Genomic DNA, 144,179 nt, shown 5'->3' with positions numbered 1-144,179 from the left:
GTGTTTGAGTAGAGAAGAAACAGAGAGACATACTTGAATTAGTGCACATAGATCTTTGTGGACCCATGCACACAAAGTCATTAGGAGGTGCATTGTATTTTTTTACTATTTATTGATGACTGCACAAAGTTTTCTTTAGTGTATTTTTTGAGTAAGAAAAGTCACACATTTGAGTACTTTAAGAAGTTCAGAAACATGATTGAAAAGCAAACAGGGAAGCATATAAAAATTCTCCTCTCTGATGAAAGGGGAGAATATAGGAAGGATGAACTTGCCAAGTATTGTAAAGACCATGGGATATTACAACAATTCACAATACCCATTACTCCTCAGCAGAATGGAGTAACAGAAAGAAAGAAAAAAACATTGGTGGAATGTGCTAGGAGCATGTTGAAAGGTAAGTATATTTTGAATGGTTTTTGGGCTGAAGCATTGAATACTGCAGTTTATTTGAAAAATAGGAGTCCTACAAAGAGTCTTGAGTTTAAAACTCCTTATGAAGCATTATATGGATTTAAGCCTGTAGTAAAACATTTAAGAATGTTTGGGTCTAAAGAATTTTCCCATATTCCAAAGGAAGACAGAAGAAACTAGATTCAAAGGGCATCATATGTACCTTTATAGGGTATTGTTCACAATATAAAGCTTATATATTATTTAATCCCTCTACTCACAAAATTTTTGTTAGTAGAGATGTCATATTCCATGAGCAGGATCATGAATAATTTGATAAGCATAATGAGGAATGGGATATTTCATTCTTGGTGGAAGAAGGAAGTGATGAATTAGGTTATAGAAATGAGAAGAAGTAGATGCAACAACATCAACAGTAGCAGGAAGGAAAATAAGATGATGTAGCTATCAATCCAAGTCCAGAAAATGATGATTAGACAAGGTTTGAAGCTACCCCACCACTCAGGAAATCAAGTAGGAAAACTCAATTTCCTGCTAGATACAAGGAAAATTATTTTATAACTAGTATGATGAATGTTGTTGAACCCTGTAGTTATAAGGAAGCAAATGAATGTAGTGAATGGAAAACAGCTATGAACAGGAATATGAATCTATAATCAAGAACAACACTTGGGAGCTGGTTCAACTTCCTAGAGGGAAACAAACCATAATTTGTAAATGGTTGTATACACCAAATATTAATGCAGATGGAACCATAGATAAATTAAAAGCTAGATTGGTAGCAAAGGGGTATTCACAAAAGGAAGGAATTGACTATGAAGAAACCTAATCCCCTATAGCTAAACTAAATACCATTAGAATGTTCATTGCTTTAGCTACTAAGAAACATTGGATGATTCAGCAACTAGATGTAAAGTCTGAATTTTTAAATAGAGAATTGAAAGAGGAGGTTTATTTAGAGCAACCCAAGAGGTTTGTCCAAAAAGGGAAATAACATTTAGTATGTAGATTAAAGAAAGCTCTTTATGGACTAAAGAAAGCACCCAAGTCCTTGTATGAAAAGATTGATTCATTTTTTTTGCAGCTTGGCTACAACAGAAATAAAAATGACCCTAATCTGTATACCATGAAAGAAAAACAGGGGCACATAGTGTTGATTTATTTGTATGTAAATGATTTAATTATTGCAGGTGATGTTATTGCTCTAATCAAAGAAATGAAGCAACAAATGTCAAAGATGTTCGAAATGAAAGAGCTTGGTGAATTAAGATACTGTTGGGGTCCTAAGGTCTGGAGAGATTCAAGAAAAACTTTTTTGTCCCAGGGTAAGTATGTCAAAGGTCTACTAGAAAGATTTAGGATGGATCAGTGTAAGGCTGCAATAGTACCACTATAGCAGAACATTAAACTTCAGTGTGAGGATGGCTCTAAATAGGCAGATGCGACACTTTACAAACAATTGTTTGGGAGCTTAATCTACCTAAGCACTACTAAACCAGATTTGTCTTATGCAATCAGTGTGCTAAGTCAATACATGTCCAAGCCACTTGAGAGTCATTGGAATGAAACGAAATGTGTTTTGATGTATTTGCAAGGTATTGTAAACCATGTTATTATTTATATTGATTCCTCTGATGTTAGATTGACAGGATTTATAGATTCCGACTGGGTTTGAAATGTAGACGACCACAAATCCATAATAGGCTATGAATTCAACATTAGATTTTAGGTGATTACATGGAGAAGTAAGAAACAAAACACAGTTTCCTTATCTTCAGTGGAAGCAAAGTATCAAGCCATGTGCGCAGTGACATGTGAGGCAGTTTGGTTGCAAAAAGTTCTCTAGTATGTTGAGGAAGAACAAAAAGATGCAACAACAATCAGATGTGACAATCAGAGTTCAGTCAAACTTGATAATAATATGGTGTTTCACAAGAACACTAAACACATTAATACACAATTCCACTTTGTTAGGGAGAAAGTACAATCAAAATAAATCCATCTTGCATATTGTAATACATGTGATAATGTTGCAGACATTTTCACTAAGCCTCTTGGCAAAATTAAGTTTGAAATGTTTAGGGAGACGTTAGGCATATTTGTGAACCCCTTCTCCATTAAGGGGGAAGTGTTAGAGATAATGGAGAATATCCTAGAATAGTGAGTTGTTTCATGAGACCTCGGGATAGGAATTAGTTTCTATTTCTTAGGTTATAGTTCTAACTTCCCTAAAACCATGATTGCTATATAATGCATGATGTACATTGAGTATGTAGAGCATTTTGCAGAGCCAGACTCTCCTGGTTCAGACTCTCTTTTGTAAAGCTAACCAGTGGTTGTTTTTTATTAATTCAAACATCACATTTTAACTCCATATATTTTATTCCATTATATAAATCTTGAAGTTCAAAATTCTACAATGGAAAATTTTGTGTTTTGGGGTTTTGTTGAGGGAAAACAAGGAATGGAATGAAACCGAAGAATCTATTACATGCAGGGTCAAGAAATTTTATGGTTCATAGACATGCATCCAGCTAGGATGGTAAGTTTCTCAATGCCAATATTCGAAGATAGACAAATGCCACTATAAATTTCTCGAAGAAAAACCCCAAAACACAAACTTTTCCATTGTAGAATTTTGAACTTTGAGATTCATAAAATAGAATAAAATATATGAGTGCACCCACACACCAATTTCCTTGATATGAAACATGTTAAAGATAATGGACAGTACTACAGAATAGTGAATTGGTTCACGAGACCTCATGATATGAATTAGTTTCTATTTCTTAGGTTATGGTTCTAACTTCCCTAAAACCATGATTTCTATATAATGTGTGATGTACATTGAATAAAACTACAACAATTCCTTAACTATGCAGGGAGTCACTTCTTCTGGCTGGCTAGATGTTTGATCATCATAGCTCATACTCGAAAATATAACTCCATTTCTCCACACTCACAAGCTTCAAGAAACCTCATTGTGGTTTTGGCATCAACCTCCAAACTAGATGCAAAATTTCATGGCCAAAAGTGCCACGAGACTATATACTCAACCTTTGGCTACATGGGATTCTTTGAGAAACTTGTAGTGGCCTTTGCCTATCTTCAAAGATTGGCATTGAAAAAGTTAATGTCCCAGCGTGATGTCATGTATATGAACCGTCAAATTTATTGACCATGCATGTAATAGATTCTTCGGTTTCATTCCGTGCCTTCTTTTCCCTAAACAAAACCCCAAAACACAAACTTTTCCATTGTATAATTTTGAACTTCAAGTTTTATATAATGGAATAATATATATGAGTGCATCCATACACCAATTTCCTTGATATGAAACACACCTTCAATTCTTCATAATTTCGACGAAATTAAGACATCATTGATACCGTTATATGAGTATCATTATGATTTCCATAACATATAAGTTTCGCCACTCTCTTAAACCATATATTTTCAGCTTAATATATAAAATAGTTTTCCCTCAGATAGAGATTGTGGTGGATTTTTATAAGATAGTTATAATAGGGTTATAATATGTGAAAGCATTAGCATCAAAGAGATGCCCATCTAATTAGTCCAACTAGCCATGATTTTGCTTGTACAATTTTATCCTAATGCACGTTGAGCCAAAATTATGTCATTGAGGACCTAAAACATTTTCCCATTAGATTCCTAACAAATATGGTATTAGCACTCGACTTGTGGATTAAAGATGTCAAATTGAAGATTGGGTCTAAGGCCCAATAATATTTTAATAAAAATAACTTGAATAACTTCTCTACACAAGAGGCTGAGAGCACGAATATCATTTTAAAATACACTTTTCGACCCACAAATTTTATGACCAGTTATAACAACTACTCTTCCTCTTGTTCTTATCTTTCAATGGTGCCACAACTTTGTTAAATAGAACTATGGATTTATTCTTTCTACAGGATTATGGTGTTCCCTTTAATGATTATTTTTATCATCTTCAAGAAAGCTACGAATGTCTTCCACTTGCAAGTTTACCCACAAAAATAGTGTTTTCGAACTCTACCAATCTGATTTTATGCTAAAGCTTTTGTTTTAAAATATTTTACCTTTCAGCTAGGCTAGAACAGGCTACAACATAGACTACTACTAACGAAATTCAAACCCCAACTTGTTGTTCCACTTCTAATTTTACCCAAAATTAGCTCATATTTTAAGGAATCACCATATTTTATACCTAACAAAATTCAAAAAATAGACATCCTTTGGAGAAATACGATCATCAAACAAAATTGAACCATAGATATTAATGAACCTTATTTTATATATTAATACTAGGATGACGTTATTTTTCTATTGGAAAGAGAGAAAAAATCATAGATACTAACTAATCCTTATGCATTACCTGCATTCAAAAGAGTTAAAAAAAAAATTAATGGCACTAGGAGAGCGATGCTATTGTGTTTTTGGTAGAGATCTTTTATCTCTTCCTCCAACACCAAGATTCCTTTTATCTGTTGTAGCAAAAATGGAAATGCCTAATGGAGATCGTTGCCTTCACAACTACTCCATTTATAGTGGTGTCTTGGGCATAAAATTGGACCCTTTTCCACTAGATCTATTAGATGCCATTTCATTGAGCTACAATGATAGGTGAGAGATATGCATAGCTCACTAAAGGTGTATCAAGAGGCTATTAGTATATTGGCTATAGAATTGGACTCTTTTTATTTGTAACTTAGTGAAATGGAAAATTTGTGGAGACAAGGTCCATTCTTCTTATTTCAATGGGCCATGTAAAATAAATGAAGAAAATAATCTCAACTCCTAGGAGGAATAAAACTGAGAACAACAAATAGCATGAACAAATAAAGAATCAAATGATTTGAAGGGCTAAAATTCATACAACCCATATTGAACCTTCCCATCCAAAGTAGATTCCATGTTGAGCCACAACAAAACCTTTCGATAGAAATTTATTCCAACTATTGAGAAATCCCACCTTGATCCAACTAAATGTGTGGAAAGGACATGTGAAAGGGAATATTAAAGGATAAATGGATATGGAGTTATGAGACATGACCATCCACCCACACAAAGTTAGAGAGTCCTCCAAATTAAGCTCAAGGTACAATTTAGGAAAGAAAAATGCAACTCGCCTGCCTGTCAACTAATGTAAACTAAATTTTGATTGGAATATTTTCCAATATTTCATCCTTGTGTCCCAAGGTATAACAAAACTTTTAAGGTCAATTTTGAAATAATAGAGTTCAAGAAATGTCTAGATCTTCTTCACGTGCCTTCCCCGTTTATCTAATGTTGCAAACATTATGTTTAAGACAATATTTGGAAAGCCTAGAGCCTCATAATTACTCTCCACATGTATATTACAACCAAACCATGTTTGTTTCAAGTGATTGTCTACTAGCATTGATGGCTCAATATCGATAGAGAAAGCCACTCTGTACATGGATTGGGTTTAAGAAGCCACCTAGAAGATGAGCTAGTCCTTTATGTACTTCAGATTTTGCCTAGCATACAGTAAATTTAAAATCATGGCTTCCCATAAAGATAAATTTATGGAACCCTAAAACTCCCATGTAAAAGAAAACATTATGATGCAATATTGGCAACAAAGATCAGGTCATGTAATAACAAGAAAAAAAAATGTATAGTATCAATGTCAAATGTAGAGGACTTAAAGGAGACAATAAAAAGCCATATATTTTCAAATCTTTACATGGGCTTATTAACTCTTTAGAGAGAATATATAACCTATAGTTTACAATACAATAAGGTGAATATCTAGTTATTTTAAATACAAGGAGGTCAAGATTTGGTAATACATGGAAACTTGAAGATGATACTTTTTTTTGCATTAGTGGTTAATTTATTCTTCATCATATTTACTTAAGGTGTTTATTTGTCGTGAATGGGTGGTTTTTCTTAGGATTGTAGATGATGTACATGTGTTCTATCATTGTTAATTATGTGGTTATATGTTGGTTATACACATGGTTTTATGACATATTTAAGTATGGATATTATCCCCTTCTAATTGATGAATGAATCGCTAATGAATACATGACCTAATTGGAATCATGGTAGCTATTGTGAGAAGGCATTATTCCTTTTTGGTAAACCTCAGATAAGTTTCAAATCTCTACGTTTAGATATTCATTCTTCACCTGTAAGTTGCATGTTAATCATGTGTTTGATGGAATGACTGTCATGGTTATACCGGGTTAAGTCAATTACTTGAGTAAGTTTCATGTCAGAGGCTTTTTCTCTATGTTATTTATCATTTCTATAATTTCCATTAGTTTTTGGGTAGTGGTGTGGTGACTAGCCTTAAAAACGTGGCTTAGATCTCATGGTCGCTCGCACAAAACCAAGTAGAAAAGTATACAGTCACTGGTAGGTAGGCTCATGAGAGTTATTGAAGGGTCTTAGCCATTGGATAGCCTTCTCATAGGAATGAATGAGATCCCAATTTAGTGAAAAATAAAGTTATCTAAGGGTTGGACACCTAGAATGGTTGGTTGGTTCCTCAGGGTATTGTAGCATGTGAGGGGAGTTAGTAAGGTATTTTTATGTCAACTCGATCTCCTTAATTTCATATAGGAGGTTGATTCATGTCACAGTAGGCCCTCAGCTCATGTTTACCCTGGGAAATCGAGTGAAAGTGGGTAGATATGAGAGGAGGCACGTTACAAAAACCCTAAGTGTGAGGCATCAACTGACAATGGTTACCTTCGACTAGAGAAAATGGGAAATCAAACTCAAGAACTTGAAAGGAAATCTAGTGCCAACCCATGCTAAAATAAAATTCATCAAATTATTGTAGCTATTCACTAAACTTTATCAATAAAATTTTGACAGTAAATGAGGGTAGAGAAAAGTAAAACATAAATACAACTATTTCGACAAAATTAAAATTTTGTTACCATATCAACATGTAGCCAGAAAGCAGTGTGTAAGAAAAAGGGCATTGCAATGTGGTGGTAGATGCAGAACCCATTTCCTCACCTGTAAAAGGCACAACTGAGACTAGACGACCAGTGGAAGGGAAGGTAGTTTCCCTAAACTGCTTGAGTTACACCTCGATCGTTTGATTAATACCCTAGCCTCTCAGTTGTAGATCAGTGATCGCTTTCTGATGAGGGTAGTAGCTACCAACTGGATGATATAAGATGTTTCATGGGAAACATGATGATTGTCAAAACTCAAGAGTGATATTTACAACCTTAACAAACAATACATTTATTTGCTGCATGAAAACCCTCTGTTGAAATGTGTTGGATGGGTATACATTGGAATATGAGATGTTAAAAATGAACACTATTATAAAATATTTGTGGCATATATATTACTTTGTTCGTAACCACTAGTAATCCTGAGCATTTTTTAAGTTCTAAATATGCTTGTAGGTCATGTGTAGGGATGGTTGGATCGTTGTTTAAATGTTGCAGTGTGTCCTTTTTAATGGTCGTGAACCATGTCGTTTGGTGCGTTCAATGTTCTCTGTGTTGTAACTATGCTATTGTGTGTTACATTCATTGAATACTATGAAGTCTTTGGTTTCGTTTGATATTTGATTGAACGATGCCTTCTAGGTATCATTGCAACTAATTTAAGGATTGAGTGTTTCCTAATGTTGACAGCTAGCACGTAGGGATCAATCACATGTACCCTCAACCCTCGTAGATTTTGTGGTGTGTTTATTTGAGCAATCTCTGAATTGAATACTGCATTTTAACTATGTATACACTGCACTAAATTTTTAGAGGAATGAAAACTACATTGAGTTCTAGACTCTTCATTTAGATGGTTGTCAACACTAGTTCATTGGAATGCTACACCTATAATCTGTGTTGATGTCTAGTTGGTTCATTGGTTCATCACTGTGCATTGTTTGGTATCATAAGTTATTGCAGCGGTGTGATTCCTATGGTGGCAACATTGAACAATCCTTCATTGAACATGGTAAAACACCTGGTAAAGGAAAAGGTAAAGCCCGTAAATCTGCTCATTTTTTTGTCAAACATTGCGACAATGGAGTAACTGAAGACTTATTTAATGCTTCATTTTATTCATGGAAAGATGCTTGTTTTCTTGATTCACAAGAAACATGCCACATGACTTTCAAAATAGATTTCTTTGAATAATTCACTAATAATGTTGATGGAGCAGTATGCTTTGACGATAAGTCAAAACTTGATCCATTAGGGATTGTCACCATCAGGCTTAAATTTCCTAGACTTCCAGACTTTCCTCTATATCATGTTCTATACCTCCGAGAGTTCAGGAGACACTTGTTGTCTTTGGTTCACATCTGCTAGCTAGGATGTCACAACAATGGTAAAAAATTCATGTAATAAAGTTAATAAAGAAAAAATAATAACCAAGGTCATGGGATATGTATTCCAAGCTGATTGTTGGGCAAAAACATAGTGATGGGGATCACTTGTGATTAATTAATGGATATAGAAATTGGCAAAGGCAATGTAAAAGGATTTGGAAAGAAGTGGCATTAATTGGCATTTTTTTTATGCAATAATGGAAAATAGGAGGAAAGGGAGGTGAAAGGTCAGAGGTTGCACGTGGGGAGGAAAATGAAGGGAAATAATGGAAAAGTGAAAATATTATAGGCCTTATTAATATAAAGGATTATGAGGACCAGTTGACAAAATTTTGTTAGTTCAGTTTTCGAGCTCTCATTTTCTACTCTCTCTTTCTCATACTCTTGGAAACTTAGATTTTTATTGGATCACTCTTGGAGGAGTGTGGCGTAATTTGGATTTGGATCAAGAAGGAAGAGGAAGAGAAGGAAATCAGAAGAGGACATCGTGATAAACAATTACAATTAGTTTTTCTTGTAGGTATCGAGTTGCGTGTATGATTTCCTTGCTAGTTTTGGCATGCATGGCACATGCATGTGGTTTCTTGGTGATGATCTATCATTGGTATGGAGGATTTCCTGGATTGATAGTCGATTTTTCTAGCCTTTCCAATTCTTATATAACCATGGTGTTGTGCATGCCTTTCCTTCTATTTTTTTCTGATTGGTTCTCATGTTCCTTATGGTTGTGGGTTAAGCCATTACAAGAAAAAACGACATTGGTGAGGGGTGAAAAATGTCACCATAAACTCATTGGTGACAGTCAAAAGGGCCTCCGTCACCAATGATTTAACATCACTAAAGGTGGCATCACCAAATGTATAGGTGTTGTGGTGATGTTCAAGGTTTGTTACTAATAATGGTTTACAATGACGGATAGTGACTATCACAATTTCATATGAGAAATGGTGATGGACTTTAGCCTCAGTCATAAAAGAACTAAACGTCACCAAAGATGGCATCGCCAAAAGCTTAGGTGTTTTTGTGACATTCAAGGTTTCTCACGAATAATCATTATAATGACGGATAATGATCGTCACCATCTCAGGTTAACAACAATGATTTATTGTGATGGACCTTTAAGCGTTGTCATTGTTGGTGAATATATTTGGCGACATTCATTGACCATCACCATTTCATATTTTTGTATGGGTAAAAAAATGTCATGATAAGCTCATTTGTGACATTCAAGGTTCACCACATATAATGACTATAATGACAGATAGTGGCTATCACCATTTCATATCAACAACAAAGATTTGTGGTGATGGACTTTTCATGGCTGTCACTATTTATGTGTATATATGGTGGCGTTCATTGGCTATCACCATTTCATATTATGTTGAGCGTTGAAAAATGTCACCATAAGCTCATTGGTGATGGTCAAAGGAGCCTCTATCACAAAAAACTTATCATTTCTATTCCATATCAATATTAGGGAACGATGGAATCGAACCACCATCCTCCTTATTGTAAAGAAAATTAGGTTCTCTACCATTGAGCTAGCACCTTTTAAAAATTTAGAATTTGAAAAATTAAACCTTGAAACTTTTTAAATTATAAATTCTGCAACTCTCAATAAATTATAAAACTTAGAAAAGTATTAGCAAATATTTTACTAAAGAGGAAAAATAACACTGACGCTCGAGGTCTCTACTTAATGGTTATGGAAGTTATGGAATGTGGGTAGAGGGAAAAATAGTTAAGTATAAAAAACTCAATGTGTTCAATTCAATACTCAATTAGAAGTGGAACTTTGAAGACATTTATAGTCTATAAATGACCTATAACTATCAATTGCATCAAATGTTGTAAAGGAAACATTGTAAATGAATAAAATATGGAAGAAGAGAATTGATGAAGACAGATGCAATATGTTAGAGTTTGAGTGAAAAAATAATCTAATTATTATTGTTGGTAGGTGACTTTTTATAATTTGGACCTTTGTCATCCCTTTATCACGTAAAAATTCCAATAAAAAATTAAAAATTTAGATATTTGAATGATATCTAAAATTTTGTGGAAATGTAACACGGATCTTCAAGGACCATTAACCACAAGAAAAAGAAAAAAGAAAAATAAATAAAGGTTAGCCAAGAAAATGACCAAGGAAACATGAAATTTAGAATTTCACAAGTCTGCACTCAAAACATGATAGCAACCAACCAATGAAAAAGTTTGAAACTTATCATAGTAAGAATATCTCTTTTCAGCAGTGGACAGTGGACACCAAACAATAAGACAATAATTAATTCAGTTTAAGATAACAAAACATTGGTAAAAAAAATTGTGTTCAATTACCTACCAGTGCAAAATGGATTTAATTATGATGAAGCTGAAGAGTCGATACTAAATCACAAATAAAAATGATCAACAACAATGTAAATTTTGTTTCTTCAACAACACAATCCATCAATACCTTCCATTTCTAGACATCTATATTTTGTTGTATTTAACAACCTATTCTGCAGAAAAATCCAGTGAATAGATTTCATAACTTTGAACTAGAAAATCCATAAAGCATAGAGTTGATGAATTTTAAAGATGGAGTTGAAAAGTAACCATTGACTCATTTAGATCTCTGCATGTTCGCATCTAGGGAATGGTGCCTCTCTCACTGCGTTGGTGAAGATAAATATGACAAGTCTAATTTTTATTTTAGTCTTGTTTCAATTTTCTTGCATGTATATGTTGGCATTATGATACAAGTATTGTTCTTGATGGCAACTCTCTCACAAGTCAATTCAGTTTTGGTAAAAGGCAACTCACATTACAACAGGTATATTTAGAGGTAACATGGTAGTGGTACAAAAGAACGGGAAGATAGAACTAAGGTCTACTGATCAGAATAAAGAAGGTAAAGGAAAAGGCTGATGAAAAGAAGTTTAAGAAGTATACGCAGGTCCACTTAGTCAAAATAGCATATACACACTAGTCCACAGAACAAAAAGAGCGTATACGTATACACGCACTCCCACATGAGAAAAAGAGCATACATGCTAGAAAACTAAAGTTTTGGTCCAAGGTATTGTTTATGAGGTATTTGATCGAAGGTATTGGTCCGAGGTATTTTATCTGACGTGTCGGTCCAAGGTTTTGGTCGAAGGTATTGGTCGAAGGTATTGGTCTGAGGTACTTGGTCCAAGGTATTGGTTTGATGTATTTGATTAGAGGTATTCGTCCTAAGTGGTTTTGGTCCAAGGTATTGAGAAAGGCCTAAGACTGTATAAGGAGGAGAAGATCAAATGGATAAGGGCACAAGTAATCAATATCTTATGATGTGTTAGATCAAGAAGAAAATATGCATGTTATGGGTTTCTGATGCTTTGCTTGATCTAGACTAAATATGCACCAGAGCATTTGATGATGGATGAGATCTAATGATGGATCAGGATCATAATGACTTATCATTATGTGATCTGGTAATTGATTGATCCAGATTTAAACAGGAATGCAATAAATTATAGATATAACCATAAACACAGAGATGTAATAGAAATAGTGCTTCATTTCATTAATGTAAAATATTGAAATATGGTTATAAACAAAAATGGAAATAAACAAAGTAGAGTGATGATAGCTTATCTCTAAGAAGAGACGTCGTAGCTACATGCCTATGAGCTATGTTGCAATGAAGCTCGAAGGCCTATTTATTGTTGAGAAATAGTGGAAAACACTAAACATCCAAAAACCTAACCCTAGAAGATGAAACACCAAACTGTGGGCCCCGTTTGGGTAAATTGGTAGATCAACTTCCTGGGTCGTAACTTTGGCATACGCTCTTCGTTTGTCATGCACAATATCTCGTTAGAAATATCTGTCTAAGAACTAAAACTTTAAGAAGATCAACATCAGTCCATAGATGCATATTGCTCCTAAATGTCTCAGAAAATGTCGTTTATGGCCTCAAAACGACTTCAGAAGATCAGGACTTGAAAAATTACCAAAAGTAGTAAACTATCCTACAAATAAGGAAATTGAAAAAGAAAAAGAGATAGTTGTGGGGGTCCAAGTGGGATAGGTGGGTGGCCACCAACATCCACCTGTATCATTCCTCCCCCCTTAGGGAGTAATGATCCCCATTGTGTTGAGCTCCTCCATCTGTTGAACTTGGTCCCTAGTGAGTTTTTCTGCAATCGATGATGTGTCAAGTAATAGTGGGAAGCATGGTCGAGGGTAGTACACATTTAACACTTGGTACATGCGAAGGAATGAGGGAATTTTATGCTCCAAAGCATTGTTTCCCACAGCCTTGGTAACGGTCTAAGTTCCATGTCGGAGTGGTCTGAGCTTCTAATGGGTTCTTGTAAGGCCTTCTTTCTGCAGATGCAACCAGACTTCATCTCCCACCTGAAACTTTTGTGGTACCCCTGTGGGTGAGGAGAAGTTGTTCTTGTGTTCTTTCATGACCGTATCCCTTTGTTGCTGCTGCTGCATGGAGGAACCCTTTGCGGGGGTCATCGATGTGGCAACTATCTTCCCCTTACTTTGGGAGTGAACCAGACAAAAAATGAATTTCCTAGTTTGGTGGATGATCCTGCTACCTTTCTTAGCATTGATCAAAGAGGTGGTGGTAGGTGGGGATACCTCTGGTATCCCATATAACGAATTACCCAAAGTAATAATAACATCACGAGCCCTTGACTCATACGCAGCATGTTGCCTTCATAAGTATGGTTGGCCTAATAGTACATCATAAACATCAAGAGGTGAAACATCACACAATACCTCATCTATAAAAAGCTTGATGCTGTAGGGAAGGTGGCACTACTGGTGGACTCAGAGATCTCGTCCTTGGTGAAGCCACCCAGTACTGTACGTCTGCGGGTGTGGTGTAGTCGGTAGGTGCAACTGCTTCATGACCTCTGCTAAAATGAGGTTCTTTTGGCTGCCACTATCGACAATGAATTGTAGCGGCGAACCCTTCACCCACATTTGTGAGTGAAAAAGATGCTCACCCTCCTCTCAATGTTCAGGCTCAGTCTTCTAGATCTTGACGGTGGAAACAGTGGCACTAGGCTCCGCATCAATGATCTACTTCCCTTTGTCATTCCCCTTGTTAGGTTCTGACTCATGGTCAAAAAATGCATTTGATTCTGAAGCCTTAAACTCGGACACCAATGACTGCTTGGTCCGACACTCACTTGTGTTGTGAGTGGGGCTCTTATGGAACTCACACCACTTTCTTGTGTCCTTCTTTGACTTCATGGTGTTGTTCTTTTCTTGTGGCTTCAACAGGTTGTCTTGGGTTGCTCCGTCTTGGCTTTGTCCTTGGTGCTACAATTTGGGGAAGCCTTTCCTTTGCTTCAGATTTGCAGATCCAAAGTCTCGCTTCTTTTGTTTGACCTTCTACTTAATTTTGACAGCGTGTCGGTATTCCATGCCGAGTGAGGGGATGTTGAGGAACTCCATCTTTTCCTGGATGTATCTTTGTAGGTAGCCGTGGTATTTAAGTACAAAATGTAGCTCAAAGTCCTTGATACCCCACTATGTGTGAAGGGTATGAAAAATGTTTGTGAACTCTGGCACATCTTGGTCCCTTCCCTGTCAGAGCATGGTCCACTTTATGTATTTGTCCTCATAGCTTTTGACAGTGTAGTACTACTCCTTGATGGCATCCTGAAATGAATTCCAAGTAGGTGCTACTGAAAACAGTGAGCCCATACTTTCATCCTTCTAATCGCAGTAGGTTTCCCACCAGTCCTTGATGTGAGGGGCTGCTTTGAGAAGAGCGAAAATAATCTTTTCCCAACTGGAAAAATAATGAACATAAAAATACCATTCTAATAGCTTTAGCCATTTATCTACGACATATGCATCTATCTAACCCTCGAATATGGGGATTTCAAAATTAAATTTTACCTTAAAAGGTGTGGCATTTCTGGAGTAGCTACTGGAAGCCGATGCATCGCCTCTGGGTAGCCGGTGAAGAATCTGGTCAAAGTTGTCCATCGTCGCGTTCCTTTGCCACTTGAGGGCTTCTTCGAGCAAAATTTTGATAGGATCTCCTGCCCCCTCATATTTATTTTCATCCACCATGGGAGGTCGTTGGGATTTTTGAGGCTGGTCTTGCAAAGGTTAAACCAGTTCAAGCCCTAACTCCTTATATCTGGACCTCATTGGGGACATGCAAAGGAAAACAGAGAAAGAGCAAACCACTCTAATACCATTGATCCATATTTAAACAGGAATGCAACAAATTACAGATATAAGCATAAAGATAGAGATGTAGCGGAAATAATTCTTCATTTGATTAATGTAAAATATTGAAATAGGCTTACAAATAGAAATGGAAATAAACCAGCCAGGGTGATGGTAGCTTATCTCTGAGAAGATATGTGGCATCTACATTCCTCTGAACTATGTTTCAATAATGCTCGAAGGCCTATTTATTGTTGAGAAATAATGGAAAACCCTAAACATCCAAAAACCTTAACCCTAGAAGATGAAACGCCAAATTGTGGGTCCTGTTTGGGTAAATTGGTACATAAACTTCCCGGGGTCGTAACTTTGGCATACGATCTCCATTTGACGTGCACAAAACCTCGTTAGATAGATCTAACTACAACTTTAGGAAGAGAAACATCGGTCCATCATGTGGAAATTCCCACCATAGTTCTACAGATTATGCAATATACTAAACCAAAATACAAGATCTACTTCTACGACAAACTTTGCGGAAGCTTAATCAAATATGAGCAAGATCAATGAGAACACATATAACTGAGAAATGAGAAATAAATCACACATAACACAGAAGAAATAAGCCGGGGAAAGCCTCAGCCTAAAACCCCAATCTTTGTATTACCATACATGTGGAAATCTGTTCAAGTTACAAAAAGAATCAGCTCTCAAGTATCCTACTCTCTCTGGAATCAAACAATACAACTCACAGACTGAGTAGACAAGAGATATGCCTTTCCTCACCCCTCCAAGCCTCCTATTTCCTTGTGCAGTTTTTCTTGGGGTCCAGTGATGCCACATGTTTGAATTGGACTCATCACACTCACAAAAACTGAAGAAGTAACTGTGCAATCCTCAAGGAAATAATTCCTTTTGCATGCAACAGATATTCACAATGGAATATTACTACAAATGATAGTACATTGTCCCTCCATTTGATCTCAACCGAGTCTCTTTCTAAACTGACATGCATGAGTTATTTATGAGAGAATATTTAGTTATCTGAAATGCAGCAGTTACATGCATGGACGCATTAACTAATTGAACTCACAATTAATTCAACAAACTATTTGAATTAATCTAACTAGACTTGACTCAGTGAACTGAGCCAACTAATTACAACTCATCCTTATCTCTTTAAGTGATGGATAAATTCCTCAATCACTGGAGAAACTATTGCATGTCCCCACATAGACTTCATGTTTGATTTTCTACAACTAATTAACTCAAGATGAATTAATTAATTAATTAATTTACAAACAACTGCTAAGATCAAATTCGAATTTTTACTTCTCTATTTTAGTTCAGGGAGTAACTAAAATAGGAAGGTATCACCAAATGCTATTTATAACAGTACTAAATTTAGCACTTCTATATTTAGCATTTCTTGTTGCTATTTTCAACACTCCCTCTTAACAAGAAAGTGATAATCAGTAACCCCAATCCTGTCTCTGTGGAACTCAAACTTGCATTTTCACAATGCCTTCGTCAAAATATCTACATCATGTTCCTTGGTCAAAACATAGAGGAACAACATGATCCTCTTGACCACACAGTCTCAATGATGGTGATACCGGATGTTAATGTGCTTGGACGTATCATGAAAAACTAGATTCTCAAAGAGTTTGATACAACTTTGGTTATCGAAGTAGATCATAGTTGGATGCATCCTCTAACCAAACAATGCCACTAGAATCTTCTACATCCAAATGGCCTCACATGCAGCCTGACTAGTAGCCATGTATTTAGCCTCTACTGAGCTAAGTGCAATTGACCTCTGTTTCTTGCTGTACTAGGAAACTGTAGCTGAACCAAGGTTGAAGATTCCTCCAGAAGTGCTCTTCCAGTCTGATGGACTCCCTTCCTAATCCACATTTGTGAAGACCTAAAGCTTCACTCCCTCTGTCCGTATGTACCACAATTTGAACTAATATGTGCCTCTGAGGTATCTCAACACATGCTTCGCTGCCATCGAAAATAGCTTGGTAGGTTGAACCATAGCTTGACTCAGCTAGTTCACTGCAAAGCATAAGTCGGGTTGTGTGTTCACCAAATACGTAGGTGAACCCACCAGCTGCCAATAAACAGTAGCAGCTACTACCTCACCTGAAGTAGCATCCTCCTTCCTCTAGTTCCCAGCTAGAGGAGTTTGCATGGGCTTGCACTTCTCCATTTGAATGTGCCTGAGTATCTAATTGGCATACTTGCCTTGAGACACAAATACTCCACCATATTTCTGCCACACCTCCATGCCTAGAAAGTAATGCATAAGACCCATGTCTTTCATTTCAAACTCTCTTGCAAGGTCCTCCTTGTAAGACTGTATCAGCTGATCATCACTTGTCAAAATTAGATCATCGACATAAAGAACAATGATCAATGGTTTACCTTCTACCATGATGTGGTAAAGGTTAGCATCTACTTCACTCTCGATGAAGCCCAATCCAGTGAAATAGTTGTTGATCCTAGTGTACCAAGTACAAGGTGCTTTCTTTAGCCCATACAAATCCCTCTTGTGTCACGACACATGCCACTCACGATCGAAGGTCTCGAAACCCTCTGGCTGCTCAATGTACACCTCCTCCTCAATCTTCCCATTGAGGAATGTTGTCTTCACATCCATTTGAAGGATATTCCAACCCATCTATGTTGATAGTGCCAACATTGCTCTGATAGATGAGTACCTTGCTACGAGAGCAAAGGTATCATCGTATTCGATCCCCTCGACCTGTGAGAAACCACGAGAAACAATCCTTACCTTATGTTTGTCAACACTACCATTAGCTACTTTCATTACCTTGTAAAGCCATCTATAATTCACCATTGACTTGCCCTGAGGTCTTGGGACAACATCCCACACACTGTTCTGAATGATAGAGTCATACTCCTCTACCATTGCATAAACCCAGACTGGTTGATGCACTACCTCCTCAAATGAAGAAGGTTTAGTATCTACACACTCCCCAACGAGGGCCATGTACCGAGTGTACCGCTCAGGCGACCTCCTCTATCTACACTGAGAAGATTATTGTCCCACATTCTCCCTCACATCCAGCATCAACTTGTCATCTTCCCTTCCGAAGTTATGCCCATCTTTAGAAGTCTCAACATAAGTGGATGTCTCCACTCCTGGATCCTTTGCATGCGACTGCTCCGCATCAATCTGAGGCTCCTACTCCTTAGGAACTAAAATTTCCTCCTCTACATGCAACTCGAGCTCCCTCTCAACTAATAATTGCATGGCTCTCTTCTCGTCGAACTTCAGATCCCTACATATCATTATCCTCTAATTGGTAGGTAGGTACGCCCGATAGTTGTGGGGTGTATTTGTGTACCCCACAAGTATTCCCAACTCAACTGTTGGGTATAGCTTCTTCCTGGCATCTTTGGTCACATGACAGTAAACTAATGATCCAAAGATTCGAAAGTGACTTACATTTGGTCACTTCTTGGAGAAGGACTCCATAGGTGTCTTCATTCCTAGTATACGATGTGGGCTTCTGTTCTGCAAGTATACTGTTGTATTGCATGCCTCAGGCCACAAATGCAGTGGTAGGCTTTGGTCATGCAACATTGCTCGAGCTTCTCCCACAATCGATCTATTCTTCCATTCAGCCACCCCATTCTACTATGGGTTATGGGGTGCTGTTAATTCTCGTTTAATTCCTTCTACAATGCAGAAGTTTTTACACTATTGGGAGACATATTCTTCACCATTTTCGCTACGCAAGGCTTTTATTTTCTTTCCAAATTCTTTCTCTGCCAAGGCTTTAAACTCACAAAACCTCAAGAAGGTATGATCCTTCTTTTGCATAAGTTAGATCCAACATCGACAAGAAAAATCATCGATAAAAATAACATAATACCTTTGTTTAGTGGTGGAGGCTGTAGAGAAAGGTCCACAAACATCTGAGTGAACTCGCTCCAGGATTGCTCTAGCTCTACCGTCTTGATTCGAAAAGGAAGATTTCACATACTTACCTAAGGTAAAACCTTTGCATGTATTCGTTTGCTACAACTTTCCCTTGGGTAGCCTAGTAGAAATCTGTTGCATGATCTTCAGGGCTCCATGGTGCAAGTGGCCCAGTCTTCTATGCCATAGCTCACCAACATCTTGGCTCTCACCATCTCCACTTTGGAATTCAATGTAGCACAGTCATCTACCTCCAGCTTGTAGAGATTCTTTACTCGAATCCTGATTCGCTTTGTCTATCTAGTACCGATATGCTCCAGGAATACCTTTCCTTTACTAAAGACTACGTCATAGCCTTCATCTTCTAGCAAGTGACAGACACAAGATTCTTCTTCAGACCTGATACATACCTTACATCAGTCAGGGTGAGGGAAGCTCCATGCTCCCTCTGAAACACAACCGTACCTTCACCTGAGACATGGTACTTTCCATCATCGCCCATCTCGATCTGCATCAGGAGATCCTTCTCCTCCAAGGTACTGAAAAGATTCTTGTCACCTGACATGTGGAATGAAGCTCCACTGTCTAGGTACCACACACATTCCATCATGGATGAAACCATGCATGTGATAAGTGATAAATCCAACACAAACTATGAGGCCAGTGCCTCACCATTAGATCCCTTCGAGGGACCCTTCATGGATTTCTTCTGTGGATAATTCATAGCATAATGGCCCACTTCATGACAATGAAAGCATCACACTTTTGATTTTGTTAACTTCTTCCCACCATGGGATGAATCGGATTTGGAATGGGACGCCTTCCCTTTCCCCTTCCTCGCCTTACGCGCTAAGGCTATATTTTCCTCATCATCTTGCTTTGATGAGGATCCATCCCTGGTGCTTCTTCTTATTTCCTCCTGCAATAGATCCAACCAAAGTCATTCCCAATCTGGCAGTTTTTCTCTTCCATTAACCGAGTCTTGGTGGCTATGCTAGCTCTTAGGAAGACCGAGGAGTGCAAGAATCACCATGTTATCATCAACGGTCATGATCCTTACACTTCCAAGATCATCCCTGCAGGTGGTGATCTGGTTCAGATACGTAGAGATCGTGTCACCCTCTTCACACTTTATTTTCTGAAGCTTGTCTTTTAGCGCTAGCTTCCTCTGATTGTTGTTGTTCTAATATGGATCTTTCAATGTTTTCCACATTGAAAATGATGTCTCTTTCTCATGGAGACTTGAGACTATGTGGTCTAGAACTCCCTCTAGAAGGATTCTCCTTGCTCTAGCCACACATTTCTTCCATTCCACCAATTCAATAGCATCAGTCAACTTGGGGACTTCTTGATCAATGAAGTCCTTTAGATCGTTATACTCTAATACTAGTTCCATGTGATCCTTCCAGGCTATATAATTTGAACTACCATCAAGAGCATATTTGAGTCTTAAACCATTGAACGCCATTGGTGAAATTGAGATGTGATAAGAACTCGATTTCTATATTCAAGAACCTCAAACTTTGAACTTCTCCCTTCTTGTATATTGTTCTTCGCTTTGATCACCTTTCCTCTGATACCATGTAGAAATTCCCACCTTATATCAACAGATTATGCAATATTACTAAATCAAAATATAAGATCTACTTCTACAACAAACTTTACAGAAGCTTAATCGAATATGAGCAAGATCAATGACAACACATATAACTGAGAAATGAGAAATCAATCACACATAACACAAAAGAAGTAACTCGGGGAAAGCCTCAACCTAAAACCCCAATCTTTGTATTATCATACAAGTGGAAATCTATTCAAGTTACAAAAAGAATCAGCTCTCATGCTATCATACTCTCTCTGCAATTAAACAATACAACTCACACACTGAGTAGACAATAGATATGCCTTTCCTCAGCCCTCCAAGCTTCCTATTTCCTTGCGCAGTTTTTCTTGGGGTCCAGTGATGCCACATCTGTGAATTGGCCTCATCGCACTCACAAAAACTGAAGAAGTAACTGCGCAATCCTCAAGGAAAGAATTCTTTCTGCATGCAAGAGATATTCACAATGGAATATTCCTGCGACTGATAATACATTGTCCCTCCATCTGATCTCAACTAGGTATTTTTCTGAACTGAAATGCATGAGTTATTTATGAGAGAATATTCAGTTATCTGAAGTGCAACAGTTACATGCATGCATGCATTAACTAACTAAACTCACAATTAATTCAACAAACTATTTGAATTAATCTAACTGGACATGACTTAGTTAACTGAGCCAACTAATTACAACTCATCCTTATCTCTTTAATTGATGGATAAATTCCTCAATCAATGGAGAAAGTGTTGCATGTCCCCGCATAGACTTCATGTTTGATTTTCTACAACTAATCAACTCAAGAATAATTAATTAATTGTTTTACAAACAACTGCTAAGATCAAATTCAAATTTTTAGTTCTCTATTTTAGTTCAAGGACTAACTAAAATAGGAAGGTATCTCAAAATGCTATTTATAGAAATACTATATTTACAACTTCTATATTTATCATTCCTTGTTGCTATTTTCAACACATTGACGAATGTTGCTCCCAGATTTCCCAAAAAACGTCATTTAGGGCCTCAAAATGGCTCTGAAAGTTTAGGTTCCAAAAAACTGCCAAAAATAGTAAACTATGCTACAAATAAGGAAACTGAAAAAATGAAAGAGACAGTTGTGGGGGTCCAAGTGCAATAGGTGCGTGGCCACCAACATCCACCTGCATCATGGATGGGCTAGATCTGATTGTTAACACATGTTTTATCCTTTATATGTGATAATCTGGGTATGTCTAAAGTCGAGAAGTGCACCGAAGTTATAAGTAAGTATTTGCAGATATATATGCTAGTTTGCTTTGATGAAGGTGCGTACACATGCTGGTTCAACTCTTCCAAGTAGCATGTGGAAAAGAAAAGCTTGATGTTCAAGGATGACTGATATATCCGATCAGTGCTTCTATTTTACTGTTGTCTGTCATTGAAGTCTTCTTAGATCTGAAAGTAAAATTGAATGCATAAAGAGTTTGTGTCCATTGATTAATTGATTGAGAAAATAAGGGTGATCCTTGTTTCTATCTATTTATAACTCTATAATATGATAGTGGATGTTTAGAATGTCACTAATTGGTATAGTTTTTGGTTCAAATGAGATATGATTCAATATCTTTAGAGATATACGTAGGTTGGGCAAAAGGAAGTAGCGTATACACGTAGGATTGCTTCCTTAAAGAAGTGTATACATTCTGACACATGCATTTTGAGGCAACAATTAGTTCTAGTTGATGATGTAGTGTTCTAGGTTCAAATCTACGTACTGGTTACAGTGATCTATCTGTTCCAGGTGATTGGTTGAATTTGATAAAGTTTGAATGAATGGTTGATTCAGTTGTGTCACGGTTGATTCAGAGATTGATGATTGAGTTTTAGTGATTGGTTTTTCTGGTTGTATTGTAGTGGTGATTGATTTTGAGCTTCAATGTTACTAATGGGTTTAGTGTGAAAATTTGGTGAAACATGGCCTTCATATTGTAGTATTGTGTACTAGGAGTCTCCAGTATGAAAATTCATGAAACGTGGTCCCTCAAGGATGCTCAGGGTTGGAGCCTTCAGCGAGGAAGTTGAAGCTTCCTACTAGTAGTGGCTCGTGATTTGATCAAGGGGTTGGAGCTCCCCTCTAGTTGTAGCTAGAGAACGAGTGAAGGTTGTAGCCTTTTGTAGGTCGGAGCCTATGTACTAGTAAACATATCAACTAGTACAAGAACTAGCGGGTGTAGCGCCCTTCCAATAGAAGCTAGAGAATGAGAGAAGGTTGTAGCCTTCTGCAGGTGGTTCCTACATACTGGTATGAGGCTGCACTAGTAAAAGATTGTAAACAGATTTTCTTATTATTAAAAGAAGACAAAGACGACAACAATAGGTGGTTTTCACCCACATTCGGTTTACACCTTAAATATTGGTGTTCATGTGTGTTTCTTATGTGTGATGGTTTATTCTATTATTACAAAACATGGTTACTGTTTAATGTTTAATAAACTACTCATGCATTGATTAAAGATAAACATATGATGAATTAACTGAATCATAAGTTCAGTGGATATATGTTGGTTTCCTTAATAATAGTTGCATGCACATGCGAGTTCCCTTCACTAAAGTAGCGTATATAAATCTGATTATGGAAATGAAAAAGTTATTTATTTGATAATAGTAATTCATCCCCCCTCTCAGTATTATTTCCAACAATTGGTATCAGAGCAGGTCCTTTGGTAGAAGCTTGATTTCTTGAAGGAGATCCGTAGTATCAATGGGAAAGAAGCAAAAGAAGAAAGCACCTCAAAAGAAGAAGACTTCTCAAACGAATGGTGATAGTGGTAGAGACAATTGGCCACTATGTGGAAGCAACTCTTTAGATTGAGAATCACCTTATATTGAAGATGAACAAGAAAAAGAATTATGAGGTGCTAATTTGTTTTCCTACAGTGATACATTTCTCTGTTCAGTTGAAGATAATGAATGTGATAGTGAAAGTGTTAGGCCCCTATACTACTAGTGTAACCCCTTATGGTTATTAGTACAACCCACTTATTATACTGATGTACCCATGCAGTGCCCATATTGTTACTATTGTGCCCCATAGAAGCCCACTATTGTTATTATTATGCCCTTACATTATTATTGTTATGTCGGCTATGATTATGTTATGACCCCTTAGACTCCTATATATAGAAAGGAGGTCTTTTCATTTGTATCATCCAAGAATTGTTCATTTATGTAATGTAAAGTAGGTTGCCCCCTCGAAGAGGCTAAATTCTAAGGCGTTGATCTATCTTTTCTATCTTTTCTTGAGTTGGTTTCATAACATTTGGTATCAAAGCTTTGGATTCTAGGGTTTCGCTGCTCCAAACAGGTCATCGTGGAATTTTCGCTATAGCTTTTTTCTGTGACATTTCAGAAGTCGCAAAAAAAACCCATTTGAGAAGAAATCGCGCTGAACCTTGGGTCCGAATTTCAGAGCTTTTCGTGTGATATTTGCAGAGATATGATCTGAGGAAGTTGGTCTTTTTGCAGACTCTCGAATTACATTCAAAACAGGTGACCTGGGGAAAATCGTCATAACTTTCTCTCTGAGAATCGGATTGAAATTTCGTAAGACGGTACAGGAAGAGGACGGACCATAGTTTCTTTTATGAATTTTTCAGATCCAAAGGTCGAAACAGTGACACGTGGCACTTCATACAAGTTCGCCCTTCTGGAAAGGTCTATAATCAGGTCATCTTGGGAGATTGTGCATAACTCTTTCTTAGAGAATCCAATTTAGATCAGACTAGTGGCATTGGAAAGAGGACACAGAGGGCTACTATAGACCACAATTTTAGAACTTAAAGATCCGAAAGTATAGAGTTACAGTCGTTTCAAGGTCGAGCTCCTAAAATCAAGAAAAATCAAGATGAGGAAGTTTGATGGCAAGGATCCGGTAAATTGGATACTTCATATGGAGCAATATTTTGATCTGCATGGTGTACAACTGTTACAAAAGGTATGTATTGCATCTTCATATTTAGAACCAGATCAATTTTTATGGTACAAAGGGCTTTGTTCTCGTAAACAACTTGTTAGGTGGTCAATTTTCATGGAGGAAATGATAACACATTATGAGGATACAAAGAGCAACACCTTCTTTAGAGCAACACCACAACAATTGGAAAGAGTAAAAGGGCTTTGTGACATAGTGGAAAGCAAAATTATGGATAGCAAGAAGCGTACCCCTCACAACTATAAATATGGAAGTGTTGTTTCTCCTAGCCTTCCACAATCTACAAGGGTTACACCACAACAATTGGAAGAAAAAAGAGAAAAAGGGCTTTGTTACAATTGTGATAGAAAATGCACTAAGGTCATAAGTGTTCTGAGAAGAAATTATTTTACATAGAATATGAAGAGGAGGAAGAAAAGGATCAAGAAACATCAAAAGAAGAAGATATACGCCAGGACCCCACCCTAGAGAAAGAAGAAATGAATCAAACCATATCTTGTAAAGCATTGGAAATAATTACCACTCCTCAAACTCTCAAGATAGAAGGACATATCAAGAAGAAAAAGGTGCAAGTAGTGAAAGATCACATCGAGAAAGAAGAAATGAATCCAACCGTATCTTGTAATTCATTGTTTGAAATTACCACTCCTCAAACTATCAAGATAGAAGGACATATCAAGAAGAAAAATGTTCAAGAAGTGAAAGATCACATCGAGCATCAAGAAATGAATCCGACCATATCTTGTAAAGCATTGGCAATAATTACCACTCCTCAAACTCTCAAGATAGAAGGACATATCAAGAAGAAAAAGGTGCAAGAAGTGAAAGATCACATCGAGAAAGAAGAAATGAATCCAGCCATATCTTGTAATTCATTGTTTGAAATTACCACTCCTCAAACTATCAAGATAGAAGGACATATCAAGAAGAAAAATGTTCAAGAAGTGAAAGATCACATCGAGCATCAAGAAATGAATCCGACCATATCTTGTAAAGAATTGGAATAAATTACCACTCCTCAAACTCTAGAGATAGAAGGACATATCAAGAAGAAAAAGGTTCAAGCAGTGAGAGATCACATCGAGCATCAACAACAAGTTCTCCAACTTTTAAAGGATAATGCCACTTTGGTGCAAAATCAAACAAAACAATAGGTAGATCAACATCGTAGTGAAATTTTTTTTGATGTAGGTGATTGGGTATTTTTACTGCTACATCTCAAGAAAGCTATTTATGAGAAGGAAATTTTGGTAATACTACATGCACTTAAAAAATGGCGACCTTACCAAATGGGAAGACTCTTCAAGGATGAGGATGTGGAAGCATTATTTTGTGCTATTTCTATTATCCAAACAGATTGTATAAACGAAGCAAGGGATGAATGGAAGAAGGAAAAAGAAGTATGGCCACTTATTCAAAAGTTGCAAAGATCCCAATTCAAACAATATTGCCAGAAATTGAAGAGGAAGGGAAAATCATATTGGAACCTGGAGCAGTTACAGAAACAAGAACCCGACAGCTACGAAATCGATCAATTTTAGAGTTTCTCATCAAGTGGAAGAACTTACTCGCTGAAGATTCCACAAGGGAGGACAAGAATTTTATACAGAAGCATCAAGAACTACTCAAGCGTTGAGGACAACGCTTTTTGAAGGAGAGGGGCATGTTAGGCCCCTATACTACTAGTGTAACCCCTTATGGTTATTAGTACAACCCACTTATTATATTGATGTACCCATGTAGTGCCCATATTGTTACTATTGTGCCCCATAGAAGCCCACTATTGTTATTATTGTGCCCTTACATTATTATTGTTATGTCGGCTATGATTATGTTATGACCCCTTAGACTCCTATATATAGAAAGGAGGTCTTTTCATTTGTATCATCCAAGAATTGCTCATTTATGTAATGTAAAGGAGTTTGCCCCCTCGAAGAGGCTAAATTCTAAGGCGTTGATCTATCTTTTCTATCTTTTCTTGAGCTGGTTTCATAACAGAAAGAACTGAATTTTCTCTTATGGGTGAAAGAGAAAGAAATCAAATAGAGGAAGAATTTTAAAAATCTCACATACAAAGTTAGAGATCAACAAGATCTATTGTACAAAATGGAGTGTACCTACAAAGAAGAGATTACATGGTTAAAAACTCAATTAGAGGAAGGAAAAAAAGTAAGGAAATAGTACGAGGAAAAGGAAGGTCAAAGTAAAAAGCTGCAGGATGAAGTGACATCACTAAAAAATGAAGTGAATGGAAAGGACACAACAACCAAGGAGCTCAACTATTGTGAAGGCCTTGAATATGTGGTTGTTTCTCTAAAAGAAGATCTAAAAAATTCAAATAAGTAGAATGAAGAACTACTCCAAGCATTTGAAGAACAAAAGAATGAAGTTCTCGAATTAAGGCAACAATTGGAACAAGGAAGAAGATTTGAAGAAATCATGAAGAAGTATCTTGAAAAGAAAGAGAAATATCAGGTTGAGGTAAATATCCTAAAAGGTAAATTAGAATAAAAGGTTAAACTTTTACAATTTCAAGATAGTACTAAGATTTTGGATGATATTCTTAGCAGTCAAAGGTTTCTTACCATAAAATCTGGTCTTGCTTTTCATGAAACTATTAAAGGTGCATCTTGCTCACAAACTGGAGCAAGGAACTCTAATACAAAATCTGAAATGCTCAACAAGAAGCTAAGAGGTCAACCCCATCAACAACCAAGGAAAGAAAATATTCAAAGAAAATATCCTAACTATGGAAGTGATAATTGGTTCTTTCCTCTAATGAATAATGTTCAATGTTGTATATGTAATAATTCTGGACATGTTGCAGTGAGATGCAGAAGTAGAATGATTCAAGCTAATAATCGTCACACAAAAAGATCATTAGCTTATAGGTACTTTAAGGGATATTGTTTTTCCTACAATTTGTTTGGTCACAAAGCCATTAACTACTATAGAGGGAATACGAAACATATAAGATGTTATTTTTGTAACAAGTTTGGGCATATAGAAAATGAATGCAGGAGAAAAATTTGGCCAACATAACAAAAGGAGAAAGCATCATCACACTCCAATGTATGGAAGAAGAAGGAAGTACATCGATAAATATGTTGCATAGATCAGTATACAAACAGAACAATCTCAGGAGAAAATGAGAGTACGAAATTTAACTGTTGTAATTCTCATACACAGTTATCATGAAGACAAGTTGCGTATATGCGTGAGTTCAAATATACATAGTCGCGTGTATGTTGGTTTGATGAAGACGTAGTGGGACAAACTCAGAAAAATGATCTTATTAACAAAATTATCAATTATATTTGATGTCTTGATGATTGATGACTACAGTCTGTGGATGTTATTTAGAAGTGATTTTGATCCTCATAAGTTGTTCATGACTTGATGTATATCTTATTGATGATGATGCCTTGATATTTCTTACTGATATATGCAATGGTCAGATCTGACAGTGAACAAGTGGCACAAGTTGAGGGGGGAATATGCTATGCTTCTAATAATGCGTTGTTGGCATTATGTTTTGAAGTATTTGGTCCCTATGTTTCTGAAGTGTCTAAATGATACATCATGCTATGCTATAGTCATGAGCTTCCTATGATGAAATCCCAGATGATAATTATATTTCTTGAGCCACATAGTTGTTATTCAGATTAGATTTATGGATGATTGTGATGCATATAATACATATGATATATTGCTTACATGGCGATCTTCATAAAGACAAGGAGAAGTACAAAGCTTGAGTACACAACTTCATTATTTTATGACAAGTCACTCAATTATTTCATGTTGTTGTCATCATGCCTTCAAAGGTCCATAAAGTTCATATGGTGTAGTTACGATACAAGATTCCTATAGTTCTTGGCTCTCACATGGTTGAGGATTGCTGATGTTGATGGTATCCGCAAAGCTTGACAAATTACTATGAGCTCATGGTTTTCTATATACATATTGCTACCTCATTGATGGATATACTTTATGGTCAATACATGGATGATTACTTAAGTTGCATTGTTGGTTGGACAAGAGAAGGTGATATTACATGTTTCATGAAGACATATCTATTCAGAGATATGGATTACTTAGTCACATAATGATGATGACTTCTTACTTTTTGATGATATGTTTGATACTCAGATATGTTGAGTATCATGGTTGATGCTTATCAAATGTGGATGTTTCCTAGTGATGATACATGGTTGATGTATTGAGGGTTATTGTGGAAAGATCATGCAGTTATTGATGATGATTCTATGATCATAGATGATGACTATGGTGTTTTCACATACATATGATATGATGTTAATGATTTTCTCTTACTGCTTGGAGATATGACATATCCTTACTTGATTCATGGTAGGTTACGAAAAGGATCTTTCTAATAAGGAAACGAAGCAAGTTGATCTTGATGAGATCAAGAGGATGAGTTGATATCTATATGCAACATACTTTGTCAAAGGTTGATGAAAATTACATTGTCATACCTTGGGAACTAACGTTGGACATACAAGGGTTGTTGGTCTAGATGTTGTTGACAGATGCTTATGATGCAGATCATACATGGTGACTGATAGTTGTTGATGACTATCATGGTCTTGTTTACATCCTTGGTCTTTGTTATAAATGCCATGTATATCATTCGATGTAAAGGTCATATAAAGGCCCATAATATGTATTTGTCTATCATAATATTTTAATGACTCCTTTTTGCTCATATGATGTAATATGTACCCCCACTATGCATGGGAAAAATGATGTAGTAATTTATATATCTCAATCATGTATAAACAATATGTATATCCCCACTTGGTTGGGTAGATGAGTCAAATTCGCTATATCGCCACTTGGTTATAGAATCATGTTATTCTTTTAGAAAATATATTTGTAGACTCTACATGTGCTTGGGGGGAGCATGAATGGTATAGTGCATCTCAGCATGTACAAAGGGGGAGTTTAATCAAAGAATTTAGCATGTGCCTAGGGGGAACATGATCAATGTTCATATTCAACTGTTCATCTATGAAAGTCTTCATTTTGGTCAACCCTTTACCCTTGATATCAAAGGGGGAGGGCATCTCGCTCTGCCCTTTTCCCTTGATGTCAAATCGGGAGAGTATTTTGGTGTTGCATGTTATGTATAACAGTGTCTACAACTTTCATTAATCAACACCTTCATGGTTGCCATCAAGTCCAAAGGGGGAGATTGTTGGCATTATGATACAAGTATTGTTTTTGATGGAAACTCACTCACAGCTCAATTTAGTTTTGGTAAAAGGCAACTCACAATACAACAGGTATATTTAGAGGTAACAGGGTAGTGTTATAGGAGAATAGGAAGATAGAACTAAGGTCTACTGATCAGAATAAAGAGGGTAAAGGAAAAGGCTAATGAAAAGCAATTTAAGAAGTATACACAGGTCCACTTAGTTAAAACATCGTATACATGTTGATCCATAGAACATAAAGACCATATACATATACACGCACCCCCGCAAGAGGAAAAGAGCATACATGTTGGAAAAAAAAGGTTTTGGTCCAACGTTTTGTTCCAAGGCATTCAGTCCAAGGTATTTGATCCAAGGTATTGGTTCGAGGTATTTGGTCTGAGGTATTTGTCCGAGGCTTTGGCCCGAGGTTTTGATCCAAGGTATTGGTCTGAATTATTTGGTCTAAGGTATTGGTCCAAATAATGGTCTGAGGTATTGGTCCTAAGTGGTTTTGCTGCAAGGTATTGAGAAAGGCCTAAAACTATATAAGGAGGAGAATATCAAAGGGATAGGGGCACAAGTAATGAATATCTTATGAAGTGTTAGATCAAAAAGAAAATATGCATGTTTTGGGTTTCTAATGTTTTGGTTGATCTAGACTAATTATGCACCTGAGCATTTGATGATGGATAAGATCTAATGATGGTTCAGGATCATAATGACTTATCATTATGTGATCTGATAATGGATGGGCTAAATTTGATTTTTAACACATGCTTTATCCTTTATATGTGATGATCTAGGTATGTCTGAAGTCGGGAATTGAAACAAAGTTAAAAGTAAGTATCTTCAGATCTATACACTCATTCACTTTGATGAAGGTATGCATACACACTGGTTTGGCCTTTCCAATTAGAGTATCCAAAAGAAAAGCTTGATGTTTAAGGATGAATGATCTATTAGATCAGTGCTGCTATTTTACTGCTATCTATCAATGAAGTATTCTTAGATCTGAAAGTAAAACTGAATGCATAAAGAGTTTGTGCCTCATTGATTAATTAATTGAGAAAAAACAGTGATACTTGTTGCTATCTGTTTATCAATCTGTAATATGACAGTAGATCTTCAGAATTACACTGATTGGTACAGTTTGTTTTTCAGAGGGTTTATGATTTAGTATCTTTGGAGGTATATACAGGTTGGGAAAATGGAAGTAGCGTATACATGCAGGTTTGCTTCATTAAAGAAGTGTATACATTTTGACAGATGCCTTTTGAGGTTACAGTTAGTTTTGGTTGATGATGCAGTGTTCTACGTTCAGATTTGTGTACTGGTTACACTGATCTATCTGTTCCCGTTGATTGGTTCAATTTGATTAAGCTTGAATGAATGGTTGATTCGGTTGTGTCAGAGTTTCAGTGATTATTTGATTTAGTATGTCAGAGGGTCTGAGTGATTGATTGATTCAGTTATAGTTGATTCAGAGATTGGTGATTGGTTTTAGTTATGTGAGAGATTGATGAGTGAGTTTTACTGATTGGTTTTCCTGGTTCTATTGTAGTGGTAATTGATTTTGAGCTTTAATGTTACTAATGGGTCCAGTGTGAAAATTTTGTGAAACATGGCCTTCATATTGTAACATTGTGTACCAGGAGTCTCCGGTATGAAAATTCATGAAACGCAGTCCTTGGAGGATGCTCAAGGTTGGAGCCTTCAGTGAGGAAGTTGAAGCTTCCTACCACTAGTGGCTAGTGATTTGATTAGGGGGTTGGAGCTCCCTTCTAGTTGCAACTGGAGAATGAGTGAAAGTTGTAGCCTTCTGTAGGTTGGAGCCTATGTACTAGTAAACATATTATCTAGTACAAGAGCTAGGGGGTTGTAGCTCCATTCCAGTAGAATCTTGAGAACATGGGAAGGTTTTAGCCTTTTGCAGGTGGGTGCCTGTATACTTGTATGAGTCTGCACCTATAAAATATTGTAAATTGATTTTCTTATTATTAAAAGAAGACAGAGATGACAGCAACAGGCAGTTTTCGCCCACCTTGGGTTTCCACCTTAAATATTGGTGTTCATGTGTATTGCTTATGTGTGATCGTTTATTTTTCTATTATAGCACATGGTTACTGTTTAATGTTTAATAAAGTACTGATGCACTCATTAAAGATCAACATATGATGAATTCACTGAATCATAACTTCACTGGATATACGTTGGTTTCCTTAAGAACAATTGTGTGCACAGGCGAGTTCCCTTCACTGAAGTAGCATATATAAATCTGATTATGGAAATAAGAAAGTTATTTATTTGATAATAATGATTCACCCTCCATCTCAGTAAGATTTCCAATAGTATATTCGGGTGTGTGTTTAATTTCCAGTTCAAGGGCATATGGATCAACACCTAGGGTGGAAGAGTTTAATTTTTCCATAAGTGTGGATGAACCAAAATGCTCAGACGAGCCAATAGTTGTGTTGCCTCTGGCTTTAGGACCACATTTTGCCCCTGTTGTAGGGGTCTTAATACCCATAGCCTAATTTTCCCTTTTACCCACAACATGTGCCTTTCTTAGTGAACTCTTTTTCTTTTTGCTATGTGGAGTGCTTTCTTTCACTAGAATTTGAAAACTATTATGATTAGGTTGAATATACTGCATAATACAAGTATGATGACTACCAAGCATATTACTCAATACTTTATTAATAGAACTGGGGGTACCTTGTCAACATATCATATTTGAATTTGGTAGATTGAGAGAATCAATTTTTCTTGGATTTCATTTATCCCCCTCTGTTTTAGTTTTTGTTGAAGACTCTGGAATGTCCTCATCTCCCTCAATCATCAATTTCTTTATGTCTTGGTGTTTTATCATCTACATGTATTTTTCAAATACCTAAATATGATTATGCTAAGGCCCTTTTCTCACTCACGAAAGAATTTTTCGTAGTACTTTTTCCAACTATTGGTGAACTTGAAGAGAAAATTGACTTCGCAACACAACTTTTTTCAGCTGAGAAACATGGAGACATGGGAATACTTTCCATATATTTTGTAGAAGAAGGAATATTCCTACACTTAAACACCTTATCGTGCTAAGGTTTTCCAGTGACTTTACTTGGACAGCAAGAAATAAGTTCACCTTCATTCTTCAATTGCTTTTGTTTATTTGAATTTGGCTTCTGTTGGGTCCCTATAATACTAGTGATTACCCCATTACTATTGTAGCTATACCCCTTATTAATATTTTTGTGCCCCTATTGCCCCCATATTTTTATTACTGTGCCCCATAGAATCCCTCTATTGTTATTTTTGTGGCTTTATATTATTATTGTTAGGTCGGTTGGATTATATTGTGACTCCTTAGACTCCTATATATAGAAAGGAGGTTTTGTCATTTGAATCATCCAAGAATTGTTCATTTATGTAATTTAAAGGAGGTTTCCCCCTCGAAGAGGCTGAATTCTAAGGAGTTGATCTATCTTTTCTATCTTTTCTTGAGCTGGTTTCATAACATTTGGTATCAGAGCTTTGGATTCTAGGGTTTCGCTGCTCCAGACAGGTCATCGTGGAATTTTCGCTATAACTTTTTTTTTGCGACATTTCAGAAGTTGCAAAAAAACCCATTTGAGAAGAAATTGCGCTAAACCTCGGGTCCAAATTTCAAAGCTTTTCGCGCTATATTTGCGGAGATATGATCTAAGGAAGTTGGTCTTTTTGCAGACTCCTGAATTACATTCCAAACAGGTGACCTGGGGCAAATCGTCATAACTTTCTTTCTGAGCATCAGATTGAAATTTCGTAAGAAGGTACAGAAAGAGGACAGATTGTAGTTTTCTTGTATATATTTTTCAGAGTCAAAGGTCGAAACAGTGACACATGGCACTTCATACAAGTTCAGTCTACTGAACTAGTCTATAATCAGGTCACTGCGGGAGATTGTTCATAACTCTTTCTTGGAGAATCCAATTTGGATCATACTAGTGGCATTGGAAAGAGGACATAGAAGGCTACTACAGGTCACAATTTCAAAACTGGATGATTCGAAATTACAGAGATACATCAGATTCAATATCAGGCTTCTACAAAGTGAAAAAAGGTGTGTAGTTTTTTTTTATAAATTTTTGCGTAAGCTTGGTTTGAAGGAATTCAAAGGGCATAGTAAAGCATTATTATCAGTAATTGATGCCCTGAGGAAAGAAAATGCAAACACCTAGTAAGAAACCTAAAAGCTCTAGCATGATTTATGAAGAAGAGGAAGAAATGCAACATGATATAGCAAAATTACGAGACCAAGTGCAACAAGTGTCACTTGCACAAAAAGGAACAAAATCTAAGATGGATGGTTTAAAGAAAGATGTAGAAGCTAAGATGGATGGTTTAAACAAAGGCGTAGAAGCTAAGATGGAATATCTGAAGATAGATTTGAAGACAGACATGGAAGAATTGAAGAAGTTGCTACAAGAAAGGGTCACTAATGGTGAAAGGGTAGTAAACGAAACTCATGATGAAAACAAAAGAAACGTTAATCATGATTCCATAGACTCTAATGTTGGATCGAGGACCCACCATATTCCAAAAATCGATATGAGGAAGTTTTATGGAAAGGATCCCGCAACATGGATATTACAGATGGAGCAATTCTTTGATCTCAATAATCTGCAAAACACACAAAAGGTACGCATGGCAACTTTATATTTGGAACCAAATCAGTTTCTATGTTATCAATGGCTTTTCTCTCGTAAACAATTTATCACTTGGGCAATTTTTATGGAAGAATTGATAGCACATTATGAGGATACAAAAAGCAACACTTTTTTTAGCCAATTGACAAGTCTCAAGCAAAAGGGTTCAATAATGGAGCACATTGAGGAGTTCCAAAAATTGAACTTAAGGGTAAAAGATATTCCAGAGGAGCATAGGATTGATGTGTTCATAGGTTCTTTAAAGGATTATACCCAAAATGATGTTCGCCTTTGGGAACCTGATTCATTAGAGAAGGCATTCAGATTAGCAAGAAAAATGGAAAGAAAAATTATGGCAACCAGGAAGCATACCACTCACAACTATAAAGACGGAAGTGCTGTTGCCCCTAGTCTTCCACAACCTATAAGGTTGACACCACAAAAATTGGAAAAAAAAAGAGCAAAAGGGCTTTGTTACAGTTGTGGTAGCAAATACACTAAAGGTCATAAGTGTGCTGAGAAGAAATTATTCTACATAATTGTGAAGAGGAAGATAAAAAGGAGCAAGAAAGGTCGAAAGAAGAGGATATACTCCAAGAAAAAAGCCTAGATGAAGAACAAATAAATCCGACCATATCTTGTAATGCATTGATGGGAATTACCACTCCTCAAACCGTCAATATAGAAGGACAAATCAAGAAGAAAAAGGTAATAGTGTTGATTGATTCAGGAAGCACCCACAATTTTATTCATTGTAAGGTAGCAAAAGAATTGAATTGCTTGCTATATCCAACACCAGAGTGTCAAGTGATGATTGCAAATGGAGGAACAATAAATTGCTCTGGAAAGTGCCATAATATCAAGCTATCCATGAGAGAATATGTATTTACTAGCCCAATGCTTTCCATTCCAATGGGAGGTGCTGATGTTGTACTAGGAGTCCAATGGCTACAATCCTTGAGTACAATAGCTTTTAATTTTCAAGAAATTTTCATCAAAGCTATTTATGAGAAGGAAATGTTTGCAATACTCCATGCACTTAAGAAATGGCGACCCTACCTAATGGGAAGACACTTCAAGGTAAAAACGGATCATGATAGCCTTAAATACTTTTTAGAACAAAGATTATCCTCTGAAGAGCAACAAAAGTGGGTCACAAAGATGTTGGGTTATGACTTTGAAATCATCTACAAGAAAGGGAAGCAAAATGTGGTGGCAGATGCACTCTCAAGAAAGGATGAGGATATGGAAGCATTGTTGTGCGCCATTTCTATTATCCAACCAGATTGGATAAATGAAGCAAGGGAATAATGGAAGAATGACGAAGAAGTGTGGGCACTTATCCGAAAGTTACAACAAGATTTCAGTACGTCTAATACATTTAGCTGGCAAAATGATTCGTTATGGTACAAAGATCGCTTATACCTCTATAAGAATTCCTGGCTAAAACAAAATATTCTTATGGAATTGCACACTTCTCCCTTAGGAGGGCACTCAGGATTTCTAAAAACTTACCACAGGGTTAAGAAGGAATTTCTTTGGGATGGCCTTAAATCAGATATTCAAAAGTTTGTGGTGGAATGTTTGGTTTGCCAACAAAGTAAAGTTGAAAAAATTAAGACACCGAGTCTATTACAACCTTTATCCATTCCAAGCCAACGTTGGGAGGAGGTTTCAATGGATTGTATCACAGGTTTACCCAAGTTTGAGGGAAAGAGTGTCATCATGGTGGTAGTTGATAGACTTACCAAGTATGCACACTTTTGTGCATTATCACATCCATTTAAAGCCAATACAGTTTCTACTGCATTTATGGAAACAATTCAAAAGCTACATGGAAACCCAAAGATTATTGTAAGTGACAGAGATCCCATTTTCATTGGAAATTTTTGGACAGAATTATTTTCTTGTCTTGGTACTCAGTTAGCTCATAGCTCATCTTATCATCCTCAATCTGATGGGCAAACTGAGATAGTAAACAAAGGTTTGGAAGGATATCTTCGTTGCTTTGTATCTGATAAACAGACACAATGGGTCAAATGGTTGCCTCTGGCTGAATGGTGGTATAACACTTCCTTCCATACAGCAACAAAAATGACCCCATTTATGGCACTTTATGGGTAGCAACCACCATCCATCACATGATATTTAAGAGAAAATTCTAAGGTTCAGGCAATGGAACATCACATTGAACATCAAAAAAAGTCCTCGAACTCTTAAAGGATAACCTCGTGTTGGCACATAATAGAATGAAACAATAGGCAGATCAACATCGCAGTGAAAGAAGTTTTGATGTAGGTGATTGGGTATTCCTACGGCTACAACCATATAAGCAAATTTCCCTCAAGTAAGCTAAGAAGGATAATAAATTATCACCAAATTATTATGGTCCGTACAAGGTGTTGCAAAAGATTGGTACTGTGGCATACAAATTTGAGCTTCCTGCAGCTTCTCGATTGCACCCAGTTTTCCATGTTTCATGTTTAAAGAAGGATAGAGGCGACAAGCTCCCAGTTCAAACAGTATTGCCAGAACTTGATGAGGAAGGAAAAATTATATTGGAACCGGAAGCAGTCACAGAAACAAGAGTTCGATAGCTACGAAATCGATCAATTTCAGAGTATCTTATCAAGTGGAAGAACTTATCCACTGAAGATTGCACATGGGAGGATGAAAATTTTATGTAGAAGTATACAGAACTACTCAAGTGTTGAGGACAACACTTTTTTGACGGAGAGGGGCATGTTGGGTCCCTATAATACTAGTGATTACCCCATTACTATTGTAGTTATACCCCTTATTAATATTTTTGTGCCCCTATTGCCCCCATATTATTATTATTGTGCCCCATAGAATCCCTCTATTGTTATTTTTTTGGCTTTATATTATTATTGTTAGGTCGGCTGGATTATATTTTGACTCCTTAGACTCCTGTATATAGGAAGGAGGTTTTGTCATTTGAATCATCCAAGAATTGTTCATTTATGTAATGTAAAGGAGGTTGCCCCCTCGAAAAGGCTGAATTCTAAGGCGTTGATCTATCTTTTCTATCTTTTCTTGAGCTGGTTTCATAACAGCTTCTAACATTCTTTATCTGACAAGGAATCAGAATCATCACTAGTATCAAATTCATCCAACACATACTTTGGCAGTCCCACTAACATATTCCTTTTTGATTCCATGCCTAAAAACCATGGAGATCTGTGTCGATACTAGAATAAGATGTATGCCTGCTGCTTAATAACAAAATCACCATTAACCATTATTACCTAAAAGAAAACAAAGAGACAACACAAAATCATCGTACACAAAATAACCTACTAAAATATAATCATAACATAGCTAAGAAGTCAAGAAGTTATTCTTAATTAATAAACATTGTATTTAGAAATCTAGTTTCTTTAGATTATACGTTGTACAACACTTTTTTCTATTCATCCAAGCAATTATATCATAACATATGTCATGCAGTAGAAATATATGGTACATAAAGTAAAAATAAATTTTTTGTTAAGAAAATAAACTTAGAAAAGAGCTTTGAAAACTATATGTTTATGATCAAATATTTAATTAGTTTCACAAGTAACTAGTTGGAGTTAGAAAATAAAAATCAATGATAGGGAAAGAACAAGACAATGGCCAAAGTCGTTACTCATACAAGTTACAAGTAAAGCTACAGTCACTATTTCCATTGTAGATAATTGAAATTCGAGTAGTGGTCTAACAATTAGAGCTTATCAGTAGGGAACACTCATCAAGACTATCATTTTTTTTGCATGGTATGTCATGTCTCTTAATCCAGATCAGATATCTTATTATTCTCAAGTTCTACCTTTCAAGTACTAATTTTTGCCTCATCCTTTACAACACAATTCCGTCACCCCATTTGATTTTGTTTTGTCAAAAGAATTCATAGGACCTTCCTATCATCTGTTTTACATCAATCAATAACCATCCATTAATGATATAAAGAATAAAAGATATACAACAAAGGCCAAAGATGCACTTGATATATACCAATGTTCCAAATGGACTCATTGACCTTACTGGTGGAAAGAGCTCACCCTAAAAAAACAACATCCACATAGGATTTAGAAAACTTTTTAAAATCAAGCTCCCATCAAACCAATCAAAATATGAATGACCTTTTAATCAATGTAATCTCTAAATTAAAATACAAGTGGCCTAGAATTGAATGTTATATCATCCATGTCAATTAACTGACGTTCGGTGACTTGTGAGAAATACAGGCCATGCATATTGTATTAGTGAAATAATTGATCTGATAAAGCTCAGAATCAACTGGATGACTTACAACTAAGACACACAAATAAATTAATTTCAACTAAGACATGAGGTTTCCTTTCATCCCTATTGTTAGAAAACTCTTCTTTACATTACAAATAATGAAATTTTTTTTCATACCAGGTGTAACTGGTATTGTAACATTAACCTCTGATAGAGACTGTGTCCACGACTACTTTTGAAGATTCACTCAATTACCAACATTTGGAGCTAGATAGGATACATGCAAAAACCACCAAAAATAAAATGAAATATTCATCCTTGTAAAAAATGGGGAGAAAAAAAAACGCAAACTAAAACAAACTGTAGGACAACTCATTACTGCAACATGATTATCTTGTCATGAAAAATAAAAAATGAAATAAGGAGAAACATAATTTTAGCCACAGATTGACAATCATTTCCTTTTTGATATTCTATGAGAAATTGATGAAAACAGTAAGCTAAAGATTGTCAACATCAAGAGTATAGTCAAACATAAAGAACCGTTCCAACAAAAATATAATTCTAAACATAAGTGTCTAAACCATTAACAGGAAAATGAAATATACATCCCTGTAAAAGAAACGGAAGGAAAAAAAATAATATACATATTGAAACAAATTGTAGGACAATTCATTCCTACAACATGATTATCTTGTCATGAATAATAAAAAATGAAATTAGGAGAGACACACTTTTAGCCACAGTTTGACAATTATTTCCTTTCACATATTCTATGAGAAATTGAGGAAAACAGTCAGCTAAAGCTTGTCAACATTAGGATTATATTCAAACATAAAGAACCTCTTCAACAAAAATATAATCCTAAACATAAGTGTCTATACAGATAAGTATTTACTATTTATTGAGGACGTTGTATTTATGAAAATCTAAAAGTCAAATCTTTTAAATAACACAATTTATGGTACAACTGTCTTACCACTATAAGCTGAGTATTTACTAAAATCCATTCACGAATTTCTTCAAAGTTCAAAGAATTAACATGTAGCCTAAATAAGGTCAGATTTGAAAAGGAGATAACCCAAAGATGTAGAGTATATATCTCATATTTATATATCCTAATTTCCATATATTCAAATGACACTTTTTAGCATACTATTGTGAATTCAACCCAAACTGCTAAAAATATTGATGTTTTTTATTCTAATATAGAATTTTTATACATGCATTTATTTAAACGCTTGGCTTGCAATCTCAAACCTATCTAACGATGCACATAATACGTTGTATTTTTAGTGTTGGTGTGTGAACAATGTTATAAGAACACTTCTAGCTATAGAACAAGCATTTCATTCTTGCCTCTGTTGTATGATATGGACATTTGTCCTTCGAACATGGTTATGAGACATAGAACCACTTTCACCCTTAAGATAACATGTGTTTGTAAATGCATGGTGAACTCTATTATCACAAATATGCTTTTAGTTTGGTATTGGATTCTCATACTAGTGCCAGGTTTAAGGGTTCCAAAAACATTAGATTTTAACTATACGATATGGTTCAAGCTAGGCTTCAGGACAAAATATTTTTTAGGATTTTTCATGTTTGGAACCTCCAAATCCATGTCTAAGAAAACTCAAGTTAAATGGAAACAATGAGTCTTGTTGAGGAAGAAATTACGATATGTTGGGTTAATGGGTCTAGGGATTATTAAGGGAAATAGAGAGGTTGTTATTGGGAATCCTAGAAAATCCCAATCTTTCTTTTAAGCCCTGAGGATGTGGTTGACCCACTTCCCAATCAAATTGAAACAATGTTGGATAGTGGTTCCAACCTCATTGGATTTCATATGAACAAAGTATAATTTAGATACCATTCAAAATTCAACAGACTTAATAGCTTTCAAGATTTTAGGAATGGTAGGATTGCATGTTTCCATTGGATTATGTCATATATGAGAGTATGGAACTTGGATTTAATGAAAAGAACCAAACCCTCTATGTACCTGTATGTTTTTAACATTGTAGCATTGATTATTGAATTCCTTTATCATGACCCTCGTAAAGCAAATGTATCCTTCACTTAAGCTATCCATCATCATGCTATACATCATCATGGATGTGTGATTCTGGTTTCATTGTGTTTGAGCCTGAGGAAGCCCCAAGCTTAAACAGGGCCCTTTTCTAGTTGTAGATGAACCTTGAACTGAATCTATTTTTGAGAATCAAATCCTGAAGTTAGGTCCCTCTGGATCCACATCTCCATCCTTTGAAGGCCCTTATCGATATTCTTCTTCTATTTGGGAGATAAAACCCTCTCATGCTAGTAAGGTGATTGAACCACACTAAAAGTGATACTGGATGAAAACCTACATCTGTCATATCCACTTTATCACTCCCTCCTATTGACACATAGCTTGGACTCAGGATTGACTTGGAAAATCCAAGGAGAAAGAGCCTGACTGAGACTTGGGAGTAACTCATGGAAGATTCAACATAAAACTAAACAAATGAAAAAATACTCACAATATACTCAAATTTAAAATATGTAAAATAATTCATTCCATGATAAATCGACTTCATAAACATCAAAATAAATGATAATGTAAATAACTTTTTATTAAATAGAAAAATATGGAATTTTGGATTTACTTTAAGGTTTATATACATTATCGTACAAAGTTCCAAAATATGCGTAGGGTCGAAACACCACGGACCGCGAAATGTAGTATGAATTAAGAAAGAAATGTAAACCAACTGTCGAACATATTATCCTTTCTGATCTTCATTAGATTCTTGAAAGTGTTCCGAATATTGATGTAAAAAGAGATTATATTATTATACAATTATAACTCTGATGAAAAGCCTCCTCCACATGAAACCAGATTTTTAGAGGATACTAATGACTTTTTATTCTTGGTTCTTATCTCTAGGTTGGCTATCGCATAAAACTTGAAAAGAAGTTTAAGACTCTCCTAGTACTTGCAACTTTGGTAAATTGGATTGAGTATCAGCAAACAGTGAAGACAACTTCCCCCAACCATCTGCCATTTTTTATTTTTCTTGTATCCCTTTGCAATCATTGTCTTTATAATGTTTGACGAAGAGGTTAATCGAGTCCAACTCTTCTTTTACTCGTTTCCATTCTCGTGCATAATTTATGTTGGTTCTTTATAATTGGCATTCATCTTTTTCCTTTCTGTTTCCTTGACAACACTCAAACCATGTACCACCTAGTAAAAGATAAACATCGAGCCCTGATAAAAGTTTCCACACAGACCAACCTATGCCCTCAAAACCTTCCTCCTTACAAGTTCTGGAGCCTTGTGACATACCTCCGAACAGGTTAGTTCTTTATCGATATGTTTTACAGAAATATTGAAATCTCCTCCATGGAAGCATTCAAGCAAGTAGATGTCATTATCCTTATGAGGAAGGAAACTTCCAAGATTTAAAAAGCCTAATGGTCTAGATTCATGAAACCCTCTAAAATCTTAGAAGAAAGATCCTACTATGTATCTGTCTCACCTTGCATCTCAAAAACATCTCCTAAAGCGTGAAAACATGAATTCTATTCACAAAATGCACAACGCTATTGTCAGATATTAGTGAAGAAAAATGGAGGGTTTACAGTGTATTTACAATGTATAAGCCATATATTTTCTGGAAACCATTGTGCATCGATTTTAGGATTTGGGAGTTTCTCTTTGTCCTTTTTTCCAATTTAAAATTTATAATAGTGGTTGATCATGGGATCTATCATTAATGAAAGAAAGAATTTTGATTTTGCAGAAAATTACTACCAAAATCATGAAATGGCCAGAAAATATTTATGAGGTATTTCTAGCCCTTATTCCAGACTTTCCTCTCCCAGAAACAAGTCTCATCAGTTTTTCTTGTACATATACTAGACTACTAAAATCAACTTGTATCTTTAAATTAGATTTATTGGATGCCTTAAGATATGATCTTTGTTTAAATTATCAGTGTTTTTTTTAATGGCTGGTTTCTATTTCAATTTATTTGTGTGTTTCCCTAATGATAAGGTTCCCATCTGCCTTGCTTCACTTACAAAGTTTCACATGCGATAGGAATAATATTTTATGCCACTTTTTGTCAATGAAACTACTAATAAAATGGATAATTATAACACTAATGAAGGAAATAAGACTTTTTGGTTCTGACCTGGGGGTCTTGTCCTCCTTTATTGTAAATTTGTACACTATTTTTAGGTTTTTTGAAATAGAAGGATCCATACTTGCCTTAACAAAAAAAGAAGGACATAACACGTTAACTCAATGACACCATTAACTAAAAAAGAGATAGCACAAATAGAAGAAGAAGTGTCATGTGTACCCAAGGAGTTTCTACTGAAGAAGAGGAAGAAGAATACTTTAACTCATGTTCGACTCAATCCATGGAGAACCAACATGAAGAACAAATTCCCACAATGTTGAGTGGAGGTGGGGTATCTCCTCCATCTTCTTCAAGAAATTCCTTAGAGAGTCCATATTCGAAAATGAAATCCAATGGCAAGGCAAGCACTTTAAGGTGTCAATCTGTTGAAGTAGAGACCTATTTTATGCCTACGAAAACCAAAGCCTCCACTATCCTCATAGAGTTGATATCTTTTGGTGAAATTGCTATCAAAGATCACAATTTTGTTATGGTTTCTCACTCCAAGTCACAGGTTTCTTGTGATGAATATTGATCACAATCAGGTGTAGTTTTGTCTCGGACATCTGGTGTCAAGGGGGTTACAGTTGGAAATGAGCTAGAATGTATCCTTGATGGTCGATACTTTGTGCAAGTTGTAGTCAAAGATAAAGAGAATTTCAGTGGTAGCATTTTTGAGGCTAAAACTGAAAAAGAATCTGAAGGAGGAGAACCCACTTTAAAGGGATGTGCTTCCTATAGCGCAGACAGAAGCTCCAAGTTAGATTTCCCTGAGAGATCAAATAAAGAGGAAAGTGGTGGAATTCGAGCCAAATCAATCCCCAAAAATATCAAGCCTTTAAAGAAGCAATGACCCAGGAATAATGCCATGAACTCTCCATCCAAAGGGTTAAAAGTGACCACCACACTCAGAAGGTTATACAATGGAATTTCTACTAGCACGGAACATTAGAGCATGGCATTAGTGCTAGTAAAGGCTCAAATACACTTTTTGACAAAGGAGCTCAAAGATCAAACTCATTCAAAGAAGAACCAAATATAATCAAGGGAGATGAAAGGTAGCCTTTAATATAAACTACAACAAATGAATCACAAGTAACTTGCAAGAATGTAGAGGAGGGAACCCAGCAAAAAACTGATCTCATGCAACATTAGCAAGAATACATTACTTCTGAGATCACAACCAAAATAGAGGAGAGGCCAAAGTATTCTAGACATCCCATTCTATAAGGTTAAAATGCTTAACTTGATGCTGGAGATCTATATTAGGAAAGTTTAATGCCCAAAACTAACTCAATCCACTTCCTTAGAGTGACTGACAACTAAAATATCCATACCAAGAGAAAGTAGGATCACTATAGAGAAAAATAGTCTCCAACGCCATAGGCAAATATTGTGTGTGCGTAGAATGATTCAATAAAGTTTCAACTACCAAAATAGAATAGCCACTGGTGACAACAGGGGTATGAGATGTAAAATTTGTCGCATGAGGAGGAAATCCTATCTTACTTTCAAGAGACAATTTTCTCTATTCTCATCCTGTGATGTAGGAAATGTTCCCTCTATAGATAGAGGCAACCCCTCTAGCCCTAGAGTGGGTCTAGTCACAGCAAGACAAAACAACAGCTAATTTCCTTAAACAGTCATTGTTGAAAGAGACTACCTCAAACCGGTGTTCGATGGAGCTTTCGTTGCGCCACTTCAACTATTTTTTCCTTCTCCTCAATGAGAAATTCACCTGAAACAACACTAGAGAACAATAGAACACGTAACAGAGTACAAAAATGATCTATTTACTTACAGAGTTAAGAAACCATAAGCTATCAATTATATTTTACACAAGACATAGGAAACCACCATTGATTGTATTAAAATGAATAAAAGCAAAGCTTACAACCAAGCCTTGACGTCACAATCTTCCTCGAAGGGTCCAACTAGTATGCTTTTTGAAGCATTCACTCTCAAAAGGATCTCCCAAGAGGCTGATAACTTTCTCTCTCACTTAAAAGCACTAGTACAAGGCTAAGGCAATTCACAACCGATTGCTATACTATCACCAATTCACACTACAAACTATCAATCTCACACCAAAGCTAGCTAATTTTCACCATACCAAATAACTAGCCAATCATAGCAATAGGGAGTGTTTTTATAAGAGGAGGAGCCTCCATAAATGAGGAAGAGGTAGCTTATCCTCAAGGGAGGTTTCTCAAAAGGTGGAACCACCATACCAAAGGAGGAAAGGAAAACTTCCTTAACCCAACAACTAGTTCCAGAACCTCGCAGAAGCATTATGTTAGAACTAATTCGCCATATATGGGTCATCGCGAGTCAAAAATTGGGACTCAGAGATGATGTCACGGGGAAACAATGTATTCAGAGCTATCGTGGCAAAAAATATATTGACGACTTGTGACAAGCCCTAAAATCCGACCATTGCAGAGAAAAGATGTACCCCTCCAATAATGTCATGACATTCTAGTTCATTACAGAGAATCGTCACAAGCAGGATAAGGTTTACTTGCGAAGATCTTGAAACATGGGTAAAAGGGTCAATATTCACGATTAAGGAACACTTATTAATATTCTTGAATGATTAGGAAGATGTGGACACATTTATTTGATGTATGACAAAGTGGAGATGTCACTCACAGATTGACTTTATTAGACATCAGGGGATATGAGGCCAGTGAAAAATTACTGTGTAACAAATGCCCTCTAAAGCATGAAGGTCGAGAGGGTGGGAGGGGTGAAATGCTTTACAAAATCATAACCGAACTGGAACACCATTGTTGAAAACCTGCAAGCACAAGTACCATTGATATCTTTGACAGTGAAATACATGTAGTTTGGGCATGGGTGCAGCCATCCAAAAGACAGATAAAACATTGTCAGTGGTATGGACGTAGCCACCCAGTCGATAATACCATATAAAAACAGATGTATGGTCGCAACCATCCAATCAAAGAGTTATGTATGCAATCATGAACCAATCCATGCAACCCGAACTTATGTAATCTTAGTTTGGGGTCTTGAATCCCAACCGATCATAGTACAATTTCTAATATGCAAATAGATGTGCTGAAGTTGAGAATACTAGAAAATCACTTGATTACTGGCCAAGGAGGTAAACCATTAACAAGCGCGAGAGAGACCACCAGTAATGTCAATAGTTCTCAAGGTACTGCTAGTACAATCCATAAAGTGTGAAGAATGATTCAGAGTCGAACACTCATGGAATCACCTGATTGAAGACTGATAATGCAAGTTTGTCATTGAGTGTGAATAACTTTCCATTGAGGCATGCAAGCTCCAAGGTACCAAAAGGAATCTCTAGATCGACTTCCTGGATAATGAGTTGATGTCGACAGGAAGCAACCTATCACAAGAGGGCCATAATGTTTCCCACATCAATGACACGAGACAAGGAACAAGATGAAGATGGATGAAATAGAGAATCAGAGGAGGGCATAAGGGTGCAAACTATAGAAGGATTAAACTTTTGAACATATCGGCGACATGACTCTGGAATATGGCAGCATTTTCGTACTAAGGGATCAGAGGTCTGACGGAGACAACAAGGATCAAATGGAATGAGGAAAAATGATAAACCCAAACCTCGGAAGGCTAATGACGATGTGAGGATATCCCAAACTCGGCAAGAAGAAAAAGTGTCGATGTTCAAGAGTGAATAGCTGGTGTAGGTAACCAATGAAAGATTTCCAAATTTCCCCCACCATTGCTGGTGAGTAGCTCAATTATTTTTGAAAAACAAGCTTGAAGGGGATAACATATGCTTCTGATATAAGTTTTTCCTTTGGACAAATCCAACCTAGTGAAATTTTAACAAGCCTTGGGGGGAGAAGCTCGAGTCTCATCATGGTGACGAGTCCAATGTCGTCAGGGTTTAACGAGTCCAACATAGGTAAAACTCGAATTTTTTTCATGTTTAGAGAGTTTGAAAAGGACATGGAAAATAAAACTCCAGAGGGGCCCTTTTTGTAAATTTGTGTCTCTCGAGCCCGAAAAGGTATAAAATGATACTCAAGAGAACCGCTTGATGATTTTGGTCAAGGAATACTTTTCATAAATAGTGTTTCCAGTCTGAAAAAGTAAAAAACTTACTGGAGACACGATGTTTCGTAACCGAGAATGAGCTCAAAACGACAAGATCTCAGCCATATTCGTTTTTAAATGGTCAGAAAAGAGCTTGAAAGGAGACCCCCCATTTTATTTCTTTTACAAGTCAAAAAGGAAAAAATACTTGGCAATCTCTTCATTTTTTACGAGTCAAAAAAGAGCTTAAAGGAGGCTCATCCTAGAGGAACGAGTGGTATAAAGGGTAGCAATTGGTTCTGCCAATGGTGGAATTGCTCAAAACATGTAATGGTCAAGAAGCTAGCTGATAAAACCGCTCATTGCTACGGTCCCTCAGGAAAGGACAAATAACCAAGTGAAAGCATACGATTGGCCAAGGAGATGGTGGCGATGGAATGAAACAACGAAGGCGCATGTAGTAGAATTTAGTGGATAAAAACGGAAATCATGAGATGTAAATCTAGTGTGGGTTCATTTTTACACAAGCTTGAACCATGGAGAACTTTTCTTGGATTCGGTTTCATGTTTACTCAAGCTTGAAATGAAAAAATATGCTTCTTATAAGTTTAGATGCCCGCAGCATAATGACTCAATCGAGGTACATGCCCCCCAAGATTCATTGCATTCAACTAGGTGGATGTAATGAAGGTTCACTTTCAAGATCCAGGAAAGACTCGACTGGTATTTTACGAGATCTTAATCAAAGACTTGATCGAGAAAAGGGAGTTGCTTCATTTTTTTAACGAGGTTGACATAGTGAAAGAACTATCCTCAAGATAGTTGTTTCATTTTTTAAGGAGGTTGACACAAGATCAAGAACTCTCCTCAAGATGCCTTGACTCATTTTTTAACGAGCTTGACACAAGACAAGGAACTATGCTCCATACTCCTTGTTTCATTTTTAAACAAGGTTAACATCAGATCAAGAACTATCCTCGGACCCTTGTTTCATTTTAAAGAGCTTGACACAAGACGAAAACTATCCTCAAGACTCCTGTTCACGGGCCGTTCGAAAACTTGACTCCAAAGATTTCTTCATTGGAAGGAAGAACCATGCTCCTGGGAGAATACATGTCAGTGGGCACCAATGACAAATCGTGTTCCAATGCCACCAGTACATGATGTATGAGACCATTTACATGATCATCAACAGATGCAGAAATGGAATGGGTAGCCACATAATTGACTTGTGGTGGGGAAGGCACTGCTTATGGACAAGAACCAAGAGGGGATGATGGTGATACAAGAAGCACCAGGTGGCTAAAGAATGACAATTTATCTATAGTCACCATTCTTCCATTGTGTGGAAAACAGACCACATGGAAAAGCAAAGAAACAAGAGCCCCCATTGCGTAAATATAATCATGGTCAAGGAGAAGACTAAAATATACACCTTGGACAACCATCACGTCTATACAGATGAATTTACCTCCCAAAGTAACAAGGAACTTTGGAAGGATCCCTAATGGTTGACGAGTTCCTCTGTCAAAAGTGAACAGACTCTGATTGTTAGGCACAAGCTGTGGGGAACCCAAATCTTGCCAAGTAGTGGAAGGCATGATGCTAACAGATGCATCTTGGACCAAGAGAGTGCCAGGCACTGCCTTATTATAGCCATGTATGGTAATCTGGAAAGGCACATAGGATGGAAGGCGGAAAGTAGTCAAGTGACTCTAGTCAAAGGAAACAACCAAAGTACTTGGCGGGCAAGGATAATTTTAGGGGCGAATGTTCGCCCTTTGGCGAAATTAAGGGGTTTTAAATTTTTAGTGGGCGAATATTTTGTATCATAGTACATTTTTACAAATCACCTCAAATAGCCCACCTTATTTTAAGGGAGAGGGTAAAAAAGGTAAATTTAGCCCTTGAAATTAGGACTTACAACTTTCCATTCGCCCATTTTCAAGAATAGGTTTTATTTAAGTGAATTCATTCGCCCATTTTCAAGAATAGATTTTATTTAAGTGAATCCTATGGGCCAAAAACCATATTTATAAAAGAGGTATGGTAAATTAATAAAAATACAAATAAATGAGAGGTATGGTAAATAAATAAAACATTTTTTATATTTACTCCATAAGTCACCTTATATACATGTAAGGGTGTAAACAAATAAAAATATAAGTAACGTGGAGGTATGGTAAATAAATAAAACGTCTTTTTATATTTACTCAAAAGGTATGGTAAATAAATAAAAATGTAAATAAACTAGACCTATCGTAAATAAATAAAACCTATTTTTATATTTAGTCCATAACCCTCGTTATATTTATGAAGGCTCAAGAAAGAGGTTTTATTTAAGTGAATCCTATGGGCCAAATACCATATTTGTAAAAGAGGTATGGTAAATTAATAAAAAATATAAATAAACTAGAGGTATGGTAAACAAATAAAACATTTTTTTATATTTACTCCATAAGTCACCTTATATTTGCAAACAATAAAAAAATGGGTTATATTTAGGTGAAACCTATGGCCAAAATACTATGGGACAAATACTAGATTGTTATTAATACCATGCAAAAAACCATTATTAACCCTAATATTAGAATTAATAAAAATAAAAATGGCACATGGTATTGACCCATGGTATTCACCTGGAATGTAGCCTATTTAAATGGGGGAATTAAACCAGCATGTAGCCTATGCTAAGATTCACTAGGACTTTACAAAGTTTTATTATTTAGTGAAAGACTCGCCAAGATCTTACAAGATTTTATAATTGAGTAAAATATTCGCCATGCCTGGTGAGAGATTCGCCAAAAAATTATATATACATATTATATTATTGATAAAATTGCCTTCCATTTTTCCTATATACCATGGAGATTCGCCCATTTATTATATTTATAAATTTAGGGGGGGTTCTTAAAATTTTCCCTGTTGGCGGGGGTATCGTATGATTGCCCCCATGCTCTACAGGAACCGAAGAAGGACTCTCTTAATCAGCTGTGATAGGATGGTCATTCTCGAACTCAGGAGAATCTGACGAGACGAGAAGAACATGAGCGGTATAATCATGATGTTTTTCAGGAACAGAGTGAACAACTGGTGGTGAACCCAGGTCGACACTCATTCTGATCAATAGTTAGTCAGGAAGAGGCTAAGCACAGCTAGGCTCGGGAAGAGGAGGATGGACAAGAGAAGAATGCAAAGCAGTCTCTTTGTTAATTGGGAGAGGGTCTGAGGAAAGCCTCTGATAACCAACTAGGAGTGGAGGTGAAGGAGCTGTAAGACTTTCCAAAATGGCAGAAGCTTTATTCATGAGCGGACAAAGGTGAAGGAGATGGTTTCCTTCACATAGCCTATAGGGAAATCAAATCTTCCCTTTCTTCTTACCATTGCCAGTTGAGGATGGGACATTGACATGAGCTTTAGAGGATGATGAGGGACAAGCCAGATCGTGAGACCATGCTTCTAAGATCCTAGGAATACTAGGAGAATCAGAAAGAAGATGGTCAACCTTGCACAATTTACAAGGAAACTTAACCTTCCATGGAGGATCAAAAGGTGTCCTGACATAAGATGTACTCGAAGCAATAGCTGCATGGGTGGCCTCTCACTTATCCAACTTCTTCTTCTTCTTCTTCTTCCTCTTCTTCTACTTAGCCTCCTCGTTACTGGATCTGGAACTTTCACTAGGCGAAGTAGGAGAGGAGGATCAAGAAATAGGGGAAGAAGGTGAAGGCTCGACCTTAGAATCATCATGACATGATTCAAACGAAGGAGATGGTGGAACAGGGGTCATAATGCTCGGGACCACTGATGTCAAAAACAACCAAATGGGCAAACCGATGGTTAACCCGGGCAAAGACAATGTTGCCATATACGGAGCACTGATATTTCCAAAAGGAGGAAACAGACCAGGATTCCCATCTAGGGGAAGACCTTGACTGGTAGACTCAAGGAATGTGGCCATCACAAAAAACCTTGAAACACACTTGTAGTGTAACCAAGAACTCTAACTGTAACCAAGAATATTTCGTGGGCAGTAAATATTATGACACAGGAACACAACTTGACCTTTTCATGTTTTAAGAGTAGAGAAAAGGATGAAAGGTTACTCTATTGCTTTCGAGGTTTAATGAGACTGAAAGGACAAGTGCTTTGATGATCTTTTTTCTTTTAAGGAGTCGAAAAGGAATGAAAGTGATTGCTCTGGAGTACTAGACAAGAGGTTTACTAGACAAACCGCAAAACTGCATATACACCTTGGTGACCAAATGAAAGAGAAATGACCAAGGACTCTCAGTACAGAAGTAAATCTTCCCGAATGTTGTATTCGATGCATTACAGTTTGTAAGGCAGTGGACTTGACTTCCTATGGATGATAAGATGATAACCTAGTGGGGTCTCCCAATATATACTCGACTGTACGGGGAGCACAAGTCTGTACTAGCTGCTATTGAATCACAGAAGGAGAAATCACCCGACCTTAGCAAAAACAATAGTGACTAGGTGTAATCACGGCGGAGCACGTCTCTAGGCTAGAACTCTAGATAATGTGCATTAAGTTCCAATGCATTGTTAGGTTTATTCAATTGATTTTAAGAGTTAATCTTGTATTAAGTTTCGGTTTTCAGACCCTACCGAGTGTATTTCAATCATTCCTAGGATTCAGCGACAATGAGTAAAGCACCATTTGTTTCAATGAACAACTACCTACAGGAGGGTAAAGAGTTCATTTCCAAGTGAATGAAAATCAAGACAAGCAAACGAAACACTAAGAAACACAATGCATCAATACACTTATCTCACAACTACTAATGAATGATTTAAACTTTGCTTCCTAATTTCTCAATCATACAAATTTAGTAATGCAAATGTACTTTCACTTTCATATGCTGTATAAATGCAATATTTTTTATTTTTGGAATTTTAATGACAAACAAGTAAGTGTAAACCTGATTGATCCGAAAAAATGTGATCTATGTTTGATATTGTGGAAATCAAATCAATATGAGGAAACGGTTCAGCAACCAAACACTAAAGACCAATCATAAAGAAAACAAGTAGTAAAATAGCCTCAAGCAAATCAATCAGATAGTTGTCAGTGAATCTTGGATGAACGGTAACCCAAAAAAACTTCTTGATGAAACCCTTAACAGAGCTAGGTCACGTGGTCTGAAAATACAAGATTCACTCAATGAAACCAAAGAGAAGGTGGCTTAACCTAAAGTAGTCAAAACAAACTAATAAGAGACAAGAGATAGTAGGGGATAGGCAGCACTAGTTGATTCAGGAGGTAAATTTGTAAAAACAACTTGTACATGAATTGTTGCAAGCCTATAACTAAAAACTTGAGACAAAAAGCAAATCGTCGCAAGAAAAAAGCTAGAAACTGGGCGACGTTGTCACAGGGGTACACCTTTCTTCTGCGACGGTCCGATTTCAGGAATCGTCACAAGTGTAAAACTAGTTATCTATGATGTGCAGGTTTACTAAATAGGATAGGTGCGACGTCATCGCAGCTATTAAACTATAAATGGCGATGATCTCAATTAAGAGAAAAACAAAGTAAAAACACCTGAAGGACACCAGACTAATATTTCAGATAGTAATAGGAACTCCTAGATTGACCCAGGTAACCCAAAATACTGATGGCTTAGCCCCAAAATCAAGAAACATTATATCAAAAACAAAATCAAGAGCAAACAAGGGAAAACATACAAAGGAGTCCCTCGTGGAGTCGCCAACTTGTGATGTAGAAAATGTTCCCTCTGCGGACAGAGGAAAACCCTCTAGCCCTATAGTGGGTCCAGTCACAGCAAGATAAAACAACAACTAATTTCCTTAAATAGTCATTGTTGAAAGAGCCTACCTCAAACCGGTGTTCAATGGAGCTTTTGTTGTGCCACTTCAACTATCGTTTCCTTCTCCTCGATGAGAAATTCAACTAAAACAACACAAGAGAACAACATAACACGTAACAGAGTACAACAATGATGTATTCACTTACAGAGTCAAGGAACCATAAGCTATCAAGTATGTTTTACACAAGACATAGGAAATCACCATTGATTGCATTAAAATGAATAAAAGAAAAGCTTACAACCGAGCCTTGATGTCGCAAGCTTCCTCGAAGGATCCAACCAGTATTTTTCTTCAAGCATTCACTCTCAAAAGGATCTCCCAAGAGGTTGATAACTTTCTCTCTCACTCAACATCACTAGTACAAGGCCAAGGTAATCCACAACCAATTGCTATACTATCAGCAATTCACACTGCAAACTATCAATCTCACACCAAAGCTAGCTAATTTGCACCATACCAAAAAACTAGTTTATCATAGCAATAGGGAGTGTTTTTATAAGAGGAGGAGCCTCCATAAATGAGGGAGGGAGCTTATACTCAAGGGAGGTTTCTCAAAAGGCGGAACCACCATCCCAAAGGAGGAAAGGCAAACTTCCTTGGCCTAACAACCAGTTCCAAAACCACCTAGAAGCATTCTATTCGAAATAATTCGCCATATCTAAGTCATCGCGAGTCAAACAATGGGACTCAAAGATGATTTCACGAGGAAACAGTGTATTCAGAGCTATCGTCGCAAAAAAGATATTGAGGACATGTGACAAGCCCTAAAATCTGACCGTTGCAGAGAACAGATGTACCCATATGATGATGTCACAATGTTATAGTTCATTACAAAGAATCGTCACAAGCAGGATGAGGTTTACTTGCGACGATCTTGAAACATGGGTAAAAGGGTCAATCTTCAGGATTAAGGAACACTTATTAATATTCTTGAATGATTATGAAGATGTGGACACATTTATTTGATGTATGACAGAGTGGAGATGTCACTTAGAGACTGAGTTTATTCGAGATCAGGGGATATGAGGCCAACAACAAATTACTGTGTAACACATCCACAATTTGCAATGAGAACGAGAGGAAGAAAAAGGTCATAGGACGCACTTCAACATGAAAATCCAATGTGAACGTTGGGTAAGATGAAAGAGGAGAAGAGGAGAACACATGATTACATGCTGTTCTCACAGTTTCAACATTTTCCCATAACAGTATGTTAGTAAGTCAATTTACTAGCCACAAGTCCAATATGGGAAAGACTCTTTGATGAAATGAATCTTTGATCAAATGGAGGACACATACAAGTAGAAGCAGACAATTAGTATGACCGTGAACCTTGATGACACGTCAATGTGTTTCGACTAAAAATCCAAGAGTTGGAATTTAGCTTGGCAATATATCAGTAAGCTCAAGCATAGATCTCTAAAGGCCAGACAACTCATCGGATAAAAGTCCTTGTATCTAACTATGCAAGCTTATGACTTATGGGCAAGACCATTTTACTAGGAAAACATGAAACTATACCACCAAGCTGAGTGGGAAATTTTAAGATATAAATCCACTACTTGACTTAAATCATCCAATAAGATGAGTGTCATACAAGATGATATTATTTTTCTAAGAGTTCAAAATCCTGATACATCCTTTTTTCTTTTTCATCAGGAATGTATGGCCTTTGTTGTGATTTTTTCATCAATAATGGATGGCATTCACTGTGACTTATACAATGCCATGTTGGACACAATACAAGATGATTTTTTTTGTTTTGCAACTAAAGAATTCTCTTCTAGAAGGCTATCTAAATATCTCAAGTAATGGCTTAGTAAAATCATTACAAATAATGTAGCTAGGGGATCCATTGCCAGTTGGAGGCTCATTAGTTTCCTTGGTGTCTCATACAAGATCATGGCTAAAGAAATGGCTTAGAAAATACACTCAACTTCATGGAAGGTGCTTCAACAATAGTAGACAGGTTTTGTACGGGGTCCAATTATTCTAGACATGCAATCTAGACTTGAGAGGCTTTGGAATGGGCTCGAGACAGTCGCTAGCAACCTCATTTTATGTAGATTGGAGCTTCATCATAGACATGTTGGTTTTTCTTGGACTTTGGACCACAATATGTGGGCATGCTGAACACATTACTCTCTAATGTATCAACATTTCTCCTTATTAATAACTCATTATCCCATCAAATTTTGTTGAATCAATCTGTTTTTCAATAGTGCCCCTTTGCCCTAGATTTGTATGTTTGACAATGGATGTCTTGAATCACCTATTTGAGGTTGCTCGCATTCAGGGGCATGTCAAGGACATCTTACGTCCTAATGAGTCAGAGATGGTCAGAAATCATTTTACTAATGGATCTTTTATTTCTATGAGTGTTAAGAAGATTTTGGTTGCTGGTGCTCATACATGTTTGTACATCATTGGCTCTATGTTAGATGTTGTGATTAGTGACCAGGAGACAATTTTTTGGTTGTTAGAGTTAGAATCGAATCTTACTAGATCCCCACAACTTAGACTTATCATCAACCTAGGGTAATTATGAGGTATCTACGCATTGCATTTGAGGTGGGCTCTCACCAGTGGCTACCCAGTATTGGTGTATCGTGTCCTCAACAATTTCAGAGTAATACTTGATTTTTCCATCATAAGGACCTCACATTAGATGGGAAGTTGACAATGGTTGGATAGATCTTCTATGCCTCGCACATTTATTATGTATCTTGTTGGTTACCTAATAAGACTCAATTTCAACATCTAGAGTAGATCATGCAATCATACCTATGGTCAAAGTGTGGTGGGAAGAACAATATTCCACAAGGATTGGGGGGATCATCCCCCGCTCAACATGTTGGAAAATAGCATTGTGACATCGAGGCTATTTTACAGGGATGCAAGGTGGAGCTTTGGTTAGTCCTTTCAGTAGTATCAACCACAAAGGCTTTAATCTTTGTTGCTTTAGCAGAAACTATTAGCTCCAACTCTCAATGTAAGATGGGGTGTCAGTTGAGCTAGAAGAGAGGTGAGCAGGAAAATTACATAGTTTCTAATATGTTTGGAAGGATAATTACGACTAGCATTTAGTTCTCCTTCAATGCAAGGCTACTAGTGTCTTTCCTTGTTTGGGAATTGGGATTTCCCAGTGATTGAGAGTCTTCGCTCTATTTTCTCTTGGAAGATTAAGCGTAAGTTTGTTTTTTAGCAAGAAGTTAGTAATTGTCTACTTTTTCTTCCAGGTGGTGTGATAAGGTACATCACTAGCTGTTAACTAAGGGTGATTTATTGATAAGAGATGCTCAATCTTTAGATTCGGTAACCTATACAAGATTTATCTCTACATTGCTAGTGTTAGGCCCCTATACTACTAGTGTAACCCCTTATTGTTATTAGTACAACCCACTTATTATATTTATGTACCCATGTAGTGTCCATATTGTTACTATTGTGCCCCATAGAAGCCCACTAATGTTATTATTGTGCCCTTACATTATTATTGTTATGTCAACTCTGATTATGTTATGACCCCTCAGACTCCTATATATAGAAAGGAGGTCTTTTCATTTGTATCATCCAAGAATTGTTCATTTATGTAATGTAAAGGAGGTTTCCCCCTCGAAGAGGCTAAATTCTAAGGCATTGATCTATCTTTTCTATCTTTTCTTAAGCTGGTTTCATAACAGCTAGTCATACAAAAGAGGATACAGATATAAGATGCACGTTTTGATTTGATGTTTGTAAATACTTTTCTATAAATATAAGAGATATTTTGACAACAACAACAACAAAATATTGGGTGACCTACACTAAAAGCTACTACTTTTCTTGCATTCATCAACTATGTTGGAGCATAAAAAGAATGACAGTCACTAGATAAATATGCATGCCATCAAGATTAGAGAATGACCCATGCAAACAAAGTCAGTGCCATGGAGCACATAGTTATGTATTGGTATAATAAGGCATATGTATATGATAAGCTGAAAGGAGTACCATGTCTACACAGATTGCATAACTTCTGATCTAGGTAATCTTAGCTTGAAAAGCTTGTTAGATGGGACTATGCAAAGAAGTTATCAACCAACGCAAGAAATATTAATGTGCTTTTAGCTTTCAAGCGATTTTTATAGAAGTTGGTCTAGTCAATCATGTTAGCTAAATGGATTATCAAGTAGTACATACATAACATGGTCATATCAAAATGCATGATGACAAGAAAGAATCACTAATCTTACCTCATATAGGGGATTCAATAGGATGATGAGTGTGGGTTGGAGAAGGCTAGATAATAGCCTAGCTAGTAGAGTTCTTTCATAAGCCAACACAGTTCTTTCCTGAGGTGCTAGAAAAGACAACTTCAGGTGGTCCAGTTGATTCTCCTTCACTCAACCAGGGGTGTGGGAAACATCCTAACCAATCTTGATACGTTACTATCAAGGAGGGGTGAAGATCTACTCAACTGGGGAATCATGGACCTTCCTTCTTGATAATGCAACTGAGGCTTTTGGATAAGATACTAAAGGAGGGCACTCCCTAACTATGTTTAGCCAAATAAACTATCTTGGATTGATTCTCAGTCCAGAGGCAAGAAATAAGATGAAAGTCTTGGAAAACTAAATGGATGTTCGAGGGATGCTCACTCGGACCATGGCTAGAGGGTGTAAATGGATGGCACCCCCAATTATCTTTCTTTTCATCTTTGTCCATTGGCCAAGAAAACTCAGTTTGTTAAGTCCGTTGGCCAAACATTCATTCCTTCACATCTCCTCCACATTCTCTTGGTTGTTGACAATAACTAGATGGTCCAAGTGGGTATTATAGTTGTTGAATTCTCAATTGTTTCAAACAATAAGAAAGATCATGTGGAGGTGAGGTAGTATCCCTTGGATGGATTGATTAGTCAAGCAAGATTCTCTCCCATACAATAGGATGCTCGATGCCAAGTGTAGGGATCTAATCTATATACTAGGAAATGTACCAATGTTCAAATTGCAAGATTCAGGCTCTCTCAACTCCATCTTACTTACTAGCTTACTTGCTAACTAGTACCATCTCAGTACCAATACCATCCTTACTAGCTGACTAGCTACCCCGGTACCGATACCATATGCTCGTATATAACTGCAATGGGTAATCTTACCATTATCGCTACCATCTTGGTACCGATAAAGCATGTAAAAGTTGGGTTTTATCCAATAGAAGTACTATGAAAGGCATAGGTGAAGGGGGTAGCTTGAGTTTATTGGATCATTTTATAAAGCCAAGAAGACACACATTCATATTTCCATTGAATACACATGTAGAGTGTTGGTGTTGTTATTACGTTATATGCCTAAATATTTAGTATCTAGTGTAACAAGTACATGTAACCTAATTAAACTAAGGGCACATAATAAGGATTTCCCTAATACATGTCTTATAGAATAATACCATCAATATAACTAGAACAAGGTAGTAGTATTCATCATGCTTTGTGATCTATGTAATACAAGTCAATTTGTTTGAGCATAGTTACCATTAGTATTCAGAACAACTTAAATCTAGTTTGATTACAATTCCACCTATGTTCAGTCTACTATAATAATGGAAACAAGAGTAAGCTAAGCCGATTACTTCTATTACATGAATGACATAAGAAATGGAGCTATAACTGGCATCATTTATATAATAGGTTATCATTAGGTGGTAAGTGAAACCAATACACAGTGAAATCAAACATGAAGTTTATCTCGTAATCAATTCAACTGATTGTTACACAGAGTAATGTAACACAACCCATAGATCGAATTACATGCCAAATACTAGTTTCTTCTATCAGTTAAGTGTATTACATAATCAAGAACAAGTATATTGTGTATAATTATGCATTTACTATATTTTTACTATGAATAGAGTAGAACAACATGTACAACATTAAGCTTCTTGTATTGAGTTAGTGTAAGCATTGATAATAAAGTCAAAAGGATGAAGGTAGATGCAAATAAACTTTGAACAAATAAATCTTCAGAGTTGGTGATTCTTGAACATCATCCTTTAATCATGGGGGACATAGAATGCAAGATAAGAAATGAGAAATACTTTTACTAGGCAAGAGTTTATCAAATGTTCAACTTAGGGGATTTCTTAGGAATCATCACTCATCCACAATGATCTTGAACATGACCTTAGTATCAATATTTACAAGAATATGACTAAATCAGCCCCCCATAGAATTGCCTCTAGAACTCATGTTCTTCCTTGTTTGGTGGTAATCTCCTGGCTCATAGGCCAGGTAAACTTGTCTAATATATGGATCCTAAACCAACACCAGAGCCTAGTTGGAGGCTACCAGACCTTCAACATATTGTCAAGAAAGTTCCTCCTAGAGCTTGAAGTATGTCTATCTAAGGAGTGGGTGAAAAGGGCTATGGATGAGGTACCTCCTAGCATGCTACTAAAAAATGGTGGTTTTATGCAAAAATATTTAAGACCAAGATATCAAAGGTGTATCCAATTACTATATTGAAGCATCATTTCAGAATTTCCATGTTGTTGCTAGCCAGATTGTATGGAGAAAATTATGGCACCATGTTTCATGAATCATGGGTGCCTATGGTGAATGAAATTTGTTCTCATGGGTCAGCATTGAATTGGAGTGCAATCATGTCCTCTTCATTACATAAATCTATCTGGGTAGTGAAGAATGCCAAGCCTACTAGTTTATTTATGTCAAGCTACCTAAGCTACCTATTGGACTCCATTTGTTTAGAAAAACAATTTCCAGAACTAGGATGCAAATGTTCCAAGTATTTTCCTCTAATACATGTTTAATGCAAGATCTTATGGGATTACAACGATAAATTATAGATGACAAGAATATGCAACCACTTTATTGCTCCAATGTACTCTTTGTTATTTGAGAAAGAGTGTCCATGCCTCTCAGAACAATCACATGAATTCATAGGATGCACTAGAGACTGGTATTTACATGAACGGGGAGGGGATTCTACATCGGATTTTATGGTGCATTGAGAGTTCCTCATCTGCTACCTTTATGTGTTTTGGACATAGTGGTTTTGTTGGAAATATTATATTGGAAATTTCGTCATTGAGTGGTATGTACTTGAGAGGGAAAAGAGGTCAATATGGCCTAAGTTGCCTATCAGGATTGGATACTATGGATTTGATAACACCATCGAAGCCATGAAATAGGCCAATGCAATTGAATCATATAATTTTGGATAGATAAGATTCAGGAGACATGATCCTGAAGTTGTGGATCTTAGTCATCATGTTGTTGTCAACCAAATGAGGTCTTATACTCATGAGAGGGATATTGATGAGGAAATATTCAAGAGTCTTGTTTATCCATCTGAGGTTAAAGAAAATATAATTCAAGGACCTCAAAAGAAGGAAAAAAATACCCATGCTTGACCTATTTTCAATGGTCAAGAAGAAGATGAAAAGCTCCAGAGGGCATTAGAACAGGTGGATGATGGAATCATTGGAGAAAGAAGCATATAGACTCAACAGTGGCATTGATGAAGAGCAAGCAACAAAGGAGGTAGAAGAACAAAGAAGTAAAGAATAACAAGATGACCCAATGACATAATTGGCTTTGGAAACTAAACAATGAATCAAGAAACATGAAAAACAAAGGAAAGGAGATGAAGAGTCTCAAAGGAAAAGAGATGAGGAACTCCAAAAGGAGAAGGAATAAGCTATGCGGAAAGAGAGAAAGATTGAACACCTTGAAATTCCATCATCTTTGAAGATACCCCGCACTCCTTAGTCTCCAGTGGAACCATGTCAGATTGAATAAATTGAGAAGGAGAAATTTTCAATTTTCCCATGACCATGGCTGACCCAGTAGTGGTATTGAAAAAATTCAATTATGAATACAAGAAGAACAAGGTTAGTGGGAGAGTTTACAAAAAGGATAAGGTTTGGAGAGGGATTGTCACTGAGGAGGTTCTCATTCATGATAGAGTAGTTGATCCATAGATGACTGCAACTGCTAGTATTTCCATTCCCCAAACAATAGGTGATAATGTTGCCAAGCTAAAGAGAAAGGTCTATGATGCTTAGTTGGAACCGAGTGTTGGTAAGTAAATAGTTATAGAGCTAGAATTAGAGTAGCAAGATGAACTAGACTCGGTTAAAGAGTTCAAAGGGAAATCACCTAAGTTCCAAGAGGAACTCAGTATGGTTAAGAAATAATTCTACAGGAACATTTAGGGCATCAAAGATAAAACTCCTAAGTTTCATGATTATAGAAAGAGGATGGGGTTTTCAAGGAAGAATGGATAATATTCCAAATATGCAAGATGCCATCATTGAAAGGTAAATACAATATCCTGATAAGGGGGTAGACATTCCTTAGCTCAGTGACTTGGAGAAAGTAATTTGTTTTCCCAAAGCTTGGAAATGTCTAGACAGGGCTAGAGCCTTAGAGGAAAAGTCTTAGGAATCTTTCAAAATTTTCTTCAAGTTTGAAGGATAGGTTGATGCAGTCTCAAATAAATTCAAGTTACCGATGTTACAGTCAACCTATGGTCCTGTACCTATGGAGTGGCTCATAGAATAAAAAGAAGAGAGTCATATACAACTGCAAGTTGGATATCTAGACATTAAAAGTCATCACTAGGAACAAGACAATTGATATGAATATTTGCGGAATACAATGTTGATGCAAATCAAAAGGCATGTGTATCTATTTCTAACAACGCTACATAGGTATGATGTTATGGAAGTAAGTGACATACATGTATTGGGTATGTAAGAATAATGTTGAGTAGTTAATCTAGGACCTAGGCTAATCTAACATTTGTTTTCCCTTTAATCTCAAAATTTTATAAATATTTTGGCTAGATGCAAAGTTTCTATTTGACTCAAAGCCTAAAAGATATTAAATTTTTTGCACTATGTTCCAATGGGTTTAAAATTGATAAGGTCACAACTCCACTAACATTTACAAGAAGCCCCATAACATAAATAAGCAAAGAGATATGGAATAAAAGAAAACTATCATATACATACTGATGTGTCTTGTCCCATCTTGTAGTTGCAAGAAAGTTCATTTCTAGAATCTAAGAAATTTCCTTAATATTTGCATCATGCATGGCCATAGTTACTGGTTGAACCCGAGTCAATAATGGCCACATTTTAGCTTGTTTATCATAGCCAATAGAGAAAACAACAGTGCCATCATCCTCCCATGTCGAGCTGAGAACCTGGATATGAAGCATTACATAATATAAAAAGCTATAAATTGCAAAGCGATACAAACTAATTGGAATGGTGGTAGCTTATTTATGAAGAGAGATGTTTCAACTACTCTTAATCAAAGAAAACATTAGAAGAGGCCAAAACTACCTTTGAACATAATGTATGATGCCCTAATATGCAAAACCTCTAACCTTAGGAAATAATGTGCCAAAACGAATGTGCACCCCAAAGAGGCTAACTGATATATCAACTTCCTGAGGCTACAAATTTTGCATGAAAACTCCATTTAGGATATTTCTTGGACCATTACAATCCATACTATGTTCCATTAGCATGTCACAAATGCCAAAAAGATAGTGAAATTTTAAGACCTAAAACACTATACTAGAACTACCAAGATGTGGAATAATGTTGAATCAATGTAACAATTGGTCACTAATATTCTCTTGAATCAATTTCCCCCCTTAGGAATAAGTGGTCCATTTTGTGTCAAGTTCCTTCTTCAAGTGGGTAAAGTTTTATTGAATATGAATCCTAGTGAGACACGTGTGCCAAAGTAGGAACATGAGATGCCTATGAGAGGTGGAAAATATGAGTGAAGTAGCTCCATATTAAATATAACGTTCAAGCCAAAGAAAACGGAATGTTTGATTTAGAAGCATCTTCACCCACATTCTTTATGTTGGTGTAATGCCTATATCAAAATGGAGAGCTGGGGGGTGCACTTCTAATGGGATCTTAAGAGTTGTTGTTTATAAAAATGTAACGATACCTTATCTCCCACCCGAAAATTAGGTGGTCCTCTAATTCAGCTGGATATTGGTAGCCACACACCTCTTCCACTAATTCAATTGTTTTTTATCTTCTTATGATTTTCTCTATGGTTTTTTGGGTCTCTAACTTCTAGGGTCATTTTTAGGCCCTAAATGATTCTTTTTGGATATATATGGGTCCAAAGGTTTTCATGGAATTCCCTAGACCCTTTTATGGCCTAAATCTACCACGGGCTCAGAAAATGAAGATCTAGGGTAACATCAAACCATGCTTAACCTGGTAGGTAGCCCTACTAGGTCGGGAGAGGCCCCTCTCCTTGTCAATCTCAGAAAATATAGCCAACGAATCTTGAGATGACTGATGTAATGACTGATTTTAGGCTAGGTATGTGTATAGAGTTTTTTTATTGAATTTAAGATGGGTTTGCTAGCTCAAATGTGAAAAGAAAATTTGGGTCTGGGGAATGGACACAGTCTTGTAGAGATCTCTATGGGGCAAGGTAGGCAAATGGTTTAGCACTTCAAATTGAGTGACATGGAGAGATTTAAGACTGGTGAGGATTTGGAGAGGGCATGAAAGTCTTAGGGATCCTCTCCAAACAACTGAAAACATAGATAACTAAACAAACCCTAGGTAGAGCACTGCAATTTCAATGTATTCTACCTTTATCCTCGTTTGATTTAGTTAACATGAAGCAAAGAGAGATAATGGCATACATAAATCACATTTAAACTAACAATTACAGAAGGAAATACAATACCAAATCAAGATGCCACAACAATCCCATAAAGTGCTACAAACCCTGGTCAATTCCTTTGCCAACTGCTGAAAATGAATGTACAATAATGCTCAAAGCATTCACAAGAGTCCAACGTTTACCAATGACTGAAAAACTACTAGATATAGGAAACAAACAATTCATGCTAGGATTTCAGGGTCGAATTCATGAGCTTAGGAACTATTTCAACAAGATCTAAACTGAGAACTGAAAAGCAGGTAGTGGAGAAGCTTGCCTCTAAAACCTAGGAAACTGATTCATTCAGTTTCAAACTACCTTTTTATGATGTATCTACCTCCACGAGTGAAATTAAGCATAATTACATCAAAATCCATCAAGTCACATTAAATTAAATAATGATTTTTACTATTAGAAAGAGAAAAGTCAAACTGTGAAGAAACTAGGCGAAAAAGAGATTTTTTTGTCCAAAATGAGCAAATTTCACTCTGTGTCGCATTGATTTCTCTATGCATAACACCTTTTTGTATTTTGGAGGCCTTCGCGTGCACCAAATTTGCTCCAAGTGGACTTGTTGGAAAGGTCTACCTGTATAAACTCTATAATGAGTGGAATTTATAAATTTGGCCACCATTTTCCCTTCCAAAAATGAGTTCTCCCAACACTACTTCCTGTGTGTCCCAAAGGGGGCAGAAAGGTCATTTTTGAGGTGTTTTTGACCTTTTTGGAAGCTCAAAACCTGTCAAAATTTCTTGGCTATGTGAGGGAATTCATATTTTTTCCATGAGAAATCCTAAAATTAAATCCATTTTGCAAAATTCTTAGCCAACTCAATGTGTAGCGTCGGTGGCGCAGCGCATCAGATGAAAATTCCTGTGTTGCAAAATTTGATGCATAGCACCACTAATTTGATGCGTAGTGCCCTTTTGCAGACTGATTTTGGAGGCCTTCCTAGTGTCCAAATTGGGTGTAGGATAGGTCATTGGGAATATTATTGAGTCTACTTTCCAACACAACTTGATTTTTTCAATTTGGAGTTCATTTGCCATGTTAAAAGTCAAATCTCCCAAGACTAGTCAAAATGTGCAAAATGAGGCTGCCTAAAGGCAGAGTGCTATTGCAGTCAACTTTTGAAGGTCTTCCTCATCTCCAAATTGAACTCATGAAAGCTCATTTGGAATATCTTTGTGTTGATTGTCATTTGACTCATCAAGAAAGTCATTTGGCTATCCAAGCTAGGAGAAATCTTGATTTACCCAAGGTCACTTCAGAGGTGCATCAATTCTCTTGAGGCAACTATACTTTTGACATTTCTCTAAAACCATGACACCTATGTAAAAAGTGAAAGAGGTTTTTCTTCCCTGGTCTATTATGGACAAAAACCTCTCTCCGTTTTCCGAAATTCATCCTTTCTTGCTCAGAAACATCATTGGAGTAAAACCTATCCCAATGTGTGGAAGAGGGGATTTGTCAAAATGAAGTGAAATGAAGGGGATAAGGGGCTTCTAAATTCTTTAGAAAATTTTGGGAAGTAGGGAGGGATGTTAGGAAGGAGGGGAAAGTGAAATTTCAAATATTGACGGAGGGGAAGGGGTCCAAAAGGGAAAAATATAGGCCAAGCTTAGAAAATTGTCAAATTGTAGCAAGAAACTAGGGTTTGTGCAAAAATGATGAATTTGAGGGATATCAGTGATGGGAAGTGTTTGATAAGGTAAATTAAGGATAGGGGAAGGTATATGAACATTAGGATACAAATTTTGCGAATGATTTGACCATCCAAGAGAAATTACTTTCAAAACCCTAGGAGAGGGAAATGAACCTTACCTAGGCACAATTGAAGCATGAACAAGGTGTAAAATGATGCATTGGAACCTGAAATGATGATGAAAACCCTCTGAATGATGGTACACTCAGCTGAATGGTGACATGGAATGACATTTGGACAACTTTTAAAGGAGTGAAAACAAACCCTAGACCTAATACCTAGTGACCAAATTTTGATTGAAGACTCACTGAAATGACAAAATTTGACCTTGACACCTTAAAATCGCTTTCTAAGAGCAAGTTTGATCACTGGAGGAAGGTTTCAAAGACTGACACTAACAGACCCAACCAAAATTTGTAATCCTCTTATAGTTCTTTCCAATGGACTACTGTGTTCCCCAAACAAAGATTGTATGCAAAAGTTGCACCCCTTGGATGTTGGTTCTAGGCCTACAGTTTTAGACCTTTGGGGTTCTTTCTTTATCTTAAAATGCCATTCTTTTGGCCACTTCTTAAATATTTGACAAGGACATGTCAGGGAGTAGTAGTGTGTGTGAGGGAGTGTCAAAGCATGCCAAGAAATGCAAGGGGTTCTACCACATGCCACATAGTGCCAAGGCATTGTTAGCCATGCCAGGTACTATGGAATGTCAAGATGTAAACTATGTTGCTTAGTTTTTTTATGGCCACCTTTGAACGTGAGACTTGACTTGCTAACTTGTAAATTGTTAAGTGGGATATTTTAAAATTGGACATTAGTAGGTTAAGATGAGTTATGCTCAATTCTTAGATCAACACTAGATAGCCTAGTTGTAGTAACTGTAACTTGGTCAAGTTGTTGTAGTCGATTCAAGGCTTGGTTGGTTTCCCAAGTCCCAAAAAAAGTAAGGGTAGTTGTGACGGCATGATAGCTAAGGAATGTATAAGTGCTAACACATGTTAGACAATGTCAATGCATGTTCAGGAGTGTTAGGGAGTGCCAAAACATCACAAGGGAGAAATAGGTCCAAATGCATGGAAATTAACAAATAAGAGTGTGTGCCAAGGAGTGTCAACGAATTCCAGGTGTCTTAAGGATAAAATGTGTTAGGAGAAGGTTAGAACAGTACTTATAGGAGGCAATTTTATGGTTACAAGTTACAATAAGGGGATGGACAAAGGAGTTTTAGACAAAGGGAGACTTTGGGCTATGCACGACTTTGTTTTGTCACCAACTTGGTTAGCTTCCCAAAAATTAATAAAATCACTTGCACTTGCGCAAAACAATAAACAGTTAAATAACCTCAATCACCATTTGCATGTGCGTGAATAAATAAACTCTAAATAACCATAGTCAACATGATAAATAAATGAATAAAGTGAAAATACATGTTATATGCACTGAGTGCTCATAGATGAGATCAATACCATCATCCAATGTAGCAATGACACATTATGATGCGTAGAATATATTAAAAGTGATAACAATCAAATATAAAAGGGGCTATGTAATGTAAACCCTCTTAACTAATAAGCCACCATGCAATCATCACAATGTTGAATACAGTTTGCATATGACATATTTATTCAAAATGTATTCAACATGGTGTTGTGGTGCCATATGATTAATAGATTCTATTAATGCTATTACAACAATAGGAGTAAGCGTGAAGTTAATTGTATTAACCACTCAAGATATTCCTTCAACTCAGGGAATATTTGTGCTTGAAGAACTAGGTTGTTTTTTTTTACTAACAATGGTCATCTTCTTCACAATTTTAACTGTTGAAATTTGGACTATCTTAAGGTTCTGGGGATCCTTTTCTCAGCTTTAGAAACCAAAATTTCCATTAATTGAATCAAGGAATATATAAGGATGGATACCTCTAGACCTCTAATATTTGCACGGTTATTTTTTCACAATTCGGTTAAACCACTTATTAAACTCTTATACAGTTTCATTCTGATTTACTTTATCACTACTTAGAGAAACCAATAAGTATCTATTATATTTTTGTTCTCCCAGTTTCTCAAGGAAATCATTTTGAAGGGGGAGCATGCATTCAATTAATTACCAAGCAATCCTTTCCACCATTCCACAACATCATCCACAGGGGACAATGAAAACCAACTTTGTGCTGACATCTAAGTGCTTATATGCTCCCATTCTAATGACACACTCCTAATTTTGGCCAATCATCTGAGGCAAAAACAACATTATTTCCTTGGAATGTAGGAATGCTATCAATGGCATTTTCTAGAATTTCATGTGGAGCTTCATTAGTTTTAGAGAATTCAAGTGGTTTGCAGATGTCATCTAACCATAGTGTGTCCATATCTGTTAAAAATAAGGAACTTATATCATTAACAAACTAAATACTTGAGCCACTTGACTTTGTAACTGACATGCTAATTTGTACACCTTTCTTCTATAATATCTTTCCAGTTTTGTAGTCTAGTGAAAAATTCTCTATGAGGATGTTATTGTACAATATCTCTTCAAAAAAAACTCCTTATGTGGAATCACTAGGTGAACTTTTACAACTTGTAATTGTAGGATCATAAATATATGAATGTAAAAATTCAAGACATGATGAAGTGGGCTTTATCCTTTGCAATAGTGCGAAACTATTACCACCCAAGTTGTCACTTAAGATAAAAACCCCTAACTATAAATTTGAAACCCAAAGGGAAACTTAGAAAGACTATCATTGTAACCTTACCGGTATCTTCCCTCACATTAGGTTGGATCTTTTACAATAAAAAGGGGGAATCCATAAGGTAATCTATTTCCAAAAACATGTTCCCATGTTCATCTTCTTAAAAAGGTTTTCTGTGGATGTAAAAAGTATGTGATATCTTTGAATCGAAAGAAGTCAGACATTAGATTTTATGAATGAAATCTCCCTAGGAACATAGTGTCAAAGGAAGGAATCAAGATCAATCAAACCATCATATAAGAAATTCAACAAATCCCATTACCTAGAAGCAACAAATTAGTGCAACCTCCATATGATAAAATAAATTCCATCAAGAGGTACATACTAAATTTTGTAGACATTACCAAACCCATATGAAATTTGTTGAAGGACTAAGATATTAAATGAGATGATGACAACATGAAGCAATTGTAAAAGATAAAGGAAGATATTGTTATGTAATGTTCCCAAGCTAAAATATGCTAGATGTAATTCACAAAAATTTAAACCTTTTTGATGCATTTATTCAAACATTTCAAAGACAAATGTTTCGTCAAATATTTGAAAGACAAAATAATGAACACATGCAACAGAGATATAAAGCGGACAAAATGATTATTCTTATTAGCTTTGAAAAAATGATGATTCTTATTAGCTTGATCTAAATATTTATAATGCATTATTGAACCTAGCTTATAGATTTGGCAATAATGAAACAACATGGGATGTAGAAGAATCTTATCTCGGTTTTCCAAAACACTAGAACCTTCAACAACATTTTCTACACTTCGCTTAAGGATACGACCTTAGAAAATGATGATCTCATCCTAGCTCAATAATTTTACCTTTCTGATAAAGTATCCACCTCCCACATAGATTCAACCTCTTCAGATATATGGTCATAATGCTTTATGGGCTTGGCCTTCTAGTAACAAAATTTGTCCTCAAGATAATTCTGGTAATGTTGAACAATTTTTGACCCTAATCCAAATGAACTCAACCTACCAATAAATGTGCCTAGAACTCAACCTCATAGTAAGTGTGCCCTTGGCTGGAGACATAAACGACATCAATAGGCCCTTTGACTAGTTGAAGAGTAGCGAGGCCCTATATTTATTCTAAACTTTCCCTTATCAACACATTACACCGACCCCAGCTGCCTACCTGGTCCAGTTGAACCCGTGACTATACGAGTCAAAGAACATGTAGGACAAATATCAAATTTCTTCTACATACCCGATGATGTGGGTGTTCAAAACCCCTTCATATGCATCATCTTTGTTGCTGACAACATGGAGAAGGTGCACCTGCTTTGTTAGGATCCTCTACAATCGAACAATATATGAGTTGAGTATTACGATTTTCGGTCACTGGTTTAGATAGAAAAGAATGCACAACTTGGCTAGATCAAAATTATAATTACATAAACAATAGAGTTTTTGAAAGTAGGTAATAAGATGGAAAAATATGTTTGACCGCCATGAATGGACCAAAGGTTTGATGGTTTCAAAAAGTGATAGTTAATTAAATAGTAAAGATAAATAATGTTTTTTGTCTTAATGGCATATGAAGTTTTTCCCTCCCAATATATCGCCTTTACTCTTGGTCTTTACATTGTTAGAATCAACCATATCTCACACGCACTTGTGTTTACTTCTGCTAATATTTGTCCAGTCACGTATCTTTCACATTGAAGAGACCTAGATACTATTTTTCATGCATGACATTTTTCTCTTTTCCCATTCAAATACAACAATAAAAAATCTATGGGTGGTTAAATTTTTAATCTCTATTCTATAGAGGGTAAATGGAACACCATCTCTAAAGGTGACATCAATATGTTAAAGTGAACCTGCTTGATAAACATATGGATCCATGTGGATTGTTGGCTTACCCCAATTATTTCCCATTTATTTCATCCAACATGGCTGGTTTGAGTAGTAATGAGGAAAATTGTCTAGATCTTCAGTCTAGATCTTGATATACCTAATGATAGAGTTTTATTTTTATGGGTTCGCATAGGTAGTGATGGATGAATAAAATATGGATTCATGTGATAGTATGTAATTCATGTAATACTAATTTAGCTTTGCTTACTTGATATATATTTAAAAATAAATAAAAATATTTTAATCTTTGAAATTTTAATCTAAATAATAAGAGAGTGAACATATTTTATACACCAAAATTGTGCGTTCAATTTATTTAACAATGTAATAGTACATAAACAAATAAATAAGAGTTTTTTGTTTTAGAAAAACACGCTATCTTGGCACATTAAAAACTTGTTAAATAAATTTCAACTGTATACTAACATAAAAAATCATATTGACCAAAATCTTTCATCAAACCATGATTTAAAAACCTCCTAAAAACGCATAAGAAGAATACACATGTTGAGACCAATTCTACATCACAATGATCAATACATTAACATGGCCACAACCTTTTCAAACATGATCATAAGCATCACATAATATTCTATATGATAGGTAGGATTTAGTAATCCTAACTGTCACCCTTAGTAAGTTAGACGTGTATTAATCTTTGTTAGGCAAACCTTCATCATCATCTTCCATTGGTTCATTTCATTAAAGCTACTCTTGATAAATAAAGTATATATATGATCTAACTTAGCATTTTTCTCCGATCCCTTGATCATGTAGACATTACCAAATTGTCAACATCCACATAAAGGAGTGACAATCCAACAAAATAAATGGCTACCTAAATTTTGAAACTATCGACACACTAAGGCCCCCTTCAAGTAAATGGTTCATACATATTCTCATTGAACTCCACCTAAATGTGTAGGAAACCTTAGGTTTTGGCCTATCACACCCCCTAGGTTTTACAACCAACACAATCCGCTCATAGAAAATTCAACTAACTCATAACCCATACACTAGTAGCGTTTGTGCACAATATGAAACAAGTTATCCAAATCATCAAGGGAACATGGATAATAGGTGTGCCTTCTTAGAAGAGTCATACAATGATATGCCCTTTCCATAATATATAGATAGATATGGTTACATACTATTTACATGCTCCATATCATGAAGGGAAGAAGTACAAGATTTTATAATATCACATTTTATTAAAGTACTCCTCCCAAGTACCAACTCTAAGATCAAGCTCAAAAACATCAGCGACCAATACACAAAATCTACAGACACCATGTTAGACTTCCTCCAAATATAAGATGTGATTCATCTTTCCATATGGTCCTGGTTTTGATTCAATATAATAAAAGGTGTACCTTGTTTGTTCATCTCTAACCAATCTCCATTGCTACCACAAGGAATATCATTGTCATGGTTTGGATGAAATTCCAAAAACTCTCTATGATGTTTAGAACATCATTATGTCCTCCCCGTTGCAAACTCATAATTCCAAAATATCTACCATTAACACTGGGCATCAAACAATATTGCTTTAATTCATCTTTCACCAATATAATAACTAACCGCAAGTTATTCATTTTAGAAACTTTCTACCATCTCTACAGAAAATTATTCATATATGTTCATCCATTATTATTTACTTATAGGAGTGTCATCGCAAAAAACATATGAATTGGAGACCGATCATACATTTTGGCCAAACATTGAGACTGCACAAAATAATTAGGAACTCATCATAATCTAGGGCCTAACATGAACCTAACTATAAACATTGAACAATAGGGAATTTTATGAACATACTTCCATCTATCAAGACACCTATGTACCCAAATAATGTTCCCACTAATTCTCTAGGAAAATGTTATAGATATAGAATGCATCCAAATTGGTCTTGCACTCTATACGTACTAATCTAAGGACTTATGACACCACATTCATTAAACAACCTTTCATCAATTAACAACTATAGGAGATACAACCTCTTGTTATATTTTCCTTTTAGCTACAACGTGCCATAACAAGCAAACCCAAGAATGGCCTTTACATGAAAAAGTGTTTCATTGCAAGGCTATAATAATCAACAAAAGATAATGGTACATGTGACTAAAGAATTTTCCTTACATATTTCTCTAGGGTCATGAACATACTTGGTGCCTTCATATACATATTAAAATTATGGATTCAACATTCATCTTGGATATTCATCCATTTCCTTTTATTAGTTAGAAACATGAACTTCAACAAAATGATTGCACTCCCATATTGGGTTAACTAAGCTCAATACACTTTTTGAGTTTTGACTTCAAGACAGTTTTATCACCACCATAAAATTTCTACATCAACATGCATAAATGGAATTTGATCTCAATATTTAATCATGCTATAAAAAATTATAAGGTTTTATTACAATACCTCTTTTCCTATCAAGCTAACCATGTCCAATTATTAGCCACAATGGAAAGTAGACTCTATTTGTTCTTGAAGTCACCCACCTAGGGGATGTGACTTCTAGGATTCATTGAAGAAGCTTATATCTACCACATGACCCTAGCCACAAAAACTTATAATTGTTTTCAATAACATATATACAAAGAGTGCATGCTTTTTTGTATTCCAACATTTCTCTAAATCCAAAATAAAGCTAACAGTAGAAGATAAACAAATAGATTAAGGGAGAGTACTTGAGTGTGTTGTCATTGAAGTACTGGCTAAGTGGAGTTTTGGGTGATCAAATTTGTGCTTCATTGAAGCCCCATCAATTATCATAGGAAAATTCACAGTGAGGTCTAGAGTTGAAGTCATCGATACAGTAAGGACATCTGAGATAGTTGCGAAAAGGACAAGAGGAGTTGTCATCGTCAGGACAAAGCCTTTCTCTTTCATATTGGGAGATGAGGGCTTATACTTACCTTAATTGCGATGGAACCCTAGTGGATAGTATATAGCATTGTGGTTGTTCTTGTGACATTTATGGCATTTGAAGGGGATGCCCTCATAGTCTAAAGTGTGAAGAGAAGAGATGCGTTGGTGTTGGAGTTTCATTTTAACCTATAAGCCATCTATGATATCCAGATTTACCAATACCCTTGCCACCTTCATCTCTGTAGAGTCTTTGAAAGTGAGATGGGCCTCCAAACATTTCCCCTCATTATTTCCAATTTCCCTGAGAGGTTGCTCTGACCTAAATTGTATTTTTAGTTCAAGAAGTTGAACCCAAATAGGGGCCTTGCCTAGTTTCTGTTTGAGTGGGATACAAAAGAGGGGTCCAATGCTTAAGCATGAAAAGGGTAGAGTCAATACTCCAAACTTTATTCAGATCCCAATGAACCTCTTTAGACTTACTGAAAAAAATGATCCAACCTCTTACCCATATCTTGAAAGTTGGGAGTAGGTTGATGTGATCCCCCCACTCCTTTGTCATCCATTTTGATATTGTCTTCTCACTAAAATGAAGGAAACTAGAGCAAATGATCCTATTTAGAATATTAGTTTGCACTGCTAAGATTTTCCACAGATTATAAACAAAATGATTTCATTGTGCTTAAGGATTCATCAATTTTTGCAAGGAAAATGAAGAGATTTTATGTTAATTTTATGAGAAATTTAGCATAAACCAGAAACTGAATAACATCAAAAACATGTATAGAGCATCATCAAAAACATAGTACAACAAGCACATGATAAAGGAGTTCACCCTTCCTAGGCTACGTCACCTTGGTCCAGCTTCCAATGGCTTGGGCTTCTCTATTATGCTCAAAAGTTTTAAAATGTGTGTTTACAGTGCTCAAATGCTTCTGAAACTTGCTCCATTGAGTCCAATATACTTAAAAATGGTTATCTAGCCTCTTTTTGCAACCAATTTGTTTGAAAATTGAACGAGTTATGACTTCTCCTAGTTTTCCCACTATTCACTCCACAAATTGCCCCATTACCGGCATGATCCTACAAATCAACCACAAAAATGCATTAACTGGGTGAAAATTTTGCCATATGGTGGGCCATATTCTTTTAGCTGAACCTTATTGCAAATTGCAATTGGAGAGGACCAACAGGCTTTAGTTTTGTGTACGCAGTGGGTGATATTGCGATAGTGATGTGGCAGATCCGATGGAAGTATTAACCGAAGCCTATAAACTTATCTCATCTGGGATATCACAATTGATGGGAAACCAATGGTCTTGGGTATGCGGGACTTTGTAGTGTTGTGATTGTGATATCACATCACAACCCTGATCTCACTGGGGCCAATTATGTAGTACTTCACTCCCTTCGCTGATGTGCGACTGTGATTTATCGCACCACAATCTCTTCCCTTGTTAGGGGTTGATTCTTTAACATGATTTGCCTTGAACCTAAGATTTGCGATATGTGGGGATCAATGGTGGCCTACCGCTTCGCGCCTCCTGATTCGCTAATGGAACCTATCAAGTCATCCATTCCTACCATGTGAGCAAGTCAAACCTCAACCTTGACTTGCTCATACTTCTGCGTACGATATTGGATTTGAGGGTTGTTCACACCATTGGATTCATAATGAGGAGCTCTTTGATCACAAGCTAAGTTTAACAAAATTATGGCACTTTTATTTTTGAACATAATTTTGAGCACCTTATGACTCCTCCCCGTTGGAAGACGTTTGGACCCCAAAACATCACTTTTAATTTACCAACAGGTGAGGTTACATTTCCCTCACCTTTCCAATCTAGATCCATTAATCATTGAATTGGAACTTGTGATCTCCATGATTCTTGTCATGCATTTTTGTGTACTTGCCTTTAATCTTTTCAAGTTGTTCTTGCATTGTTTGATGTACCATTTTGAGTTGTTTAATGAAATCTTTGGCCTTGTCCATGTTACTATTAGCAGCAACATCCTTCTTACCAAAATGATACAATACATTATGATGCAAATGGCAAACAAATTTCTCCACTCGATTCCTTTGAATCAAGCTTGAATATACATCTTTAAAGTATGTATTTTTTTGAACATAACTTTCATTTAAAAAAAAATGATGGTTAAGGAAAGTGGTTATACGAACTATAGGCTTACAAAGTACATCAACAAACTTGTCGCTTATACGTATCTTATACCTTTTGACCAAGTGGAATAGTAGAAGAAAACCCATCTAATAGAATTTCCTTTATCGCTACAACTTAAACGCTTTATCATTGAAAATTTCTGAATGAAAAGAAATGGGCTTACCACATCACAAAAATAATGTGCCCATGGCATAGTCACATACAACAATGTGAAACTTAAATGATTGTCTCAAGTCTGGAAAAGAAAGTACTAGAGCTGAATTGATCTTTTCTTTTAAAGCATCAAATGCCTCTCATTGTTTTCCTCCCCACTGGAAGACCTTTTGACAATTGCCAACGAATGAAAATGAACTACAATAGAACAAAAATGATCAAAATTTATCTTCCAACATTTTCCTGCTCCCAAAAACCTCTTATCTAAATGACTATCTTGAGCCTTCCTATCTAAATTACGAGCGTAGCAAAGATATCTGCGGCTTCACGAGGATGTATGATTCTTTCACCTGTGTCTACAAGAATGGAGTCAATACCACTATAACCTATTAGGGCTTCAATGTTAGAGAGGTCTAATTTCATCTCACCTTTCCACATCCCACGTAGACTACCAAGAATCTTGAGGGAACCTAAACATGCTTGGAAGAATCAATTTCACAACTCAAGTACATCAAAGAAGTTTTACCCAACATATACTTTGACATCTTCAGAAACAAATTTTCTTGACATAAAACATCACGTATTTTTTTCTCGCACATGACATGTTCATAATGAAATTTTCTAAAAATGAAAATGTCATCCAAATAGACTATTATGTATAGAAATTTCTTCAACACAATTTTCTTCACATGTGCAAAAGTAGTAGGAGCATGGAAAATACTGAAAAGCATAAAAAGTCATTCAAATAAATCTTTCTTGGTTTTGAATGTCTTCTTCCCTATATCTCCTTCAACAACACTATGATGAAAACCACTTCTTGAATCTCATTCAAGAAAATGCTTACCATTCTTCTTGGGTGCCAAAACAAGAGGTACACCACATGGTAAAGGAGTAGGATGAATGATCCTTTTGTTCAGTAATCCCTGGATTTGCATCTTAATTTTTTCACTTTCCATTATTGTCATCTTGTACATGCCAACATTAGGAAGAAGACACTTTTTCTGCAACTGTAACTTAGGTTGGATTCCCCTCTTGGGAATTAATCCATTTGGTTCCCAAAACATTTCATCATATTCTTTAACTACATCAAGGAAGTTAGATTTCAAAATCAAATAACAACCTTTAAAAGCTTCATCATCAACATCATTTTTTGCATTTGTTCATGAGAAGCACAAATTTCTTGCTTGAATTCACCAGTCTTTTCACCTCCCCTGCATTAGCAAGCGAAATATTTGTTTTCTTGATGTGAGCTCTCACAATATATTCTACTCCATCTTTGAATAAACGATATGTATTTCATGTCAATGGAAGATAGCTTTTATGTCCTAAGGCTACGGGCTGCCCAAAACCATGCCACGAATATCTAAGGATACAACATCAAGCTCCACTTCATCTATTAATTTTGAAGTGATTGCAAATCTCAGTTTACACTTTCTCATAACTTGCAATTGCGAATTGTCACGTACCCATCCAAGTGCATACTTTTAAGATGTGGAGCAATTTCTAGATTTAAACTCTTGACAATGTTTTCTAAGATAAGGTTGGCTCGAGAGTCGTTATCAAATAGTGTATCAATCTTTTTATGTTTCGATATCACCCTTATGTAAAACAATTCTATTCTCCTCTTTTCATTTGTAGTTTCATGATGGGAGTTTGAAGAACAAGTGTTGGCAATGATTTCCTTTCCTTGAAACCACATGGCTGTGATTTTTGTTTCATCACCTGATTCGAATCCCAAATCCTCTTCTTGAGTGATTACAACTGTCTTTTATTTTCCTTTGTTTTTGAATTTCTTTCGTTTCATTTTGGGATGAAGCTTCCAACAATGTGCTTCATCATGACCCTCTTTGGAACAATTTTTACAGATTGTTTTGTCTCCTTCCCTTTTAATGGATGCATTTTTCTTTCCCTTGAAACCCTTTCCTTTCTCTTTACCCTCAAATGGTTTTTTACTACCTTATTCTGGGTTGCTTTTCCCTATTTCCTCAAGATGAGTGGCTTGCACACACACATCATCTAGATTACTGGGATTAAAAATTAAGATAGTATACCTAAGGTAACTGTGCAAACCCCCTATGTGCTTCAGAAAAGTGTCATGTGACTACAAATCTACACCTAACATTCGAGACCCTTTTTTTTTTTTTTTCCTAAATTATTGGGTGTAATCTTGCACATTTTGACCTTTAAGCTATCTAAAGTTTTGCCAATTCATGATGCCATTTTGCATATAATCTAGAGGGTAGAATTGTCTTTTAATTGTAGTAATGAAATAATTCCAAGCAATTGAGATCTTACAGTGTTTTTTAATCTCCTCTTGGGTCTTGGATTCCTGCCATATAAGTGTTTCATCCTCCATTCTCAAGGAAGCTAACTGGCTCTTTATGTCATCCTCTTGAAGGTTTTGAATCCTGCAATTGACCTCCAATGGATGAATCCAATTATCAAGCTTCTCTACATTCACTTCACCATTATACATGGGAAACTCGAATTTAACATAAAGTTTTAGAAAAGGTGATTTACTAGTTCCTTTTGAAGAATGATGATGAGTATGAGTAAGGGTAGTGTTAGTGAAGAATGTGAAGAAGAAGATGAAGAAGATGGTGGAGAGGGTGGAGGTTTGTCTCCATTCCCATTACCTCATTTTCCATTACCTCCTCCTAAATAGCCTTCTTTGTTGGGAGGTTTGGAACTTTCTCCTTGCAATATGCTATTCATCTCTTCATAGAGGACCTTCACCATCTCTGTCATATCAAGGAAAGCCTTTCTAAAGGTCTTCTCATCTTGTGTCATGTTTGTAGGTTCTCCTTCATGAGACATGATCTATGGAGTCTCAACTACAACTTGAGGTTGAACTGGTGTTGGAGATTGTGGCAAACTTGCTCTTCCTCCCCTTGACCCAACTTCAGGGCTTCCAACTAGCATTCCTTCACCTCTTTTGAGATTTAACCTTGTAAGCATGACAAAAATTGCAAGCAAATCAATCCTTCTATCACAAAGCAAGACCTAGTGCTATGATACCAAATTGATCTAATTTAGAATACTAGTTTGTAGTCCTGAGATCTTCCGCAAATTATAGAAAAATGCTTTCATTATGCTTAAGGATTCATCAATTTTTACAAGTAAAATGAAGAATTTTTATATTAATTTTATGATTAATTTAACATAAACCAGAAACTGAAGAGAAACATAAACATGTACCGAACATCATCAAAAAAACATTACAACAAGCACATGATAAAGGAGTTCACCCCTTTCAGGCTATGTCTCCTTAGTCCAACTTCCAATGGCTTGGGCCTCTCTATTATGCTCAAAAGTGTAAAAAATTGTGTTTAAAATGCTCAAATTATTATGAAACCCGCTCCAGTGAGTCCAAAATACTAAAAAATGGCTATCTAGCCTTTTTTTGCACCTAATCTGGTGGAAAACTGAAGGAGTTATGACTTCTGCAATTTTTCCCACTATTCTCTCCACAAATTGCCCCATTACTGGCATGATCCTACAAATTAGTCCCAAAAATGCGCTAACTAGGCCAAAATTTCACTAACATCTACATACGAGTTTGGATTTCAGTTTCGTTCACACCGTTGGATTCAGAATGACAAGTTTATCAATCTAAATCTAAGTATAACAAAAATCAGATGCTTTTTTTTTTACCATAATTTTGTGCACTTGATCAACAACCCACCCATGCAAACTCATACGTTTGAAAATTCATCCGTTGTGATCTTTTCACCCAAAACGAAGCACAATTGGCCCTTCTTTTCTTTCGCAGAGGGGTTCTTTCATTTTCTAGTAGTAGATCACAGGTCAATCTCAGGTGAATGAGTGGCCTCTTGTGAGGGGGGGATTGTGGTCAAGGGAAGAAGTGTCAATGATATCATTGGGGGGACTGTGGGAGAAGAAAAAGGAATGAAGATAAGACTATCAGGTGGAGGAGATATTTCCAGAGACCTAGAAGGAATAAATTCTTCAAAACCAATAGGTTGGATAAAGGGAGCTAGATGCAAGGAGTGGGAATAAATCCCATGGGAGGAAAGGGTAGTTAGGTTTGTCAATAGTAGTGAAATATTGTTGCAAAGGTAGGGCTCTGTAATAGAAATTGGTAACCCATGAGGAGTAGTACATAAGGAAGATAACCCCAAGGAGAAAACCCCAGTTGTCAGTCCATAAATAAGTGGATCATCAGAAGCAGACAAGATGGGGGGAGGGAACAAAGGTGGAAATGAGAATCCCTCAAAGGAATCCAAACCCTAGCTAACAGAAGTCGAGAAAATCAGTGATGCTAGTGTGAGGACCCGAATCTCCAGTTCCCCCCATGTTTTTTCTTCAAATAGAAGCCCACCAATAAAAACCCTCCATGAGTGAATCTCCAAGAGGAGGCAAGACATTGTCAACAAATTGAGCCACAAAACCCTATAACATGCTTCCTTGAAGCCCCAATCCTCCAAATCGAGCCACAAAACCATGTGCCATGCTTCCTTGAAGCCTCGATATACCAACTGGCATCGCAAAAATGTTTCCTTTTGGAACTGGTTCCTCCCAATAATCAGCCATTGCATCTCCTCCATGATAGCCACCCAAACCTAATGAAAACACAATTAAAAAACTAGAAATGAGTTGTAGCCAAAGGGAAAATACCACTAACGGAAAAGTGTAAAAAGAGAGAACATGATACGACTTGCAACCAAAGTGGGGTAAGTCGATTGACAGGCTTATAGAGCACCTTGAGGGATGTGAGACCTTAATGTGGGAGTCATATTGGTGTGCAAAGATACAAAGGTGAGCTAGTTGCATAAGTTGAAAGGCCGCAACTTTTTCTATTGACCCATCACTCTCACAACTTCCAATATTTGTCAAAGTATAAATTTATTTCATGACCTCCATCAAGGGATCATGAAGAAGACGAAAGAAAAATAAGTCCTTGAAGGAAGAACTAAAGAGAAAGAAAATGTTTATATTTATTTTTTAAATAGAAGAAGACTAAAGGAGATATTTTGAAATTGTTGTTGCAGAGAAAGAAAGTACTTGCACTACAACTGCAAAAAATATCAAAGAATAAACATACACAATTGTTTCCCTCGAGAAAATTTTCAAGGATAAGGAATTATCTTTTAAGTTGTTTGTCAAAGGTAAGGAAGACGAAATGCAACATAAGTATCTCTTCCAGGAAGAGGTGCAAAAGTTGAAGATGGTTTTCAAGAGCGTGAAAATATACACACAAGCAATTGAAAAGAAAAATAAAATAGAGGTTGTTGAGTCTGTTGAAATATGCATGGATGCACCACTAGAGTTGGAATACATGGTGATGAGTGAAATGCAAGAGAATGTCTCAAGGTGATAAATTAAGTTTGAAAAAGGGTATAGTCAAAATCAAAATCACCCTGATGTAATGTGGAAGATGCAACATGGCCTTCAGAGTTTATCGATGTTGAAAACTGATGTAGGAGAAAGTGCTACAACAATTGGACAAACAACATTCTACCACATCATCTATTATACGGTGTTGAGTATTATGAGTATCAGATGAAGGCAAACATTCATCTTTAGATTTAAGATCTCCTTTGCTTGTTGATTTAGTGTAGAAATTTTTCACTCTTGATAAACTTTTATCCAAATCTTTATTTGATTATAGTTGCAATAGGGATTTCCCTTTCCATCTTCTTCAGTACAGTTAGATGTGAGTCTTGTCTTTGTAACTTGTTAAGTTATATGATTTAAGATTTAACATGAGTAACGTAAGATGAGTGATAGGAATTTCTTAGGTGAACAAAGCATAATCTAGTTTTAGTCACTCGAACTTTGTCAAGATGTTGTAGTTGAGGAAGGATTTGATTGGGTTCCCATGTTGCAAAACAATTAAGGGTACTTGTGAGGGCAAGATAGCTAACAAGTTCCAGGGTGTGCTAATGAATGAAAAAGCTTGTTAACACATGAAAAATAGTGTGAATACATGTCAAGGAGTGTTGGGGAGTGTCAGGGCATCACAAGGGAGAACTAGGTCAAAATGCATGGAAATGAATGAATAAGAGTATGTGCCAGGGAGTGTCAGTGAATTCTAGGTGTCCCAAGCACAACATGTGTTAAGATAATTTTAGAATAATATTTGTAGAAGGAAAGCCTACAATTTTGATATGGTGCTAGATAGAAGTTTTAGACAAAAGGTGACTCTGGGCTAGCCATAGCATTCTTTTCTGAATGACTTGGATAGTTTCACAAGATGCAAAAAAAGCAAGGCTATCTATAAGGGCATAACAACTAGGGAGTGCCAACATGTGCCAGGGAATGCCAAGAAGTTATAATGCATACTAGACAGTTCCAAGACAAGTTAGGCATGCCAGGACATGCTAAGTTCTAAGGCATGCACAATTGTGTTAGGTGCTAGGGTGTGGTGCCAATGCATTCTAAGGAGTGTTAGGGAGTTCCAAGAAACACAACGGAGCACTAGATTTAATTGCATGGAAATGAATGAACAAGTGTGTGTAATAGGGAGTGTTACCAAGTTCTAAGTATGCTAAGCAGGGAGTGATAAGGTATGATAGGCAGTGCCAATGCATGCTACAGTGCTAGGGATGAATGCCAAGATGTATCAAGTGCCAAGGTGTTCCAGTGTGTGCTAAGGAGTGCTAGTGAGTGCTAGGGACGCACGAGGGAGCACTAGGTCAAAATGCATGGAAATAAATTAATAAGAGTGTGTGACATGGAGTTTCAATGATTTCTAAGTGTGTTAAGGAGGGAGTGACATGGTATGATATGTAGTGCTAAGGTATGCTAGACTGTCAAGGAAACATGTGCCCAATATGTACCAGATGTGAGGGTGTGCCAACATGTGCTAGGAAGTGTTACAAAGTGCCAGAGAAACACAATGGAGTACTAGGTCAAAATAATGCATGGAAATGAATGAATACTATTTTGTGACAGGAAGTGTTAGTGAGTTCTAGGTGTGCTAAGGAGGAAGTAAAAATACATTATAAGCAATGGTAAGGCATGCTAGAGTCCAGGGAAACATGCCAAGATGTGTTAGGTGCTAGGGTGTGCCAATGCATGCTAAGGAGTGTTAGGGAGTGCCATAGAAACACAAGGGAGCACTAGTTTGAAATGCATGGAAATGATTGAATAAGCGTGTGTGAGAAAGAGTGTCAATGAGTTCTGCGTGTGTAAAGGAGTGAGTGTCAAGGTATGCTAGGTAGTCTCCAGGAATGCTAGAGTGTCAGGGAGACATGCCAATATTTTCCAGGTGCCAGGGTGTGTCAATGCATGCCAAAAAGTATTAGGGAGTGCGATAGGGAGTGTCAGTGAGTTTTAGGTGTGTTAAGGAGGATGTGACAAGGTTATATGCTAGGTAGTGTCAAGGAATTATAGAGTGCCAGGGCATGCGAAGGAGTGGTAGGGTGTGTTGGGAAGTGACAAAGCATGGCAAGGAATGTAGGGGCTACTAACACATGCCACATAGTGCCAAGGGATTATTAGATGTGACAAGTGCTACATCATGTCAAGATGTAAACTATGTTGCTCAGTTGTTTTCTGGCTATGGTTGGACATGAGCCTTGACTTGGTCATTTATAAAATTTTAATTGGGATAAGTTGAAATTGTACATGACTAGCCTAAGATGGGTTATAATAAATTCTTACGTGAACAAGGCATAGTCCAGCTCTAGTAACCCTAACTTGGTCAATCTATTATAGTCGAGGAAAGACTTGATTAGGTTGCCATTCCCAAAACAAGTAAGGGTAGTTGTGAGGGCATGATAGCTATGGAGTGCTAGGGTGTGCCAAGGAATGAAAAGGCATGCTAAGACATGTTAGACATTGTCAATTCATGTTGAGGAGTGTTGGCGAGTTCCTAGGAATCACAAGCGAGAACTAGGATAAAATGCATGTCAATGAAAAAATAAAAGTGTGTGCCAAGGAGTTCCAATGAATTCTAGGTGCCTCAAGGAAAAAGTGCATTAGGAGAAGGTCATAATAGGACTTATAGGAGAAAAGCCCGTGGTTACAATAAGGGTTTGGATGAAGAAGTTTGAAACAAAGGGAGGATTTGGGTTGGGCACAACATTGTTTTGCCAATGACATGGTTGGGTTCCCAAGTTGCAAAAAAAGTAAGGCTATCGATGAGGGCACAAAATCTAGGGAGAGCCAAGGCATGCCAGGGAATTATAGGAAGTACTAATGCATGCTAGACAATTCTAAGGAATATTAGGAATGCCAAGATGTTCCATATGCCAAGGTGTGGTGTGAATGCATGCTAGGAAGTGTTAGGGCCAAGTGCTAGGGAAACACAAGGGAGCACTAATTTGAAATGCATGGAAATGAAGTGTCATCAAGTTCCAGGTGTGTTAAGGAGGGAGTGACAAGGTATGTTATGCAGTGCCAAGGCATGTTAGAGTGTTAGGGAAGCATACCTAGTTGCGCCAAGCACCAAGGTGTGTTAATGCGTGCTAAGGAGTGTTAGGGAGTGCCAAGGAATTGGTCAAGCTATTGTAGTCGACGAAAAACTTGGTTGGGTTCCCAAGTATAAAAAAAATTGAGGGTACTTGTGAGTGCATGATAGCTAAGGAGTGCTAGTGCATGCCAAGGAATGAAAAGGCATGCTAACACATGGTGTGAAATGTCAGTGCATGTTGAGGAGTGTTAGGGAATGGCAGGGGAACACAAGGGAGAACTACATAAAAATGCTTTGAAATGAATGAATAAAAGTGTGTTCCAAGGAGTGTCAGTGAATTCGAGGTGTCCCAAGGATGGCGTGTTTTAAGAGAAGTTCATAATAGGACTTGCAGGAGGGAATCATATGGTTGTGAAAAGGTGTGGACAAAGAAATTTTAGAGAAAGGGATACCTTGTCTTGGGTGCAACATTGTTATGCTAATGACTTGGTTGGGTTCCCAAGTTGAAAAAGGGTAAGGCTATCTTTGAGGGTATGACAACTAGGGAGTGCCAAGGTGTTCTAGGGAATGTAACGTTCCCAAGTCATGGAAAAAGGTAAGGCTAGTTGTGAGGGAATGAGTGTCAAGGCGTGCTTGGGAATGCCAACATGTGTTAGAGAGTGTGAAGTCATGTCAAACATGCTAAGATGTGTGAAGTGATAAAGCATGCAAAGATGTGGCAATGCATGCCAGGGAGCGTTAAGGAAACAAAAGGGAGAAACAGGTTAAACTAAAAGGAAATGAACACATATGAGGGTTATTAAGTCATCAATTTAACTTTTCCATGAGCAGCATGCTAGCGACACCAACACTGGGTGCCAATATGTTATGAAACCAACTCACAAAAAGATAGAAAAGATAGATGAACACCTTGGAAATAAGCCTCTTCGAGGGGGTAACCTCCTTTACATTACACAAATGAACAATTCTTAGATGATACAAATGACAAGACCTCCTTTCTATTTATAGGAGTCCAAGGGGTCATAATATAATAAGAGCTGACATAACAATAATAATGTAAGGACACAATAATAACAATAGTGGGCTTCTATGGGGCACAATAATAACAATATGGGGACTACATGGGCACAAAAATATAATAAGGGGGTTGTACTAATAACAATATGGGGTTACACTAGTAGTATAGGGACCTAACATGCCCCTCCCCTTCAAAAAGTGTTGTACTCAATGCTTGAGTAGTTCTTGATGCTTCTGTATAAAATTATTTTCCTCCCATGTGGAATTTCCAATGGGTATGTTCTTCCACTTGATGTGATACTCTAAAATTGATCGATTTCATAGCTGTCTGGCTCTTTTTTATGTGACTGCTCCATGTTCCAATATGATTTTCCTTCCTCGTCAAGTTTTGGAAATATTGTTTGAACTGGTATCTTTTGCAACTTTTGAATGAGTGGCCACACTTCTTCGTCCTTATTCCCTTCATCCTTGCTTCTCTTATCCAATCTAGTTAGATAATAGAAATAGCAGAAAACAATGCTTCCACATCCTCATCCTTTCTTAAGAGTGCATCTACAACAACATTTTGCTTCCCTTTTTTGTAGATGATTTGAAATTCATAACCCAACATATTTGTGACCCATTTTTTCTATTCTTCTAAAGGTAATCTTTTTTCTAAGAAGTATTTAAGACTATCATGATCCATTTTTACCTTAAAGTGTCTTCCCATTAGCTAAGGTCACCATTTCTTATGTGTGTGTAGTATTGCCAACATTTCCTTCTCATAAATAGCTTTCTTGAGGGACATTTGTTTGTATGGATGTAACCATAAAAACACGCAATCTACTACAACAAAACTTCTTTCATTGTGATGTTGATCTGCCTATTGTTTCATTCGATTTTGCACCAAAGTGGCCTTATCCTTTAAAAGTTGGAGAACTTGTTGTTGATGCTCGATGTGATATTTCACTACTTGAATCCTTTTCTTCCTGATATCTCCATCTACCTTGAGAGTTTGAGGAGTCATAATTTCTTCCAATGCATTACAAGATATGGTTGGATTCATTTCTTGATGCTCGATGTGATATTTCACTTATTCAACATTTTTCTTCTTGATATGTCTTTCTATCTTGATAGTTTGAGGAGCGGTAATTTCTTCCAATGCATTACAAGATATGGTTGGATTCATTTCTTGATGGTCAATGTGATCTTTCACATCTTGAACATTTTTCTTCTTGATGTGTCCTTCTATCTTGATAATTTGAGGAGTGGTAATTCCAGCCAATGCATTAGAAGATATGGTTGGATTCATTTCTTCTTTCTCAATGTGATCTTTCACTTCTTGCACCTTTTTATTCTTGATATGTCCTTCTATCTTGAGAGCTTGAGGAGTGGTAATTCTTGCCAATTCTTTACAAGATATGGTCAGATTCATTTCTTCTTTCTTTGGGGTTGGTTCCTGGTGTATATCCTCTGATTTTCATGTTTCTTGATCCATTTCTTCCTCTCCTTCATAATCTATGTAAAATAATTTCTTGTCAGCACACTTATGACCTTTAGTACATTTTCTATCACAATTCTAACAAAGACCTTTTTCTCTTTTCTCTTCCAATTGTTGTGGTGTCAACCTTGTAGGTTGTGGAAGGCTAGGAGAAAAAACTTCCATAATTATAGTCATGAGTGGTGGGATTCCTTTCTTCCATAATTTCACTTTCAATTTTTCTGTCCCACCTAAATGCCTTCTCCAATGAATCACCTTCCCAAAGACGAACCTCAGGTTGAATGTTATCGTTTAAAGTACCTATGAAGATATCAATCCTTTGCTTCTATGGAATATCATTTACCCTTATATTCAATTTTTGAAATTCCTCAATGTGCTCTGCCATTGAACTCTTTTGTTTGAGATTTATCAATTGGCTAAAGAAGATGTTTTTCTTTGTGTCCTCATAATGTGCTATCATTTTCTCCATGAAAATTTACCATATGACAAGTAGTTTACGAGAACAAAGCCCTTTATACTAAAAATTGATTTGGTTCTAAATAATTAGATGCAATAATTACCTTTTTTAACAGTGGTACACCATGTAGATAAAAATATTTCTCCATTTGTAATATCCAATTTACCAGATCGTTGTAATCAAACTTCATCATATCACCTTTTCTTGATTTTGGGAGCTCGATCTTGAAACGACTGTAACTTTGTCGTATCGGATCTTACAGTTCTGAAATAGTGACCTACCATAGCCCTCTGTGTCATCTTTCCAATGCCACTAGTCTGATCAAAATTGGATTCTCCGAGAAAGAGTTATGCACAATCTCCAAAGATGACCTGATTGTATACCTTTCAGAAGACAAAACTTGTATGAAGTGCCATGTGTCACTGTTTTGACCTTTGGATATGAAAAATAGATACAAGAAATTACAGCCTGTCTTATTTCTGTAACATATGGCAAAATTTCAATATGATGCTCAGAGAGACATTTATGACGATTTTCCCAAGGTGACCTGTTTGGAATGTAATTCAGGGATTTGCAAAACACTAACTTCCTCAGACTATATCTCCAAAACTATAGAGATAAAAGATCTGAAATTCGGAGCATGTTTAGACTGATTTCTTCTCAAATGGGTTTTTGTTTTAGCTTCTGAAGCTTCTGAGTGAAAGAGTTATAGTGAAAATTCCATGATGACCTGTTTGGAGAAGTGAAACCCTAGAATCCAAAGCTCTGATGCCAAATGTTATGAAACCAACTCACAAAAAGATAGAAAAGATAGATGAATGCCTTATAAATGAGACTCTTTGAGTGGGGGAACCTCCTTTACATTACACAAATGAACAATTCTTAGATGATACAAATGACAAGGCCTCCTTTCTATATATAGGAGTCTAAGGGGTCATAATATAATCAGAGCTGGCATAACAATAGTGGGCTTCTATGGGGCACAATAATAACAGTATGGTGACTACATGGACACAACAATATAATAAGGGGGTTGTACTAAAAACAATAAGGGGTTACACTAGTAGTATAGGGGCCTAACACAATAGGTGCCAACTAGCGACTGCCAAGTGTTAGTGCAATTTAAGTGCAAAATCTTCCTATGTTGGTTCTCATCTACTTTCCAAAAATTGATCTCAAACAAATTTAATTTTAAACCATGCCAAAGCATACCAACTCATCTCAACGCATGCTAGGCATGCTAATACTTTCCAAGCACTACCTCGTGCCAAGTGCCAATGTGTGTCAAGAAGTGTTATGCATGCTATAAATTGGTAGGGAATGATGAATGGTGTTAATGTATGCTACAGAGTGCAAATACATGCTAAGGAGTGTTAGCGAGTACTACGATAACATAAGTGAGCACTAGGTCAAAATTCATGGAAGTGAATGAATATGAGGGTGTGTCAAGGAGTGTTAGTTATCATGCCAAGGAGGGAGTGATAAGGTATGCTAACCACTAGTAAGGCATGATAGGGAATATCAGGGAATGTCAAGAAGTGATAGAGTGTGATAGGTAATTCCACAGTGTGCTAACATGTGCCAAATAGTGCCAAGGTGTCCCAAGACATTTTAGGTACTAGTAATGCATGTTAGGATGTGCAGGGTACTAGGGTATGCCAATAGGTGTCAAGGAGTGTGAAAGCAACAAAAGAAAGAACCAAGCTAAAATGCAAGGAAATGAACACATAAGAGGGTCAAAAAGTCAGGACTTTATATTTTTCAAAAGGGGCATTCTATGCACACTTACAATAGGTTCCAGTACATGCCAAGGTGTTCTAAGGCATGCTAGGGACTACATGGCATGTCAACACATGCTATGGGAGTGCTATGATATGCTAGGGCATGCCAATATGTGCTTGGGTGTCCTGGTCATGGTAAGATGTTATAGGTACAAAGATGTTCCAAGACATCTGAGATGCCAAGGAATGTTAGTGTGTGCCAAAGCATGTTAAGGTGTGCCAAGAGTGTTGAGGAGTAGGTATCTCTCATTAATTGAATTGACAGAGATTTATTATCTAATAAATAACATAGTTCCTACACACACTAGTGGAATTTTATCTAAAGGGAATTTGATGGATAATAAACCTAATAGAGATGAATGATGTGTTGACTCATAGGAAAACTATATTGTCATTACTTGAGGGAAATGATACACACCAATTATTTCTTAAAAAATTGATTGACTCTAACTAATGTGGCCTTTGGTCACATAATGAAAAAGACTCTAAAACGATGGCCTTAAATCATTATCTTTTGACAAAAGACATAGTAATAGGCACATAGTGTCATCAAAAACTCATTGGAATGATCAATGATGATGAACATTTTTTGATTGTCATGAAAAGTAATAAAAAGGAGCATCAGTGAGGGTCAATAAAACATTATCAATATAAGTATAACCAAAGAGAGAATTAGTGGCAGGTCTTTAATAACCCTGACCAAAATAGTCATTGAAAATGGCTTTGGTGACAAACCTTAAAGGACCATCACTATACACGCTTACAACAATTCTTTTTTAAGGACCGTCACCATATGCAACATTGGTGATAGAACTTAAAGGTCTGTCACAGGCATGACTCTCACCGAGGACCTTTTTTTATTATAGTGAGTTACTACTTCCTAGAATCCTTGCTCGAAAAAATTCTCTGGAAGCCCTGTAACAACTTGGGTTGAGTTACTAGTCCTGAAATCCATAGTTGGATGAATTCTCTAGAAGAACTTGGTGGGTTGAGTTACTAGTCATGGAAGCCCTGGTTGGAAAAATGCATTGGAAGCCTGAAAACAACTATGGGTTGAGTTATTTGTCCTAGAAGCTTTAGTTGGAAGAAAGGCTCTAGAGTCCTTCACAACTTCAATGGACACTAATCTGGTGATGGTTAGTGATGTTCCACCATGAGGTGGAATCACTGGTTGAGGGTTGAGGTGGCTTAGCCTCTGGAAGCCATAGCTTGGTTTTATTTGTTCCATGAGATCCCACATTCATGCCTAGAATATGGCACGAGGGTGATAAGCTAAAAGAAAGGTTTGGTTGAACCAATATATGGTCGGGCAGTAAGTGGAAGTGCCATACTTGGTTTCATTTTTCTTATGTTAATAAGAGATCCTTTCCTCCTTTATTTTGTGGGTAAATATACTTTTTAACATGTGGTTTTTATGGTTGATATATCTTTGTTATTTCTGCTAAATGTATGTTGGTTAAGAGGATGTTTTATGACAATCTTGATGTATGAATTTCATCATGTTTTGATTAGAAACTAATGAAAAATGAATATATGACCTAGTAGATGATAATGAAACTATTGTGGTAAGGCATCAATGCTTATTTAATAATCATAGATATGTATGGGACCCCTATTCTCATATTCATTGTTATGACCTGTAGATTACATATTTGTGATATGTTTGAAAAAGTTCTTGCCATGGATAGTAGGGGTAGAATCAATTCATTGATCAAATGCTTGCATTAGTAATATTGTTTCAATGTTATTTATCATTTATAAAGTTTTCATGACATTATGGGCAATGGCTTATGTCTTGGCCCTGAAAAAGTGGCACAGTATCCAGCTTTGCTTGCTCAGAACTAGTTGAAAAAGCCCACAATCACTGGCATGCCTCACTGTGGGAGTGATTACAAGGCCTCAGTGACATGAATTTGTTGTCATGGGAGTGACTAAGTGTCCATATCAGTGAAATGTAAAATTTTCTCAAGGGTTGGTCACTTAGAAGGGCTAGTTTTCTCGTGAAGGTTTTGTAGCATGTGTGTAAGGTCAGAGTGGTTTTGTTTTGTCAGTTCGACCTCCTTAACTATACATGAGGATTTGAATCACACCATAGTAGCCTATCATCACATGTTTACCCAAGAAGAATAGTTAACTTCAGTAAATGTGGGAGGAGGGTTTTACAGAGTGGTATTAGAGAATGGTTCACCCCTTGGACTCAATAGGCAGTGTGTGTTGGTGATGCATAGATGTCGATTACATATGTATTCCTTATGCTTGTGGTCTATGTGATTCTTGCATATTCATGGAAGTGGTCATAGTTGCAATGGTGTCTCCATGTGAAAAGTTTATGGTGATGTTGTTGGATGTGGTTGTCATGAGTGCATGTCAGTTGTGCATTGGTCATGAATGTCAGCGTTTATATGTTGTTATGAATAAATTGGCATGGTGATAGTTTTCATGCATGAGGTCATGGTATGTGCTTGGTATGGTCATGTATTGATGACTGGATAATGATTTAAATGATGATTAAATATTGATATGATTATGTTCATATATGTATTGAGCTATTATGGTTGGTCTTGCAGACGATATATCCTCCCCTGAATTAAACTAAGGTATCTTGGTATGTTTATGATTTTATTTAGATGAGATGATATACCTTGTAGGAAGACAATATCAAATATGACTACAAGATGGTAGACTACAACTCATGAGAATCTCCTTATAGATCAGTTGAGCAACACAGTGAAGGATATTCCCCTGACATAATAGACACTTTGAGAAGTTTAAAGGAAAAAATAAGGAGTTTCAAAGAAGATACTGACAAAATAATTTGATCACAACATAGACTTGCTAGGGCACATGAGAAGCAAATAGAGGTCAATGTGGTGATTCTTCAGGGCTTTTCATACTTGCAGAGATAGGGACCACTTAGAATCAGTCATGGACAACAAGATAGGGCTAATGGATCACATGGTACTATCTCACATGGTGTACACATGTTGGATAGAGATAACATGGTCAGATGGGCTTGACTCTAGTTCTAGTTCAGATAGGTATCATGATCATGATTATTATTATCCTTACAGGAGGAGTGATAGGGGATAGTTGTCAAAAGAGTTCAAGAAGAAAAAGACACCTACATTTGATGGGGAAATGAAGTCACAAGATGTTGAAACATGGTTTCCTGGGATGAATAAGTTCTTCATGTTGCATGATTACTCGACGGACATGAAGGCCAGGATAGTGACATTCACTCTTAAAGGTAAATAAAATATCGAGTGGGAAGATGTAAATAATGTCAGAGGTATTCATTAAGAGGAGTTAGCTTGGAGTGAGTTCGACAAACTATTCAGGAAAAAGTATCTATTGAAGAGATACAATGAAGACAGGGAAAAATATTTCTATGAGCTGAAGGGGCGATCTATGACTGATGAGGAGTACACTAGCAGATTCTTTGACTTATTGAGGTATATTTCTTACCTCAAGGAGGAGAAGGCCAAAATCCAGTGATTCATGAGTTCGTTACTAGTAACATTGAAGGACATGATTAGGTTTGATGATCCTAGATCATTGGAGGAGGCCATCTAGAAGCTAAAACATTGTTTTGAGTAATCAAAGCATAGATCCTAGACAAAGCCATATTGGAAAGATAATGAAAATAATAAAGGAAAATGGTAGAAGAAGCGAACAAGACCTCGAGATACAGGTAACAAAGAGAATGTGGTAACACCTAAGAAGTTCAATGCATACGATAGAGGACATGAATCTCAGTCTGAGGAGCAGAATGAGGGTGTAGGTTGGAAGCCTTTAGAGTGTTGGAATTTTGGATGAGAGCATTGCAGGATAGACTGTACGTAACATTAACGTGATAGACTGCAAATATATAGTTTTGGGGAGGCACAAACAATGGGAGATGTTAGATAGAGTATTCCTCGGATCTATGCCAGATTGGAGAACATGCAAGAATATCACCAAGTGTCTATTATTGAGATCGATGGTAAAGCCTTGTGATCAAATTGTTTCTATTTTGATTGACCATATATCCAATCATAGTAATTTTTACCCTGACCTAGTGGATAAGTGTGGTTTGAATAAATAAGTGAATGTATAATCTTGGTTGTTGTAGTTGGCTACAGGTACAAAGAAGAGAGTTTATCATTGGGTAAGAGCTTATGAATTTGAGTTAGATGGTATGCCTACATCAACACATTTGAATGTACCTCCATTGGGGTCATATGGTATGTTGCTGGGTGTGGACGTATTATATCTTCACAGAACCAAGGGGGATTGTTATGACAAAGCTATTGAGTGCCTGGATGACAATGGGGAACAAAGAGTCTTGTAGGGTAAGAAGAAGGAAACATTAGTTAGAATGGTGAAAACTATGCAGGAGAAGCATAGTCATGGGAAAAGATGTTTGTTATTCAGAGTGCATATTTCTAGTGAAAAAGATAAGGAAGTTTAGAATGTTGATGTCTTGAGAAAGTACCCAGTTCTAAAGTAGTTTCAGGATGTTTTTCTGGTAGATATTTCAGATTTGCTTCCGAATAGGGAAGTGGACTTTTTTATTTAGTTCGTACTAAGGGAAGGAACAACATCAAAGGCACCTTACAAGATGAGAACCCCAGAGTTGGTGAGAATGAATTTGTAGTTGAAGGAGATGCTTGAAGAGGGACACATTAGGCCAAGTGTATCTCCTTGGGGTGCGCCAGTGTTGTTTGTGAAGAAGAAGGATGTTACTTTTAGGTTATGCTTTGATTATAGGTAGTTAAATAAAGTGAAAATTAGGAGCAAGTATATGCTTATGAGGATTGGTGACTTGTTTGATTAGTTGAAGGGAGTGACAGTGTTCTCAAAGATTGATCTAAGATTAGGATACCATCAGGTATGCATCAGAGAAGAAGACATCTATAAGACTTATTTCCATACCAAGTATGGGAATTATGAGTCTGTTATAGTTCCATTTGGTTTGTCTAATGCTCCAACTACTTTTATGGGCTTTATAAATAATGTGTTGCATCCTTATATGGACAAGTTTTTTATTGTATTCATTGATGATATATTCGTATATTTTATAAATGAGGAAGATCATGCCAAAAATTTAGCAGCAGTATTGAGATTGCTAAGAGAGCATTCGTTGTACGCCAAGCTTAGCAAATTCAGTTTATTTGAGACCTGGGGCATGTGGTTTCCAAGGATGGCATAACATAGGATCCGAAAAAGATTAGGGCTATCATGGTGTGGGAAACTCCTAGGAATGTGGATGAGGTAAGATCATTCATTCGGTTAGCAGGTTATTACAGAAGGTTCATCAAGAACTTCTCACAAATTGATTATCCTATTACATCATTGAAAGGGAAGGTTAGAAGTTTGAATGGATAGAGGAATGTCCAACCAATTTTGAGAAGTTTAAGATGTTGTTGACGCATGCTCTAGTCTTAAATATTGGAGATCCGAAAAAATATTTTTTCATATGTAGAGATGCTTGCAAGGGAGGGCTTGGTGGAGTCCTTATGCATAAAGAATAGGTAGTATGCCATTAATCAAGGAAACTGAATGAGCATGAGAAGAAATATCTGACACATGATCTTCAGTTGGCAACAATCATCCATTCTTTGAATACATGGAGGTAATATCTTCTTGGTAGGTTGTTCATGTTAATTATTGCTCACAATGGATTGAGATATCTATTTTACCAACCAAATCTGAAAGCTAGGCAAGCTAGATGATTGGCCATGATCAGTCGATTCAACTTTGAGATTAGGCACATTAAAGGTAAAGAGAATAGGGTTGCAAATGCTCTTAGTAGATAGATACAAGTAAATCATATAGCAGTTATGAGCTCCAGCCTCCTATGGGATAGATTTATAGGATCAGATCTTACATGCAGTTCAAAAGGATGGATCTTAGAGGCAGGTCAACAGGATGACAAGTACATGGATCTTATGCACATGTTACATTAGGGTGTAAGTGATGAGGACATGGACTATCATTTCATAATAGATGGTTTGGTCAGATTTAGGGACATGATATAGGTGCCAAACAATAGTGAGCTCAAGAAGCTTATCTTGAGGGAATTTCATGCGAAGGCATATGCAGGTCACTCGGGATATCATTAAACTCTAACAACAATGAAGAAGTTTTATTATTGGCTAGATCTGAAGAGAGACGTGGTAGAGTTTGTGGCTAGATATTCTGATTTTAAACATGGAAAAGAAGACTGTAGAAATCTAGGTGGATTAATATAGCTGATTCCGATTCAAAAATGGAAATGGAAAGCCATTTCCATGGACTTCATCACACATTTTCTGAGGACATCTAGAAAACATGATTCCAACATGGTTGTGGTGGATAGGTTTACAAAGGTAGCACACGTTATTCTAGTAAAGTCTACATATTTAGCTGTTGATGTAGCATAGGACTTCCTAAGAGATGTAGTGAGGTTTCATGGTGTACCGAAGAAAATTGTGTCAAATAGTGATGCCAAGTTCACTTCTAGATTTTGGAAAGAGTTATTTGCAGGTTTAGGTATATGTTTGGCCTTCAGCACAACTTATCATCCACAGAAATATGGAGAGGCAGAAAGGATCAGTAGGATATTGGAGGATATTTTGAGGATGTATGTGATGCAACAATAGTGGAAGTGTGAATCATATATTCCACTAGTTGAGTTCATTTACAACAATGAGTACCAAAAATCTTTGAGGATGAGTATATTTGAGGCATTGTATGAGTGGAGTTATGATACTACCAACAGTTGGATTGATCCAGTGAAAAGGGTGTTGATTGGACTAGACATGTTGGAAGAGATGGAATAGGAAATGTAGGTAATCAAGAAGAATCTAAAGGCACCACAGAACAAACATAAATGTTATGCAAATCATAACATGATGTTTAAGGAGATTTAGGTTGGGGAACAGGTGTACTTGTGCACCAAGCCCAAAAATACCACCTTGAGGATTGGATCATGTGTTAAGTTGGCACCTCAATTTTGAGGAGCTTTCAAGATTCTTGAGAGTCTTGGACCTAGCCTATTGACTTTCACTACCTCCGATAGTGAAATTCCATGATGTTATCCATGTGTCATTTCTTAAGAAGTATGTTAAAGATTTTGATCATTTGATTTAATAGTATGTATTGTATGTGGAGCCAGAAGGAGAATTCCAGCCAAAACCTCAGTGCATTTTGTAGAGAAATATGCTCATGCTTTGCAACTAAGGAATCTAGCAGGTTAAAGTGAAATGGAAGCACTTCAGGCTCGATGAAGCTACATGGAAGATGGTGGATCAAATGCAAGTTATGTATCCTTATCTATTCGCTGGTTGAGTAAATGTTTTGGGCATATGTTTTGGCGTGATCTTGTGGTACATGTGTATATATGTATATGTATGTAAATACTTCCATGAGTTATGTTATAAAGCTCCAATAAGTGGTATGGGTTTCGTCTCATTATTGTTTTTATGTTGTTTTGTTTCTCATGTTGGCTTGCTTCTCATCAGGATGATCATAACTACTTCAACAAACTAAGCTATAAAGCTCCATGGGTAGTATTTTTTTCTTTTAGCAATCTTATTGGTTGCAGGTGTCATTGAACACCAAGGATGGTGTTCCCCAAGGGGGAGGGTTATGTAACAGTCCTAGTCAAAATTCCATGTAATAAATTTAATAAAGGAAAAATAATAACCAAGGTCATTGGACACATATTTGAAGATGAATGTTGGGAAAAAAACAGAGTGATGGGGATCACTTGTGATTAATTAATGGCTATGGAAATTGGCAAAGGAAATGGAAAAGGCTTTGAAAAGCCAAAGTGACATTAATTGGCAGTTTATTTATGAAAGTAATGGAAAATATGAGAAAAGGGAGGTTAAAGGTCATAGGTTTCATGTGAGGAGGAAAATGAAGCAAAACAATGGAAAATTGAAGAAATTAGAGGCCTCATTAATAAAAAGGATTTTGGGGATCAATTGTCAGACTTTCTCAGTTCATTTTTGAAGCTCTCATTTTCTATTCTATCTCTCTCACATAATCTTGGAAAATTATATTTTTCTTGGATCACTCTTGGAGGAGTGTGGCATACTTGGGATTCGAAGAAAGAAGGAAAATGAAGAGAAGGAAAGTGCAAGAGGATATCGGGATCAGAAACTACAATGGTTTTTCTTGTAGGTACCGAGTAGCATGAATGATTTCCTTGTTATTTTTTCCATGCATGGAACATGCATATTTTTTCTCGGCTATGATCTACCATTGGCATGGAGGATTGCTTGGATTACCAGTGGATTTTCCTAGACTTTCCATTTCCTAGATAGCCATGGTGTTGTGGGTGTCTTTCCTTTTGTCTTTTGGTTGTTTCTCATGTTCCTTATGGTTGTGGGTTGAGTTACTAGTTCCTAGAAGCCTTGGTTGGAAAAATGTTGTAGAATCCCTGTAACAACTTAGGTTGAGTTACTAGTGCTAAAAGACTCGGTTGGAAAAACACTTTGAAAGCCCTTAGTGGGTTGAGTTACTAGTCCCGAAAGCCATGGTTGGACAAACACACTGGAAGCACGACAACAGATGTGGGTTGAGTTATTAGTCATGGAAGCCCTGGTTTGAACAAACGGTCTAGAGCCCTTTACAACTCGGGTAGAGAGAAATCTATTGATGGTTAGTGATGCCCAACTATGGGGCGGAATCACTTGTTGAGGGTTGAGGTGGCTTGGCCTCTAGAAGCCCTAGTTTGTTTTTTTTTAATTTGTTCCATGAGATCCCACATTCATGCTTCGAATATGGTACAAGGGTGACTGACAGAAAGAAAGATTTGTTTCAACCAACCTATGGTCAGGTGGTACATTGAAGTCCTAGACTTGGTTTCATTTTGTGTATGTTAATAAGAGCTCCTTTCCTCTTGTATTTGATGGGTAAATATAATTTTTAATATGTGGTTTTTATGTCTAATATATATTTTTTATTTCTATTCAATGTGTGTTGGTTAAGAAGATGTTTTATAACAGTCTTGATGTATGACTTTCGTCATGTTTTGATTTGAAAATGAATGAAAAATGAATATATGACCTAATAGATGATAATGCAACTATTGTGATAAGGCATCAATTCTTCTTTACTAATCCCAGATAAGTATGAAACCCCTATTCTCAGATATGTTGTTATGACCTCTAGCTTACATATTTGTGATATGTTTGAGGAACTTCCTGTCATGGCTAGTAGGGGTCCAATCAATTCATTAAGTGTTTTTTTCATTAGTAATTTTTTTTCAATGTTATTTATCATTTTTTAATTTTTCATGAAGTTTTGGGTAGTGGCCTCAGTCATGGTCATGGAAAAGTGGCACAAAAGCTGCAGTCGCTAGCTCAAAACTAGTTGAAAAAGTCCACAATCACTGGCATGCATTGTTGTGGGAGAAAAAGGAAGGGCTTAGTTGCATGCTTGGCTTGTCATAAGAGCATCTAAGGGTGTAGATCAATGAAATTTCAAGTTATCTCAAGGGTTGGTCAGCGAGAAGGGTTGATTGGCTCCTAAAGGTTCTGTAGCATGTGTGGAAGTTCAAAATGGATTTTTTTTGTTAGTTCCACTTCCTTAACTATACATGGGGAGTTGAATAATATTATAATATCCTCTCATCAGATTTTTACCCCATCGGATAGGTTAACTTGGGTATATGTGGGAGGAGGGTGTTACAAAGTACACTCTATTCATATATTTGATGGCAAGGTTGAGGTGAGACAGACAAGTTAGGCAAAGTCTAGACATTTCATAGGAAGTCTCAATCACTGACTACTACCAAACCAAAAATTTCATTTTTTATTGGAATCCCTCCAAGTTTATCTAAAATCCTTTAGAGGGTCATTGGTCTATTACAAAATGAGTTCCAAAGTACTCCAATGGGACTCAAAATTTTGGACTCAAGTATACACAGGTGGGTGAATTCAACTTGATTGGATACATTGATTCATACTTTGATGGGGATAAATAAATTGAACTATCTATTTCAGGTTATGTTATGAGTATTAGATCAAGATTTGTCTCCTGGAGGTCACAGAAAGAGCTAGTTCCAGCAGATTCCACAACTGAGGCATAATATGTTGTAGCAGTTGAAGCAATAGAGGAAATTGTGTGGCTCAAGAAAAATCTACAATATTACAAGATAAATAAGTACATTCAACTCCTTTTTTGATTGAGAACACTTTTGCAATAAACTTGGTCTAGAACCCAAAGTTCCATGGTCAAACGAAGCACATCAATGCAAAATACCAACTGATTTGACATCATGTTGAGGACAAAATAATACACCTACGACATTGTTCCACAAATGAGAAGATTGTAGACATATTCATGAAAGTGCTTGGAAGGGAAAAGTTTGAAATATTCAAAATGATGCTTCGACTCACCAACATCCCTTCATATTAAGGGGGTGGAAATTTGACACCTAATCTTTGGGATTAGGAAAACTCATGTAAATAATGTAAATAGAAAAAAATAAAATAAGTTAGGAGATGAAGAGAAATTGGGAGATGAAACCCTATTGTCTGCCTCTCCTTGTATATATTCATATTATCTTTTAGTGCAAAACATAATTTGTATTCAGATTTACAAAATCAGCCTGATAGGAAAGATAGTTAGAGTAATCATATTAGGTAAATGAGATTAGTAAACATATGATGGAATGATAACAAGCACAATCCTTATACATTTGATTACCTTTTTATGGCATGTAAAGCATCAAGGGGCTTACATAAGATGATTGAACAAGTCTAGACTGAAGACAAGGGTAATGTAGCACATGGGATGAATGGATGAGGGTAACATGCAAGCATGTAGAAAGGCACCCATTAGAATTAGTTGAATCAACTAGAGTGGACATGGCAGGATAGTGCATAAGTCAGGTGATAAAAAAGGAACATAGATGACTATTGAGATGGGTTGAATCAAACTATCATTTGGGAAGAGTATGTAATGAAAAACATTCACTTGTTTGAATGGAAGGATGCAAACTTCCTTAATTTGGAACGATTTCTTGTAAATGCGGCAAGAGAATTGGCTAAGGAATCAAGCAATTAACCAAGTACCATTTGGATTATAAGTTCTAACATAAGATGAAAAGTTGGTGAAGGAGTTGGAGGGGAAATACATAAGTTTATATGGATTTGGATAGTGTGCAGTTACCCAATGCCTAGGATGATTGGGTGGGTTATTTCATAAGTCAAGATATAATTTTCTTACATGACAAAGTGTAAGGAGATAAGTTCTTGTCAGTCATAGGAAACGATATGCATCTAAAGAAAACAAAAATAAATACATATACTTTAATAAATAATTTATATTCATTAATTATTCTCTCATATATATCCACTGAGCTACGACTATTTTCTCTTCTTGCTTCACATTACAATGGCCCAAACATAGGTATATAAACACCGAACTTTTTAAATATGGAATATTGCAAACTCTATCCTTCCTTATGCAAACTAAGAATTTATTCCTTAACTTAAATTTTCTAACTTTTGTTTAACTTTACTCAACATTTTTCTCGTTCTTGACTCAACCTTTCTGGACAAAGCATTGACCTTCTAAATTTGCTTCGCTTGACTTCTAATATTAGACACAATTTGCTTTCCTTAAATTAACTCTACTCTTCATGCATTGCATGCATATGGGAGTAATTACTGTTGCTAAAACTCCCCCTTAATTATGATGATATGAATCATCCATAATTTTATTGTGACTCAATTATGCATGCTACGCTTGTAATAAAAAATTGTCTCAATTTTTTTTACAATGTATTTTTTTTCTTTTTCATTTCTTCTATATTTTATACCCTTCTACTTCATTTTCAATTTTGCTTTCGTGATGTAAGCTTCATATTTCTTCACTTCTTGCTACTGCAATTTTTGTATGAATTATTCTATATTTGTTATAAAAAATAATTTAGGCTTTCAGAGCCTATCTTCTATAGCTTCCTCTTGAAATATTTGTTCGCACATGGACTACTACCACAACTCTTCATCTTGAAACTATGAACTTATCCATGCTACTTCTACTTCATATTCCTGATCTTCTTCTTCCATATTTCTTGATAGTATAATTTAATATCTTCTTGACTCCATTGTTCAAAGCCTTTTTCTGATCCAGGTGGATGTTGGTGGCCGCCCACCTATCCCATTTGGACCCACAACTGTCTCTTTTAGTTTTTCTGTTTCCTTAATTATAGCACAGTTTACTATTTTTAGCAGTTTTTCGGGTCCTAAACTTCCGGAGCCATTTTGAGGCCCTAAACGACGTTTTTTGGGAAATCCACCGCCAGTGATTTTTCTGCCTAAAAATCATCTTTTTCGTCGTAGTCCTCAAAGAGATCTTTCCAACGGGCTATCATGCGCGTCAAACAGAGATAGTACGACCAATTCGCAACCCCGGGAAGTTGATGTACCAACTTACCCAAAAGCGGGGCCCACAATTTGGCGTTTCATCTTGTAGGGTTAGGTTTTGGAATGTGAAGGGTTTTCCATTGTTTCTCAACAATAAATAGGCCCTCGAGCCTCATTGTAACATAGTTTTTGGACAACAGTTCAGAGGCATGTAGCCGACACATCTCTTCTCAGAGATAAGCTACCATCACCCTAGCTGGGTTATTTCCATTTCTATTTGTAAGCATATTTCAGTATTTTACAGTAATGAAATCAAGTATTATTTCTGCTGCATATTTGTCTTTATGGTTATATCTATATTTTATTGCGTTCCTGTTTAAATCCGGATCAGTTTCAATGCTTTATTCTTCATCTTCAAAAACATCCATGCAATTTACTACATATTTTTATTCATCTCCTCTTTCATCTATAATTGTAACTGGACTGTTTCCTTGTCTACTTGCACACTCAAGATTAATGTTAAAAACATCTTCATTATGTTCTACAGTGAGATATTTCTTTTCTTTTTACTTCTTCTCTACTTCTTCAAATGTATTAAGGCTATCATCCATTTTTATTCTATTAGTAGATATTCTCATCAAAAGCTCATGAATCACTTTATCCACTTCTTAATCATCAATTTTTGCTAGATTGTGCACTATTTCATGAGAAATCCCAACTATTGCTTCATATGTTGTTCCTACAGTGGTAGCTTCAACCTTCAATTTTTAATCAAACATGGAACTTTCCATATTTCCATAATCAGTTGTTGTTTTAAAAAAAAGACCACAAATTTCATCAACATAATTTTCATCCACTATGTGGTGAGATATCTAAGCATACATGTGCTCATTAACAATTTTAACTTCACCAAATTCATCATTTTTTGTTGGATTCATGAGAGATTCACTGTCAACTCTACAAACCATTACTTCATATGAAAATTCGTCTTTGTTATTATAAAACTTAACTGGCTCAAACTCTGATGCAAAGAGGTCACCATCAACTAAAATCATTCCAACTAGATCACACATGTTATTCAGTTATTTATTGGAAGTTCAACATCATAAACAATGTCTATTGTTGGATCACTAATCCACAACTCACTTTGTAGTTACCATCCACATGTGTCTTGCCACAGTGGGATTAACCATAATCTTCACCATCCATGTTACAATGGGGCTCTCGAGCATCCATATAGTCTTGGTCTACTTCACACTCTGCAATATTTTTTGTGTCTTATTCATCCATATGAAAGTCTGGATGATGGGCTTCACTTTTATAGTATTTATGACCATCATCCACATTTGGGTGGTATTTGCCAAGCTTTTTTTTCCTCCTAGTGTCTTTCTCATTTACTCTCATACCTACAACTGGCTTTCTATTCATTCTTCAACAGACTATAAGAAAATTTTCTGCTTTATGTCACTTTCCTTTATACCAAATTTTACTTCTAGGGTTTTCTATGATTGTTAGGAAGATGTAGCTTTTTCTGCCTTGCATAAGGACTTCTCATCCAATGCATGTTTTATAAGATCCAATACTAAGGCATTACATACTTCATCATAGTGGTTATTAGACCGATACTCAATCAACTCTTTACATCGAAGCAAAGTTTTCATTTTGACAGTTCCAAAAAATTAAAAAACTTACCAGTAAATTTTGGAAGTGTTACCATATTTGTCCTAATCCATTCATCCACAAATTGTTCTACTTCATCTTCATGTATTTTAGATGCCCCGACTATGGTGAGAACCTCCATGAGCTCTTAAAAATACTTTGGTTCTTTCTTTCAATTTCTTTTCTTGGTTTTCTTTAGTCTTGTTTTGTCACCCATGACTTTCACTTTTGTTTTGTATTTTTTCTTCTTTCCTTATTATGTTAACCTTATAGAAATGAACGTCACATTCTCTGATCGAGGTGGATATTGGTGGCCACCTGCCAAGTCCACCTAAACCCCCACCATTGTTTATCTCAGCATTTTCAGTTTCCTTCATTGTAGCACAACTTACTATTTTTAGCAGTTTTTCGGGTACTAAACTTCCGGAGCCGTTTTGAGGCCCTAAAAGACGTTTTTTGGGAAATCTGGGGCAACATGGGTCCATGGACCCATGTTGCCTTCCAAAGTGGTAGTGATCGGATAGATCTTTCTAACGAGCTATTGTACACGTCAAATGGAGATCGTATGCCAAAGTTGCGATCCCGGGAAGTTGGTGTACCAATTTACCCAAACGGAGCCCACAGTTTGGCTTTTCATCTTCTAGGGTTAGGTTTTGGAATGTTAAGGGTTTTTTAATTGTTTCTCAACAATAAATAGGCCTTCGAGCCTGATTGTAATAGAGTTCAGAGGCATGTAGCCACCACATCTCTTCTTAGAGATAAGCTACCATCGCCCTAGCTAGTTTATTTCCATTCCTGTTTGTAAGCATATTTCAGTATTTTCTATTAATGAAATGAAGCATTATTTCCGCTGCATCTTTGTGTATATGGTTATCTCTGTATTTTGTTGCATTCATGTTTAAATCCGGATCAGTGGTATTAGAGCGATCTACTTTTTCTCTGTTTTTCTTTGCATGTCCCCAACAAGGTCGGGATATAATGAGTTAGGGCTTGAACTGGTTGAATCTTTGCAAGACCAGCCTCGCAAATCCCGATGGCCTCCCATGGCGGATGAGAAGAAAGACGAGGGTGCAGGAGATCCTATCAAAATCTTGCTCGAATAAGCCCTCGAGTGACCACAGAACGCGATGATGGACAGCTTTTCCCAGATCCTTCAGCGGCTACCCAGAAGCGACGCATCGGCTTCTAGCAGCTACTCTAGAAATGGCACGCCCTTTAAGGTAGAAGTTATTTTTGAAATCCCCATATTCGAGGGTCAGATAGACGCAGATGCCGTAGTTAAATGGTTAAATCTACTAGAGGGTTATTTTTCTATTCATGAATTTTCGAGTCGGGAAAAGATTTTTTTCTCCCTTCTCAAAGCAACCCCCCATGTCAAGGACTGGTGGGAAACCTACTGCGAGCAGAAGGATGAAAGTACTGGCTCACTATTTTCAGCCGCACCCACCTGGAATTCATTTCGGGATGCCATCAAGGAGCAGTACTACCCTGTCGGAGGCTATGAGGATGAATACATAAAGTGGACCACGCTGCGGCAAGGAAGGGACCAAGACGTGCCGGATTTCACCAATCTTTTCCATACCCTTCGCACAAAGTTGGGTATCAAGGATTCGGAGAAGCATTTGATACTCAAATATTGTGGCTGCCTGCACAAGTACATCCAGGAAGAAATACAATTCCTGAACATCTCCTCGCTCGGCACAGCATACCGATATGCCATCAAGGTCAAGCAGAAGTTTAAACAAAAGAAGCGAGACTTTGGATCTGCAAATCCAAAGCAGGGGAAAGGTGCCCCTAAACCACAGAACAAACGACAAAGCCAAGGCTGGGCAGCCCAAGACAACCCGCCGAAGCTACAAGCAAAGAACAACGCCGCGAAGCTGAAAAAGGACACGGGAAAATGGTGTGAGTTCCATAAGAGCTCCACTCACAACACAAGTGAGTGTCAGGCCAAGCAGTCACTGGTGGCTGAGCTAAAGGTTTCAGAATCAGATGCATGTTCTAACTCTGAGTCAGAACCCGATAAGGGGGATGACAAAGGGAAGCAGATCATTGATGCGGATCCCAACGCCACTGTTGCTACCGCCAAGATCCAGAAAAATGAACCCGAAGATCTAGAGGAGGAGGAGTGTCTCTTCCACTCCCAGATGTGGGTAAAGGGCTCCTCGATGCAGTTCATTGTTGACAGCGGGTGCCAAAAGAACCTCATTTCCGCAGAGGTCGTGAAGCAGTTGGGCTTACCAACCACAAGCATCCACAATCGTACACCATTGGGTGGCCTCACCAAGGACGAGATCTTCGCGTAAGCTAGCAGTGTCGCCTTCCATACAACATCAAGCCCTTCACGGATGAGGTATTGTGTGACATTGCTCCCCTTGAAGTTTGTGATGTATTATTAGGACAACCATACTTGTGGAAGTGACATGTTGTGTATGAATCAAGGCCCCGTGTTGTTATTATTACATTGGGAAATAAGTTGTACATGATACCAGAGGTAGCACCACCTACCACCATTTCTTTGATTACTGCAAAACAATGCAGTAAGCTCATTTCCAAAACCAAGAAATTTGTTTTCCTGATGATACGCCCTCAAGGAAAGAAGAAGACGGTGGCCGCGGCCTCCAGACAGGGCCCCTCTGCATGACAACTACAGATGGACAAGGTCGTGGCGGAGTACGAGGACATCTTCACCTCCCCCGCAAGGGTTCCTCTGCATTGTCAGGTCAAGCACTCCATCGATCTGACCCCAGGTGTGCCGCTACCCAATGGACAAATTTATTGGCTCTCCGTTTTGGAGAATGATGAAATCAAGAGGTAGATTCAGGAGCTCCTGTAGAATGGTCACAGCTGTCCGGGTTCATCGCCTTGTGGGAGCCCGATTGTGTTGGTACAGAAGAAGGATGGGACATGGAGACTCTGTATTTACTATTGGGCACTGAACAAGATCACTGTCCGTAATAGGTACCCGATCCCGCGGGTAGATGACCTCCTGGACCAACTAAAGTTGGCAAAATATTTCAGTAAGATCAATCTGAAGTCAGGATATCACGAGGTACCAATCAAACCCTCTGATGTGTGGAAAACTGCCTTAAAATCCAAGGAGGGACTTTTCGAATGGTTGGTTATGCATTTCGGATTGTCGAATGCTCCTGCAACCTTCATGAGGCTAATGGATGACATCTTGTGGCCATTCACCAACTCATTTGTAGTAGTATACTTGGATGACATTCTGATCTTCAGCCAGAGTTGGGAAGAGCACCTCCACCACATCCAACAGGTTCTCCAAACACTGCGGCAACACAAGCTATGTGCCAATTTGGAGAAATGCACTTTTGGCATGACCCAGGTTCAGTATCTCGGATACATCATTGATGAACAGGGGGTGCATGTGGATCCAGCCAAGATCCAAGTCATTCGGGATTGGCCATCTCCAACCACTCTAACAGAGCTCCGCAACTTTCTAGGTCTTGCCAACTTCTACCGCAGGTTCGTGTTGGGGTTTTCTCATATTACTTGGCCCTTGAGTCAAGTCACCAAGGGAGGGGCGAAAGCAAAATTGTTTTGGTCTGAATCTCAACAGAAGGCATTCATAGAGTTAAAGGATCGCCTCTGCATGACACCAGTGCTCGCATTACCAGATTTACAACAACCATTAGAGGTCGAGACAGATGCCTCTGACTATGCTATTGGGGCAGTCCTTACTCAACATGGACATCCAGTGGCATATCACAATGAAACACTTTCAGACACAGTCCGGAAGTATCCCACTTATGATAAAGAGATGTATTCCATTGTGCAGGCCTGCTGACAATGGAAGCATTACATTTTGGGGAAGGAAACGGTCATCCACACAGACCACCGACCCCTGCAGTTCATACAAACCCAAGGGAAATTGCAGAATGATCGCCATCAGAAGTGGTCTACATACTTGCAACAGTTCCACTTCAATATCAAGTATAAGAAGGGCAGCACCAATAATGTTGTAGATTGCCTCAGTTGACCACCGATCATGGCGTTAACCACCATGCTCAACTCTTGTGGGCACGAGACTTTTGATTGGCCACTTCTTTACAAAAGCGACCCAGAATTCGGCTACACATACCAGACACTCTTTGAGGGTCGGCATGTTCCAGATTTTCACCTCCAGGATGCCTTGTTATGCCACCTGGGTCACCTTTGTGTTCCTTCAAGCGAGCGCGCCAAGATGATTTGGGAAGCACACTACAGTCGGGATGCTGGGCATTTCGGGGTCGAGAAAACAGTGGCAATACTGTAAAATTATTTCTATTGGCCGAATCTTCGACAGGATGTTGAGAAGTACATCAGATCATGTACTGCCTGTGCCATTTCCAAACTGACCATCAAGAAGCACGGCCTCTATACCCCATTGCCTACCCCGAGTCGTCCTTGGGAATCCATCTCCATGGATTACATGTCAGGCCTTCCTTCCACTAAGCATGGAAATGACTGTGCTTTTGTGGTCGTCGACAGGTTCTCGAAGATGGCCATTATGGCGGCCTGCAAGAAGAATATCACAGCAGAAGCCACTGCTAAACTCTTCTTTGAACGAGTGTGGGTGCACTTTGGGATCCCATAGTCTATCATCTCAAATCGGGACAGTTGGTTCCTCAACACATTTTGGTCCAGTCTCTGGTCAATGCTGGACACCAAACTCACGAAGTCCACAGCCTTCCATCCTCAAAACTGATGGCCAGACAGAGGTTGTCAATAGGATGATTGTGCACATTCTGCGCATGTATAACTCAAAGCATCCACGCACATGGGACGAGAGCCTCCCCTATGTTCAGCACAACTACAACGAGCTCTTCACAGGTCCACTGGCCATAGCCCTTTTCAGGTGGGTTTGGGATTCCAACCACTATGCCCCATTGATGTGGCCATGCCACTTGCAACTACTCACATAAATTTAGCTCATGTCCAGTCTGAAACAGATAAGGCCACCAGCTTCATTGAGCGCATCCAACATATTCGCCAGTAGGTCCATGAAATTCTGGAGAAATCAAATGCCAAGTACAAGCAGCGACATGATCAACATCGGGTGCTACACAAGTTTTAGGTGGGCGACAAAGTCTGGTTGCATTTGCAAAAGGAACGCCTTACTAGAGCCTATCGGAAATTGAGACCACTCCGATATGATCCTTACACCATTACTAAGGCTATGGGAGACAATGCATTTGAGCTCAACATTCCCCCATTCCTTGGCCTGCACCCAGTGTTCAATGTGGACTGCCTTCGGCCATACTTTCCACCATTGCTAGACACATCCGACATTGCAGAACAACTCACATCCACAGAATTAAATCCAGATTGCATGGAACAAGCTGCAATTGATCGGATCATGGACACACAGATCAAGAACACTCGCCAACAGAATATCCAATTGTATCTAGTTGTCAAATCAGGCCAACTCCTTCACCAGGGCAAGTGGCTCACCAGGGAACAAGTTCAGCAAAAGTTTCCTCATCTCATGGAGGAACTCAACGCAATGGAGACCATTGCTTCCTAAGGGGGGAGGAATGATCCAAGTGGATATTGGTGGCCACCTGCCAAGTCCACCTGGACCCCCACCATTGTTTATCTCAGCATTTTCAGTTTCCTTAATTGTAGCACAACTTACTATTTTTAGCAGTTTTTCGGGTCCTGAACTTTCGGAGCCGTTTTGAGGCCCTAAACGACGTTTTTTGGGAAATCATGGATCTATGTCACCTCCCAAAGTGGTAGTGCTCGGATATATCTTTCTAACGAGCTATTGTACGCGTCAAACGGATATCGTATGCCAAAGTTATGACCCCAGGAAGTTGGTGTACCAATTTACCCAAACGGGGCCCACAGTTTGGCATTTCATCTTCTAGGGTTAGGTTTTGGAATGTTAAGGGTTTTTCATTGTTTCTCAACAATAAATAGGCCTTCGAGCCTCATTTTCACAGAGTTGAGAGGCATGTAGCCACCACATCTCTTCTTAGAGATAAGCTACCATCGCCCTAGCTAGTTTATTTCCATTCCTGTTTGTAAGCATATTTCAGTAATTTCTATTAATGAAATGAAGCATTATTTCCGTTGCATCTTTGTGTATATGGTTATCTCTGTATTCTGTTGCGTTCCTGTTTAAATCCGGATCATACTCTCGATTATATTTATGTCTAAACATTTTAATCTTAACTTTAATTGTGGCTCCTAACAACTACTAGAAATTTTGATAAGATCTTCTACACAAATTCTTATGGAGGCTCATGGCTACAACTTATAGTAGAGACTCCTTCTTTGGTCAGTGGTGGTGGATATTTCCTCTTGATATGGTGGTGGCTCTCTAGGCTACTCACCCTAATATTTGAGTAATTTGGTTCACAAACTCTCAACGAGCTCTGGTTTCTACTTGTGGACCAATGAATGGAAACATCAATTTGCGGGCTAGTCACAATAGCCAAGGATCTTAGTGGAAGTAGCTCACAACCTTATTAACTTCTTTGGTTCTTTGAAACCTTGCTAAACCTTGCTCTGGTACCACTTGTTATTTAGAGGCGGAGATACACATGCAAACATAAGACAAATAAGTACACAAGCTTCTGTTCGAATAAATAAGTTCTATTCATTAATTATTCTCTCGTATACATCCACCAAATTTATACTATTCTCTCTTCTTACTTCACATTACAATGACCCAACCATGATTATATAAGTACTAAACTTTGTAAGTATGGAATCATGCAAGCTATAACGTTCTTTTCCTCATGAAAACTAGGACATGACACTTTAACTAAACTTTTCTAGCTTTACTTTAGTAGAAATTGACATTTTTCTTTTCCTTAACTTAGAATTTGTTAACTAGGCATTATATTTTTAACTCTAACTCACTTGAATTCTAATATTAGACTTCATCTACTTTCTTTCACGTGACTTAACTCTTCATACATTGCATGTATACAAGAGTACTTACTATTTCTATCAAGTGAAACGATTTTGATCTATGACAAAGTTGTGATCGATGGCAGTAAATAAAATAGGGAGTATGGGGATAGGTATGTATCAATTGTGTGATCTTATAATTTTTAAATTGTTATACAAGACTAGAGTTCACTTCGTTGTAACACATTTGAATATTTGAAAATTGTTAGGCGAGTTGAATTGTTGATTATATAAGATTGCTTTCATTCATATCATTTCCATATTGGTTATGTTAAGGCACAATTGCATGGAATTATTTTCTACATACTTCAATAATTGTTAAACTTATGAATTTTAATAATCGTGAATTAGAAAAGTGAGGTGTAGTATGGAATCACATAGTTTTAGATTGAGAAAATAGATAAGATTAAATGAGTCACAATGCACCACAAAGCTATAGTAGTGCAACATCTAGGTGTGCTAAGTCAGCATCCGACGTGGGTTACTATAGTGGCATGACAATGGTTTTTTAGGTTAAATTAAAGTTTATGCTTGAGGTACTCTTCCAACCTCCTTCATAATTTATTTATATATATCTCTATTAAGTGAGGAAGTTAAATCACATAGTCATTATTCCATATCAGTTACTAATATTAGTTGGTTTCTTAATAATGCATTCATGGTATTCTAATTACTAGATGAAAATCTTTACCAAAATCTCAATATCTAACAATGAATTAATAACAAAGAATATTAAACTGGATATATATATATATATATATATATATATGTTACAATATTAGTAGAAAACTTTTTTACAATTAGAAAATATTTAAATACTAAAATATTATCTAAGAAATAATGAAATTATTGTTATTTTATCTTTTTGATTTATTTATTCAATATTGAAAAGAAAATTGAAATGTAAGTATAAGACATATGCAAGAATCAACTTTATGACTTTTCACTTAGAAAGATAAAATGAAGGTTTAAAATGCACATATTTATGAATTTTTATTCTAATATTCCTGATTTATTTATGTATAGTTTTGATATATATATATATATATATATATATATATATATATATATATATATATATATATATATATATATAGATATATATATTCTAATTTCTTGCAAATTTATATCAAAGTTTTAGTTGAAGTAATTTAAAAAGTTTCACATATTTAAAAAATAAATAATTTTAGTTTTTGGAGTGTAACTCATTTGACAATCACCTTGTTATGATATATTATGTAAAATCATGAGATTCAAAGTTTAAATCCCCTAAGTTAAGCCAACCAAAAAATAATACTTTTTTATCTATTTTTTTGTTATATTTTTAGAATATGCTATGCGTATTTTTTTTTTCACTTCTGGTGCACGGATACCCATGGTGAGTTGGTCCTCTATGTCCAGGGTCGTTCAATGCTAGGGTGTACCCCACTCGAAGGGGGACACACCCCTCAGCCTATTTACTGACCTGACCCCAAGAGCTTTAGGGAATTGACCCTGTGACCTCTAGATTGGCGAGGCACTCACTTGACTGATTGAGGTAACTCTTGGGGCTAATATGCCATGTGTATTGTGATTGTTTTGAAATCAAAATATCTTAAATTTATTACTTTTATGTAATTTTCAAATAAATATACATTAGCTTAAATACTTAAAAATTAGTTCAAAATATTATAACTTTTCAAAATGTTATATATAATGTTTTTGTGAGTTTGGGAGGTCTACATGTTCATCATGTCCAATAGATCACCCCGATCAGGGTGGGGAATTGAACCGATGGCTTTACATCAAGGAGTGTCTTAACAACGCACCCGATCATGGTTTATCGAATGGACATAATGTTATATTTTAATTTTATAAATAATTAAAAAATAATATAATTAACATATTCTATTTTTTTTAATTAAAAAATATTAATAAAGAAGGAAAGATATAATATATATAAAAATGATATGATTAAATTTCATGTGTTTTGAATACCTATTTTCAAAAATAAAAAATATAATTATCTCCTATCCACTCATGGAATCTTTGTGCAAACTTGCCTCATGCAATGAGAGACAAGTTGTCTCTAATCGTAATAGTAGAGATAGAAGGAACAAAAGAGGAATTGATGTTCACAAAATCTTTCCAGAAAAAGTTGTCATGTTCTTCAAAGTTGGCTACGCCAAAAAATGAATATCCCAACAAATCTTTGTGTTTATATAATATATCATGAATGGTAAGTAAAATAACCTTTGTTTAGGGGAGATAGTAGTAGCCTGCAAAATGGTGGACTTAGGGCGCACTGTGAAAGTCAATTCTGTAGGTGTAAAATAATATTGTCTTAAATTGATATGGTTTTTTATTAATTGTTAACTCTCTTAAAAAATTTTCGTCTTAATTTTCATTGTCTTAAGTGACCATTATCTTAAATATAAAATTTTGTCTTAAAATATTTTTGTTTCAAACTGTTTTTGTCTTAAATATAACAGATTTTGTCTTAAATTAAATTATATTTAAGGCAATTCAATCGGTATTAAAATTTTAATGTAAAATAACTAAAATAAAAAGTGACCTTTTAAGACAAAAGATTTCATTTGTCTTAAAGATTTCCTTCGTGTAGTAGTGAAATTTGTTGATATTTTCTATCTTATCTAAATTCTAAATGTAGTATCTCTCTTTAATTCTAAATGTACTATCTCTCTTTAATTCTTGGTGAAAATGTCAATTCTTTGTAGTTACAACTATAATAAATGATAATGATCATTTGCATCATATTCTTATACCTATGATAATTACAAAATATCATATTTTTACATATCCTATATTTATATTAGCTTAATAGGAAAGATTAATAATATTATTTTCACAACAATGCATATAACTATGATTGAGTTATTTACTTTCCATTCAATAATAATATATTTATGATGATGATGGTTCATGTTTATTAACCCTAATTTTGTCTATCCGATCTTAAGAATATAAGAGATTAATTGAAATGAGTTTAACATTTTATTTCCATGTTAAAAAATAAGTGAGAGAAGCATTTTCATATTACCTAAGAGGTTACGAAAATTTATAGCATGATAGTAACTTCAAAAATTACATTGAATATAAGTGTAATATGGATAATGTAAGAGAATTTTTTTTTAATCTTCAGCCATACTGGCGTACCGTAGGGACACATTTTGATCTCATAGCATATTGGAATCAACATAAGCCCAATTTCACTATGAAGCTCATGAGAATTAGCTTTTATTTTAGAGATACTAATTATATTCTTAGCACTAATCAAGATAGAAAGATAATTTCGATTCTCAAGATTTGGGTTGAGCAGCTCCTTATAATATATTAATTTCATTTTTTCATAACCTTTATCATCACACAATTTCTCATTAATTAATTAATTAAACAAATCATAATTAAATGTTCTTTTAGTTGTTTTGGTGTATGTGCATGTCATAACAATTATTGACACATATTTTATTTGCTATGATGTGCGCATTTAATGTCAACCAGTTTGGTGATAACTCCATCTCACGTTATAACAAAACAAATTGAGAGGGCTGGCTATGTCTGCATGGTATCATTTTTGTGTAACACTTTATCATGGTAGTGTAATATTTAATTATTCCCTAGTCATGACAGAACACATGTTACCTCTCTGAACAAGCTCATGCCATTACTATTTTTAAATTAACTCATAAATATTGTTTGGCCTTGTGATGATTTGAAGTTTACAATCTAGTTAATGATACCAGATGCTAATTATTCAATGTTAACCTTATAAAGGTTGACTAAAACTTATCTAAAGGCACCCATCTTTCAAACAAATTATTCTATTCATATGATGTATTTTTGAAGTGACATGGTTGAATTCTGATAGCATCGTTGGATAGTTCAAATAAGGTTTTGCCATGGCATGAAGAAAATTTAATCAAAATTGGAAAATCACTCATTTCGTGAATATCACATTGAAGGATCTTGTGAGGTTTGATAGGGACGTCGGGTTATTAAGTAGCCAATGAATCTCAGTTATTCTTTATATTTTTGAGTCCTTCCTTTGCTTCTATGATTTATGTAGGTTATCCATTTCTTTCATCAAATGCGTGACAATACATATCTATGGATAGTTTGATAAGTTAATTTCAAGCAATGATGCAAGTTTCAAGTTTAGTGACATTCAAGAGATTAATCCCATAGTTCTGTTTGCTACATTTCTCCTAGCTTTTCCATTGCCCCTTCTCTTGAAAGATATGAAATTGGTACTACTTGCAATAAGGGTGGGTATTGATCTTGATTTGGTTAAACCCATTCTTTTTTTCAAATGCTAGTTGTGATTCAACATAATATGTTGCAATATATTATGCCTTTGTTTGGAAAGTGGAAGAGTGATGTCGGATGCTCCATGTGGTTCATTTAGTTTAAGGTCATGAAAGGTTATTTCTAGTGACTTTCCCAACTCTTCACCAAATATTCTAACGTAGACACCCTCTCATACATTTTGACTTGTATTTTTAGCATGGATATCTTGTGGGTAATTAAGCTAGTGAAGTATGCTCGATGAATTACCATAATGAAATTTTTATTTAGGGAGACTAGAACTTGAGAAGTAGCGGTAGAATCGAAGGAATCATTCATGGGGGTAGCAATGGGGATGATGACTAAAGGAAATTCACTTGGTAGTAGTGATAGTGGGGTTTGTCAAGGAATTAATCAAGAATGAGGAACACACATGTTTTTTTTACAAAAGATAAATATCATATGTTTTTTTTGTATGAAGAGGAGGAAACTCTATGGAAAAGAGTTGTATGGAAATCCAATGTTTACTTACTTCAAATGCAAGTTTATTTTCTATGTGGCCTTGGAGTTCTATCACAATAGCCATTCGTTTGTTCTTTTTTATTTTCTACATGCTTATCCCTCCCTCAAAAAGTTATGATTCATTACGAAGTTCATAATACAATTTCAATAAATTGCTATGGAATATAACGTAGGTGCCATTTTCTATTTATTTTTGTCAAGGTTCCTATGATTAGTCTTAATAGAATGAAGAAAGTTAACTCCAAAAGACCCTGTAGCTGTAGGTTTTGTAAGGAAACATCCATGTAGACTTAAAATACATGTGATTTTAGTTAATGCAATAGAGGTGGTTTCTTCTTGTATAAGATATTTTTGTCTTAATTTGAAGTTTGTGTAGAAAACATGATGATGACGGTGTAAAAGGATCTAACTTTATTTGTTTGCTACTGATATTTATTCTAAAGTAAATCCCAATGTGAAACATATAGTAATGAACGACCGCCTACCTTAAAAACAAATAGAAAAGTTCCATATAGACTAATCGTATGGATAATCAAACAGTTATATCGTATCATCATTGTAGTGAAAGGAAAACTGGCTCTACCAATGACAATCAACACCACTCATGCATCGAGTAAATGTAAGAAACTTTGGGCTTATATGTAATCATAAGAATTTGGAAAATTGGATTTTCTCCTAGTAATTAAAAACAACATTTAAAATTATGGCATAGGTAGAAATGAAAATGAAACAAACATACTTACTCCATTTTCTTGTAGTGGATTTTGTTTCAAAGATTATAACTCAATGCCCTATTCAAAATTCATTGAGTGATACCTTTTATCTTTCCATTACAAGTTGATATCAAAAGGGGCTTTGCTAAGGGTTGTCTAGTGAAGTACGACCAACCTAGCCATGATGTCTACAAAGGCACCATCCTTTCCTTAGAACATGAAACTTTGAAATTGATCCATTAGAATAAAAGATTAATGCAAGAGTAACTATTAGGAAGGAAAATAAATGCAATGTAAGGTTCAAGGCTTTCATGGTCATAGATCATGGCATTGGGTGTGTAATAAGGGAGCAGTTTTCATATACACAACCATATTACATAAGATGTTGGGAGCATAGAGTAATTCACGATTCTGAGGAGTTAGAGAGGCCAAACTAACGGACTTGGAAACATGATGTGTTGTAATGATGCATGCCAAGGTGATAGCTTTGATTCATGCTCAATGCTAATAAATGAGACCCTAAATTGTTCAATGCCAATGTGGTAGTTCCAACCATAATAAATATAACTTCTTATCTAATATTTTTTACGATCAACCATAAGGATTAATTTTAAATCAATTTAAACATAATGTTTTCATTAAAACAATGTTTAATTGACGTCAAATTAAGTTAATGAAAACTAATACCATGTAAATTTAATATCCATTAGGGGTTTTTTGAGGCCTACAATGTGTCTCCTAATGAAAATAATAAAATAATAGTTAAAATAATAAAACAAGGGTTATGAATTAAAATATATATATATATATATATATATATATATATATATATATATATATTTAATTGTATTTCTAGTTTATGTCCTTATATGTAATGTCCTCGACCCCCAACTGGGTAATTCTACCACACAAAAACTAGGTACTATGAATTTCTCAGCAAAAACATGAAACGTGGGTACAATTTCATAATGTTGGCTCATTTCCTGAGCCCTTGTGACCACAATAGCTCACTGTCGGTCCTTAGTAGCAAATTATACACTATATATTTTCCCTTATACCTATACCATTCTTGCTAAGGAAAGACCCTTATACCTGGAATTACAAGCAACTTACATGCAATACCTAGCTTTGAGCACCACGTGCAATTTAGGTATGAATTCTATCAATTAGCCAATAATATACACATCAAAGAGTACACAACACTATGGGATATTAAGCTCTTCAACAAAAAACCTTAATTATGGTTTGAAAACATAATTATCTAAACATATGCATGAAACAGTACTCAATAAATATAGAAAATACCTAAATTAGGATTTTTTACCAAGATAGATAAAAATGCATACAAATATCATCAAACCTAGTAAATACCTATTTGAATAAAATTGTTAACTCGTTACCATCTCTCCACATTCCACCTAACCATAGACTATGTGGTTCATAAATCTCAACTATGGGTCATCCCTGAGCAGGGGCTACAACTCCACATGAAACCCTACAAATAATATTACCATCAAAACATCATTTTCTCATGTACTAACCCAGTAACAATTTCTAAAACCACACGCTCATGCTCTTTCTACCTTACACCGAAGTGGAGTATCAGTTCACTATAACCAATAGTCCCTTGGTGGTGTGCAACTTCCCTCGTGCCTTACATCCATCCAAGGGTGATCTTAACTCTAGGCTTCTAGCATCTCATGCTACTCTCTAGGCTTCCAAGTACCCTTCTAGGCCATAAACCAACTCGACTCCTAGTTGGTTCGAGAACCAAAGCATAAGGCTTACCAAGTGGTCATCTGAAGTGCAGCAATTCCCAACCATTTCTAAAACGCAAGCACATGGATCAATAGTTCTTCACTAAAATATGAGTTCGCTAGAACTATAACTAGTTCTAGTGTCCAAGCACAAAACTCATTGACTAAAATCCCAAGTCAGTTCCAAAACCCAAGCATAGGGCTCATAGACTGGTCCATAACCATGAATCCCTAAATAAATGAGTCAATGATCCTTCCAATTCCCTCATAGGAAAAAATGCACTTTTTATAATTGCATGGCCTCTCTCTACCATGAGGTAGCAACTAAGACCATGTGCGCCCCAAGTGTCATTTTCATTAACGCCTGTCACGTCAACCCTTTTCCTTTACCCCCGTGGAGTTTGATGCTTCAAATATTATTTATTGTGGAGTGGACTACTCAGATAGCTTATTTTATTATTAAAATATATGTACAAATGGTTACATCATAGTTACATTCTTGGAATTCTAGCCGCATAGCCAAATAATATCTTGGCACAATGGCCCCAACATATTTCTAGCATATCCACATGGGTACGCAAGCCACATAATACAACTTAGGTAATTATCATATATCATAGCATTTGTCTCACTAGCCCAAATATCATGGTCCTCATAGTCATCACATAGGCCCTCTAGGCTTGACATGTCATAATTCAGCCCACTAGCCTATTCATGTGGATACTTCTATAGGAACTCCAACCTCGATATCAAAATGCATATATGTACAACATAGGGGTCAAAAGGGGGTATTACACCCCCTTCCCCCCCCGCCTTAATTATGTATTTTCCTCAGTGTATCATGTGTTCATAATATGAATATGGTGTTGCCAAGTGACGTGAGATTAGAATCAATAGTCACAATTAAATTTCCTTGTCCATGGACTTATTCTAGGGAATCCTCTACACTTCCAATACCATTTGCACATCAAGAGGGTCTGGAGGTCCTTTCCCCATAGCCACAAGCATACAATCCCGACAGAATTATCATCACACGTAGAGAACATAAAAAAAATAACATTAATATCCACAATAGTTAATTCTCACCTATGTAAGTGTATATATAAGGGCATATACATATACATTATTTCCTTTAAAGAGAAACAACAACTAGACACATGCAACATTCATGAAACAAAAAATAGAATACACTTTTCGTGTAGTGAAACAACTATCCAAAATTTATGTAATGCTGGTATTTATGTGCTACAACTATGAATCACTTTCCTTGCACTCCAACAATGTATATTATCCCTCTATACAATTTATTCATATAATTCGTGCATATAATTGCACTGCAATCTCACTAATTATTATTTATGTAAAAAAATTCCGCATGCAATACATTTCTTTCTTTCTCTTTTTGCATTGATGGTTTCCATTACTCTTGCTGCTCTACCTGAATCTATAAATTTATATAATTGTTTAACCTATCAAAACTATTACAAGCTTTCATACAACCTATCATCACTAATCATAAGCCTACCATAACACCTATTATGACTTAGTTATAATAACCCTATTGTACACCTATCATGACCTATCAAAAGACCTGTCATAACCTGTCATAAACATGTTATAACCTATTATCATCCTTTGATAAGCCTATCACATATCTCATTATAATTTATTATAATCAGTTGTATCCTTGTCTCCTACCTTAAACAAAGCCACCTATTATAATTTGTCATCAGCTAGTCACCAACCTTGTGACCCACCTATTGTACTCTATTACAAGAGCTACCATAAACATATCGTGTATCCAAATGGGTTGTTTTTTTTATGTTTATCTCATGAGATTTCCACCAAAATTCTTACTTTGTGTTAAATTATGGATTTACCAGTGTGTTCGCTTTGTTGATAGCTTTCTATTGACTCTCTGTTTACTGAATTTTGACATCTAGGCTAAAATTTATGCCCTTCAAAAGCGTAACATGACATGATAAATTATATTCTAATACTTCGTATAGCTTTCTCCTGAAAATTTATCAAAATTTTATCCTCAAATTAGAATTTTGGGTAGATATCTATATCTTTCTTCTAAACAACTTCCTTTTATCTACTTACCAAATTCTAACTCTCAATCTAGAAGTTATGGACTTGAAAATTTTGGAATATTTTTCCCAATTTATTTTGGCTTCTCAAGCTTAGATATATCTCCTCTATCCAAGCTTTGTCCTCCAATGGTAACAACTACTTCCTTGTTTCACTCTGTAGCAACTCAAGGCTTCCAACTTATCTATTTTTAATTTATATTCAAACGTCAGCTAAAGTAGGATAACAATATTTGGGTTGCTGCTCCACCTTTTATTCTTATTCTTCATATATATATTTTCTACCATGAACCCAACGAGATAATTTTCTTGCAAAATTTGATGCATTTTTCCATGCTTCTCTATGGAGCATATTGATTTGAATCAATGCATGTTCTGTATTTCTAAACACTTATTTGATAATTAAATTCACAAATGAAGGCATGGAATTGGAATTTCATTAGGGGTTGATGCAGTGCTCTTATTTATGTATTTAACCCCTAAACTTAATCAACATCAAATGGTCCTATAGTTGAATTTAGCTAGGTACCATTATTTCTCAATTCACATAAATAAGTGACCTACTAGGGAAAAAATTCAATATGCAAATATAATTCTAACTTGATGCAAGCGTGTTGAGTCTCCATATACGTAAATTTCCACAAGTTAGCACAAAAATGAGTATCATTTGAAGCATGATACCTTTGAACCATTAAAATTAGAGACTACTAAAAATACACCAAAGGAACAAGCCTTTGGTAGGATATGGAAGTGTTGTTGATGCCATATGTGATCATTATGCTATGTAAAAACACTATAAGAATCAAAACTATACAGTTCTTCTCTTTATCTAAAATTTAATCTAGTAGAGTAAGGGCTTGATCATAAAATCTTACAACATCCTTAGCCTAGGCTTCAAGAGACTTTTACTATTAACAATATTATGAGGTAACTCACCATAATCGATTTGAAGGAACTCTATATAATATTAACACAACACCACATCAAGTTTTATTTTCAAACTACTGGATCTCAAAACTAATGCGAGAATAAAATATCCTTCTATTTGTGCATATGAAGTGTTTTAATTATACTTGTAAAATGTATTGAAAATCAAAAGTTTGAACCTGGTCAATTCCACCTCCAGCTTCAATGATGCACACTGAGATTCCTCCATGATATGAAAATTATAGAAATGGTACTTGAGGTATAACCTCAAATTGGTCCACTTCATCGATATACTAGTGCCATAACCTTACATTTTCTATATTTTGCATCCCGTTTAAATTAGGTAACACCATAATGCATTCTCAAATCCTTCCTAATTGTAATAGTAAATAGATTTTATATCAAATTTCCTTGACTTTTACTTAGGCTCACATGGAAGTAATATCTCCGATCTACATGTCTTTCATTCTCTAGAAGAGTTCGTTTAACATCCCTTTAAGAGATGCCTTCCATGCCAACAATATCATTTGGTCTATATTCATGTTCATTTAATAGCCTTCATGCTACCACCAGTGATTATCATATGGCCGATGAACACAATGCCTTCAAGGAATAGCATATGGATAGCTAGCCCCTAATTGTTGGTCAACAATTACACTTTAAAAGGAGAAACAATGCAGAATCACTAATCCCAATGATGGTTATCGCTAAATCCATGCCAAGTGATATTTAATCACCAGCGAATGGACACTATTGATAGAGATATCACTAGCTAAGTAGTGCTCTGTGGAATGGTAGAGGAGGATTACATGTAATAAGTGCATGCCATATTATGGATTATCATTTAGTGGTGGCTTCTGTTGTGGTAAAACACAATCCCCCCATTTTTTATTTTTTCACATCAAATAATGGGAACCCTTTCTATAAAGTTTTTGGCTAAACACCTTTTAGGATATTTATTTAGTTGACTATCCTACGCTTTCGTTAATTTTTCTTTGTTAAAATCGATATTTTATAAGCATCCCATTGATGCTTGTTTTACCTCATTTGGTCAACTTGTTTGTAAATGACACGCCTTTGAAGTCTAATCAATTATGTTGCCTGGGTTAAAAAATGTGTAAAATGTACAATATTCCAATTTTGTAATTAAAATTAACTCAATAATGCATTTATTTTGAATATTAACCATTAGTTATTATTAACATTTTTCATTTTTTTACTTATATAGAAAAATCATGAAGCATCAAGATTTCAGGGATTTATTCCAATTTTCTATTTACAAAATAAATAACCAATCTCAAAAACCCAAAATGTCAAACTGGCTATAGTTTATTTTTTTAATTTTTTAACGTGGTTGTAGTTTAGAAAATTTCATAACATAAATAAACCTCATTAAAATAAAACAATAGAAAATAAAAATATATATAAAAATAAAAATAAAATGTTATAGAATCGGATCAGAAGTTTTCACAATGTAACAATTTTGGATGACCTTGAATCCTCCCGATTGTCGATCCCCCGACCATTAAATGGCATGGGGAATTAATCAAAGTTTCATAACTCATTTGTTTTTGAGTTTTAAACTCACTCATACGAATGAGTTAAACGCCAATGGAGTAGGTAATTTAATATTAGCTTAAATATTTAATATTTAAATATTAAATTAATTAAACTAATTAAGATGTAAAATTATAATTAATTTAATTTAATTAAAATTTAATTATTATTTACATTAATATTAACTAGTTTATAAATATTTAATATGTTAATTAATTAGATTAATATCAATTAATAAATAGTTTATTAAATAATTAGTTTAGTTCATAAATAACAATTAAATTGGAATTAATTATTAGATAATAAGAGTCTAATTTAGGATTAGATTTTAATTAAAATTCTGATTTTTTGGGTCGGCAACAGAGATTCCAGAATTATGCCAGATTTGACCCATAAACTTTGGAGGCTCATAGATTGAATTTTACTTGGCCAAATGAGGCCCAAGATGGCTCATTGGAAAGATAAAATCAAGGAGAACATTTCAGATGAGGTTTCACTAACAGATTTTATCATTTATTCGGTCAAAAATTAGGCAAAATATCAAGCTCTGAATTTCTAAAACAAAATCAATTTTCTGAGCATTATTTTCTGCATTTTCATTTGTACAAGTCTCTTCTGAATGCAAATCCATTTGTCAATGATATCCTTGGCCAATTAAACCATCATGGGCAGCAATAGAGAGCTTATATTTTATTTTCAATTATTTATTTAAATTGAATTTGATTGGATTTGTTTTAATGCCAGAAATGATATTTTGATTTTATTGTTGCATCTTAACTTATTTTGATTTCTTTTTACAGGAAAACAGTGGAAGGGATATGGGGAAAAAATTTTCAATCAATGAGAAGGCTCCAGTAATTAAAGATTTGAATTTTTGATCAAATAAAATTGGATTGGACAGATTTTTTTCAACAAATTTTCCTCTCAAAAATACCTTTGAAAATATTATAAATCGAAGATTGCAGAATGTAATTAGGGGCTTCTCTCCTTTGCAATTTTGGAATTCTAAAAGAACTTTTGTAATAAGGATTTAGAGTTGTAGGTGGGAGGAGTGAAATCTCAAATCTGGAGATTATTGAGGTTTTTCTTTTATATTCTAAGTTATGTATAATGAACAGATTTTGCACTAATGTGGCTCTCGCTTTGAAAGCAGAAGTTCAAGCAATGTAAGGAACTGTTGGAGATGAGGGTCAGAGGAATGGATGAAATAAATTGGTATTTCTAATGCTACTATTTCAAATATCAGTTTCATTTTTATGATAACAAGAATGTGTCATTCTATTCATATTTGTACACTTATGTTGATATGGGTAATTTGTCTCAATATTATTATCCTATATCTCTAATCTTATGGATTAAATTCTGATTTCTAGATAACTATTTATTCAGAAATTTGTCTTATAAAATTGATTTATTAAATAGTAATGTGTTGTGAACTAGTTTTGCATATTATTGTTTAATTATTGGATTTACTAATTTGAAAAACAATATCATTTTTGTGAATTACTTTCCTGAGTGTTGTTGGTTTATTATTTCTGTTAAAAGGTCTCAATAGGATGTGTTTCAGTATTCACAAATGTAAATTAATTGAACTAATTCGTTAGCTTACATTAACTAAAAGACATACATATCTAAATCCTTATCATTTAATCATCTTGCTCTTAGTTGGGTTAGATCTATATTTGCCTAATTGAGATAGGATTATGATTAATTTCTTTTTGCTTGCATTATAGAATAAGCTTGCATCTAGATTAATCTTCATTCTTTTATGTCCTCTTCTCAAAGAGACAAAATCTTAGTTGTGGCTTGGCTGAACCCAAATCAGCTTAAAGGTCATTTTCTTGCCTGATCAGTAAGAAGAAGTGATCTGATATCCCTGTCTATTGGTAATTAAAGGTACATCATAAACCAATAGCGCGATGCAGAAGGTAATTGTACCTAGTTAAACCAGTCACAGCCAGTACTCCAAACAGAAAAGGAGATGCTTTAAGGTCCAAAGAAGGTGGTTATCCCCCAATGTTGAGGTAGACATTTTTGGCCCTCGACATATTTTTGAGCTAGAGGGAGGGCCTGAGACTTGTTGTCTATTGGAGTCTTTTCAATTTTAAATCAAAATGGCTCTTCTTAAACTTCAAATTTGGAGTTCTATCCATGGACATGCATCTTCTAATGCTCCACCCAAAGTGGTAAGACTCTTGTCTCAGGTAAAGTTCAATGGTAAGAGAAATTCTTCTGCTTTTAATCATGTCTTTCAATTTATTCAAAAAGTTTCAAATTATGATTTTCAAGGAATTGATGAAGGCATTTTACGCAGAATTTTACTCTCACATTTGCGGCAAAAGCCAGAAACTGGTGTAGAACTCTTCAAGATGCCTCAATTCACAGTTGGGATCAATTTGTTACAATTTTCATTTGTAAATTTCACAGTTATGATTATGAACATGTATGTGATGAAATTGAATATCTACGAAGATTAGAAAATGAGTATGTTAGATATTTTAATATTCGCTTTCATTTGAATTGTTTAAGATTTAAAGTTGAATATAAACCTACAGAAGAAGAATCACTAGATTGGTTTGAATATATTTGTTCTCTTCTTCCCATTCCCAATCCATATGAAATTAATTTAAGCTTTGTTCCATCCCCTTCCAATATAAATGAGAATTCCAATATGGATGTGAAAATATATTGTGATGAAGTGGTTTCACAAAGCTTAGAAAATATTTCTATTCAAATGCAAGAAGACAACAACTATTGGAATTTGAAAATTACTCTGTATTAAATTTAGAAAATTAGATCGTAAATCAACAAGTGCAAGTAGCAATCAAAGTAAATAATAAAATGTAAATTTTTGTACAGATTTCCGAATCTTTCCATGATGAGCAAATTCCGAACTCAGAGCAGCAAGGCAACCTTCTTCAAGAAAGCATGAATACACAAAGGAATGATCTAGAATCTGAAATTTATAGTGAACAAAATGCACAAGAGTTCTCAAACAAAGACATTTTTAAATGCATTATTTTAGATTCACATTTTTCCCTTTATCCTTATATTTTTAGTGATGGCAATTTTTTCCCTCTTGGTATAAATGATATTTCAAAAAATAAAGAGGGTGATCTAAATGAATTACCAATAATTTTTTATCAAGATAGAAAAAAAATTATCGATCATTCATTTGTCATTACCGGACATGAAATTTTTATTCCTCCTTATTTTGATATATTGGACAAAATCAAAGGAAATTCTAGAGAATATTGTGAAGTCGTTTATGATAATTACTCTGACATTGAGAATGTTGATTTCTATTCTTCTGAAGAGAATCCTCATGATAAAATTCAAATAACATCTAAGAATGAGGAACGCTTGAATTTAGAAATTATTCCAACCGATTCTCATTCTAGGGCAGAAAATAATCTTCATGATTTCACTATTCTGGAAAACATTCCAATTTATGATTCATATCATGATCAAGCTTTCATTCCTAGTCATAATCATAATTCTCTTTCTAATTCACATGTTGAAATTGACAATTACTCAAATTCCATAATTCTGTTCAATCATTGTGAAAAACAAATTATTTCAAAACAATCCCAATTGTGCTGTAACATTAGTTGTACCAATAGTGATTTCATTTTTACTTTTTATTTTTCACTTATTTTGTTTAGATTTATATTTATTTTTTGATTTTATTTTTGAAAATTTTGAGCACTTTACTATTAAACACTCAATTGATGCATTGCCCTATTGGGAAATTGAGGTTTCATATTATAACCATGAACATCAAAATCTATTAATATTTCAATTTCAATTAATGTTAATGTTTTATCAAAAGATTCTATCTTCTCAAAGGCACTGTCACCAGGAGAATGCATTTTTACAATCTGGCCAACAATCTAATCCAATTAATAATCTTTCATTTTATTTTATAGATTTCCATCCATTTTTCATTAGCTTATTCAAAAATTGGTTGGAATTTTTTCCTTCCAGGAAGATTGTTAATAGCTTAACGTTTGTACATAACACTAATGATTTTTTCCAGGCCTTTGAATTTAAAAGCTCATATCCACAATATAGCCTCTTATTTCCTCTTTTGAACCTTTCCTAATCACTAATAGAAACCCATCCAAATTTCTATGATCCAATTGGTATTCAACCGGAAATGAAATTTCAAGAAAAGAAAATTTTAATTAAGTTTCTAACAATAACTAGACATTCCACTTACATATTTAATTTTCTTATTTTAATTAGAATTGTATTTTTATTACTAACATTTGAACTGTACATACATGCAGGAATTAAAATGAGAGAATGTTTACATTGGAAATATGACTATACCTAGCAAATTTCCTGCATATGGTTAGAATAGGAGTAAAATTAATGTAGATAATTTATTTTCAGCAGTTATGTAGATATAAATAAATCAAGAAATTAGCCCTTCTCATATCATATACATGTTCAAAGAAATATTTTCCTCTCTTCAGAAAATTTCTGATTCTTGCTTCCCATTTTTAAATCAAAATTTCTTGCAGCAATACTTCTACCCATAACTACATCTTTGCCTATTCCGAATAATGTCTTGACTAAATTTAATTGAGGTTGCACTCAGCACCAATCACCTCAAAACCACTTTTCTCCATTTCGAAATGTCCTTATAAGATTTTTTTCTGAAATTTATTTGTTAAAGGCTTTGAGGATATAAAGCTTCATGATCTCATTATCCCATGAAATGTATGACTATATATTGTAAGCTTAATTCCAATTCAATCATTATTAGTCAATCTAACCTTTCACTATAATCACATGAAGTTCATATTATATTCCTCGAAATTTGTTAAAATGACCTGAAGGGTGTGGATTTTGTTGTATGCATACATTCAAATCTGCATTGATATTTTTCTACAATTAATGGTTTTATCGCATTTCGATGTTTAGTTTATTATCTGATGCTACAATACGCATCATATTTATTTACTAAATGAATTATTGAACAATCACTATAACAATACAGATTTTTCTCAAGTTAATTCGGAGTGAGTAGAGGTAATAAATTGTTGTTGCAATTTAAAAGGGAGCATATTATCATTTTCATTTCTGATGGATTCTATGAATTTCAATTTTCTGAACATGAATAATTGATTTCCTTCAGTTTGATTGCCCACTCTAATTTAGAATAAATAATGAGATGGCTTTGAACAAAGTCATAATTTTGATAAATCGAAGGAAGAATTTGAAGAAACATGAGGTAAAAACTACAGAGAATTTCATTCCAGGTACGCATTTACAAGTTCATTTTCATCTATTATTAGTTTCTCTTTTCCTTAGTTTATTTTTTATTCTCGTTCTGTTTTATTTGCAGGTTTTCATTCTTTTCAAAACTTGAAGTAAGTAGCAAACCCATTTCCAGTTTGCAACAGGTTAGGGAAATTTTATTTGTGATTCGTTAGCATTTGAGCATTCTTTAACTTTGCTTTTGTTCATTAGGAAACCCAATTGAAATTTAAAACAATATCATAGGACTCATATCAGAAACATTTCAACTTGAGTTTTATATTGTTGATACTACAGTAAATATATATTTGCAATATTCCCATCCCGCTCATCTTCGTCAATTATTTCATTTCGATATCCCATCATCCATATCAGAACCATTTGTATCATAATATTTCATTGGAAGCAGTTCTTAGCATTTTCTGATAAAAAGTTGTTGATACAAGACATCCGACATGTTACCTCACACATTCTCTCATAAAAAGTTATATTGCATTTCACATATCAGAGATTTTCAGTTGAATATACTTCTATTATCGTGAATCATTGATCTCTGATAATCAACTTTACCAATATTTTAATGTCCACATAATTTGGGACCCGATATGAAAGTTAAATCAAGTTCATAAGGAATATCGAGTCCATTCAATCGCAATAATGGTAGGGGCATAATTTAAAAAAGTAATGATGTCTCGGATCCGATATGAAATTAAATCTCATAACAAATTTGTCGGGTCCATTCTTCATCGCATATTGGCATATCAAAATTGTCACTTCCTATACTTAATTTTGTCGACCGCCAATTTCTTTTGAGGACCAAAGTTGGTCCCAGTTAAGAGCCAGTCATTTATCGCATATCGGTGTCACAAGAATCATATTGGCATTTCTGGCATGACTACTTTCTAATATCCCGATATGCCGATATCACAATCGCTTCATCGCATTTTTATTTATGCTCACATCACAATTCCGAATCTGCGATGTGCTATGTATGATGTGCGATGTACGAAGTACAAATCACAATGTGCTATTTGTGATTTGCGACATGACTATTACCTGATCCCCGATATAACATTTCCTCAATGGTGTGATCGATCCATCTCATCGCACATATTCTCATATCGAAAATTTTCCATTGCAGCCTATGATGTGATAGACTCCAATGCATGCCTCTATGGTATTAATGTTTAATCAATATATGGCATATCAGCAAAGGTGAAATTTTTTAGATTGAACACTAAGCATGGTGAAGAAACATGTGATTCGAATCATCCGATAAGGCATTGTATTGTATGAAATATTTTAAAGAAATCTTGGGTAACCGCTATACTACTAAAGCAAATAATAACAAATTTTCAACATGTTTAAATCATTTTAATTTCTCATATATTTCAGTTTTAAATAATTCCGTAGTTAAATAAGAAATTCAAGACCTCTATCTTTACATTTAAATTTCATTATGTTGGATTTGGTCTTAATTCTGGACAATTTATAAAATTATGGAGTTTATACGATACTTATAATATTTTGAGAACATTCATTATTGCAAATTCTCATTCTCATTTCTGATGAATTTGTTTTCATTTTGATTCCCTTGAACACAAATCATTCCATTTTTACATTTCACTGCTTTCTTTAGTTTCAGTAAAGTAAATAATGCTTTTGCGTCATAAGATTTTGGCTAGTTTAACTTCGTCATGTTTTTAATGTTAACTAAAATAAGAAATCAACTAATACTGGAGAAACTGATACCTCTCAGGTAAGATCAAATGCAATTATCCAATGGTAAGATTTAGGTACCCACTTCATTAATTTCCATTTCGTTAATTTAGTTTCAATTTTGTTTTTCTCACATATAAATCTATTTTGCAGCTTTTCATAAAAGCTTTCAATTCTCCACCATATCATATTTTCGAAGTCCTATACTCTTCTCCTGGTTTTTTTTCAAGAAGCGGTGATAATCTTTGTTGAAAAAACTACACTAGGAAGTTTTTGAACCTTTAATATATTTCTTTAAGCATTCCATTTATTAGAAAATGATTAAGATGATGCTTTGAAACAAGAAGATTGACATAAGACATAATTTTTTCATTATGGCTGAATTTTATTATCACTACCATCTAAAGCCTAAAACATTTACAACCCTGCAAGGTATGATTTATTTGAATCTCGACATAAGAAGGAATGATTACATGATTATTTTCCTTTACTTCATTTTGTTGAGACATTGTTATAAACATTCTTATTAGAGTTTATCTTTCAAAAAATTGGATTTTCCATTCCACTTTTAAATTTCTTCATTTTTATTTTTGTTTACTGATTTCTTTTCTCACTTTAGCTTAAGAATTCTTTTCCTTTGGTTTTTAGATTTCATTTTGGTGACTCTACCATGATTTATATGGAAGGCCTTCTTGTTGCCTAACAATGGTCGACGTACATAGGGAAAAATTATCAATAGTCACCTATTAGCGTTTTCTTAAAATCTCTTAATAAAGTTTGATTTTCTTATTATAAACGTAGACATACTTAAGGAAGAGATTATAGAACAAAATAAGTTGACAAAGTATCATAGAATTTTAGAAATTTATCTTTCATCAAAATTGTAATTATTTTGAGATTTCGATATTTTATTAAGATCTTTCAAGGTTCTATTATCAGTCAAAAAAAGGTATTTTTAACCAAGTAAAGACACTTTACAACAAAGCACCTTTAAGTCTGAAATTTTCATTCTAAACCCTTAAGGAGTCAATGATTCTCCCTGTCCCAAAATGTCTTATTTTTCTAGAGTGTAATCCAAAAATATATTTAAACTTAAAAGATAAGAGATCTCATCATGAGTCTGCTTACCATGATCATAGAGGAAAAATAGGCTGACATTACCAATACTGCCAAATAAACCGGGGTAATGGCTTATGATTGCAAACAATTATAAGACAAGGGGTCTCATCACGAGCTAGCTTGTTAAGTCCAAGTATAACTAGTGAATGGCATTGTCACCTATCTGGCTACCAAACCAAGACAATAGCTTTTAAGAACTAAAAAAACAGAAAGACAAAAACAAAAACAAATTCAAAGAAAATAAACATATATAAATGGATTTATCTCGAGGTTAATAATTCTTAAATAGATGGGATTTTGAATCATTTATGATTAAAAGGTAACCCTCTCGAGACTATAGATGTTTGTTGGTAGCAATGGCTCTACCTGTGACAAATGAATATATTTTAAAAAGCTAAGTTGTAAAGTGACCCCTTGCTTTATCTCTACAACTAATTAAGGATTCATATAGAGTTTTGAAATATTTTAATTTATGAGGAATATTAAGAAAATTACAATAAGATGATTCTTGCTTTTATTCAGATTAATGAACCTAGTCAAGCATTCCAAAAAATAATTTTCTCTTTTTTAATTATTTTTACTTTGATTTTAGGAAACTCTCATTCATATCAAATACAGATTACTGGTTCTTCTCACATGTGTCGCCATTGTTGTGGTAAAACACAACCCCCCCATTTTTTATTTTTTCACTTCAAATAATGGGGACCCTTTCTATAAAGTTTTTAGCTAAACACCTTTTAGGATTTTTATTTAGTTGTTTATCCTACGATTTTGTTAATTTTTCATTTTTTAGACTTTCGCTTTTGATTGCCTTGTTAAAATCGATTTTTTATAAGCCTCTCATTAATTCTTGTTTTACCTCATTCGGTCAACTAGTTTGTAAATGACACTCCTTTGAAGTCTAATCAATTATGTTGCTTGGGTTAAAAAAAGCATAAAATGTACAAAATTCCAATTTTGTAATTGAAATTAGCTCAATAATGAATTTATTTTGAATATTAACACTTAGTTATTATTAATATTTTTCTTTTTTTTTTACTTATATAACCAAATCATGAAGCATCGGGATTTCATTAACTTATTCCAATTTTCTATTTTCAAAATAAATTACCATTCTCGAAAACCCAAAATGTCAAAGTGGTTGTAGTTTATTTTTTTATTTTTTTTTAAGTGGCTATAGTTTAGAAAATTTCATAACTTAAATAAACCTCATTAAAATAAAACAAAAATAAAACAATATAAAATCAAAATATATATAAAAAATAAAAATAAAATGTTACATGATCAGATCGGAAGATCGGATCGGATTGTTTTAAGATACAACAATTTTGGAAGACCTTCAATCCTCCTGATCGCCAATCCCTCGATCATTAAATGGCGGGCATTAACCAAAGTTTCATAACTCATTTCTTTTTGAGTTTTAAACTCATTCATAAGAATGAGTTAAATGGTAATGGAGTATGTAATTTAATATTAGTTTAAATATTTAATATTTAAATATTAAATTAATTAAATTAATCAATATGTAAAATTATAATTAACTTAATTAAATTAAAATTTAATTATTATTTACATCAATACTAAATAGTTTATAAATATTTAATATGTTAATTGATTAGATTAATATTAATTAATAAACAGTTTATTAAATAATTAGTTTACTTCATAAATAACAATTAAATTAGAATTAATTATTAGATAATTAGAGTCTAATTTAGGATTAGATTTTAATTAAAAACTTGATATCTTAGCCTGGCAACAGAGATTCTAGAATTATGCCAGATTTGACTCATAAACATTGGAGGCTCATAGATTGAGTTTTACTTGGCCAAATGAGGCCTATGATGGCTCATTGGAAACATAAAATTAAGGAGAACATTTATAATGAGGTTTCATTAAAATATTTGGTCATTTATTGGGTCAAAAATTAGGGAGAATATCAAACTCATAATTTCTATAACAAAATCAGTTTTCTAAGCATTATTTTCTACATTTTCATTTCTACAAGCCTCTTCTGAATACAGATCCATTCTTCAATGATATCCTTGGCCAATAAAACCATCCCGAGCATCAATAGAGAGCTTATATTTTATTTTCAATTATTTATGTAAATTGAATTTGATTGGATTTGTTTTAATGCCAGAAATGATATTTTGATTTTATTGTCGCATCTTAACTTATTTTGACTTTTTTTGTAGGAAAACAATAGAAGGGATATGGAGAAAAATATCTCAATCAATGAGAAGGCTCTAACAATTAAAGATTAGAATTTTTGAGGAAATAAAATTGGATTGGGCATGTTTTTCTTCAAAAAACTTTCGTCTCAAAAATACCTTTGAAAATATTGTAAATGGCAGATTGCATAATGTAAGTAGGGGCTCCTCTCCTCTGCAATTCTGGAATTATAAAAGTACTTTTGTAATAAGTATTTAGAGTTGTAGGTGGGAGGAGTGGAATCTCAGATCTGGAGATTATTGAGGTTTTCTTTTATATTCTGAGTTATGTATAATGAACAGAGTTTGCAGTATTGTGGCTTTAGCTTTGAAAGCAGAAGTTCAAGCAATGTAAAGGACTGTTGGAGATGAGGGTCAGAGGAATGGATGCAATAAATTGGTATTTCTAATACTAATATTTCAAATATCATTTTCATTTTGATGATAACAAGAATGTGCCATTTTATTCATATTTGTATACTTATGTTGATATTGGTAATTCGTCTCAATATTGTTATCGTGTATCTATGCTCTTATGGATTAAATTCTGATTTCTGAATAACTATTTACTCAGAAATTTGTCTTATAAAACTAATTTATTAAATAGTAATGTGTTGTGAAATATTTTTGCATATTATTGTTTAATTATTGGATTACTGATTTTATAATCAATATAATTTTTGTGAATTACTTTCCTGAGTGTTGTTGGTTTATTATTTCAGTTAAAAGGTCTCAATAGGATGTGTTTCGGTATTCACAAATGTCAGTTAATTGAACTAATTCATTAGCTTGACATTAACTAAAAGCTAAACGTATTTAAATCCTTATCATTTAATCATCTTGCTCTTAGTTGTGCTAGATCTATATTTGCCTAATTGAGATAGGATTAGGATTAGTTTCCTTTTTCTTGCATTATAGAATAAGCTTGCATTTAGATTAATCTGCATCCTTTTAAGTCCTCTTCTCAAAGAGGAAAGATTTTAGTTGTGGCTTGGCTGAACCCAAATCAGCTTAAGGGTCGTTCTCTTGCCTGATCAGCAAGAAGAAGTGATCTGATATCCATGTCTATTGATAAATAAAGATACATTATTAACCAATAGCGATAGGGAGAAGGTAACTGGACCTAGTTAAACCAGTCGGAGCCACTACTCCAAACGAAAAAGGAGCTGCTTTAGGGTCTGGACCGGATGGTTATCTCCCAATGTTGAGGCAGACATTTTTGGCCCTCAACAGCTTCCAAAATTGAATGCATGAATTTCCTATTGCATAGACACCTTATTTATCATTAACAATGCCTTCCATAAAATTATAATTGGCATTTGGTAAGATGCTTAATTTAGTGGCTTAGGTGTCACCTCTAAGAATGTGATGAAATATGTCTCTTGTAGTTGACTACATGCACATGGTTACTATTGAAGAGGCTTTGTAGCTAGGTTAATTATTCTAGTCGATCTCCTTGCCACTACTCATGCTGCTTGGATGCATAATTAGAAATTTGAGCTAATCTAATCCAGGAAAACTGAATCACCAATCAAACTTTTGCTTAAAATCATGTCAAGATTTTCTTAACTCCACACTCCTAGATTTCATAGCTAGCCCAAACTACATCGCACCCCTAGACTTCACAGCTGGCCTGAACTAGTGTGGAACCAGAAATTCACAACTAGCCCAAACTAGTGTGCACCCCTAAAATTCATAGCTAGCCCGAGCTAGTTCACACCTAGAACTTCGTAGCTTACCCAAACTAGTTTGTTCCCCGTAAATTGATAGCTAGTAAGAACTAGTTTGCACCCTCAAACATCAGAGTTGACCTGAACTAGATTAATTCAAGGTAAACAAAAATGAAATGTAAAAATAATTCTAGATAAAAGGTAATCTAAGATATGATTCCAACTTGATGTATCAGTCGCAAAATTGCAAAAAGCTCCAAACTAGGCTAAGCCCATACTTATCCATCTCCACCTATTCTATGTTTCAACAACTATTCCTCCATCTCAATCAATAAATTGGGTTCCTTTGCATGCTAGGGATAAACTAGTTTAGCTCGAATCCCAGAAATGAAATTGTTCAACAGTGAAGCATAAACAAAGGAATCTACACACTCTTGGAATGAAAATTTTTGATTCACAAAATAAAAAATTTATATAAAAAAAACCATGATGGACAAAGACCTTGCTTAACTCATGAAATGAAGGGTGAAATAATATTCATTTAATTTTACCTGCTTCTCATCCAACATTTGTCACGCATGCATATTCCTTTCTGTTAATATGTTGATGGATGTAAGATGTACATAGATAGCTATAAATTTAGAGTGTTGTTGCAACACCTCGAATACTTCATTGCTTTAGTGACTCCAATACATTGTTGAGGACATAATTTAAAAGAGTGATTCCTTGTCACTGAGATTTGGTTAGATGCTTATTTCGGTGGCTTAGATGATGCCTCTAAGAATGTCATGCAATATGTATCATGTAGGCAACTAAATGGCCACAGTTACTACAGAAGATGCTTTGTAAATAGGTTAATTATTCTAGAAGATCTCCTTCCCACTTGTCATGGTGCTTGCATGCATAATTAGTGAGTTGGGATAATTTGATATAGGAAAATTGAAGAACCAATATAACTTTCCTTTAAAATCATTTGAGGATATTCTTAATTCCACACCCCCTGACTGCAAATCTATCCCAAACTAGACCACATCCCTAGACTTCATAGCTTGCTTGAAATAGTCTACAACTGAAACTTCACAACTGGACCAAACTAGTTTGTACCCTTGAACTTTAGAGCTACCTCGAGCTAGTTCACACCCCAAACTTCACATCTACCCCAAACTAGTTCCTACTGCAAAACTTGGCAGCCAGTCAGAACTAGTTCACACCCACAAACTTCATAGTTGGCGCGAATTAGATTAATTCAATGTAGACAAAAATGAAATGTAAAAATAATTCTCGATAAAAGGTAATCTATAGTTTGATTCCAACTTGATGTACCACTTGCAAAATTCTAAAAAGCTCCAAGCTAGTCTAAGCCCTAAACTTAGCCATCACCAACTTTTCTACGTTTTAGCGACTATTCCTCTAACTCAATCAATAAATTAGGTTCCTAAATGTGCTAGGGATAAACCAATCTACGCTAAATCCCACAAATGATTTTATTCTACAATGGAGCATAAACCAAGGAATCAACAAACTCTTGAAATTAAATGCCAAGTAAAAAATTTGAATAACAAAAACCATGATGGAAAAATTTCATGCTCAATTCATGAAATGAAGAGAGAAATCAAAATTCATTCAATTTTACCATCTTCTCCTCCAAAACTTGTCATCCATGCATATCCCTTCTCATTAACACATTGATGGATTCATAAGGTACATAGATAACTATGAATTTTGAGTGTTGTTGCAACACCATAACTATTACGATGCTTAAGTGACTCCAATACATTGTTGGGGGCATAAGTTAAGTGAGTGATTCCCTAGTTCTACACATTATATATATATATATATATATATATATATATATATATATATATATCTTTTAATACTCCTTGTTCCTAGGTTGTAAGCCCACACCCCTCTTTACGAACACCATGAAATATAAACTTGCTATGCATATCAACCTTTTCAACGACTAAATAATGTAACTCCTCATGCTAATTCACATACCTTACATTCACCATCCTCAAACATATTCTACATTCATTTCCCCTCTTTATTTGATAATGAGATTAAAGGCCTTTCCCCACGTCCAATTCTCATTAATTCCAAAAATATTTACATATAGTTTTACTTATTTCATAGCGATAACTCAATGTCAAAAAGCTATAAAAACTTGAGTGCATATGAAAAACACCATCAATTAGTCACCTATATTTAAAACACAAGTTTTGTTGCCATTATCATGTATCTATTGTACTTGATGGCAACCCACTTGTAGCAGAGAAACTCACTTCTATATGGTAACTAAATGAATCTACTTAACTATATCAATCTACAGGAGAGATATCAAATGTGACAAGATTTAGGGCAGTTTAAAGGAATCATTTCAGAAGTAATATGGAAAATCACATTATAACAGGTCTATTCAGAGGGACCAAAGTAATGGTACAAAAGAATAGGATGAAGGAACAAAGAACTACGGATCAGAATTAAGAAATTGAAGAAAGAGAATGGTTTAAGAAGTATATGTTGGTTCACCTTGTCCAAGTAGCATATACAAGTGGGCTCGCGGAACATAAGAATCGTATATGTATGCACACACTTTCACAGAAGGAAAAGTGCAGATGGGATGGAAAATCAAAGTTTTGGTCTGAGGTATTAGTCCAACGTTTTGGTTTGAGGCTTTTGGTATGAGGTATTGGTCCAAGGTTTTGGTCCAAGGTATTGGTCCGAGGTTTTCGTATGAGGTATTAGTTTGAGGTTTTGGTACGAGGTTTTTGGTCCGAGGTATTGGTCCGAGGTTTTGGTTCAAGGTATTGGCAAAGGATCTAAGTATATAACCAGGAGAATATCAAAGGGCTAACTGCACAAGTAATGAATATCTTATGAAGTGTTGGATCTAATGAAAATATGAATGTTATGGATTTCTGATGCTTCGCTTGATCTAGACTAAGTATGCATCTAAGTGTTTAATGTTGGATGAGATCTAATGATGGATTAGGATCGTAATGAATTATCAGTATGTGATTTGATAATGGATAGGCTAGATCTTATTGCTAACATACATTTTATCCTTTATATGTGATGATATGGGTATGTATGAAGTTGGGAATTGGAGCGAAGTTATAAGTAAGTATTTGTAGATCTATACACTATTTCTCTTTGGTGGAGGTGCATATACACGCTGGTTCAGCTCTTCCAGGTAGCGTAGACAAAAGAAAAGCTTCATGTTCAGGGATAACTCATCTAACAGATCAATGTTGTTGTTTTATTACTGTTTGTCAATGATGTCTTCTTAGATCTAAAACTAGAACTGAATGTATAAGGAAATTGATTCTGGTTGATTGTTTGATTGAGAAAGAAGGGTTATCCTTGTTGCTATCTGTTTAGAACTCTGTAATATGACAATAGATATTTATAATGTCATTGATTGGTACAATTTGTGGTTCAAAGGTTTTATGATTCAATATCTTTAGAGGTAGACACAGGTTGGGATAAAGGAAGTAGCGTATACATGTAGGTTGGCTTCATTGAAGGAGCGTATACATTCTGACACATGCCTTTTGAGGTTACAGTGAGTTTTGTTTGTTGATGCATTATTCTGGGTTCAAATCCGTGTACTAGTTATAGTGACCTATCTGTTCCAATTGATTGGTTGAAATTGATTAAGTTGGAATGAATGGTTGATTTAGTTCTGTTATAGGCTTAATGATTGTTTGATTCAGTATGTCAGAGGTTTCAGTGATTGATTGATTCATTTATGGTTGATTTAGAGATTGATGATTGGGTTTCACGTATATCAGATATTGACAATTGGGTTTCAGTGATTGGTTGTTGTAGATGTATTTGATGGATGTATTGTAGTGGTGATTGATATTCAATGTTATTGATGGGTCTAGTATGAAAATTTGATGAAACGTGGCCTTCATATTGTGTTTCTGTGTACGAGGAGTATCCAGTATGAAAATTTATGAAACGTGGTCCTTGGAGGATGCTGAAGGTTGGAGCCTTGAATGAGGAAGTCAAAGCTTCCTGCTAGTAGTAGTTGGTGATTTGATTAGGGGATTGAAGCTCCCTTCCAGTAGAAGATAGAGAATGAATGAAGGTTGTAGCCTTTTTCAAGTCGGTGCCTGCATACTAGTATAAGTTTGCACCAGTAAAAATATTGTAAACAGATTATTCTTTATATTAAAAGGAAGACAGAGACAACACTAGCAGGTGATTTTTCTCCCACAATGGGTTTCCACCTTAAATCTTGGTGTTCATGTGTGTTGCTTATGTGTGATGGTTTATTCTATTATTACTGCACATGGTTACTATTTAATGTCCAATATTGATGCACTGATTAAAGAACAACATATGATGAATTAATTGAATCATAAGTTAATTGGATATACGTTGGTTACCTTAAGAACAATTGTGTGCACATGCGAGCTCCCTTCACTAAAGTACCATATATAAATCTAGTTATGAAAATGAAAAAGTTATTGATTTTTAAATATTGATTCGACCCCTCCTCTCAGTATTATTCCCAACAAGTTCTATCTATCAGATTCAAAAAAAATTTCATAAACTTTTCAAGTAAATACATATATTAAATAAAATGAAATAATTCACTTCAACCATTGTAGATCACTTTGAGACTACCAAATAAAGAATTCATAATCTATAGTAACAATAAAAATTGTATTCACATAACCTGAAAATTTTATATCACCAATATTCATAATTAGTTGAATATAATTACATTGAGACATTTTAAGGGGTACCTCTTTACAATTTATCGAAGTATTGTTTGATATAATTTTCAAAAAACCCAACTATCATTTAAGCTGTATTTTGTGGTACCACCTTCTAATTCCATAATTCCATCAAGGTTTCTCCCATAAACCAATGGGAATTTACCACAATCATGTTTATCAGAAAATCCCTAGCAACCCTATATTCTTTTATGGCACAAATTTACCTTCTATGGAAAAATTTCAGTGACAAACCCAAATTTCCAAACTAAAGTCCTCTTATGCTCTACCGATTTCCCTTCAATGGCTCTTGCTTCTCAGAATGAGGGGGAAGTTCCACCATTTCCACCACTTTTACTTTCATCAAATAACTTTGGATAACCTGTAAAAAAATTCCTATATCCTTTCCCAACCTAATAAATCCTAGTGATGCACCTTGGCCTCTAATACCACTCTATAGCATCCTCGACCCCCAATTGGGAAATTTTACCATGTACTATGAATTTATCAGCTGAAGCATGAAACGTGGGTACAACCTCATTAACTCTAGCTCATTTCCTTAGCCCTTGTGACTACACTAGACCATTACTAGTCCTTAGTAGCCAATTCTACGATGTAAATATGCCCTTCTACCTATACCAGTTCTACAAATGAAAAAACACTGCACATGGCATTATGAACAATTTACAATCAATACCCATGTCCTACCACCATGTGTAATTTAAGTATAAATTCATTTAATTAACCTCTAATATATACATGAGACAACATACAACATAGTGGAATATTAAGCTCATAAACGTCAAACCTTAACTAGGGTCTATAGGCATAGTTAAAAGGACATACACATCACATGGTACTGAACAAATACAAAAAATACCCTAATTAGTGTTTATTATTAGGCACATAAAAACACATAAAAATATCATCATACATAATAAACACTTATATGAATAAAATGTCCAACCAGCTATGAGCTCTCCACGTTCCACCTGGCCATAGACCACACGCCTCATAAATATTGAACGTGCATCACCCCTGAAATAGGACTACAACGCCACAAGAAACTGTATAAACCATATAACCATCAGCACATCAATAATGATTGTACCAACCTAGTACCCATTACTCCAACTATAGGCTCAACATCCCTTTTACTTCCATCCAAGTGGAATAGACCTTTTCTACACCCAAAAATAACTTAACGATGCCCACCTTCTAGGTCACCTTATTACTAGACAAGTATGGTCTTAGCTCTAGGCTTCTATGAGCTCATGATGCTCTCTGGGCTTCACGGTACCCCACCACACAATAAACTGAGTCGACTTCCAACTAGTTAAAGAACCCAAGAATAGGGCTCACAAACTAGTTACCTGAACCAAAATATCTTTGAGCCAACTCTAGAAGGCGAGCAAAAAGCTCCACATATCGTCACTAAAAACTGAGTTCACTAGAGCTCTAGTCAGTTCAAGAGCCCAAGCACAACAATCAGAGACTAAAATCCCCAGCTAGCACTTAAACCAAGAACAAGGCTCAGTGACTAATCCATAACCATGAATCATTATCCAATTGAATTCCCTAAATGAATAAGTGAATGATCCCTTCAATTCCCTCACAGGAAAACTTACACTTTTTATAACTACATGTCCTCTCTCTACCATGTGGCATTGTTACACAACATTTTGTCACCGTCCATGTACTCCTCATTTGTTGATCCTGGAGGACCTCTATAGTGAACCCCACATGCTTTTCCTTCATGAAGAAACTCCCATTGTGTCCCTCTTCATTAGCAGATTAATTCCATTTTGCACTATTTCCCCTAAAACTTCTTTTTTGCCCAATTTACAAGACTGGTGCTAATGGCCTTTGTCCCCCAACGATGATGTGCAGAGATTAGCACTATTCCTCACACTGATTGGAGTGATCGAGCTATGTTCCAGTCACGCTGACCCTATTATGGAAAGTTTTTTAAATTAGGAGTTGAAGCTTCTAGCTCTAGAAGCTTCGTAACAAAAGTTTGGTAAATGGTTTGGCTCGATGGGGTCGATGATGTCAATTTTGGCTCCTTTCCCCTATAATGATGGAACTACCTCAAGGGATAAGCCCTTCTCCCATGCGAATAGGATCCATGTCCCATCCATCCTTCCTATATAAACCTCCCTTCTTCCCAAGACAAGCTAGTTTTTTGTTAGTGTTGATATTGGTGCGCTAATGCTATTTTTGTTTGGACTAGACAACAAGATATTACTAGTTGTAGCTATCTAGTTGTATGAGGAAGAAGTTTGATTTTGTTTGGAGTCAAGCCTAAAAGGAAGAGCATTAAAATATTGTTGATTGCGGCTATCATGGAATGCTAGCATAAGTGTGTGGGAACCTAGTCTTGTCATAGGAGGACTGCAATGTCATGACAAATAGTTGTAATCTCTCTTTGATATTAATATATGCAACTATCGATTGATTTCCTACATGATTTGTCATTTTACATATTCATGGATTAATGTTTCTTAACTTATTAAGTAGGTTGAATTACAATTTTTCTATTGTCACGATTGTTGTTTGCTGTTGTTTACTTCTTTCACATGCTTGAAGAAGAAAGTGAGAGATAGTTGGAGAAAGAAAGCATAGAAATCATCAAATGGGATAAGTAGACTAAGAGGTAGGCCCTCTTAATTGGTTTTAACCTAAGGAAATATTCCATAGAATGTATCTGTTGTGGCTAGACCCATCATCTGGCTAGTGGAATTTATTTGTTTCCGCACTTATAATTTTACTTCACCACAAATTGGTGACTCCACTGGGGACTACCAATCCTTTTGTTTATCTTGGATTTCATGATTTTCTGAGAAATTTTCTAGTTCCACTTTTTCCCTTTGATTCTTTTTCTTTTCTCCTGCTTACTGGCCTGAGTCTAAAATTCATAGTAGCAAATTTGGTCCCTGTTTCAAATTTTTTTAGTTTTTTCCTTAGCTCCCTCGATCAACATGCTTAATCTACTATTGGTTACATCGATCAGTGTAATGTTCTGAGGAATAGTCACATCGACCAGCCTAAGGTGCTTGTTGTCAATTAGGTAGTCGTGTCGATGCTTGCATGTGAAGATTATGGTTTGTCCCAAATCTTGGCCAGTGTGTTTTACTCTCATGATTTCAACCCTATAAGCATTTTAGACCATCTTCTCCCTGACTAGAGAGCTTCATTTAGCTTGCTTTGTGTGCTTTCTTGGTTTAGCCCACCCGATGATGTGTTAAGTCTAGCCCTGTGTGAATTTCTTTTTTTTTTTGCTTTGAATCTCTCAAACAGTGCTATTTCTAGCCAAACAGTCACGCCGATCAGGCCATCAGCGCTAGTTGTAGTACTAAAAGTCATGCCAGTCATGTTGATGAGCACCACTTTTGGCCCTGAAAGTCCTTTCAATCTCTTAGTTAAGAAAAATCAGAATTTCTCCCATCTGAGTGCAAGTGCATCTTGACCCTCAGACTCTCTTCTTCCGCCCAGAAGTGACTACGATGCTTTGTTTTGAATTGAATGAGTGAAAGAGTCTCGTTTGTTCTCTTATTTCGATTGTCTCTTTTCTCTTATTAAGCATAGATTACATTGCTTGGTTTCTCAATTGAAGCATTTATGTGTTTTGTTTGTTTGATTCAGGGAAGAAGTTTCTTTTAGATTCATTTATCATGCTTTGGATTTGATCGATGCTTATTTGTTCAAAACTATACAATTTTTCGTTAAAGTGCTTTATGTGAAAGATTCATTTTGAATTTTGTGAAAAGAAGAACATCATTTTAGTTTACTTAAGAAAAAATATTGTATTAGTAGCATCATTGAGAAGCTAGAATTGCATCATCATAAGCATAAGAAATGGAATGAATCTTCTTTTGTTGTTACGGGAAGATTCAATCCGTTTAGGAGGCTTATTAGAGAAATATTTCATTCTTTGATTCTTGCATTGATTTTTTGTTCCCTATCTCTCAATTAGTGTTAACTTTCATCAAAGACAAAGATCTATTTTCTCATATAGTTTCATATAGTAGTTTTGTCAGATGACAGCGGTAGGGCCTTGTAATTGAAACCTAATTCAAGATCAACCGTTAAAATTTATTGAATTAACCTAAGGAAGCATTGAAACTTAACGCTCACATTTAGTGGTCTAGGCTAGAGATGTGTTTTGGCATCTTTAAACCTAGCAGTTGTTGATCACTTCAGCATTAGACAATGCTACTACGGACTTGTACTCCTCGTACCATCATGTATATAAAGGGAGACCCCACTAGGTTTGCAATCCTTTATCCATTGGAAGTCATGTATGCTGCCTTGTAAATATGATACACCGAACACAACATTCGAGGACATTTCCTGCCCATACTTATTGGTTCTCCAGGAGGTATTTTACAGTTCAAGATTGCTTGGTAATCCTTTGGCCTAGAATACCCTGAATAGTCATTTTTTACCTTTACTGACTCCTTAAATTTGAAAATATCATCGAGCACTTGTCCTTTCAAGCTCGTTAATTTCGAAAGTGACTTGAGTCACCTTTCGTCCTTTTCTCGACTCTTAAAATATGAAAAGGAAAAGCTTTGTTTCAGTGTCTTAAAATTGACTACCCATGAAATATTCCTAGTTAAAGTTATCTTCCTTAGTGTTTCTTTAGAATTCGATTCCAACAGAAACATTCCCAGAGTCTACCAGTCAAGGGCTCCCCTCGGATCGAAATCCTAGTCCTTTTCCTTCTTTTGGAAATGTTGGTGCTCCTTATATGGCAATGTTGTCCCTCCCTGGGTAAACAATTTCTCTACCTTTCTGGTTCTTTTCGACATCAGCGGTCCCGAGTATCCAAACTCCTACCCTATCATCTCCCTTATTCAAACCACGTCATGTTAATTCTAATGTTGACCTCGCCCCTTCTTTCCCTGTTTCTTCCTCTTCCTCTTCTACTTCGCCTAGTGAAAGTTTGAAATCCAGTAACCAGGAGGCTAAGAAGAAGAAGAAGAACATGAATAAGAAGAAGAATTAAAATAAGAGAGAGGCCAACCATGCATCTATTACTCCAAATGCACCCCCCATCGACAAACCTTCTGATTCTTTGCAGAAGGTAAAATTCCCTTGCAAGCTATGTAAGGGTGACCATCTCCTCCAAGATTGTCCTGGCATTTCTAGAGTCTTAGAGGTATGGTCTCAAAATTTGGATCGACCATCCCCATCAACCTCTGGAGATCATGTCGATGTTAGACCTTCAGCTAATGATTGTAAGAAGAAAGGGAATATTAGATTTACCTATAGGCTGTGTGAAGGGAAGCATCTTCTTCACCTTTGTCTTCTTATGGATAAAGCTTCCAATGTTTTGGAAAACCTTACAACTCCTCAACCCCAACTTCCTGTTGGTTATCAGAGGCTTTCCTCTGACCCTCTCCCGGATGGTAAAGAGATTGACTTGGATTCATATTTTTCCCGTCATACTCTTCCTGAGCATGACTCTCTTGCGTCTATTCCTGACCAACCATTGGTTCGAAAGAGTGTCGACTTGGATTCGCCTTTAGTTGTTTACTTTGTTCCTACAGAGAGTAGCGATCATACTACTCATGTTCTTCTCGTCTGCTCAGATTCTCATGAATCGAAGATTGACCCTCCCATCCCAATGGTTTAGCAACATCCCTCTCATTTTCCTGCAGAGCATGGGGGAAATTAGATTACACCCCCACCAAGTAGTTCTATCATTTCATTTGATTGGATTCACTTGAATACTTTTTGCTTCCCATCTTATGTGCCTCTCTAGATCACCATACAAGCCTATAATATGGCAGTACATGGCACTATATTAGATGAACGCTCGTATGTTAGCATCATGTCTTCTACTACTTGGAAAGCTTTTGGTTGCCCACAACTTGTGCCTATCACCCAGAATCTATTGGCTTTCAATAGAGGAACTAATCAGCCCTTAGTGTTCCTTCCGAAGTTCCCCATTACTTTGGAGGGAAAGAACATCTATATAGACATGATGGTAGTCCAAGTTCCTTTAGATTTCAATCTTATCCTTAGACACGACTATGTTTATGTCATGGGAGCTCTTGTTTCGTCACTTTTCCATGTGGTTTGTTTCTGTAGGAAGGGAGAATTGTGATTATTGATCAACTGTCGTTCATTGGTAACCAGGCGCCTCCTTTGCAACCATCATCTCTTATTGGCTCTTGTTCGCAAGAAGTACCTTCCCTGCCACAGGCCAATTATGTGGCTACCCGTTCCGTCTCTACATCTAGTGATGATCACACAGATGGCATTGTACATTATGTACTACGGTATTGTAACCCAATCTGTCTATGGTACCAATTGACATGTATTCCCCTAGAGAGTGGTTCTTCCATATAGTGAAGAACCCTTGGGAGCCATGTTCTCATATGGTTAATGAATAGATATGATGAGGATAGTTCTTTTTCTTATGTCAACCTCGTTAAAAAATGAAACAAAGGGTATGAGCATAGTTCTTTGTCTTGTGTCAAGCTTGTTAAAAAATGAAACAAATGGTCTGAGCATAGTTCCTTGTATTGTGTCAAGCTCATTAAAAAATGAAACAAGGGTCTCAAGGATAGTTCTTTTACTCTGTCAACCTCATTAAAAAATG

This window comes from Pinus tabuliformis, chromosome 7 (genome assembly GCF_031772625.1).
Source record: "Pinus tabuliformis cultivar Carrire ecotype Pingquan chromosome 7, CPIR1, whole genome shotgun sequence".
Lineage (NCBI taxonomy): Eukaryota > Viridiplantae > Streptophyta > Pinopsida > Pinales > Pinaceae > Pinus > Pinus tabuliformis.
This window is presented reverse-complemented; position numbering follows the sequence as displayed.